General features: G+C 38.1%; 1 protein-coding gene and 1 long non-coding RNA gene across 5 annotated transcripts; one reads left to right on the forward strand and one right to left on the reverse strand.

The window, feature by feature from the left end:
* Positions 1-6,158: 6,158 nt before the first annotated feature.
* On the reverse strand, positions 6,159-14,362 carry LOC127381674 (uncharacterized). Its single transcript, XR_007888777.1, has 2 exons — positions 14,057-14,362; positions 6,159-7,128 (listed from the first exon to the last, which is right to left on the reverse strand). It is a non-coding gene; the product is annotated as an uncharacterized LOC127381674 (long non-coding RNA).
* A 360-nt stretch (positions 14,363-14,722) lies between these two features.
* Positions 14,723-107,435, forward strand: KHDRBS3 (KH RNA binding domain containing, signal transduction associated 3). 4 transcript variants are annotated; one of them, XR_007888672.1, is made up of 12 exons: positions 14,723-15,195; positions 39,697-39,815; positions 52,037-52,153; positions 58,219-58,365; positions 62,945-63,084; positions 72,644-72,754; positions 74,118-74,310; positions 83,666-83,748; positions 98,077-98,135; positions 102,782-102,931; positions 104,301-104,357; positions 106,689-107,435. XR_007888672.1 is itself a non-coding variant. In XM_051611148.1 (10 exons), the coding sequence occupies exons 1-10, from the start codon at positions 15,108-15,110 to the stop codon at positions 102,871-102,873; spliced, it is 1,149 nt and encodes a 382-aa protein (XP_051467108.1). In that variant the 5' UTR covers positions 14,723-15,107; the 3' UTR covers positions 102,874-103,390. The 4 variants fall into 4 exon arrangements, 3 of the variants coding, with proteins under 3 accessions (XP_051467108.1, XP_051467109.1, XP_051467110.1); XM_051611148.1 differs by lacking the exons at positions 104,301-104,357; positions 106,689-107,435 and having other exon boundaries at positions 102,782-103,390; XM_051611149.1 differs by lacking the exons at positions 104,301-104,357; positions 106,689-107,435 and having other exon boundaries at positions 72,647-72,754; positions 102,782-103,390.
* Positions 107,436-144,179: the final 36,744 nt, after the last annotated feature.

Consider the following 144,179-nt stretch of genomic DNA (forward strand, 5'->3'; position numbering starts at 1 on the left):
AGGTAGCACAAACAAGGTTATGGACCCATATTACACCCTAACACTCAGCTGCTAGTGCCATGTTGTCTTCACCTGTAAGATACAGTTTCATCATACGCTTCTGACCAACCTAGTGGCTTTCTACAATGAAATGACTACATCAGTTGGCCAGGGAAAAGCAGTGGATGTCATCTCTCTGGACTTCTGCAAGGCCTTTGACATGGTCCCCCACAACATCCCTCTCACTAAATTGGAGAGATATGGGTTTGATGGGTGGACTGTTCTGTGGATAAGGAACTGGCTGGATGGTGATGCCCAGAAGGCAGTGGTCAATGGCTCTAAGTTCAGATGGAAAACAGTGATAAGTGGTGTCCCTCAGGGGTCAGTGCTGGGCCCAGTGTTGTTTAATATGTTGATTAACCATATTGACAATGACTCTTCTCAGTGATGACCAGTGATAGGACAAGGGGTAATGGGTGTAAATTGGAGCACAGGAGGTTCAAGGTGAATATCCGAAAAAATTTTTTTACTGTAAGAGTGACAGAGCACTGGAACAGGCTGCCCAGAGAGGTTGTGGAGTCTCCTTCACTGGAGACATTCAAAACCCACCTGGATGCATTCCTATGTGATGTACTCTAGGTGACCCTGCTCTAGCAGGGGGGGTTGGACTAGATGATCTTTCGAGGTCCCTTCCAACCCCTATGATTCTATGATTCTATGATTCTATGATTGTGAGGGCACCCTCACCAAGTTTGCTGATGGCACCAAGCTGGGTGGTGCAGTCGATATGCCAGAGGGATGGGATGCCATCCAGAGGGACCTGGACAAGCTAGAGAAGTGGGCCCAGGTGAAGCTCATGAGGTTCAACAAGGCCAAGTGCAGGGTCCTGAACCTGGGCTGAGCTCACCCAAGATATGAATACAGGCTGGGGGAGGTCACACTTGAGAACAGCCCTGTGGAAAAGGACCTGGGGGTACTAGTGGGTCAAAAGCTGGACATGAGCCACCAATGTGCAGTTGCAGCCCAGAAGGCCAACTCCATCCTGGGCTGTATCAAAAGAAGTGTGGCCAGCAGATCGAGAGAGGTGATTCTGCCCTTCTACTCTGCCCTGGTGAGACCTCACCTAGAATACTGTGTCCAGCTCTGGTGCCCCCAGCACAAGAAAGATGTGGACCTGTTGGAACTTGTCCAGAGAAGGGCCATGAAAATGATCCGAGGGCTGGAGTCCCTCTCTTATGAAGACAGGCTGAGGGAGTTGGAGCTGTTCAGTCTGAAGAAGAGAAGGCTCTGGGGGGACCTCATAGTGGCCTTCCAGTACCTGAAGGGGCTAGAGGAAAGCTGGGGAGGGTCTTTTTACAGGGGCTTGCAGTGAGAGGACAAGGGGTAATGGTTTTAAGCTGAAAGAAGAGAGATTTAGGTTAGCAGTCAGGTGTAAATTCTTCACTGTAAGGGTGGTGAGACACTGGAACAGGCTGCCCAGAGATGTTGTGGGGGCTCCATCCCTGGACCTGTTCAAGGGCAGGTTGGATGGGGCTCTGAGCAACCTGGTCAACTGGGAGGTGTCCCTGCCCAAGCAGGGAGGTTGGAACTAGATGATCTTTAATGTTCCTTCCAACTCCAAACATTTTGTGATTCTGTGATTCTAGCTATTCATCCTCTTTCTCAGTGTGTTAATAAGGTCTAATTATGCAAAACAATCACTTGCAGTAGAACTACGTTTCCCAGATTGTTTTGCAAAGCTGTTACTTTTCAATAGCTTTCTAGACCCATGACAGGAAACCTCCTTCTGAAAACTTTGTCAGGGACTGGATTTTAAGACCAAACTGAATCAGCCACTACAACTGGTATTGTAGAGTTGCTCTCAACTGAGGGTTTGCAGGTATTTGTAAACAAAGACAAAGGAATAATTTTTATAAGGATCTTACCTTGTCTCAGCTTAATCTACTGCTGCATCTGCACACTGTTGTATTTAAGAACTATGCAAAATTTGAAGGGGAAATAAAATTTTCTAAGAACTTCCTCAACATAGAAAGTGTTAAATGACATATAGGAAACATCTAGGATTATATGAGACCTTCTCTTCTGGGAGCATTAAAAATCTCAAAAACCACAAAGAATTTGTGAATATGAGATAATATGATTTTTCACGTTTAATGCATGTTAACTTTTGTTTCAAAATGTCTAATATTAGAGGCAATCTCCTTTTTAGTGGGTTAATTCTAAGGCTCTGGAGGATTAGAAATGGATTCAGAATTTCAGGGCGGCTTCTTTCTCAGTTTAGATACAGAAACATGTTACAAATATCATTAGCTGTTTGTGAGGCTCTAGGGTTTTGTTTAAGGGTGGAAGCTGATAGCTTTTTTAAAATCAGGTTAGAAATTACTCCACTAAAGACTCCTGCTGTATCAGCAGATCTGGATGAAAGTAATCAGTACAAAATGATGTATGGGTTTCTTTTCTTTAATAAAAAACTCAAAACAAAACTCAACCAAAAAAACAAAACAAAAAACCTGAAAGAAAACAAAATATGAGAGTTCAGTATAAGCAAAAAAAAGCTAGCTGTATCAAGATTATATGAACACAAAATTAGCTTATAATTTATTCCTCTTCTTCCTGTGTCTCATATGCTACTTTGAAATTACATACTCAGTGTAATTTCATGTCTTTGAAATGAATAGGTAGACTAAATTTTCTTGTTTTTAATAACAATAACATACAGTTGAATATTTTTCCTCTCCTGAAGGACACAAATATCAATTCTCTTAATCTCAGGACAGTCATACCAATTAAATGCCATAATTCCCAATCTTTTAAGCTCCTTGATATGGACGAACCATCATGTAAGATTAGGGCCACAAATACTCAAGAGACTTTGATTTAATTCTTTAAGAAGAAAACAAATTACTTTATTCTCAAATTACAGTACTTGCTTTTCTCATCTGCTATCCAATTCCTTTAAGATTTTGTAAGTTTACAATAGAAAAGAAAAATTAGACAAGCCCACTACTTTAGACTCTCTTTCAATGTCTTAGTTGCAGTGCATAGCAATCTAACTAAAATGAATGAAGCATTAACATTTTAATTATGAAGATTTTATTCAGAATTTATTCTTCAAAAGCTCATAGCTTTCATGTTAACCTTTCACAAGTGCCTTCCTCTGGCCTTTACATTTAGTGAGGCACAGAAGACTATTAGTCTGCAGCAATTTTATTGCAGTTGGTTTTAAACAGAAAAAAAATAGACAAACCATTAACCTTTTCAGCTAAAAAGGGGTTAATTGGGGGATAATATTGCTAGTTTAATTTTCATAACTGCTGAAGACTGAAAAATGTTATAAGAGCAGTGTGGAAAACTCTTTTGTTTACTCGTTCCACATATAAATAGATGTGGTGGTGTCAATTCAATATTTCTATGAGCCCTGAATTAACTTGGAAAATAATTCATACCATGGAAAATAGTATGGTGGTGGGAAAAGTTAGGTTTTTATCTGAGATTTAATATAAGAAAGGGTAACTAGACACTTGTGTAGACACCTAGATTCTAAAAACCCCATAATTATTCACATTCTTTAGGGTGAATATTAAGAAACGAGATGCAGGACGCATGAGAGCAACCTGCATAACCTGTACAAGTGGATGCACATTATAAACCTTGTCTTACAGCTTTATGGCAAAAGCTCAAGTGCCACAGTGAGCTCTGTCCTGGTGTACTTGCACCCCATAACACTTTAGATCAAAGGAGATGTCTGTAGGTATAAGAAAAATCCTGGGGTCACTGTGTCCGGTTTTCTGGCAAGGCAGTTGAGCAGATGTTTAATGTCCCCTGGACTCTTTCCTTGGGCAAACAGTTGGATTAGATGAAACTGTGGGATCTGTTCCACGGTTTTTCTTTGGTTCTGTGTCATGCAGCTCACTGTAAGTCTGTGCTTTCAAGAAATAAAACAAATGCTGATTTTTTTCCCTGCATACAGGGGACAACAGCATCTGCCAAAGAAATCTTCAATAAAGCTGCCATTGACCACTGACCCCTTGTGTTAAGGAATCTTTGATGTTCTTATTTTCTTCTGTATGAAAAACCAGTAAGACTTTAACACTGCCATAACTAAATACCATAAATCTTGAAATGAAAGCATATGTTTCTTTCACACATTCCCACTTTTATGCTTTAATTTGTCCCAGCCTACCTGAAGTGTTTTTACTGAAATTAGAACAGTTAGTAGTATAAAATTATAGCTGTTCTATTTCTGTGATATAAAAAAATGAAATAGAGATATATCTGAGTATACTTAGGATTGGATATTTTTAGGATTGCTTCCTAATCTGCTGTGGAAAATGAATGCAATATAGAACATAAGAGATCAGGTTATTATCCTTATAGCTATAATATAGGCCATCATGAAGAAAAAAAAAAAAGGAGACAATAATGAATATTAAAAATATAATTATTTGTGTAATCTAGAAGTTTGTATTTGTTTCATAATGCAACCAAGAATAACTCACATTTATGTAACACATTCAGTTTATTGGAAAACAAATACAAAAGGAGAGAATTTTAACTGCATATTGTGTCACGTGAACAAAAGATCTGTGGCAAAACACCAGCAAAAAACCCAAACAACACAGTAATGAACGAAAAAATCAGTAGCTCAGAAATTTACAGCTAGGGAGCCATTTGTTCTTTAGGACTGGTATGTTAATTTTCAGGACTTGCTGCAGCAGCAAAGTTGAGATTTAGGATGAATGCATCAGTAACTAACTGCTAATGGTATAAAGATATCCTTGGCTTCTCAAGGTAATTTAAAAGACCCATTAATATCCTACTTTTCAAGCATTGTGCTTTTATTTGAACTCTATAAGAGGTAAACTCTTCAGAAGCCAATAAAACTCAGCAGTTTCCATAAGAAAACAGAAGAGGTCTCCTTGGGAATTCTTACATTTTAATTATCCACTAATTAAAAAAAATATATATATTTATCTATCTAGATGCTTGTGAATAAGACCCAGAATTGAGGTATTAGCCCACGGATGTATTATTTTTAGGAAATGTGTGCTTGGGTACAGTTCAAGCCTTACTAAGCATTCCTTACCCAAGTTTACATTCATGCCTTGCTCACTGCCAAAATAAGACAGTGCATCAGTGAAACTCAAACTATTGATTTTTAGCAACTTGGTTTTGACAGAAATATATTTCTCAGTTTAAATCACAGAACTGCATTAAAACAATGTCCTCAGATTGTGAAGGAAAATGATTGGGCAAGGGAGGGAAACTACATTAAAATAAAATCTTTCAGCAGGAAAGCAAAGGCATATTTTTATCTTAGCATTTCACTTTATACAACGATATAAAATGAAGGAGTCCTGCTTCTGACTTTCCCTATTTTGTTAAAACTTGACACTTGGATAGAAATGCCGTGATATTTGTGAGCATGTGGTCAGCACTTTTATTTTCCAATTGAGTTCTAAATTAAAAATCTGAAATCAGGTCATTCTCATCCACTGAATTCTCAGGCACACTTCATATAAACAGGTTCTTATTTTTCCCCAGCGACTTCTCTTTCTTTTCTCACAGCCACATTTTCTTTTACCCCAAAGCAACAGCTCTCTTATATTCTTATATTGCCCTATTCTGTGTTCTGTCTTGTTTCCACAACACATTTAGGACTCTCAAATCTGAGAGAGCCACTAAAATTGTTCTTAGTCTCAAAACCCATTCTCCTAATACAGAACTGCCAGACTGTATTTCCAGAGCACTTTCCTCTGGGATTTATTAGTGATAAGGTATTTTTTTAAAAATGTAACTGGTTTTGATACTTTTGTAATTATATTTTTTTTAATTTTTACACCATAAAAATTCCACTCTTCACAATTATAACTTGTCCTTCTACACTTTTTTTAACAGGGCAGGTGAAACTGATTTTCATCACTGAAGGTAAAATTCTGAAATTACCTAACCTCTTTAAACACTTCAAAACCCACATGAAGTTAAGGAGGTTTTAAGACTGTTAACAATACACCACCAACAACTGTAAAACTAACATGAAGGGTGGTGACAACTGTTGTAAGAACTCCCTCCTTATCTCCACGAAATTCTGCCTGAGGCTGTGACCCCTCAGTATTTAAACAATGCATGACACAAATATATTTTTCCTCCTACAGTGAGACAATTAATGGAAGTCTGAATATTGGTGAACAATTTTATTTCTATTTCCACCCAGACTACTTTATCTCAAATACAGAATTAATATATACAATTCATAGAATTATTATAAAATATATAATTATTACAAATACCTCAGGATTAGTGCTCTAAAAAAGTATCATATTGCAGAGCAGACACTTTAAACTTCACTTTATGTCTAATATGAAAGAAAACCTAAAAATGAAATCAGTGTTACTGAAATGGAAACAACCCAGTCTGTTTACTGTCCAAACCAAGAAATGCTACACTTAGAGAGATAATGCTTAGTTATCTTATTGCAACATTTAGAGAAAGTTCAGTTTAAGCAAGGAAATATTTTATTTCAAAATATAAGACAAAACCACAAGGATTAGAAGTTCCATTAAAACTGAATTCAAGCTTATCATCTGATGGATTTAAAGAGTGATTTTCTTGTGAGACACAATTCATAAATATAGTAACTGACACTGCTCTGCCTTGCCACCACAGGTACTCTCTATCAGTACTAATTATCAATAAATACACTGCTGAAATATTTTTCAAAACAGTCATTTTGCATATATTGGCTACCTGCTTTGTGATATAATAAAATTAAACATGAGATATGCGTGTGACACTTGGATCAACATTTGAGAGTGGAGCTGGTATTGATAGGTGGCTTGAAGCAGCAATTGCTAGTGAGCTAAGCAAACCTCTGATGGCAGCTCTTTGATGACTCTGTTTCTGTCCCTGAATTCTCTACATCACAGCAGATAGGAAGCACACAGGGCAGTGAGAACATTTCACACTGCTTGATCCTTTGGTTGTAGGACATAGATCTGGCCGAGGGGGAGCACTGACAAAATCCATGTGTTCACATACTGACTTGCCTGTGTGCTTGGAGCAGGAGCTGACTCTTGCTGTCTTTCATGAGGAGTTGAAGCTCTTTCACCTGTTGCCTGGAGAAGATGCAGAAGGAGCATGCTCCCTTTCCTAGGCAGAAGATGAACGGGTTAGAATGCTCTAGGTTTTTTGTTCCCCAACAATTCCTTTGGGGCTTTCCTACAGCTGCTGCTTTGCTTCAGAATCTCACCTCAGATATGCAGACCCTTGAAGGTCACTTAAAAACTTTGTGTGTATACTGGCATCTTATCATGGTCTGCAGAGTTTTCATCAAGTATGCTCTGGCTCATTCTCACAGAAGTAGCTGTTGCAGGTGGAGCACCTGGACTAAAAACCTTCATCTCCCAGTATTTTAAAAAAGGTTTTCTTGTTTGTTTGTTTTGTTTCCAAAAGAAAAATGGACATTTTACTGTTAGCCCTCCACCTCCTTAGCAGAAGCTTAAGAAATGCTTTTTGTAAGACTGCTTCAGGAATAATGTGTCTGAGTCAACTATGTTTAGGAGCAAATGCAATAAACTACTATCACCAAATGGTTTCTGTTATACTGTAACTTTAGTTTACCTTCAGCTCTCTAAGGATCTGAGCAGTCTGAATTACAATATTTTCTGATCTAATATCAGAAGAAAATAAACTTTCTAGAGTTTTCCAGCAGAATAATGAAAGAAATGGGTCACGGGTAGATCAGAAAAGAAGTATTGCAGAAAGTAGGGGTATATAGAAGATATTAATACAGTAGATTTATTTCAGGGATGGAGTACATAATATTCTTCACCCTGAATAGCCACTTGTTCCACTAAGTGAAAAGGAAAAAGGCAGGGCTGTTTTCAAAGCTCAGATATCCAGTAAACTCATACAAGCAGACAGGAAAACACAGATTAGGATTCTGAACGGAGTTCTACTTCTCTTTAAAGAAAACACCACCATACAAAGAAAAATGTTTTGAGACACACGAAGATCTTACTAAGACAACTGATAAGTTATGGCTGATGGGGCCTTGGTAGTCAGGAAAGTCAGGCTGTGAAAGACAGGCTTTAAGTGCCTTGAATAGAAGAGAAAAAAATAGCAACAAGCTATTTCATACTGGAAAAAGCTGCCCTAAGAACAGAAGAGAACATTTACTAACACACTGCACAACCTGCTAAGAGAGGTGCAACCAGCAAGAAGACAGGTACAACAAAGATAAGTGTGTACTGGGTTTGGCATCTCCCACATTCAGGGCAATAAACGAGGTATGGGGGAGAACCAGATACATCAAGGTTTGTAGTATGGGCTGATTGTCCAGCACTTCAGAATACAGTCACGAAGTGCACACAGCAAACCACTTTTATAAGCATATTATTAGGCGGGAAAATAGGGAAGTGAAGAGGAGCACACAATTTTGCAAAAGCTCTTAGCAGAGGAATTTAGTAATGGTACAACATTATTTTACAGCTACAGACCAGGATCAAGAAAGGAGTAGTAAAGAAGTACTTATATCCAAATATAACACAAGAGAAGAGGAATTTATAAAAGCAGCCTTTTCACCATGATAATATTGATCTCTTTTGCATCATTAGAACCATATGAAGTGAATATTAGCAAGTATGTAAAGGAAAATGTCAAAAAACCCAGATTTTGAATAAATATATGCACAAACCCAATACTGGGACAGGGAGCTGTAAAATCACTGCACTTTATTTAAAACCAAATTAGAAAAGACCTTTTTAATCTTACAAAATACTTCAGAGCAGGGAAAATAAAGTTCATCATGATGCCTACCGGCACATCCTATCATCAGGGTATATGTGCAGGCAGTTCCAGGACTATGTGCACCATTACTAGTGCCATTAGCAATACTGCCTAAAGGTAAGAAGGAAGCCCTCTGGATCATGACATACATGAACACAATGAAAAAGGTGGTGAACTCATTGCAATCTATTGCCTCAATTACTGCACTAGAAACTGGAGAAGTTGTTCTGATACAGTACATTAGCTTTTAAGACCTAAAAAGAACAATAAGGTGGAATGCTACAATTTACCTGCAACTGATGAGGCAATTTTTTTTTTTTTTTTCTCTGCAGGTCTCATGCATTTTACATACTGTGTGTTCTACCTGGACACCAAGCCAGGACACTAGGAGTTTAGCAACCCAATTTTAGCTCTCTGGAAGGTGGTAATCCAAGAAAATGCTTTTTAACATGAGGGTGGTACATGAGATTTTTAAGGAAGGTGCAATGATATACCAGAAGGACTGATTGATACTATACTGAAACAACAACAAAAAAATATTATGGCAAAATCCTAGTGCCACATGCAAAAGAGAAGAGGAAATGCAATCTAAAATTCAGTTACACTTGATGGAAACCTGGTGTTAAATATTTTGTTATGTTTAGGAATACAGAGATATCTATCTCTCCAGAGTTAGTGCTTGAAGCAAGTAAAAATATTTTTCTTTCTACAAGAGCTGAAGAACATAATGAAGATGATGACTAAGACTGGCAGAAAACTAGAGCAATTGGCGAGGAAAGGATGAAAATGGTGCTGGGTTCACAGCCTGAATGATTTCACAGATGATGTTTTCCATAACATGAAAGATTTAGTCATTTACTTGTTCTACTGTAGAATCTTAGATCACTCAAGGAAACACACTGTAAGCCAATATATAACAAGAAGAAGTTAAGATTTGCCTTCATTAATTTATTTTTTTTCATCACACATATGGGTGCCCAGAAGCCAGTAGAAACAAACCATAATCAGTTCATATTCAACAAAAAACTTTGGCTATTTCAGCCCTGACTCTGTAACACAATAAAAAAATACAAATGTACAACTTGAATGAGACATATAATTGTTAAAAAAGTATTTTTTACACATCCTTTGTACAAAACAGTCTTGTCCTAGTATCTGCTCAAGCAAGGTCGCCTAGAGCCAGCTGCCCAGGACAGGGTCTGGATGGCTTCTGAACATCTCTAAGAAGGGAAACTCCAACCTGTGTCAGTGCTTGGGCATCCTTACAGTTAAAAGGTGCTCTCTGATGTCCAGAGGAACCTCCTGCCTTTCAGTTTGTGCCCCATTGCCTCTTGTCCTGTCACTGGGCACCATAAAAAAAAGAGCTTGGCTCCATCTTCTTCACACCCTCCCTTCAGGTATTTATATACATTAAAAAGATCCCCTCTGAGACTTCTCCAGGCTGCAGTCCCAGCTTTTTCAACCTTTCCTCATAGAAGAGATGCAACAGACCCTTCATCACCATGGCCTTTTGCTGAAGTCTATCCAATACACCCATATCTGTCTTGTACTGGGGACAAGACAAACACCAAGATCACCATCTTCTTTTCTGCCAAGCTGCATTTTAGCTGGGTGGCCCCCAACATGTGCTGCTGGTCCCTGGGGTTTTTCTTACCCAGGTGCAGGATTTTCCACGTCCCTATATTGAACTTCATGAGATTCCTGTCAGCTCATTTGTGATATTTGATACCATAAAACAAGGTATAAAACAAATGGGAGACTTGGATGAATAGTTGCAGGAAGAAAGTTTCTTCTGTCAGGAAAAGAAAGGGCTTTCAGGCATGTGAGTTCTTTGCCACCCTATTTGTAGCCACTATAGGAGCACAACATAACAAGTCTTTTACAAGAAACAATCTTCATATAGTGATAATGAAATAAGTTAATTAGAGACCAAAATAGCTTAACCTCTTAAGTATAGGCCAAGAGGCAAAAGAGAAAGCCACAAATTTTTAGAAGTAAGCATTTTTGAAAATTATTAATGATGGATGCCTTGATATAATGGCATACTCTTGTCTATTTTTTCATACTTTAACCCACCTGCAACTGTATAAAAAAAAGAAACAGCCCCAGGAATATTTGAGAAAGGAGTGCAATGGCAATTTCCATGTACTTAATAGAAATTGGCAAGTGATACCCTGGAATGCTAAGGAAGCCAGCACCTACTTAGCAACATGCTAATCAGAATGGTGGTGAGTCACATCAAGGACATATTCACTAGATGTGGTATTTGTGACAAACTATTTCCCAAAATAGACCTTGCTTCTATAGGTCTTCAGCTGTGTGCATTTTAATGAGCTGAAGTCTGAAATAAATAATGATTCTGCAACAGTCTTATAGTCTGTAAATCAGGACCCAGTAAATCAGAGGCAAGAATTACATGAGAGCCACGTAAAGTCTACCATGGTCAGTGGTAGCTTGATATGATCATTGAATGGATGGAATAAGTCTAGTCATATAAAAAAAAGATAAGTGAGTGGACAGTAATTTAGACAGAATTGAAAATATTTAAGTGAACTTAAAATATTAGGAACAAAGATTTAATGGTGAAAACACTGCTTGCTGTGCTGATCCAGCAAATAAGGAAAATGTGACTGCAATGAATTGTACAGAACCCACGTGCCAGAGAGAGGATGGAGCTGCTCCTCAGGTTCTCCAGGTACAGTCCTCAGACATCATTGTGGCTGCATCACAAGGCACAAAAAAGAAGTAAGAAACTGAATCTTGAGAGCAAAGGTACTAAAATGCCTTAAATGCTTCTATTCCATATTAATATTTGTGTTGACACCTCCAATTTTTTTTGCCTATAAACAGGCAGGCATCTTGTCCAGTCAGACAGATGGTGCTTTGAGAGAAGCAATGGACTTTACTCTGACACTGTTTGAGTGATGTGCACCTCCCAAATGAACCTCCTGAGACAGACAGCAGAGTGGACGTGTGTAAAAAGCCATTTAGTTTCCTGTTGGAGAGCAGGGATCAACACATTTAAAACCTGAATCTTAGAAGTCTGGGCTCACAACTTTTTAAACATTTGCGAATCCTAAAACTAACACCTACTGGGCACTCCCTTCATCAAGCTGCTCTGCAAGCTTTGTACAGCTTTCAGCAGCAAGAAAACAATCAGTCCTTATGGAATTGGTGTTTTCTGCCTTTCCTGGACAGTAGGAACTATGCTCAGCAGGCTTTTCCCAGCTAACCACATCACAGGCTGCTTTCTATGGCCTGAGGTTCATAATTTCCCATCCTGTCTGTCCTCCTCTTGTTTCATCACATCCCAGTGAATTTCACTGGATAAAACAATGTACTGCACTTGTTATGTGCAGGTTTGAGTTTGAACCATAGGGTAAAATGTGGATAATTTTATAATTCTTATATTATTATAGACCTAGCGAGAAACAAATCTTCAGACATCAAATAATTCTTTCTCTACCATAAACCAGGGGAAATTGGTATAATTTGGAAAGAAATACTGTGGTCTCCTGAAACACCAAATGTTTATTTAATCAGTTACTAGAGAAGATATTACTCTTTCCAGGAAAGGTACATTGCATTTTACACCATTTGTAATAATAAAGCCATATGCTGCAGAGGGACTTTAGATACATTTTTGGCTTTACTGGCAAAGACAGGGATTATTTTACTCCAGGTCATTCAATAAAGATTACACCCCTACATATTGTTCTGTATCCAAGTTGCACATGTCTGCCTGTTTCACAGCAGATGGCTGCATTTCAGAAGTTTTATAGAAAAGTCATTTATGGAAGGTTGAAATAAAACATTCAGTGTAATCTAGATACCTCCAGTTGCTTGGATGGTTGAGTTGTATTCAACAAACTTGATGTCATGCAGGAGAATTTTTAAAATATCACTTTGTAAATTTGTTTATTTTAGTCCTGGGTCAAGATTTATTTGGGATGGTCATAGAGAGAATGTAAATTAAATGTATTTCATACGGTGGCATATCATACATTTGTTTATGAGTATTCCAGGTAAACATAAGAAGAAATATGATGCCTCAATATATGGTTCTTCTGTTTTAAAGGGTGAAAAAAGCACAAGTAATTCTGAGAAGGGAGCCTTAACCCCTGATTCCAAGCTTTGAGTGAGTGATTTCTCATGCCAGCTTTTTAAGAGCCTTTTTTCTATCCATTTTGCAAGGATATAGTTAAGATACACAGCACAGTTGTTTGTTTTTTGTTTGTTTGTTTTTTAGCACTAAATACCAAAGTAAATATGTGATTATGAGGAAAGGCTGAGGGAGCTGGGTCTCTTTAGTTTGGAGAAAAGGAGACTGAGGGGGGACCTCATCAATGTTTACAAATATGTAAAGGGTGAGTGTCAAGACGATGGAGTTAAGCTTTTTTCGGTGATGACCAGTGATAGGACAAGGAGTAATGGATACAAGTTGGAGCATAGGAGGTTTAAGAGGAATATCAGGAAAAATTTTTTTACTGTAAGAGTGACAGAGCACTGGAACAGGCTGCCCAGAGAGGTTGTGGAGTCTCCTTCGCTGGAGACATTCAAAACCCGCCTGGATGCCTTCCTGTGTGATGTACTCTAGGTGACCCTGCTCTGGCAGGAGGGTTGGACTAGATGATCTTTCGAGGTCCCTTCCAACCCCTAGGATTCTATGATTCTATGATTCTATGATTATTTGATTCACAGAGATAAGAATTTTTTTCACTACTCTTTTAACTGTAGTTTTTCCACCTAAAGTTTCTTACTGGCTTTTGCAGTAATTGTTGGTTTTAAACTGACAGACACAGAGAAGAGAGTGTCACTTTAGCATTAGGGTTTTGGCTCCAGTGATTTAGTAATTTTCTTCTGTTTTGCCTCTGTGCTTTGCTACAGAGACCAGCTGATCTCGCCTCCTTTGGCCTTTTGTCACCAAAGATTCCTGATGAAACACCTAGGGCCTAACGAGGAAGCTGTGTAAAGCCTCAAAGCTAAAGATCAAAGTGAATAATGATCTAATATACCAAGTGTATCCACCGCAAAAAAACCAGGGAAACAGGCTTCGGAAAAGGGCTCTTCAACTTCGCATCTCTTTCTTGTAAAATATGCTTGAATGACCAGCCCACCTACAATGGCCCATCAGGGCAATTCAGTGGAAGTAAGATTTTCTGGCTGGTGTTTATGAAGCGCTTTGTATTCCTGGGAGCCTACGCACAAAATGCTGGATAAAACAAACAAATAAATAAATAAAAATACGGCTGTTCGGGGGAGAAAAAAGAAGTTAAACCCGCGGCTTTACCCCTCCTTCAGAAGCACATCTTGCCTTCCTTCCCCCGCCTCCCGGGGTGAGATCAGGAGAGGCTCAGGCCGCTGTCCCGGCTCCCCTCAGCCCCTCTCGCAGCCCCTCCTGCCGCGGGCAGCGGGCCGGCAGGAGGGCGGAGCTGCCGGCAGCAGCCGGAACGCCCCGCGCTCCCTCCTCCGCCCGCAGGCCCGACGGGACGTTCCGCTGCCCAGGCCCGTCGCGGAGGGGGAACGGCGCCCGGCTCCGCTTCCCGCGGCGGGCCCGATGGCGGCTCTTCTCCCAGGAGAGGGGGGATCCGCGGGGGTTTTCACGGGACCCGCACTCCCTCCCTCCCGGCCCGGCCCGCCCGCCCCGCCGGGGCCGCCGCCGCCACCTCAGCGCCTCAGTCGACCCCGCGGCACCGGCAGCGGGGCGGGGCCGAGAGCAGCCGCCAATCCGGAGCTGCCGCCCTGCATGACTGACAGGCCTCACCGCCCAATAGGAGCGCTCGCTTGAGTGGGCGGGGCGGCACTGGAGGGGGCTCTGCCGTCACCGCCCATTGGGAGGAGTGGGGGGCGGGGCAGAGGGGAGGGGCGGGGCCTCCGGGGGGTTGGGGGCGGGGCCTAAGTGGGGGTATTTAAACCTGGCGCGGAGGGGCTCGCCCGCTCAGTCGGCGCGGGGCGCGGGAGGCGCGGGTCGGTGCTTGTGCCGCCTGACTTGTCCCCTTTCTTCTTCGCGTGTGTGCGGGAGGCAGGGGCAGCCCGTCCCGCCTGGGCCGGCGGCTTCCCGGGGAAGCATCTCTTCCCCTTTCCCAACCCCGTGCGCCTCCGCAGAGGGATTTCTCCGCTCCCCTTGCCCGCGGTGGGAGGCGTCCCCCCTTTTCCCGCTCCCGGCCGGGGACTTTGCGGCGCTTCCCTCTGGATGCGTCCCCGCAGCCCCGTGCGGGAGGCGGCCAGGGGGAAGCGCTGCCTCCGAGGATTTACCGCCGCCTGGGACTCGGACCCGCGCCGTCGTCTCCCTTTTCCCCGCGGGGACGCCCGGAGTCCCAGCCCCGCTCTGGGCCGCCGCCATGGACGAGAAGTACCTGCCCGAGCTGATGGCGGAGAAGGACTCCCTGGACCCGTCCTTCACGCACGCCCTGCGGCTGGTCAACCAAGGTAAGGAGGGTGCGGGAGCGGAGCGGGGCCGCTTTGTCCCGCCGGGGGTGGGACGAGCCGGAGTTGGTGACGATCGCCGAGGACGCTCGGTGAAGGGGCTTCCTCTTCGTTTGGAACCGCTTAGTGGTTGGGTTTTCTGCCTGTTCAGGCTGCTGGTGTTTCCCGGCTCCGTCCTCCTTGTCAGGCTGCGGGGAGGAGGTGCGGGGCTCGGCTGCCCGGGCAGTGTCCTGCCTGTCCTGCCTTCCTTCTGCTGTCTGAGCTGCTCCTCCAGCAGGCAAAGCATCTCCCCCAGGCAGCGGCAAACGCTGCCCTGCCTTCCCGAATTTCTGCTCTTTCATAGGTGTTTGTTTTTTGGTTTGTTTTTAATAACAGCGAAGGTATGATCGCTTGCTCTGCTTGAGTTATAAATTATTCCAAGTTGAGCAGCGTGGCTCTTCTGTGCTCTGCTTGGGCTTCCAGTCGATAAAAACCCCAGAAGAGGTTTCCCTGTGATGTGTTTCTGAACAGCTTATTGTTTACGTACGTGGAAACCTTTTTAAAAAGGAGCCTGCCACCGATGTCCTTTCCTAGGAAGTTTTGGCTCTGTAGCTAAAATATTAAGGAACGAGCAACACATTTGGGTCAACCTTTTAAAGCAAAATATTTTGTGTTTTTGCAATTATGTAACTCCAAATAATAAGCAATTTCTATTCCTGCATCCAACATGTCAGATAAGCTTTAAAGTGCTCGCTCTTTGTTTCAGTGATACAATTCTGAATAGAAAAGTAATTCTCTGTGGTTTACAGTATGATTTAGTGTAAATTTGGAAATACTGTGTAATTGTCAGGTGACTTAAGTTCAGCTCTGGAGAGACAAACACTTGATGCAGTGCTTGGGATGCTCAAGTGAAATAAGCTACCAACTGATCTTCTAATCTAATTTACTGACAGCCGAAATTATTTTGGCTTCAGTTGAAGTGTTTACAAGCTGTGCTAGGATACTTGACTTCCTGTAGCAGAAACAGGTCGAAGTCAATGTGTCTTCTTTCAATGCATTGTTGTAGTTTTTGTGTAATGGGCTGTGAGTGTCCATCCCCAGATCAGAAGGGGAATCGACTGTTGTCTGAAATACTCTGGAGTTAGGGGTAGCTGTCACAGTTTCAGCTGTGGAATGCTTATGCCATGTGTTTTGTGGCTGCATGTCCTTGGGTGTCTGGTATTTTGCATATTTTTATTAGCTTTGTAAAAACGCTGCTGTTGATAATGGGAGAAGAACTATGATAATGAATAGATATTTGTGGGTTTTGCTCTAAGTAAAAAACTTGTTAGAATTTATCTTGATGGCTGAGAATTTAAGACTGAAAAATAGTGAAGCTCCTCTTGAGCTACTGGAAGAAGAGTCTTTTTTTTTTTTCCATATATAAATTATTTACAAAGTTCCAGAAGTATGTGATTTCCAATTTACAAACGTAACATTTATAGCAGTAGATATGACTGTATGGCTGTTACCAAAAGTATGACTTTTTAGGACTATGATAGTTTTTTGAGGTGCTCATTCTCATGGGAAATGAGAGAGGGCAGACAACCTTCTGCCTGCTTTTATCATGTGATACTTAGTATCTGCATGTCTAGTTTCAACTCCAAAAATAAATTGTATTGTCAATGAAAAAATGAATGCAGCTGGATGTGGATCCAGCATCTTTATTGTAGGATACCTCTAGATTTTTTACTTTGAAAGTGAAGAGAGTTCAAGGAGTGTGACTATTGACTGGTTAACTATAGTTTAAAATGCACATTCTTATCATATCTATGTAAAATAAAGATATTAGGCAGTTGCGGAGTCACCAAAGAACCACATAACATGAAGTGACTGTATGATACAAGTGGGAAATGGATGACTTCAGGAGATGTTTTACAAACCCATCCTGTAATGATGCTAACTTTATTAGTGACTGTTTTTTCTTCTCAATTGTAGTAATTCTGTGCAGTTAAGTTAAGGCAATTATTAGTGGAAATGTATATGGAATTATATGGCATTAGTGGAAATGTAAGAGTTCTGGTGTATAATTTGCAAGTCGCATCCACTGAGTTCTTTATGATAGTTCAGTCAGCAGGTAAATGAAATGTAATTTTTTTCATCTAGGTTTGACTAGCTTTTCAGTTTAGAATGAAACATATTTCTCAGTTTGAATAATTCCGGGTTTGTGTAAGAATGTTTTAGCAAAGGTTTTAAGTGCTTAAAATAACCAGCTTAATTATGTAATAGTATTTTGATGTCTTAATAGTATTACATTTGCTATCTGTATTTACTGAAACTGAAATACTGTAGATCAGCCAATTTTCTTTAAGGCTCAAGATTGATTTGTAAGAATGGCACGGTTGAATTAGCAAATCTTTCAAAGGTGCTGAAGGAACTGAAGTGTGTACTGTGTAGATGAAACAACCAAATTGCTAACAAATTTCTGACAATGTTGAAATTTAGTTTTGAGGGAAAAGTCCTGTGTCTAGACTTCCAAAATCTGCTAATTATAGTTCTCAAGTGAAGTGGATGCATTTGCATATTATGCTTATAATTACAAATTATGATTTGGGTACATAGAGATTACGTAATTTTAACTGATTAAGGGAAAAAAAAAGTGGAGCTTGAAATGCTTTTAGAGTTCCAGGGTAGCCTTACAGTTGAAAAAGAACACTGTGGAGATAAGTAGGATGCTGCAAGAATACTTTCCTGGGCACTGTTATTAATCTGTATTTCAAAATTGAGAGATTACAGCATCTCATTTTCCCCTAACAAAACCTTGTTTGAAGCATTTTGAAAGCGTTGCAATGAAACATCAGTGTCCTTCATTGTTCCTGCGTAGTACATGGAAGTGCTGAATTTCTTGTTGAGAAAATTGCTTAAGTATTTAATGACTTTTCTCTTTGGGACACAAATATAAGACCTATTGCATGAATTTTGCTTCAAACAGTTGAAACATTGATCTGCTGCTTAAATTTTGAACAGTAGGAATATTTTGTAGGAGACTAGACTATATCCTTTGCTGTAATTAAGGTGATTTACTTGTATACTTGAACATTGAGCTTTCCTAAAAATGACATTTTTTAAGCTGTAAACCTTTAAATACACTATAGATTGAAAGTAGACTTATTTTTTTTTGTGTAGTAAGGTGACCAGACTAGTAGGATTAATTTGCAGCTGGTAACAGACACTGGGAACTGGAATATTATGTCCAAACATTATTTTATAATAAGTTATGTTATTGAAGAAGCTTAGGAAAGGTGAGATTCTGTGAAGAAGCAAGAGTTTAGTACATGCTTGTTTGTATTTTTCCTGTTTGCAACTCTCAGGTGCTCATCTTGGTGCAAAATCTGAAAAATATTTTTGCATGTGGAAGTGGTGCTTGTTCTGAAAGCATGGTAGATTGTGTTTTTTTCATTGCAAGGCACTGAGCAACTTTACTTTTCCACCTTTTTTGAGGTCTTTATTTTGAAGGCTGACTTTGCACTTGGGCTTGTATGTAAATGTGCCAGTGAAATATTGATTGTCATGACTTCACAAATGGTGCTGTAAAAACACTGAAAGATCTGTAAGAGATGTGTCACTTTATCATCTTTTACATCTATGGGTATTGATTAATGGCAAGTATTTTGTGAATGCTGCGTAAAGCATGTGAAACTGCAGATGGAAGAAGCTGACTGTGAATAAAACATGTTGATACCCAGACATGTTTTGTGACAGGGGAGATATTAATATGGATGCCTGTCACTTGTTTGACTTGTATAAGTGTGTAGGTGAGGAGCACCCTGTAATCAAAGACTGGGCAGCTGAAGTCCCTTATGTCAGAAGATAATGAGCCCTGGTGCTGTTGCTGAAAGACAGCTCTTCTGTATAGACTGTACCTGTGGAATTCTTCTCTACAGCTCATTTTAGCAGCTTTGAGATTTGAGACAATATCTTAAATTGGCAAGGCTTCCTTTAAATTGTCAACAAGATGATGTACAGGGATAACAAGCCTTCCTATCAGTAGATGGCTGTATGTGCTAGCTGTGTCTTGAATGAGTTTACTGAGCCACGTGACAAGCAGTGATCAGTAGATGCTTTCTGGTTCTTCTGTCAAATTTTGAGTAGGATTTTAGTAATCAAATAGACCACTGCCTCCCTATGAATCAGAGTGAGTGGAATGTGAGGAAAAATCTACTGGCTTTTTGCATTGTGAAGGATATCATCTATCTGATTTTGTTTAGCAGGTAAGGGATAGCTCAGCAAAAATGTTTGATGTAGGAACTTAGAAATGAAGATTTGGTAAATGTTATTGAGTTTGGCAAGCAAGAGATTTTGGGTGCTTAGCAAAGACTTTCTGATTTTTTCTTTCCAAGCAAAATTCTAATTTTTCACATTTCTAAAAGGTGCACTTGATTATGTAGTGAAGTGACACATATATATGTTATAAATAATCAATTTGCTACTGAATTGTCCACTTTCCTCTGAGTACAGCCATGCCATGTCATGAAACAAGTCATGCATAGTGCTGCTCATTTCCAGTCCCTAATGGTGTTATTGTACTTTTTTTGCTGTATAACCTCAAGTTCTCCTCCTTTTCTCATTGTAGTCTCAATCATATGAGCAACACTTGCTTCAAGTGCCCTGTTCTTGGAGGCTGGCAAAACACTTTCTGAAGGTCATGTGTGTTCTATAAAGTAAACATAGCTGAAGAAATCTGAAGGGGTTTTAAGATGACTTGGATGATTCAATTAATTTGATTAAAATAGTTTTCTAATTTGCCCATCAGACAAAACATTTTTTCAGACAAGTCACTAAATTGTCTTTCTTAGAGGTTTGATAAAAGAAACTCTCTTGTTATATTCTAGTAATCAGGCTTCAAAACAACAGTCTATGAAAATGTGCAGGGGGAATTGGTTATTTGGCAGGCTCAGTGTGATGAGAAATGTAGTGACAGTAATAGGAATGGATGTAGTATGATGGTATTACCATAAAACCAGGGAAGGCTGACTTCAGTTCTATTTCTGTTTTCTTAAAACAGCATGAAAAGTAGTAAGACTTGAAGATATTCCAGAGATTCTCCCTCATGTCTCAGCCTTGCTTTTTCAGTAACACTTCAGAACTTTTTTTTTGGCAATGGTTACTCTTTACTTTTACTGCAGTGAAGCTGTATTAGGAAAGTCACAGGACTTACTAATAATTACATTCCAGTCTTGATCTCTAAAAGGCTGGGGAAGTGATTTATCAGGTATTCCAGTCATGTTAACAGAGCTGCTGCGAAATGGAACTGAAGATAATCATATGTACTTCACCCTAGGCTCATCTGCTCTGAAGCATGACTCTAGCCTGCAGCCACTCACCAGTGATCACATTTAGAGTAAAGCTGACTTCTAATTCACTTGCACACTTACTTTGGCAGTCAATGAGAGAGATCGAATTTAAAGGTTTCAAATTTAGACTGACATGGTTTGTCACTTTCAATCCTTTTTGACACCAGCCATGCAAATTAAAACTGTAACCTTCTGGGTAGTTATTTACTGGATAAATCAAAAAGAAGGTCACAGCACTGAATGGCTGCTCTTCTGCCCCATGACTTATTTGACTTAACTTGCAGGTACTTAAATTCTATGTATGTGACTTTTCTGTCCTTTGAGTTCCCCACCTTTGACTTCAAGTATAATTAAGAAACAAAAGAAATTAGGATGTGGTTTGATTTGAAATAATTAGGTATCAAAGTCCAGAGTCGAGTAGGCTCTGTAAAGCATTCAGTGTGGTATTGCATGACTTTTTAATTAGTATTTAGCAGTTTCAGTAAAAAGCATGTTTAAACGGATTAACTGGTAACTGACACACCTAATATTTTATGGTGAATTAACTGACTGTTCTTAGCTGAGCTCTGCAGGAATCTTGCAAGCTTAATGTTTGCATTACTAATACAGTTTTTTTTCAAATAGAATATAAAAATGGCAGGATGTTTATACTGGGAAAACAGAGTATCTTGATAAAGTGAGTTTATCTCTTCAGGAGACCTGGGAAGGCTAATCTGACCTGTGCAATGGGAGCTGTGTAGTAGGGGTGGTAATAGTTCTGGGAATGGCTTGAAAGCGATGTATTGCCAGCTGAGTGTGAGCTCCAAGTGCATCATTAGCTAGAAAATTATCTTTATAGCCTTTAGTTAAGGCCATAAGGACATATGGACTAGGGAATTTCATTTTCTTCTGACATTCTAGGTGCAGAAGTCCATGTGTCTTAATCTTTGAAAAGCTCATGGAAAAAGCACAACACTTGGCAAGCTTTGAGATCTGTAGGCCCCTTGCTAGTCTGATTGGTTTGTGAAAGTGATTGCTGACCTGTGGTTTGAGTGCCTTGCTACTGTCAGAGGTACACAAAGGTGCTAAGAAGCCCTTTAAACTGCTAATGAAATGCCTGGCAAAAACAGTGCAAATGAAAAAAAAAAAAACAACCAAAAAAACCCCACAACAACAACAAAACAACAAAACACACAGTGCTGTAGCAATGGGTGATTAACTCTTAATTCAAGTATAAGAACTAGTGGATTTTTCTTCTCTTGACACCTCTGATTCAAAATGGGATGCATTTTTGGACATTTGACCTCAACTAAATAGTGAGGCTCTTTACTGAGCTGTCAATGACTTGGAAGACTTGTCGTAACTGGGTAGTTGTGACAAGGAGCACATTTAAAGGGTAGCAACTGGAGAGGTGGAGACACGTTTCTGTTAAGCTGAGAAAGTTGTTTTGAGTGTCTCAACAGCTGTGCAGTGCATGTTTTGTTCTTTCTACATTTCTACTCTAAAACATTCCTTTGCTTGAACTCAACTTTATCATATTTATCATTTATTGTTCTTTTGTGTTGTCATTTTTCATCATTTTACCTTATTGTCAAGGTAAAATTAGTAAGAAACTGGCAAGTTAAATGGATTTATTTTCTATTTTCTAGTTGCTGTTTTGCTGACTGCCTTTCATTTCTTATTTCCATGTGTTCATCAGGCTTTTGGCTTCAGCAGCTCAACAGCAACAAAGTTGCAAGGCAGCAAACAAATGTCAGTTTAATTCTTAGAGTTGGTAAATCTTTCTTTTGGCCTATATAGGACAAAAGTAGTTCTTTTATAGTTCTTTATCTTCTAGGAAGAAATTCTTGACAAAATAATTGGAAACCTAAAAGATTAGAAATAATTTCAGTAAACCTATTGTTCTTGCACCTAATCCAAAAGAAAATTTGTTATAACTGCTGCTGTGCTGATCTTGGTATAATGTAGTGACAGTGAAAATCTGAAGTTGCAAATCCTCTGGGGATTTACTGATTTTCTTCAACTTTATTAATCCATTTGGGTTTTACAAAAGGAATAGTCAGTAGAGGAAGGTGGGTTTTTTTTTTCTGTGAATAAGACAATCCAGGAAGAAGTAGATTGCTTCTTTTGCTCTGACACTGCTGCATTCATAGAATGCTTCAAGTCTCTTACTGCCTCTAATTATCCAGTAGCAGTACTCTGGAAAGCAGATGTGTTTGAAAGCAAAAAAAAAAGTAGATGTCTTCAGCCAGCTTTTCCTGCTGCTTTGGGATAATAATGATGTTTAAAAGATATAGAAATAGAAGGACTGCTTTTAATGCAGGATTCTTCCTTTCATGTGTATCCTTTCCTGGTTACTGATAATGGACAAAAGTTTTTGTTACTGGTTCCTTTTGATCTGTGTCCTAATTAACTAGATGTGGTGAAGCACCAATCCTGATGTCTCTGAGCAGCCCAGCTTCTATTTCCCTGAGCTCCTTACTCCTCAGGTACTGAGGATCTGATATTTTAATTGCCTTTCTCCTGTTATCAAGCAGAAATTATGTGCCCTGTTGTATGCAGACTCCAATCATATAGCTCTATGGGGTAAACCAGTGATGGAAAGAAAAAATCACCCTTTTCTCCTAAAATTATAGAGTGCTTAAGGTTGGAAGGGTCCTGAAAGGTCATCAGGTTCCAACCTCCCTGTTGTGAGCAGGGACACCTCCCACTAGACCAGGCTGCACAAGCCCCATCCAACCTGGCCTTGAACACCTCCAGGGAGGGGACAGCCACAGCCTCCCTGACCAAACTGTTCTCAGTACCTTACTACCCTCATGGTGAAGAATTTCTTCCTGATGTCTAACCTAAATCTCCCCTCTTTCAGTTTAAAACCCCTTGTCCTATCACTGCCCTCTCTGGTGAAAAGCCCCTCCCCAGCTTTCCTGGAGCCCCTTTAGGTACTGAAAGGCCACTGTGAGGTCTCCCCAGAGCCTTCTCTTCTGCCCACCTCCAAGCTAATTTTAAATGATAAATTTTAATTGTGCAAAAAGTGAAAAGCACTAAGGACCATCATGTCTGCTTGGTTCTTTCATGGCTTTTTGTCATGTTTGACTATACTCTGTAACCCTCCCTGAGTTTGAAAGGAAATGTAGTTTTCTTGCCTTCACACAGTTTGAGTACAATGTTCTTGGTGTATTTGTTCAGTCCTGGAAGTTCAGAAAACTGGAGTGATTTATCATGATACTAATTATTGGAGTGTTTTGGGACCACTTCCAGCCTGCTTTTTGAGGATCAAGAAGTCCTACTTTCAAGGAAGAAGGTAGTGCCACAGCTGAGTTTTCTGCTTTCCTTACAGGGATTTCCCAAAGCTTATTCTGTTGGTGGAGCAGCTTCTCAAAGTGAAGCAGTTTCTTACTAATTATTTGATGCCATTTCTCCACTTAAATCCAGATGTGTGTGGAGGAGCTAATCTGTTTCACTTCCTGCTTCACAGCAGATAGGTTTCAAGGGTACATTAGCTCTAGTTAATACTTGTTGCTTTTCTAGAGATATTGTTAAATGATAGCTTAGGCTGACTAGTCTGCAAGGTGAAATACAGCGTCTTCATACCAGATTTTAAGACTGGAAAGAACTACTGAGCTCTAGTTTGTCTTGTGTAACACAAATTGGTCTTAAAGATTCTTTTAGCTTATCATATACCCTTGACCTTTTTATTACAGCATGCATCCGTGGTCTGGAAAAATGATTAGGTTTTTATTGGCCTACTGTATAAAAGCATACAACAGAAGATTTATCTTCCTTTCATAACTTACCCTCTGTTCTTCAGACATTTTTTTCTGTAGACACTTGAAGTCTCCACAGAAGCCTGTTTGTACCATGTGAAACAAAAGTTGGGAATGATGTAAGTGTTGTCATAAAACACTTGTGAAGGAATTAATGACCTTCTGAGATTTTTCCAGTCTTATTTTTTTCTGTGAATTTGGGGATCTTGGACAATTATGAAGTATTAATATGAGCATACTTTGGAAAGAGCAGAAGTGCTCCACAGTGTGTTTCCCTGTAGAATACCTATAGGGCATCTTCAATATAGTGATACTGAAATATTGAAGGTTTTTTGGATGCTATTTCTGTGTCAGGAAACTCCATTGGATTAGCAGTAAGACAAAAGTACTAGATAAATCGCCATGCAGTTTTTAATTTTGTGCGGAGCTTTTTCTGAAGGGCTTTGCCTGTTGTTTGGGGTTATTGACAACACACCACAGTCTGTTTCCAGCCTGACAGCAGTGTCCTGCAGCTGAAGGGCTGATGCCAGGTCACAGGGGACACAGGGCTGTTGGGAGCTTCACCAGAATGCTGGATGCCATCAATGTTGGCTTGTTACAGTAACTCTTGCAATTGCATGTGTTCTGTCTACATCTGAAAACACAGATCCCTCCTGAAAGTCAGTATTGGGTTAACTGAGGCTTCAGTGCTTAGGGAATCATTTTCTCAAGATACCTTTTCACCTGGCTTGACTATGTGAATATAAAAAGTTGATGCCCAAGGTTATGAAGGCTTTATTTAATTGGTAACTGGCCTGTTTGAAATTAACACTGGTTGCATCTTTCTGCTCTGCCTTCCTGTTGGTATTTGTCTTTTCTGCTTGTACCTGGATCACAAGCTTGGGCTTAAATATAGACTGAATGATGTGGCTGTAATAGAACTACCTTATCTTTGGACACAGGGTTTCCAAACACAATTGAGATGTGAATGTCACCTGAAATAGCTTTGGCCTGTGCTGTTCTCTTGATGTGTACTTGAACTTGTAAGACTGTTGTCACTCAGTCCAACTCCAGAAGTGCTGAATAAAGTTTTAAAAGAAATACCATGCTATACATTTAAACTTTAAACTCATAGAATATCACATTGTTATTGGCTGATTAAAAGGAAAGTGCAGGGAAACTACCATAATGTTATGTATAAATAATTTGTTCATAGAGGCACTTATGAAATTTACAATGAAATAATAGGTCTTGTTTGGAACACTAAGTAATAGTTCACATAGTTCTAAGATTCTATGATAGTTAAGTGTAAGGCTAATTACAAATGCTGATGTATGTTTCAATATCACATAAGTGGCAAGCAGCTGGCTGTGAGATGATCAGATCTATGAAGAACTCTAGACAAATTATCCTTTTAAAATTAATGCCCTTGAAAAAAAAATATGGATGTGATTTGCTTTCTTACTCAGTAGATCTTATTTTCTGTAGACTCCTGTGATATGCTGAGCATTATGCTAACATAGCTTATTTTCTGCTTCTGAGTAGTTTGTAGGTCCTCAAGGCACTGATCCCTTATTTTTGCCACTGTCCTCAAAGCAGTGATCAAAGCTTTCAATGGCTGATTGTCTAGGCTAGAAGGCTCCTTGTGATGAGGGCTTGCATGAAGATGGTGCTCAGAAGTTAGCTGCTCTAGGCACTAACTAAAGTATTCACCTTTCTGGATAACCTCATGCTAGGACTTTCTGCTGGGGTAGACAGTGAAATGAAAAGAAAAAAAATGAATCTGAAGTACTTTTCTCATTTGGATGAAGCAGGATGTAAAGCTATAGGTTTCATGCTATACAGTTCTTTTGGAATCCTTTGCTTAACTTGATATTAATGTGTTGGAGTAATACACAACTGGAGTGCAAACCTGTAGTTTGTAGTGAGTCAATTTTTCATGGTAACTATTCATTATTCATAAGTCTACAACAGGTGCTAATCATGTAGTTATGTCTTACCAGCATTGGTAGGAAGTATTTTTAGGCACCTCATTTGAATGTTTTGGTGCTGTCATCAAAGCAGAGATTTGAAGCTTTTCTGCAGTCATCTGAGAAGAGCTGAGAGTAGAGACTACAGTGAGCAAACAGTCCCTTTATTCAGATCCAGCACCTTAAAACATGGCTGTGCATACTTGTCAGTAATGAATGCCAAGCTGTGTTGTAATAAAACAAGTGTTGGAGCATTATTTTCCCTTCATTTTATTGATGACTAATTGCTATTTGAGCTGCATCAATTATAGTTAATCACGTTTTAATAATAACCTCTCTTCGCTTTATGGTATTTCATCCTTAAGACAGTTATCCTGACATGGGAGAAGGTTTTACAAGTAACTGAAATACTAACAGAATAGTGAATTTAATTTAAAGCTAGGCCACAAAATAAGGAAATAAGAGCAGATGGTCCCTTCAGAAAAATAGATTAAAGAGAATAGATGTTCTTGGATGCTTACACAGTTAATCCCTTGCTTCTTGTCAAGAGGTACTGCCAATAGGTTGTTACTATGCAAGGGTAAAATAAAAGCTGTATTAATGTAAAAAAGCTTCATTCTCAGCTCTTTCTGGGAATTTAGTGTTATGTTCATATTTTTAAGATAGAGCTATAATAAATTGGAAAAGTAACCTGTTGAATTAGTTGTGTGTTTCAGAAAGGGATACTATAAAAGAGCAACTCTGGGCATGTAGTTCAGTGAAGATTCATTGTAGCATTTCTGCTATTTTTCTGCTCTGTGAAACACTGACAATTGAGTCTTTAAACCCTCATGTCAAATTCGGTAGAGGTTTTTGTGCCTATATTTCTCCTGATGGCTTGAGAGAGTTTGACTTCTCCCTTGTTAAATGTTCTGTGCAGTTCTATTACTAGTATTTTTATTTTCACTTCAGTTAAGCTCCTTAATTTCTGGCATTTATATGAAGTAGCACATTCCAGTATTTTGGTGGTTATTCTGTTTGTAAATAGGTAAATCATTTCTGCACTTGCTCTGAAATCAATGATTCAAGAAAGGGAAGTGAGATTTGAAAGTCAATATACACATGAACCATTCTTTAGGAAAACTTATTTGTGGGACCATAAGGATACCCATTATGTCTGTGTTGGTATTTTGTTCTTCCCAAATGCACTTTTATGCTTTGCTTATCTCTAGTAGCAAGGAGTACTAGAACAATCTACCATATTAAATGGTTGTTACTGTCTCAAGTGTCCTTCATCCTTTAGGCACCCAGAATTTCTTAGGCAGCTGCATTTTTTTAAGTGCCTCCACTTTGTCTGCTACATCTAGAAGATAACTAGATGCTATAATTTTGAAAACTGGAGTATGAAAATTTCCTTTCTCATTTAGAAGCAATTTAAACATTACTGGACCAAGGAGTAATGGCACCTCAGGTTCTTGGCATTTGCCCTTTTCTTATTGTTTCTTGACAGATAGAAGTGGTGAAGGAACTTGAATGTATGGGATTGTGAAGGCAGGCAGGGGATAGATAGGCAGGGCAGGTGCCTGGGCTTAGTGGAAGCTTCTGCACTTCTCCAGTGCTACTCATACCTTAATGTGAGCAGTTCAGCTTTGGTTTTGGTGTCCCAGCTTGAATGTGAGTTGTTCCACACAACTTAAAAATGTCAGCTGCCTTGTGCATGTGATGCTTCCTAGTAGTTGATGATTTCCTGTAAAATCTGTGGGAATGTACTAAAACCTGCTGTTTAAGCTATTAAATATAGGATTTGCTGCCACAAGAAAAATCGTAATGTACACAATCCTCACTGGGAAGAGGTAGTAGTGTTGAGTGAAAGCTGAGATTTTGAAGTTAGCAGGATTGAAACTAAAACAGTAACATTTCTAAAATTAGGCACATAACTACATGAGGTAATGTGTCTTCTGAAACAGCAATAAAATGGAGGCATCCCCTTTTCCACTTCCACATAAGCACTTAAAAAAAATAAATAAATTAATTTTAAATTAGATGACTGCAGATTTTTAAATTGTCTTAAAAAATTAAGACAACTTAGTTCACAATATCTTGTACTGAGTAGTTGCATAGAACATCATGCAGGTAGGTATTCTCCTCCTTAGAGCTATAATGTAACTGTCTGCTGGGGAAAAAATATACTTTTTTACTGAAGAAAATACTTTTATAAGCAAATTTACTAATCTTAAATATACTGTTTATTCCAAAGGAACTGTTTATTTTCACTTAAGCTAAATGTGAAGACACTTTCTTTAGATAAATTATAATTCAGAGATGTTTCCTGTGGCAAGTAGAATCATACCATAAATGCTGCTAAAACAGTGGTATATTTTAACTTGCTTTACAAGGTATGTTTCTTCACATCTCACTGGCCTAAGTTGGTAGTTATTTCAGAGATGTATGCAGGTATAAATTATGAAGATTTGTTTAATCTTTTTCTTAAGTCTGTAAATAAGTAATATTCTATTAGGTGAATGCTAGAAATGCTGGTTTAAGGAAAAATCCTTTGACAGCTGCCACAGGAGTTGGAAGATTGCTTTCTTCAGTGAAGGTGCTATGTGGAATAAGCACATGGGCCTACAGAGATCAGACTCATTGCAGACTTAGATCTTGCTTCTTTCCTGGAGAAACTGATCTGTTGGTAGATATGTTAGTTCTTTCCCTTGTGAGCTGCAGCTGGAATGAGTCCATGAGCTGGACTTTCAAGATCTATCACACTTCTAGGGAAGTCTTATCTTGGTCTAAAGTTCCTTGAAGTGATTCAACTGCTTTTATGTTAAGTAGTTTAACAGAGTAATGTTTAGAAACAATTGAATGTGGTAGCAATTTGCTTAATTCTGTAATTTATATCTTCATACACAGAAAACGTATTTGGATTCACCTGCTATTGAGCATATGGAAGGAATAGTAATTAATGTTATTCCTCTGCTGGTTAAAAAAAACTTGGATACTAAGAGGTTTTTTCATTCAATTTTGATTGAAGTTCCTACATAAAATTTCCAAATGATTTTTTTTAAGCTGCACTTTCCCATAGGGCAGTAGATTTTACAAGATGCTGTTTTATTTTTTTCCTGCCAAGCTGTGTTAGTGCAGCCAAGGACTGGAGTGGATGACAAATATTAAAAGTACAATAATTGTATCAAAAGTAGTGTTTTGCCTCTCTTTGGATGGTAGTGGCAGTAATGGCCTTCTGAAGGATTACAGTTGTGTTAAAGTAATCCAGAGTGGTGTTCTGGAATTAATCTCCTTTCTTCTATATACACCAACTAACCTCCATGGGGTTGTTTCATACATGTGTGGACGAGAATATACAAATGCTGTAGGATCTTTGGGTTGTTACCTTTTTCATATGTATTCTGAAAGCATTTTTCAAGTTCTTGAGCTAAATTTTTGTTTTATGGATTAAACTTCAACCAATTCCCAGTGTTATGGCTCTTGATGTTCACCTGTGGTTTCATGTTCTTTCTGTACAAGTTCCTTTTCATACTTCTTGCACATCAATATTTTGTGCTTTGGTAAATAAGGTTGCAGACATGAAGTCTCAGAAATATGAGCAATTTATATCAAAGCACCAAGGAAACTTGTGTTTGAATCAACAAGCTGAGAAATTTATAAACTTGTATTGAGTCAAAACAGGTAGGTGTGAAAGTTACTCAGCATTTACTGTTTTCAGTAGTTAATCTTTTATAGGCACTGAAGCAGTACCACAGAATTTACAGATGTTTTCTCAATTTCTGTAGTAAGAGTGAGATTACACTTGTTGGTGATGGTTTTGTTGGATCCTGTGGGATGACTTTTGCAAGCACTAACAGTGGTGCTGAGTTTCACTGAATTCATGGTGAGAATGCAGATGCAATACAGGTACCTGTGATAGCCTCATCTCTGTTCCTTCCCCTAACACTGCAGCATGACCAATAGGCTTTTATTGGACAGACATGTATTTTAGACAATGTGGTGTTTTGGGAAGCAGGTGAGATTTGTAACTTTGGAAGGATGTGTACACTTCAGCCATGCAGACTAGAGTAATGGTGGGGCCATGAGGAGGTGAAAGAATGGACTGCAGTACACCTGGTCTGAATCTGTGTCTCTGGAGTGTTTGAGTGCATGTAATTCTGAGGTAACATGAATTTCTAGTATGCTTTCAGGTAATAATGATTTTCTGAGCCACAGTATTGAGAAATATTGGGATGGGGTCTGAATTCATTAGAACTAGTACTTTTTTAAAAATACCAAAGAGGGGTCAAATCTTTTCTTTAAAAAAACCTTTCAAAACTCTTCTGCAAAACAGCAGAAATCAAACAGGTAGCTTGGTAGAACTTGTACTGGGTAGAGCAGAAGGTTCACGCCTTTCAAAATGCTGGCAATGCTGTTCTAGTGCATTGTTCTAGTGCAGCCCAGGGTGACTGTGGCCTTTGCAAGCACACAGTCCTGGCTACTGTTTGACTTGTTAGGACTCCCAGGTCCTTTTCTGCACAGCTGCTTTCTAGCTGTTTGGTGTCAAGTCCATTCTGGTGCAAGGGGTTATACCTCCTCAAGTACAGGATTTTTCAATTCCTTTGAACTAAATAAGATTGCTGTCTACCCATTTCTCCAGCTCCTTGAGGTACTTGAGTGTCATCACAACCATCTCATGTTTGACCTACTTCTCCCAGCTTTCTATTATCTTTAAACTTGCTGAAGCTGCACTCTGTCCCATTATTCAGGTCATTGATGATGGTGATACAGTATTGACCTTTGGAGCACACCCCAATTGTATGGTCTCCAGGCTGGGCTGGTTGTGATGCCACTAATCACCACCCTTTGAGCCAGATGGGTTAGTTTTGTCACCTCACTATTAATTTCTCTAGCTGGTACCTCATTGGCTTACAAGAGGATGGTGTAGGGGACAGTATCAAAAGTCCTAGTACAGATGAGATGGAAAATATCAGCTGCTTTTGACTTATCTGGGGATGTATTTCTGTTGATGAAGACTCTTAGTTTGGTATGGCCTGACTTACTTGTCATAAATCTATGGAGACTATTTGTGATCACTGTGTCCTTCATATGCTTGGAAATAGTTTTCCAGGGCTGTTTACTGTGTCACCATCCAATGGATCAAGGTGAGTCTCACCATCCTGTTGTTCCTTAGATCTTCCTCCTGGTGGTTGAAGATAAAACTGATAATTGCTTTGTTTCAGTCATCAAGAACACTCCCTGATGACCATGACTTTTCAAAAACAGAGTGACCTGTTAATGACATCAGCCAGCTGCCTCATTGCTTGTGGATGTTTCCTGAAATATATGGTTTACTGATTATTTCAAGTAAATTGTGACTTATTGCTGTGAATTATGTTTTATTAGGATTTATTAATTGGATATGACACACTGAATTAAGGGTTGCCATAGTGCGAGGCTGTACCCTGAGTCTTCTGCCAGTTGGAATGGGGGGTGCTGGCCAAGCTCTTGAGTTGCTAAAATAGTTTTGTAGAGAAGTAGGGGAAGATAATATTACTTTGTCTTACTGATGGGTACATAAGTCATGCATATGCTAGGTAAACAGTTGTACACTTGTGTAACTATCGATTATACAAAATATGGGAATGGAAAATATCCTGCTAAAGTGTGTTTTGGTAGTATAGGTGTCTTCCAGTATTAAATGGGTTTTGCTTTAATCTGTTGGCAGATATTTAGACTGCACTGTATTTTCCATTGCCCTAAAAAGCTTTAAAAGTGGCATTTAATAGTGATCAAGTCTGTCTGGTTTAGGGTTAAATAACTGGATGTGTTTTGGCTAGTGTTTCAATGTGGCAATAGTATAAAATGTGATACAAACATGTTAAGAGCTGTGGATCATATCTGTCTTTCAAATGAGGTCTGAATTATGCTTTTCCTTCTTGTGAAAGTTGATAAAGGAATCACAACGTTTATTGAATAGTGCTATGCACAAAATAAGGTATATGGATATGGACCCTTCTTGACAATTGCCAAGGTGACAATTTAAATCTTATGTAAGGGCTTCCTGATCGTGTTCATACAGGTGAATGAAAAAGATGGAAAAGCTTTTGTAAGGGCTTTTAATACAAAATGTTGACCTCATTTTATCTAAGCCCTGTGCCTCAAATAGGGTAAGATTTGTATGCTGAATTCCCTTCTGAAATAAGTCACAGAATTAAATTTGAAACCTGCACCCAAAATGGCTTTATCTGTGCTGCCAATTGTTATGTTTGCATGTGCAGCTTTTTAAGGGAATTACTTCAACTCCTCAATTTTGCTCCTACCGTATCATATAAATAACTTAAAGGGCTTCCAGAGCTTTGCCTTTGGGGCTTGGGGGCTACTTGTGCTGTCAAATGGAGCCACAAAAAAGTATTTGCAGAAAGAGTAGTATTATCTCTAGGCTATTGTTCAGTAGGTAAATACAAGACAGCATGGGTCACGTTTTGGACACCTTCTCAGAAGAAGTATCACAGAATGCCTGAGGCTTTAAGAAGCCTCTGAAGGTTGGGTCTGCTCAAGCCAATTGAAGCCAATGTTTTTTTTTCCAACATTTAGGCAGGAAGGTTAGGTGTTCCTGAAGCAGGGAGGAACAAGGAAGCAATTTTTTTCATTCTGATAGGATGCAGCATCCAAGTTTGAAGTACTTGACTGTAGGACATTGGGCACTGCTTTTCCACACATGCTTTGCCTTTGGAAATTTTTATTTTTAAGTTACGGAGCAAATGAGTTGACATTTTTGCAGATGCCTGACTGTGCTAATGTGAAAACATTCATGTTAAAGTAAATTGTCAACAGTAGGTAAATCATACAGGAAATTTTAGCACTTTGTCATAAGTTCAGGAGCTCTTTTCACAATGAAATAAACAGTAATTTTCAGTGGAAAAAGGTGGGTATCTGGAACTGAAGTCTGTTTGTATCTTGCTGTTTTTCTATGCAAGACTGACTAAAGACTTGTTAATATCTTAATGTTACTTTTGACAGTTTCTACTGTGGTACTACTTACTTTATTGCTGATATTAATCAGTCTGAAGAGATTTTAGTACAGTCATATTCGATGTGATGGTAACCAGCATTCAGTTGGTTTTGAATTGCTTAAATAAAAAGGCCTATTCAAAATATTTGTCATATTGGTGACTGCAGACTGTAGTATTTAAACTGTAAAATAGAACTTAAAATGCCTGTCAAAGCAATTTAAAGATTGGTTTAAGTCTAACAGGAATATTGTTATTAATTTGAGTATGCTGTGTATTGTAGACATCATTTTAGCACGAACCACTCATTTTATTGTAAATTCAAATCAGTTTCATTGTCAGTTGCTTCTACAAAATGAAGGTGGTGTATAAAAGACAGTTATTCTGAATTCAACTATTGTAATGTGCATTTGTTGAAACAAATTCCTGTTTCTTATGTACAGTTCATGCCCTTAATGTAGTGCTTTTTATGTCAGTTCAGAATTAGGACCTACTGTGGAGGCTAAATTAGTGATTGAAAAAGGCTTTTGTAAAGAATAAAAGGGATGACTGAGGAGGATTGGTGGCATTTGCTGAAGTTCATAAAGGAGTGGGGATGAGTGCAGTAACAGAACAGATGCATTAAAAAATGAGAATTTTAATACATTTTTTACTCAAGTCCCATTCAGGATGGACCTAGATGTAGCTGTTCCACATATTTAACTCCCTTATTTATTTAATTTTTTAGCTTATTTATGGTTTATTTGCTTGATTACATTAGTTTTCTAAATTGACTTTCATGAAGATACACTAATCAGTATTTGCTCTGGAAAAATCTTGTGAATGGGCAAAGGTTATTTGTACAAGCATTTACTTACTGAAAATGTTTAGTTACTGATCTTGTAATTGGGGTTTGGTTTTTTCTGGGTGAGTGTGATGCTACATACACTTCAAACTGACGATTTCTGCATCCCTTGTGAACATGTGTACAGAGAAACTGCTTTAAAGCCAACATGGATATGTTTGGTGGTTTTTCTTAGACACTCAAAACCAGGAGGCTAAGTTGACTTCCTGTTCAGTGCAAAAATGGGGAGGGTTATCCAGCTTCATACTGACCAAGAGGACATGGGGAGTGAGTTGTAGGTCTCTTAGAGGTTGCCTTCAGGAAATACATGGGATTTATTTAAGAAAGCATTTTGAAATGTATTCAAGCCTTAGTGTGTACTGTCAGCTGAAAATAATTTTGTTGAGGAAGTACCATTTCAGGTAACTTTTAATTGCCCTGTTACTGGGGGAGGAAATAAAGGAGACAGTATAAGAGATCTATGATCTGAAGCACAGCTGAGACCATTTTATTATGACAACAAGATAAAGCTGTCATCATCAAAATTAAAACTATTATTGGTCACATCCTATGAGACTGTACTTTGGATTTAGCAGAAATAGTCATAGAAGGACTGTAAGCATTAAATCAACGTCCTGCATAGCAGACTTTCTATGACTTGGCTTCATTGCTAAAGTTCTGCCTGCCAATATTTTTAGAATAGGTGTGTTTATAATGTGCCTTTTCAGATAAAGTATGGATTTTGCCACATTTTCAAATAAGAAATACTATAGAATGCTGGAGAATTTTACACATGGTATAAAATAATGTTTTAATCCTAAAGACTGTTTCAGAAACACTTACTGATACTCCCAACTGGAAGGACTGTAGGGAGATTGAGGAAACTGAACCAATAAAGTCCATGTGTTTTCCTCCATTGAGGAAAAAATATTTTTGTTTTGAAATGCTGCTACAACTGACTTGGAGTCTCCCTGTTCCTCTAGAAGCTTGTTAAAGCTTGGGTGCGTCCTTTAAAGTAGATCTTTATAAAATGCAAAAGAGTATATCAAAGTGGTTTTTTGTACCATTTTTTTCTAACGTGAAAGCAGAGGGGATGGTATGGTCAGACCAGATATCCATCCAGCTCAGTGTTGTATTTCCAGCAGTGGTCAATAGCAGAGTTTTTTCAAGAAGTAAAAGGTCAGGGAAAGTATATAAAGATACTTCCACAGCCTTCAATTTTACTTACGACCTTTCTGAACTGGAGGAGGTCTGTTTTTTCTAAGTCAGCTATGAAGTCTTGAGAACTTACTGAGAAACACTGTTATTGGGGCACACTTCAGTAGTTGAACGACAGAATTGTTTAGTTGACTTGGTCTAAATTTTCATGTTTCTATCTCTTAGCTAAAAGCTAATAAAATTTTAATTGTCCAAATAAAGCAAAATGTATAGCTGCTGTTGTATTGTGTTAGTCATTTCCAAAACCTCTTCAGTGTATTTCAGTCAAGAATTATTTGAGTATTTATGAAGGATAATGTTGTTTTTACAATAACGTGTCCACTTGGATGTGTTCCAGTGTGATCTGCTCTAGGGGTTCCTGCTCTGGCAGGGGATTGGACTAGATGATCTCCAGAGGTCCCTTCCAACCCTTACCATTCTATGATTTTCACTTCCAAAATTAACTTAAAATGCAGTTCTACCAACCCCTGTTTTTTGAAAACCACATTCAATTGTATGTCCTAGAACTTGAGCATTAGATTTTTCACTTGTTCTTCCATCTGAAGTAGAAGAAATAAGTATGAAATTTGGATTCAATAGGGCATCTGATAAGACTTCTGAATCTAAGGTGTAAAATAGTAGAATGCTTCTTAAGGATTTTCATACACATTTATCTTGTTCCTGTTTCTCCTGATCTTGTGTTTTAGGATTGTTAAAGACAATTACAGCAAACATTTGTATTTACTTTGAGTCTGACATTTGATCTTACATTGATTATATTGATTTACTATAGACAAATACAGCATTATTTTGTTCCACATTAAACTTGGGTGTTTATATTGGTTTAGCAGAGGGAGCTGAAATCCTGACTTGTAGTTCTGCCACAGGAAGATTAATTCTACCTAAAGATTAATGTAGAACAATTTAACTTTTTCATTATCTGATGTATCTAGAAACATTTGGTGAATTAACTGAATAATCATTGCTTAGATCTCTCTACTATGATTAAATGTAAAGAAAATAATCCATGCAGTTATTAATTCCTCCAGTTAAACTCCTGGACTGTTGTATTAGCTGCATCCTTGGTCTGAGAACATGGGATTTTAATCTCTAGCATTACAGGAGGCTTTAATCACATGTTTATTTGCTATTTGTGATCTAGGAAATGTCATGGCTCCATATAGCTAAGCAGACAGAATGTAATCTAAGGATTAGGAAAAGGCAAATCTTCCTTCCCATTTGACCTTAAATCTGATTGGATTTCCTGTGATCTGGAATGATTTTTTTCCCTAATTATCTGAAGTTTGCTATACATGAAAGATACTGAATGACCTGTGCAGATTTGGGTAAAATTCTAATTCTAACTTTATTTCATATTAATCTTAGATTTGAGATGAAAGAAATTACAAGAAATAACAAATCTGAGAGAAAACGTGGTTTCAATGTAAACTTTTTTAGTAATTCAGTGGACTTAACGTTGCTCATTCAAAAGTTAGGGTAAATAAATAAAAAGGTTCTTTAAATGGTTGATGAAAAGTAGCTCTTTGGGGCAGGGAATCTGATCTTGAGAGTAATGAATATATTTCTGTTTAAAATTTACTTTGCTTCAAGTTGATTACTAGAGCAAGAATGTTCTTTGTATGGCCTTTTTTATTAAGTAATAAAAATAGCATTATTCTGGCATTATATCTAGCATCAATCAAGTTGTTGCAGTCAAGTCCTTCAAATACTGAATTCAAATAACTTATGTAACCTAAAACATTTAGGAAATGTATTCATCTTTTAAGCAATTCATTCAGCTGGCTCATCTGAGGAATGTTACTGAGAGACTTTTAGTACTTTGCTCTTAAGTCTTAAAATAAATTTTAACATGCTTAAGTCCACTTGAGGATTTTATGCTACAGGTGCTTCTAGCTTGTAAGTTTTGATCACTTCAGGAAAAAGCCCTTCACTGTAACAGTGAGTATAGCTACTGGAAACTAATAAAGATCTCATATTGATTTGACTACCAGGAGTCTGTTCCAGAATAAGCTTAATTCCTAATTTTGAACAAAACTGAACCATACTTTTCTGATTGCTCTGAAAAAAATTCTAGTCCTAATATTTAGAGTCAATAGTGAATGAAGTAATCGAATTTTGTTGTTGCTTCGGTCATAACAAAGTGGATGTATTTTTGTTACAACTTTAATATTTGGTGTTTCTTGGTGTAGAATGTTGCTAGAGAACAGCACACTTTCTGATCAGATTTGAGCTTTGAGACTTCATACTGCTAATAGTGTATAACTGCAGTGTGAAAAATCAGTGTCATGCTTGTTTTACACTTGTAAAACACACAAACCTCTAGTCTGGATTTCCAAGAGAAATCAAAGAACTTCATCATAACAGACCTTGTTAGATCAAGAAGCAGAGGTGTTACAAAGATCACTTGTATTTGAGAGTTATGAGAGTGCTACACTCTTGTGTCTGAACATAATATTCAGAACCTTTGACTTAAAAAAAATACCAGACACCTGCTTTCTGAGTGGAAATATTTGCTCTCTACAAATACCTAAAAGGAGGTTGTAGTGAGGTGGGTGTTAGCCTCTTCTCCCAAATGGATAATGATAGGACTAGGTGAAGTGGCCTGAAGTTGCACCAGGGGAGGTTTGGGCTATATTTGAGGAAGAATTTCCTTACCAAAAGAGTGGTCAGGCACTGGAACAGCCTGCCCAGGGAGGTGATGGAGTCACCATCCCTTGAGGTATTCAAGAAACATGTAGATGTGATACTTCAGGACATGCTCTAGTGGGCATGGTGGTGTTTTCTTCTGGGTTGATGGTTGGACTCGGTGATCTTAGAGGTCCTTTCCAATCATGACAATTCTGTGATCATGCCCTATAAAATGTCTTCAATTTCAGAACTTCAGTGTAACTTCACATCTATTTAAATGCTCATAGTTCTCTAGTCCATAAAGTGGCATCTATGATGAATATGAATTCCAGTTGTACCTGGATTCGGCTGTTAAAATGTGTTCCTCAGTAGCTGTCAGCAGGTTGGCTGTAGGCTGAGGGGTTTGGGTTTTTTTCTGAGCATTCTGCAACATAAATGACATTTCAGAGGAAGGTTGCTTTGATAGGCCTCCTCCAGCATGTTTACATTACTAGAATCCATAGGAATTAAAAACTTCCTAAGGACTTAAGATTTGAAAATATAGCTGGGAAAGGCTTTTCTTTCAAGAAGCCTTAAAGTAGTGTTAGAGTGGTTTGGCTTTCTCGGTTTTTCAGTCACCCAACATTAACTTGAATATAACCAATTCTGTTTTTCCTGTTCTGTGCTAGTGAGGTGAAAACCAGCATGGAAGAATGGTGCTTCAGTTATTGGGGAAAAATATAATCTTTTCTGTTCTGGTAAATGGAGATGGACTGGTATTCATTGAGCAAAACTGTTAAAGATGGATGGATTTTTTCAGTAGTAAGAAATGTTGGTTTACTCCTGTTTTTTTGTCAGGAGAACTTTCAAACCAAATTGTTTTTTAAAGTGTATCTGAAGGATGGTTGCTTTTCCTATATTTTTTTTTGCAGTCAGAAGTTTTTATTGCTGTCTCCTATTGGCATAAGGTCACATTCACACTTTAAGAAGCTTGAAAAAGTCTTGATAAATGTCATTGACTTCTGGTTAGATTAGAAGGGTCTGTTTTGTTGTGGAAAAACTAAGAAGGTGTTTAAAGATTTGGGAGGACAAATACCAGATGTCCCTAGAAGAACTTTGGTTGTACATAGGAAATTTATTGGATTTTGTATCCTGTGCGAACATATTTATCACTGCAACTCAGTGTGCTGGAGTCCAATGTAGCAAAGACTACAGGCAGTACTTCATTTTTTAGTCTCCTTTTATGCTTGTGTTTACCTGAAATTAAATGTGCAATTTTGCATTAGCACACTGGAAAATAATATTTGGGGAGAATTATACTCAAGAATCAGTTTTGTATGTAGTTATGGAATGAGTCATGCAGCCTGTGTTTGAACCTCTAAATCTCATTCCTAATCATCATTGGTTTAACACTAATCTCAGATTTCTGGGTGTGATTTATGTGCCTCAATTACATTCCTGAAATCTTGAATGCTTGATTTGACACCTGTTCATAAGTGCACTGTAGACAAACACCCTTAAAACTCTGTACTTTGTATATAGCATAATGGATAAAATAGTCAAGTATTGAAGTATAGTTACGATTTTAATTTAAAAATGAATAAAAGTGTTTAAGAAGTTTTTCCTGCTTGAGCCATATAAAATGTAAATGTATCCTAAGCTAACAGTTAATGGTTACAATGCTAATTCAAGGTGTTGATATGAATATTAAAAAAGCTTGAAAAAGCAAAACACCATTTACCCTATTGATTACACATTATGCCATGTATACTATGCCACACAGCATTAGCTTTAAAGCTTTTGCTTTATATTGCCTTTGAAGACTCAGCTTTTGGTTTGTTGTATTAAACTGAGAAAATAACTTTTTTCTTTTAACAGAAATTGAAAAATTCCAAAAAGGGGAAGGAAAGGAAGAAGAAAAATATATCGATGTAGTCATCAATAAGAATATGAAGTTGGGACAAAAGGTTTTGATTCCAGTAAAACAATTCCCTAAGGTAAGTCTACTTTTCTTATTTGATAAAACTAAGGCCTTATAAAAGATATTCCACTAATATCTTTACTAGCTTTTTTTAGCTGTTAAATTTTCAAAAGTATTAATAATCTCTACTGTTGCTGTTCTGCTGTCTGTTCTATAGAAGTTCTAAGACAGGAATGGTCCTTGTTGGAATTAATGTGTAGGAAAGCAGGCTGGTCACACAAAAGAATAGTGTGTTGAGAACAGATGATAAATTACTAATTTTCAGGATAGCAGGATCCTCTTCAGAATAACAAATGGAATGAAATATATTCAAGTTGACTCTGATACCGGCTATGAAACTTGCTTATTATAGGTAGAAGCACAGCTTAAAATGCACCTTTAAAGGAAATCTCTGTGTAAACATTTTCCTATCTTCTTAAGTTTTAGCTGTTGTTAACCTTGCATCAGTTAGACCTGCATTACTCAATTATTCAGTCTATTCTGGAGGGGTATTAACATATTAATATCTTTGACCACCATCATGAATTCTTTGCACTTCTTTACTACAAGATATTACCCTGCACTAAAATATTGCTCCCCAGAAGCATTCAACATTCAATAGACTGAGGAAATATGTTAATGTTAATGTTATGAAAGTCAAATTAACATTTTTTCACTTGTTTGAAATGGCTTTTGCTTCCTGCTAGGAATTTCAAGAATACTTCTGTTTCTGGTCAAGGAGGAATTTAATTCCTTTATATCTTCCTCCATTTCTCAAGAAGACTTTTTCTTTATTTTTCCCCACACTACCAATGTTTTCCTCACAGAGTCTGCTGTGTAACTTGAAGGAGTTGCTTTACTGCTGTTGAAAGCTTTGTGAAATACTGTTGCAGTCAATTCAACTTTGCATTACCATTTATGTGTGGGCACCTCACTGGAAGTCTGATTTAGAAGTAATTTTTTTTTTTTCTGGGAAAAGCTATTTACAGACATACAGAAACAAAAACAAGGGAAAGTAAAAGGTAGGGGAAGTTTACATAGTGTTTGTAGCCAGATGTTTTTCCTATAAATGTTGAGCTGTAGATACTTAAGCTCAAGAGGAAGAAAAATGAACAGGTATTAAAAAGGGAAGTGGTGCCACTTGAAAGATTATTCCACTTCTTTACATAGAATCAACTTTCTTTAAAGGGTTAAACACTTAAATTCTTACTCAGGGTAGCTAGTAGTAAAGCCCTTGGCATTTTTTGAATGGGGCAGGTGTGCTCTGTCATGTGCTCAGTAGTTCTGGTCCATGGAAATATTCTCTGACTGCCTGAGCTGGGATTAAGCATGGTATCTGCTTTGTAAAGAAACCTGAATTTATATCCAGATAGAGCTTTGTTATCCTGCATGTCTTTTTAGATCATCTAGGGAACTGTGCAGGATAGATATGCCATTTGGGTTCTTAAGTCTCCACTTGGTCTCTCCCCACAGAATGCAGGATACTGGTTTCTCTATTCACAAAGATCTCCCTCTGCCACAGCATATAAAATCCTAGGTATTTTCTGTTTAGGAATATTTGTACCCCTAAATAGGGGGGCTTAAGTTTTTAGCAATTTCAATTTCATAACATATAAGTGGATATTTATTTTAGAGCTTGCTCATTAAGAGTCTGCACAGACAAAAGGAATTAAAATTTCTTACTGTAGTCTGGGATGTAAGTATGAATCCAGACTTACTACAGTTACTGTTGAACTTCTCTGAAAAATACCCACTCTAAACCTCAAGCAGTCACTGCAGTTTAGTATCACTTGTTTATTAGGACTTGTGGCTTTATTTCTGAGATCTAATAAATCTAAATAGATTCTATGAAGTGACATGGCTTCAACATGGCAAACAGAGCCTTTTCCTGGCATAGTGTAGTCTGTAGTGAGTGTCATGAGTGCTAAATGCCCTGTGCACAGGGGAACAGTCTTTCTGTATCCTAATGTTTGCTCTAAAGACTAATTCTCTTCCTGTTAAGTGCCTTCAGAGGAGGGCTTGGAAATTAGGGATGCTTTATCAAGTTCTTTTGGTGTAGGTATGAAATTATTCCAGTTACCTTGGTCTCAGTGAGCTGTGTTTAGTTTGCATGCATTGTATACTCAGATTCTGCAGAACCTAAGCAAAAGGTATTATGTGGTGCTTGTTAAACCTAAAATGGTGCTTTACAGCAATGCTTTATGCTTCTCCTTCTTTCCTGTCCATGTATGCAGTTTTCTAGACCACTGTGCCTACAAAATGTAATAGTGCAAGTGTGTCTTTTGTTGAAGGCACCAAATTTTAATTTCTGAGAAAAACAAAAGATTTGGCTCTGATTATGAGCAATTTGCTCTTTCCTCCTAGTCAGGATTGCTGACAAATAGTTCAGAAAAATGGAAATTAAGTCTTAAATATGGATGAAATCTGCAAAAAAATTATTCTGCATGTGAGTAATTAAATTTAGAGCAGTTCTATCAAGCTGGCATCTGCTTCTGTATGCCTCTAGACCACACTAATGCTGTTAGTTATTGTGCAAGATCCTGAACAAAGGTACCTCGGTCTTTCAGGAAGTGGGTTGTTTTTTTTATGTTGGTGACCTACTAGTCTGCTGTTTGAAGCTGAGTAAGTCCCTGCAAAAAATGATAAATCTGTCAAACTAGCTTTGGGGTACCAGTTTGGGTTGAATCTGTTAAACTTGGGTATGATGAAAGTGGTGAGGAAGATTGTTTGTTTCAACTTTGAGAGCACTTCCCCAAATAAACATCCTTTTCAACAGGATCTAAAAAGTTAGTTATTAAATCCTTAATGGGTTTTAGTATCTGAAAAAAGAATCTAGCTACAAATGTGCTTCTGATAGCAGAAACTATTCCTTTGTTTATCTTTGCCAATGATGACTCTAGCAAGCAAAGGTGCCTCTGCTCTTTAGGTATATCAATAGGATTAATGAAATAGCAATCATATTTTTTTTGTGATAAATGAGATCTGTGGACCAAAACAGCCTTCTAGTGCACTGCACCCATTCAGGCAGCTTACTAGACCTGACAGAGGGTTAACTAAGTTTACTTTACATGATTCATTTCCTTTTCCCTCTAAAAACTTCTGACTCCTTGAATAAATCATAATGGCCTGAACGTGGGTCAGGCAGTCCTAGCTCTGATCTGATAAGCTTGGCACTGTGATGCCTGCTCACTTTACCTGTCCTGTCAGATATATTCTCACTGGCTCAAAGCTGGGTCCTGTGCAAATTCAGCCTCATTACCTCTGACAGCCCTGGGAGGTGCCAGGTTAGCTGCAACAGAAAGCTATTCAGCTGAAGCTCAGAGCAGCTGTGTTTCTATGGGAGAAGAATCTGGTAGAACTCAGATTCAAGAGTAGGTATTTCACATGTTGTGCACCTTTGCTCTCCCTGAAAAAAACTTAGGAATTTCTGGTCTTCTGCTTAGTATGCAAAGAGTTGAATGTCTATGTTGATGTGCTAAATTTGCCTCCTACCTAAACAGCTCATGGTTACTTCTGAAGTGCTATATATTTCTATATTTTAGTATGGGACCTTTTGTCTTGCTCATACTTTGGCAATGTTAATAAGCCTAATATCTCACAGTAAAACTAGCTAGCCTAAATGTTTTTTTAATGTCTAGACCTTGAGAGAAGGTGATGGAGTAACCAAGGCAGCCTGAGTTTTGTCTGCTTTATGAAGTGATTTGTCACGGTAGTTGATCCCAGGAGTTATGTTGAGTTTCTGCTTGAGGCTGGTTGTGCATTTGAATTAATTTCTTTGTGTTCTGTACAGATTCCTGCAGACACTAAAAACATCTGAATTAATATGTCTTGATATGGTGACAGTCTTGGTATGACAAAACCTTGTGGGAGCTTTTCTATAGGTCATTCCAGTCAAATCTTTTCAGAATGTGATTTGTATACCATCTTAAGAATTTCTGAGGTTGGTCCACCTCTACAGATTCCTAAGAAGTGTCTGAATTGCTGTGATATGGAAATGAATTTGAGGTATTTAGGTGAGGCTGAAATATTACTTGGTAATGCTGTCGACAATCCTCTTGTAACTGAGACCTGCTACAGGCAAAGATTAGAGAGGTTAGGACTCTTATGCAAACTTACAGGTAAAGGGATGACTTTTTGAAGTAGGATTCAGTTCTAAATTGAGTTAACTTGTATGTAGGAGTCCCATGTGGATGCTGGATGCCTAAACTGTAGTTAGTGGGATAAGATCTTGTCAGTTTAAGTGATGGAGATCTGAGTGGTTTAATACACCTTGCTATTTGATCAGCTGAATGCCTCAACTGACTTTAGGTCAAGTGTGAAGATGTGAACCTTAAACCTGTACTTCTGGTGCTTTCCATGCTTGAAAATCTTCAAACTTGCACAGATTTTATGGCTGAAAAAATGAGCTGGCTGTGGAAGGTCATGATGTGGTTGTCTTGGTGAAGATAGACCTCTGGATCTATCCCAGCATGTGTGAAAGATGTTTCATAGCTTAGACGTGTATAAATACAGGGGGACTGGGCATCAAGAAGGCAGGGATAAGCTCTTGTCACTTGTGCCCTGTGATAGGACGAGTGGCAATGGATTCAAACAGGAACACAGGAAGTTCTCCCTCACCATGAGGAAGAACTTATTTACTGTGAGGGTGACAGAGCCCTGGGACAGGCTGCCCAGAGAGGTTGTGGAGTCTCCTTCACTGGAGACTTTCAAGACCCATCTGGATGCCTGTCTGAGTGATCTGCCCTAGTTTGTTTTGGTCCTGCTCTGGCAGGGGGGTTGGGCTCAATTATCTTTGGAGGTCCCTTCCAACCCCTCATATTCTCTTATTCTGTGTAATGAGGCAGGAGGGCATTATCCCCATCCCACACGATTAATATGCACTGTGAATTAGTTTAGTCTCAGAAATCTGATTTTGCTTTGACAGTTTAGTGAAGTCAAGTGAGTGTTCTGAAATCCAAAGAAAAATAGCTTCCATGGATGATAAATGGAATGGTGATTGTTTTCCATGAGATAAATCAAAACTATGGGAACAATTATGTCCTTTTTTGTGGCAGGCTACTGTTTTAAAGATTACTCATAGGGCTGCACTTAAATAATGGGTGGATTTCAGAAGCTGGTAAGAAATGGTTTTCTGTTACCTGCATATATATTCTCGACAATTACTGACTTAGGAAACTGGTATTGATTTAAGCCTTTTAGCTGAACATTTATAGTGAAAATATATATTTAATGTCATTTTAATCTACAACATGTTTACGCTTCTTACATAGTCATGGAGAGATGAATATTTTTAATGATGTGACTAGTTAGAAAACAAGTCTTCTTAATAGTTTTGGGCTTCTTAAATTCGAAAATGTGGTTGTATAAATGCGACATGGAGGAACAAGTATCAAATGTAATACTAAGAATAGCTTTTAAGCAACTTTACAGAAACTGAGCTTTCTGTTGTGAATATATGTCTAAAAACATTGTGTTGTGAGGAGAGAGTAGTTTGTAGCAGAGCATAGATGCTTGAAATTTTTACCTGTATATAGAAACCTAATTTTCTTGAAATGTGTGATAAAAATCTTGAAGCTTTCCTGGTTTCAGGTCATTGGGAAGGAAAGTGCTCTGAATCTTCAAATATTTGTGGGTTTTTTTCCAGTGACCCTATCACAGGGGAACTATTGCAGAAAACTAATATGCCAAGAAAGCTTTCTGTGGCTTTAATGACAATGGCATACTTAGAGCTTTACAGGAAAGCATTTGGTCAAGTGTTTATACTTTCACTAAGTATTTTAAGCTGGATGAGCCATTCCCAGCAGACTTGTCTTGGTGGAGATAAACAAGGATTACTTTTTCTATTATATCCCCTTTCTGAAATATATACATTGAAAAATGCGGTAGCATTGGCATTAATTCCTTTTCTGCTGAAATTCATATAGTAGATGAAATGCTTGTCAAGAGAATGTCTTACTTGTGCACTCTTTGTTGCTGTGTTTTCTTCAGAACTGTTTTCAAGGAATAGCTTGAAGCAGTGATCCGGTAAGGAAATAAATATCTAGATACTGTTGAAGACATATTTTGATTTGGGGATTCTGAAAAAATGGGTTTTATGCAATGATGTCTATAGTCTCCATTGTACTGTATCTGCAAAAATGCTGCTTAAAATGAGGATTTATGAATAGCTAGAGAGGAAATAATTTTCAAGCAAAAACATTATTACTTTCTTTCTATTGATATTAATGTCTTTGATTAAAGTTGTTTAAGTTGGGGATGTTGTAACTATACAGTAGTGAAAGGAAAACAAAATGCATGTTTTCAGTACAGATGACCAGCACTTGTGGGCTGGTGGACACCATGGCCAAGGGATAGGATCCCATGTCTCAGGAGTTTGATAGGAAGCTGTTGCACTTCATGGTGTATCCATCCACAAAATAAACCAGACATGGGAGGATGTACTTTCAGTGATCAAAAGTTTTAGGAAATAAGAACATACCTTAAATCTTCCTTTCTTTTTCTCAAGCTGATGTGTATCTGGTGATACTTTGCAAAGATGTAAGGCTACAGATAGTTTATTTTTTTACATATGGTTTATTATTACATTTATTACTCAGTACTGGAGTGTTTGGATTGAACTGTAGCTGAGGTAACAATTTTACCCATCTTCTCCCAACGCCTCCCTGGTCTGTTAATATCATGATACTGTTTTTTGCAAAGATGCATTAAATGTTTTGCTGTAATTTTGTTTTACCATATATATGTATATATATAGAGAGAAAGATATAGATATACCATATTTGGCATATCCTTCAGAGCTGGTCTAGAAGCAACTTTGAATTGGGGACTTTATCTTCTGTTTATCAACTGCTTTAATGCAATGTTAAGCTGAAGCTGGGAAGCTTGAGGACAATTATGGGTATTTATGGGAGTTTGGATGTGATCATGCTGTACTAGGGGAAAAGGTTAGTGAAGAGGGGAGTTTGGCATGTTTGATTCTGAGCCAGAACTAGTGAATGTGACTGATCTGACTTGAATGGAGATGCTCATATGTTTTTCCATTACTATCCAGTGTCTCTAATTCAGAAATAGTTTATAAGGCCTGATTTTTTTTGTTCTTGTGCTCTTGGGCAAATAAACTCTAGGAATGTGAGGCATGGGAAGCACCAGTGGAACTTGTAAATGAGCTATCTTGTGTAAGAGCTAGCTTGGATCTGCCACACTTACTTGCTTCTGTTTCAACAGCACATAGGCTGGATTTGTACATTTTGTAAATAAAATTTAGCTTAGTGTGGTGTTTTTCTACCTTTAGGTTTGTGTCCTTCTACTTCTTGATTGCTAAGGACAAAGAAGTGGATAAATAATCATAAGAATTTAGTGGCTGACATCTTTTTTTGAGTGTTTCAGTATCTATATGAAACATTTCAAAATCTTTGATCAGATGTTTTGAATTTAATGTAAAAGGGGGATAAACCAATAGTTTGAATAAAATCCAGGACCTGTTCCAGGTAAATAATCTGATTCCTACTAAAAGGATTCATTCACTATCATATATAGGTTTTATTTATGAAATAATCAACTGAAATGTTCCAAAGCTTTTTAGCTTTATGTGAGAGCTGAGAAGCTTTGGGACTGCATTGTAAGCCATTTTTGAGTAACCTTCAGTGTTGTGTTTTTAAGTTACATCGAGAGGTCCTGTCCTTTCAAATCAGCAGAATTTCCTACTTGCAGCACAGATTTCTCATGCTTCAGACTTGTCAAACCTAATATTTGGAGCCTCAGTGCACAGGAAAGAATAGTTCAGTGTACCTCGGGATACAGCTAATACATTTTCATTTCATGAAATGCGTTGTCTAGAGCATGTCATCTGTGCAGCTACTTGTATAGCTACCATCATGTCTAGCTTCAACACTAGAGTTTATTTTAGTTTTGAGAAGATGACAACTTTTGCTGTTATTAAAGCATCCTAGGACAACTTTTAGATGTTTACACCAATACAACATACCAGACTATTTGGCTTTACTTAAAAGAAATAATGCAGCTGAAGTAAAGCAATGTGCTTTAGAATACCCAAGTCTTCTCTGGGAACTGAAGCCTTTTAGTTACTTTGACTACATACACAGTGGATTTTACTTATCCTGCAGGTATGCACTTCCAGTTATCATTTGTAGTTTGTGTTTTAAGTATCAGGCAGTTTGTTCTAGTTCAGAAGTGATATTCAGACTATGCTTCGCATGGTTAAGTGCATGCTTGCCTACTCCTAAATTGCAGCCAAAAATTGAGTAAAATTTCATCTGAATATTTTAGATAACTTAACTGCTGGAAATTTAAACTCTCAGACTGTAGGTCCTCAACATTTAGAAGTAATTTCAAGTTACTCTAAATGGAAAATATCTCATTTTAAATGTATGCAGTGTTTATTTTGTTCCTAATAACTTACAAGGCTATTTTAAATTAACCATAAGTAATCTTAAGTAATGCTTGAAAAGTTAATGACTCTACTGCATGAAAGCTCTTATTTGAGTTTAACCATGAACTCCCTGTTCATATACAATCATAAGTAGTAACCCATTATTTAAGGGAATTGTTGACAGGGTGTTACTGACTTCTGGAAATTTAGACTTGCTGTGAATTGTTTCAGTTTGCTTGCCTTGCAGTTATACCTCCAGAAATAATGTAACCAAAAGTCCAAGCTGGAAGGGACCTCTAGAGGAAGTCTGGTCTAACCTTTTGTTGAAATCAGAACTGAACTGGATTCCACAGGACCCCCATCACTGGCCCTGAATAGTGAAGATTCTCAGCAAGGGAGATTTCTACTATTTTGCTGGACAACCAATTTCTGCTGAATGTTTTCCTTGACTGTATCTTAGTACCTACATGGAAAAAAATTGAATATACATAATAAAACAGACTTCAAGAAATTGCCTGGGGATTTCTTGAAATGTGGCCTGGTAATTTCAGAAAAGATTAGTTCATGCAAGGGCTTAAAATTAACAGCTTCTGTTGACTATAGTTATAAGAAATATGCTTGATTGCATCTTTGCTCTAACTCAGGTCTGCATTGGGAATTGAATTTGCAAGTACTAAGGGATGTCTCCGTTTAGTGGTCAGCGTGAACCAAAACCCAGAGGACATAATTGCTCTGTATTCCCCTCAACCCTCCCAGGGGAAGATAAAGAGGGGAATAAGGAAGAGAGATGAAGGTTGGAAGTTTAAAACTGGAACAGGGAAGGGCTAGTAACATGTAGGATCAGGAACAAATATGTAAAAAACTAATTTCAGTGATCTCTGGTATAAGTGTCCATAAGTCCCTGGTGGCAGAGCAGACTTGGGAAAAGTGTCCAAGGCTCTTTGCAGCGCCCAATGGATTTGGCAGAGCATGTGGCAGGCTGATGACAAAGAGCTGGAGCCTCTCTCCAAGACCCCTGAGCACAGCAAAAGCAGTGAAGAAGGGATGGACTTCCCATCCTGTTTTTTATAGGGTATGGCAGGAAATGGGAGAAAATACTGACCCCTCTCTGTTCTGCCCCCTGTAGCCCTCAGGGTCCTAAACAACAGACTCTGGGTCCTCATTGGTACCATAAAATTAGTCTGTGCCCTCTCAAACTGTAAGAAGGGAAATAATTTTTTTATATATAGTAGGCTTTTAATGCTTGCTTCTCTGTCTAAAGCTGAAGTAGGTTAACTAGAGGTATAGACTTCATAGGGTGACTGCAGCTGTGCCTTTTCTCTCTGTGCTTCTAGGAGCAACGAAGAATTTTAAGCTGCTATTACCCCATTGTCAAGTGTTTTCAAATTTCTCTGGAGGAGTAGGGAGAACAAAGAAGCCCATCCCGGTTCTTTAATAACAAAGTAGTAGAGAAGCAGTTCAGGAACTTAAAAATTGCTCAATAACTTTGAGGCCACAAACAAGTAGTTTAAGCCTGTTTGTTCTTTAACATCACTGTGTTTTACTTGTGCCTGTAATGATCTTGTTAACATGATTGTCACTTCAGATTCCAACTGTGTGAATATCCTGGTTTTACAAAGTTTCATTTGGGGTGGTAAATATTCCTGATCAGTCGTTTATTGATAAGTAATCTGTCTTGTGGTATTATTTTGGCAGGAATTGTGATAGGGTTGACCTTTGCTGGCTGCCAAATGCCTACCAAGCTGCTGTATCCCTCCCTGTCCTCAGCAGGTTGAGGGAAGAGGAAATAAGTCTGGGCTGAGATAAGGACAGGGAGATTGCTCAGCAATTAGTCATGGGCAAAACAGACTTGACTTGGGGAAGATTAATTTATTGCTGATTAACTGTAACAGAGGATAGTGAGAAACAAAACAAAAAACACCCTTCCTATACCACTCCTCCCCCTTCTTTGTGGGTTCAACTTAACTCCTGATTCTTCTACCTCCTTCTCCAGAGAGATATGGGGGATGGGGAATGGGGCTTGTGGTCAGCTCATAACACTTGTTTTCATGCTCTTTCCCTGCTCTAGCCTGGAGTTTCTCCTGCAGGATACAGTTATTCACCAACTGCTCTAATGTAGGTCCTTCCCATGGGTTGCAGTTCATGAACTGCTCTAGGATGAGTCCCTTCCTGAAGGACTACCCCGTGGAACAGACTGTTCCAGTGGGGTTCCTCCACAGGAACTCTGCTTCTGCCAGAAAATCTGCTCCTGTGTGGGTTTTCCATGGTCTGCAGCTTCCTTCAGGGCACATCCACCTGCTCTGCTGTGGGGTCCTCCAAGGTCTGCAGGAGGATATCTGCTCCATCTTGGACCTTCATGGGTGGCAGTGAGAACCTGCATCACCATGGGCTTCACCATGGGCTGCAGGGGAACCTTTCTTTGTACTGAAACACCTCCTCCCTCCCTTCTTCACTGACCTTGGTGTCAGCAGAGTTGTTTCTCTCATTTTCTCATTTAACTCAACTTTGCAGAGTCATTACCCTTTCTTAAATGTTATCACATAAATGCTATGTCACACTGGGCTAAGCATTAAGCAGTGGTGAGTCTGTCTTGCTGCTGGCTCTAGCCAACAGTGAGGCAGCTTCTGGCGTCTTCTCACAAAAGTCTCCCCTGCAGCCTCCTGCTTCCAAAACCTTGTCATGTAAATAAAATACAGGAATATAGTCTTACTTTCAAGAAGCATTTACAGTATTTCAAACCAACTTCCAAGCATAGCTTATGTTTATCAGCTCCTTTTTGTGTTTTTTTTTGTGTTGCTTTTTTTACTTCTACTTACTGAAATCATCTGTGTGCTTTAGTTACAGAGATGACTTGAGGATTCACTCTATCTTTCAAACAATTTATACATTCCAAAATAAGTGCTGTGATATATGAAGGTGCAATGCTGAATCTCCTGGTATGTAATATCACCTGGTATCTCCTGGAGCTTTTGTCCTGGCATGTGTGACTGGGAATAGACGCCTTATGGAGCAATGCTCTTAAGAACTTTCACGTGTCCTTGAACTGACAATAGGGAGAATCTCCCTTTTTATTCCTTCATTATGAATAGCTGTTTGATACCAGTGTGTTTCAGCCTACTTTCTCTCTGAAATACCTTCTGGCCTGAAAGAGAAGAACACCTGTATGTATGTTTTGGTGTTTTCTGTGAATGGAAATGGTTGGGTTTTCCTTGTCTTCCTTTGTAGCTCACCACTTTCCTCTCTCTAGTTACCTTAATGATGTAATGCCATTGTTATGAACCTCACCTGTCTTTAGTAATCTTCAGTGATAAGGGAGGCTGAGTGGTAGTTGAGAAGCTCTTGAGTGTTGATTCTGGTTTGAGACTGGATTTATATGCTTTTGTTCACTGAATTTAATTCCATGTTTGTTTCTGTGTATTAGTGTAGAGTATATTCTAGGATTTGCTGTATTACTTCATAAATCTTTAAGGGAGGATAAGACAATTAAGATTTTCTTGTTTTTCAGAGTTTTGGTTGGGTAGTATTGCATCTGAGATTGCCAGCTTTATTTTCATGGTTTTATGTACCTGCTAACAATTGTTGAAAATTGAATTGCAGTTTGAGCACATCTGTTCTCATTGAATGTGACAAACACGAAGTGCTCTTTATAGTATTTGATTTCTTTGAGTTCAGGTATTTCTGTTTCTTTTCACATCAGGTGGAGCCACTGACATGCTGTGAACTGTCCTACATGTTGGAGCTTAATGACTGTGTAGTTTGTGATCTAATACTTGTTTGTACCCAGAAAAGTTTTTTTCAGGAAAATATTCCATTTTTGAAAAAAATTGTGCTTAAAAACCCAATGAGCTTAATCTTTTTTTTTCTTGCAGTTCAACTTTGTGGGAAAACTTTTGGGTCCACGTGGCAATTCTCTCAAGCGCTTACAGGAAGAAACACTGACAAAAATGTCTATTTTGGGAAAAGGTTCTATGAGGGACAAAACAAAGGTAAGACCTGGGTATGCTAGTGGAATGTTTGGTACCTGGATCTTTTTTTGTACTTACTCCTAAAATCTTTGGGGAGGTGAACAGAACCCCCTGACAAAAACTGGGGAGCAAATAAGAAGTGCAGGACATCCTTGTGTTAGTTACATTCAGATGGAGTCTCTTTTCTCTAAGGAATCTGTTCTCACTGAGTATTTTGAGGCTACCATGTGTTGTATCTGCCCATGTGCCAACCTAGGGTCCTTAGGGATGTAAGTGGGGTATGTCCAGTGCCATGTTCTGGATTGGTCTTGTACAGCTTTAAGGAGTAATCCACAAGTGAACTTGTCAGTGTTCTTGCTTTTGAAGGAACCTGACTTCTTGATAGATCCAAACATTTTCATGGAAAATATAATGTAACACTTTAATATAATTTAATAAAATTACAAGACAAAAACAGCGGATGAATGAAGATAAAATAAAAGCAGGAAAAAAAAGTCACAACTCTGAGGATGACTTATGCAGCTTAAGCAGTTGATAAATGGCAAATAGATTTTTGGGACATGTTTGGTTACAGTGGCTGTATTCATTACAAGAGCCAAAGCAGACACTAGAAGAGAAGCCTTGGGCTTGATGGGTGTGTGTACAAATCAGTTTCACTCTTTACCGAAACAAATCTGTCTAAATTTGTAGCAGATAAGTGTAGAACAGTGAGGAGATATGTCACCTGTCTGGTAAGCTGCATATTTTAATTGGAGCATTCCTAATGATACCATTTAAAACACTGAGCATATTTCTTGCCTGTAGCATACCAAGTTTTATAGGTCTCCAGTGAAATATTTCTGTGGTTATGTAATTTGAAGCTTGAAAATACTGTGCTGTAAAGACTGGGAATGATGTGCACACAGAGGAGGGACTTAAAGGGCTTGCCAATGAATTTCCTAAACTGTTTTTCAGCACATTTCTCATCAGAAAAAATGTGATGTGGCTTGTAGTGTTTGTCAAGAGCCTGATCAGATGCCACAAATTACTCTGTGAAACTTAAGAGCTAATTCATCTCTTACTTCATGAAAATGTTAGATTTCTGTAAGTTACATTTAATAAAACCTAGTTTTATAGAACTACATTATCCTATAATAAAGGCTGGAAGATGAGAGGGATTTTTTGAATGGGAGCTGTTATGCAATACATAAATCTTAAAGTTGTATTATCTGTATTAAATGTTACGCAATTAGATATGAGAAACTAGTGCAAGTAACACGACAGTTCAAACAGAGAAGAAACAAGAATATCAACTAAACTTGCTGTAAGCCAGGATGACAGTCAGTCCAAATTCTAGGTGACACTTGGTGAACTTTCTCAGTTATTGTGGAGTGTGTCAAACTGACAGTCTTCAGTTATTTCTCTATAAAAATATGATGTGCCATGGAGTAGGAAGGCCACTGAGTTTTTCTAGTGGCTCTTCAGTATAAAAAAGTTTATGGAAAGCAGAATCTCAAGCTGACAAGCTAAAATCCTAACTTGAGTCTCAGAACCCTAGGGAAGAGCCATAAAGGTTTCTATGTGACTAACTTGAACTTGTTTCTTTTGGTAATAAAGTAATTGTTCAAAATTTTATTTCACTTTTTGTTGATTAAGATGCTAGCCAAAATTGCTTAAGTACTTTTTTAAGTGGATAGTCAAGCTTCTTGAGCTATTTTTTGCAGAAAGCTTCAATGCAATTAATCTTTGAGGTCAGATAGAGTAAGATTTCTGTCACTGTGGGTCTAGTTGTGTTTTAAAAAGGGACAATAGAGATGGACCCTGTTGGATACTCTGGAATTATGTATTTGGAATAGGTAGAATCATAGAATCTTTAAGGTTGGAAGGGACCTTCAAGACCATCAAGTTCCAACGCCCCTGCCATGAGCAGGGAACCCTTCCACTAGATTAGGTTACACAAAACCTGGTCCAGCCTGGCCTTAAAAACCTCCAGGGATGGGGCATCAACAGCCTCCCTAGGCAACCCATTCCAAGGTACATACAAGCTGTTAAGAACAGTCCTTCAGAAAGCACCATGCAGGACTAAACCAGATCACTAATTGCACTGCTTCCAGTACTTGATTGAAGCTCCAGCATATGTGCAAGAAAGCCCTGGTGCTACAGGGGGATCCTATCAGCTAATCTAAACCGAGTTTCACTCCTTCCTTGTTCTTTGGGGACTCATTGGCTCAGCAAGCCAGAGACTATGTGGAGAACTTAACCAAACAAGAGAACTTAAGACATATTTTCCTAGTTTCATATAAATTACCTGTGTTAATTGTTTCAGCCATATCTTTCACTAGCAAGTAGTTTACTTTTTTTCCCCTGATCTTCATGTGTTCTTGGTTAGTATTCTGGAACTGATCTATTCAACTTGTCTGGAGAACTAGCAGAGGACATTAATGATACTGGTTTTGTTCTGTATGAGAAAAGTAGTCTTTGAAGAGAAGCCCAGGACTGAGTTTCTCAGTGTCAAGTTGCTGTCTAGAAAGTCTGGCAAATTCTCCCATGTGACCAGTTTTTGCTTTACTTGAAAAATCTAGTTGAAACCTCAGTGTGATATCAAGAAATAATTAAGTACATCGCTCTTGGAATCATAAAATGGTTTGGATTCAAAGGCATCTGTAAGGGTCAACTAGTCCTACCCTCTGTAATGATAAGGACATGGGAGTACTGATGGGTGAAAAGCTCAACGTGACCCAGTAATGTGTGCTCTCAGCCAACCATGTCCAGGGCTACAACAAAAGTGTGTCCAGCAGGTAGAGGGAGGTGATTCTTCCCTTTTACTCTGCTCTCTTGAGACCCTGTTTGGAATCTTGTGTCCAGCTCTGGAGTCCTCAGCACAGGAAGACCTGGACCAGAGTAGGATCACAAAAACGATCAGAGCATCTCTCCTGTGTAGGTGGGCTGAGAAGAGAAGGCTCTGGGAAGACCTTACAGCAGGTGTTCACTGCTTTAAGACTGTCTCCAGCTCTGACTTGTAACTGGCTTTTTAAAATGTCCAGTCTGCTTCCTAACTAAGAGGTTTGGGTTTGAGAGCATGTTCAAGCCAAGCCTTTTTTCCGCCCCTGTATCTTTGTTCCGTAATCCTTAAACTGAGCTCTAGAAGCAGTCTAAGCTTCAGTTTCTTTCTGTTTTGTCAACATCTGAAGGATGATTTCATGCATCTATTTGGGATATACAATACCTAAATTCAGTAATGCTCCTTCTCAACATGTTTTTTCAAGGTGTGCTGTTCCTTCAGCACTGGCTTTTCACCAGTCAGTGCAGATATCTTCTGTTAGAGTACTCAGGCTTTCATGTATATATTGGAGAGTGAAAAAGTGAAAGGACCTGTTTCAGAATTTCTTTATTCTGTTACAAGATTGCTTTTATATTGCAAACCTGAAGAAATAATTTAAAGCCTTCTTTGGTTATTTATGTGTTACCAGTAGTTTGAGACTGGTGCAGGCCTTTCAACTTGAGTATTCAGTGTTGTATAAAATCTGACAGAAGCCAAATTTAAGGTAACATTAAAAATAGATATAAGGTAGAACCAAAAGAAATGTAGAACCTAAATCAAAGGTGTTGTAGTGAAGATGAAATTGGATAGTACTATGAGCATATTTTCATAAATATTGTGACTCAACTTCTGATTTAAAGCAGTAGACTTCTAGGGCTGGTATCTGGTTCTTGAGAGCTTGACAAGTGGGATGAGAAGAAAAAAGGCTCTATGGGTACAATAGAATTATGGGCAAAGTGTGGTTACTCTCTTCAGGCACGTTACCAAATGCCTTGTGCTGCAATGCATCATAAGCTGTGCCTGGTGCTGTGCTTTGTTCTGTACCACAAAGGGGTGAAATCCAAGAGCAGAAAGCACAAAGGGAACGGGATCAGCTTTCTCATAAGAATTCCAGAGTGCTGCATTGCATGGATGTGTCTGTACTGAAAACATGAAGCTAAATCAGATTGTCCAAACCATGAGCTGTTTGGTGTGAAAGACTTTGTGTGAGAAGATAGGAATTTAAAAGGCAGATTTAAAAAAAAATAAATACTGGATTCCTTGTGGTCTCTCCATTCAGCAGCTCTCAAGTGTTTCCATTGCAAGAGAGAAAAAACACATTGTTTTTGCAAGCCTAGCCCATGTAGGTACTGTCATGTAATAGAAGGCAGAGGATTTTGTGGGGGGAAAAAAAACCTGTTGGTGAAGGGTAGTAGAATAGGAACAAGCTGTGGCTTTTGTGTTGGTCATCATGGAGAATAAAAAAATTCCTGCAATACATAGTGTGTGTCCAAGGTTGGGAGATGTAGGCCTGTGAGTGAGCTTGTTCTCATTTGTGTGCTGTGAAGAGCTAAGTGTGTTGCCAAGTCATGCTACAAAATTGAAAATGAGTAATTTTAATGAAAGTGAACTTTGCAAGTGTGGGAAGAAAACAGGATAAGGTTACAAGCTTGCTTATGGGAATGGTTTTAGAAGAACCTGTAGTGAAATTTCTTGTGTTTTTTTTAAATTGCTGATTGAAATGCTTTTTCACCAGGCACTGCACATAAAATTGTGATGTTTCTATTGCTTTTTGCTATTACTAAGCAAGTTGATTGATAACCACAAACGAGTTTGCTTAATTCTCAATTCTCTGCACATCTAACTGCACAGTGTTGTTGTTTTTTTCCTTTTTAAAAAAGGCACAAGAGGATGCTTCATAGCATGTGTATACTAAAAAACAGAATATGGGGAGCTCCAGTGGTTAAAACACTCCCAGTGCTAGATGATGGTTTACATGTCTTGAATAACTGTACTTAAGTATTTAATTGAGAAATATGTGCTACTAAAACTAAATGTTTTGAGCTGTAATGTTTATTTCCTATTTAAGATATCTTGTATTGACAAGATTATTTCTTTGCTGACAAAATCTAGTTCTGGGAACTCTGGCCACTTAATATTCTTGTTGGATTCTCTAACAGCTAACTACATGATATTGATTATTTTTAAACATCCCTATAGTCAAACACAAAGTATGATGACAGTTATTTATGAGAAGCAGAAATGTATTGGCACTTAAAAGCTCAACCCACAGTTAAGGGGTATGCATGGGGGGGAGACTTCAACCATCCTCAAAACTATAATTTTAATACTCTAAAAAAATTAAGCACTTACCTGATGCTTGCTAAATGTGCTAAGAGGAGAATTCTTAGGGTTCTGTTTTTTAGGTACCAGACAACACTATCAAATCCTTAGCTAATAAAATGAAATTATTTTTAACGATGGTTTAGTTTCTTGGAATGCATCAGTCACAAATATGCACAGGGTGTGTGTGTTTATCTCAGATGAACAAATTGTGTCCTTCAGGTCTGTAAACATTTGGCATGTGAATTTCAGAATTTCAGAAAATTTCAGTATTTCAGAACTGAGCTCTGTTCAACTTCACTGAAAATAATTTCTCATTCATATTGAAGTGGGTTGGGTAAAGAAGAATCAAAGAAATAAAATCTGTTCTGATATATCTGGTGAACTTTTTTCCTCTAATGTTCTCCCTTGTCTCATATTCTATTAAGTTTCATGTCCAAGTAGCACAGTTTTGTAGAGGATGTACTCATTGGGTAGCAATCTCACTGAGAACAGAAAATAAATAGCTGTGAGATAATAGTAAGAAGACACTGCAATAGTATCAGTGAAGGAATCTTGCTCTTGTGTAATATGAGATCAAACCCCTTTCTAAAGACTTCTGTGGAAAGGGGCTGCAAGTTTGCTGTGTTTCCATGTCTCCTGTGTGAAACTGATGCACTTGGAAAACCCCTGGGAATGTTCTCCCTTGTGCTACAGTTTCTGTAACCAGAAGCTAATGGGTCCTATTTTGTTTGTTACTAGTCACTCACTGTTGATAAGCAAACTGATCCTATTCTGATACCGTAGCAACATGATTGGTTTGAAGTGTATCAGATAAATGTGTAAATTTATACTTCTAGTTGTTGACATGTGAACACTAGTAAGCAGTGTGTGCAAATGCCTCTGAATCAACTCTAACACTTGCATTATCATGTATTAAAAGGAAGAAGGCAAAAAAACCCCATCTTTTTTTCTTATCTCCTAGGAGGAAGAATTGAGAAAAAGTGGAGAGGCAAAGTACTTCCACCTAAATGATGATCTGCATGTTTTAATTGAAGTATTTGCTCCACCAGCAGAGGCATATGCCAGAATGGGACATGCACTGGAAGAAATCAAGAAATTCCTCATCCCTGTTAGTATTTTATATTTGTATAATTTTTTACTTCTGGTAGTCTTAATTAAGCAATTGTCTAGAACTGACTTACTGTATGATATTGAGCAAGTCATGTTGCTTAATTTTTTTCACTTGTTAAAGAAGTGGTGATGTTTACAAATCTCATCCCAATACAGGCAATTATTGGGTAAATGGTGAACTGTCCACACACATTCTCATATCACAATAGGACCCATAATAAAAAATTATTATCATATTCTTGCATAACTGGTGTATGTATATATGCATATGAAGAGGTACATAAAAATACTACTGTTCAGACTTCCTAACTGATTAGGTAGGAGATACTCAACAGAATATTTGTAGGATCGTTGCACTGTTGTAATACCAAAGGTTACTGTACTTGTTTCCTGACTTGTCTGATGAGGTGAGAATTAAGTTCTTGGCTATTCCAGTGAACAAACAGCTATCTTCTTTAAATGAAAATATGCTTCATTTGATAAGGGCTTTTTTAATGCACTGGAAATAAGGATATATCTCATCCCTCTGCCCCCTTCATCAAAGATCTTATTTTCGCTCATTGAGTGTGATTCACCTAATGTCATAATAAATGAAGTGTATCAAAACCTACTCATTCCTGCTGTTAAGCCTGTAGAATTAGACAGATAACAAGCAGTTTTGTTCATTGGCTGTCTCAATTTTGCATCTTTATTGTACTGAGCTAAGCTGATGCTACATAATCTTTTCTGAACTATGGAATCAAGCCAACACTGTCTTAATTTCCCTTTGGTTTTACAAATGTAATCTTATCACATTGGCTCTAAATGCCTTAATCTCTACTGCCCCCTCACCCCCCTTGCAGCAGCCACTCCAGGAAGCAACCACGAGCAGCTTTGTCCTCTCTAGAGCTACAGTTTGGTTAACTGCTACTGAATACAACTTTATTTCCCGTAAGATCTTTTGTGGCTTTTAGGAAATTATCATTTGTTTTTCAAGTAAGAAGCCCTGCTATCAGTAAATATGATCATGAACTTAGTTTGTGTTTTCCTTACAACGTAAGCTAACTATACTTTCCAACAACTTTAGATGCTGCTCCTGATTTATGGATGTGGTCATTGTTCCATGTTCAGATGAGGCCTGAATTGGTGCTAGAACACAGGACACAAAATATCCTTGTAGAAGCTGACCACAGAGATAGTGCCATATTCTCCCTTCTCAGATCCTTTTAGAGCCACAGTTCTGTGTATCTTTGCATTTAATCCAGCCTCAAGCAGCTGCAGTGGTGCATTTGCCTTTAAGCTATTGGTATAACTCAAAGCAAGTCATAAAAACTCACTCAGGTATTTTTTACATGCTATTATCATACTGCCTTGACTTTCATCTGCCTTCTGCAGGTAGTCATGGGTTTTTGACTTCAAGTATAATATTTAGTCCTCCTTTAATTAGCTTGTCTCTTTATTCTGGGTGTACCCTCTGGTTAGCTCTCTGTTCATCTATTAGGTTGGTGGGTGTTGTGCTTGATGTTAATTTGTCCCAGAATTACTTCAAACAATTAGGTCCAAAGCCAGGTTCTTCCACCCTCCCCTTCCACCCAGATCCTGTATTATATAATGATTATTTCATTTTTGGCCAGCAGGGCTTTTTTTAGTATTATACTTAATTTTTGAGTAGTGGTAGCCATTATTCTTTTGACAGTCACAATGTTAATTATGCTTTCATTGTTGATTACCAGAGTTATTTGTTTTCCTTTTCTTTAAAGTATAGAAATCTTTGAGAGAACAATCTGTAGCACTCAATTAATATGAGCACAATTAACAAGTTTTTCATGTAGTCTGTCTTGCCTCCTGCATGTCCAGTCTGTAAAGTGTGGTGATGAAATGGTGTTTAATGGCATTTAGGAGAGCTGGTGGGCTTTGGAAATTCTCAGAGTTTTCTTTAAGCTGGCAAATAACTAAGGAGCATGCGTGTATCAAGGTGGCTGGAAACCAAATAATTTATTGCTCACTGCCAAGTTAAAGATCTGCTTGGGTGTTTTGCACAACTGCATAGAGTTTTGCAGTGATGTGTCCTACCATTAAATTAATTCAAAACAATATTTTTACTAATAGTGTGATGAATTGGAATAAGGTCTGAAGTTACAGATAATCTCAAGGAGAGCTGCTGTCCATGTGCTGATCAGAGCTGGGTGAAAACTGCAGGTAGATCTAAGTGATGCTTACTTGGGTCATGTAATTCTATACAGAAAATCTCTTGCATATATCTGGCATAGTCATTGCTACAGGGGTAAACATGTGTTCAGAGAAGACTAGTCAGTCATGATGGGCAATATCCATAAAGCCAGAGTACAACTGCTCACTTTAAATTCAGCAGCAGCATTTGACTGAAATTTGAGTGTTGCCTCTCATCTAAAGTGTAAAAGGGAGGAGTGCAGTCTAAAGGGTTTCCATGTCCATCTTGTGTTCTAGGTGAGGAAGAGATGGTTGTCTCCTCAATTTGACTTGAAGTGTGCTGTTTTCCAGCAGTGGGTATTCACAAACTGACATCTGCTACTTTAATTGAAGAATCCATTTCAGAGTCTAATGAATTAACACTGCTTATCATGACTTCCTTGTACTGGCCCTTCACTCTGTATCTTCCTGCTGCCTCTGGCATAAGAGAAAACCCATATTTTCTGTTCTGTGCCTTCGCACAGTGGAGTCCTTGTCTGTGACTAAGGCTCCTGGCTTGTCTAGTACTAATATGTTACAGGAAAATGAAAAAACAGGGAGAAAAGAAACAAAGGATCCAGCATGAACAGTGGCAACCTAACCACATCTTGGTTAAATTAAATTAATGTCAAATGATTAAAGGTATTTTTCCAGGACCCCAGATATGGGAAGGATGTCTTGTGAAGTTAAAGGGCATCTCTGATGTGTCAGAATTTTGACAATTTTGAGTCTATTAGCATTTCATTGCAAGAATCAAGGTCTGTGTCCCATACTCTGTTGCACAGAGTTTAGCATTTGTAGCTAGTTCTGGTCTGGCAACAAATTACAAAACCAAAGTGGGTTTCTGTACAGTAGTTGGCCAGAATAGCATTCAATTGCCTGCTTGTAATCTACTCACTGTGATAGTTTGGTTGTGTATTGGTTCAAGCTATTTGGTGATGGAATCTGTTTCTCAGAAGCTTCAGTTATGCAGTTCTAAACAGTAGATTCAGTTGCTCAGATTTTTTCCCTTCATCTTGTTTGCTGGTTGGTTTCTGCTGCTAAATGGAGGGTGATCTCAGATGGGCAATGTGAGTTACATTTCAGAGCCTATTCAACATAGTTTGGACAAAATGCTTTTAAGTGCCCCTTTTCAATACTAGTAGCTACCTTTATCAATGACATGTAAAGGAAAACTTTAATATTTCTGTTTGAAGAAGTACAGGGAAAGTGGAATGCTTCAAGGATAATCAAGATGTTTGAATTCATGGATGTTTTAATCTCCTTTCAATGCAGAGCTGTGTTTCAGAGTTGTCTGATGCAAGGCTGCCAGACAGCCTTTTGGTACCTGCCTAGTGCATACGTGGAATAAAATCAAATTTTCAGTGAGAGATGCAGAACCTTTGTTTTGTAATTGAAATGTAAAATGGGTGTTATGTGAAGAAATCTTCCTTTTTTTTGAAAGGGGAGGATTTGCAGAAGATAAGAGCTATTGTATCAAGTATCACTTCATTTTTATTAGAGGACTTCCTAATATTTTAATACTTAGTTTATATGTATACATGTTGACTAAGGTATTTTTCTGATTCACCTTTATTGATACATTCCTTGGCTCACTTCAAGTGGAGGGAAAATGATAGAAAAATATGTATAGCTTGAGTTTGTTGCTCTCTCTATTATTGCTGTGGGATATACTCATTCTGGAGGTTGGCTTAAGATCCCTGATAACTCTTGTGTTGTGAAGTACTGTATTAATTCCATGTAAATAAATTCAGCTTTCTTTTTGATAGACCTTGAGAGAAGATTTGTGCAGAATAAGAAACAAGCTGTGTCTTCAGCTTGTTTACTGCTGCATAGCTGAGAATTGAATTTTTTTAGCTCTTTTAATTAGATAATTGTGTATGTATTAAATGAATGTCCTTGTTTATTCTTTAACTCCTGATTTTAGAAGTTTAGATGTCTATAATCTATCCCTTCTTAATGAGGGGCTGTTCTCAACAGTATTATTACTGCTTTGAAACACCAGGCAATGGGATTTTTCCTGCTTTTAACAGTTACCATTGTATAGCTGGAGCTACAAACTGGGTCTCAGTACAGATTATGGGACCTTGATTTTTTGTTGTTTCCTCCTATCTACAGCATATTAACACTGGCATTTTAATTGGTAAAACTATCTGGAGGCAATATGCAGTGGGGAAAACAACAATGCCTGAGCAAAATCTGCAATTAGTATGCGGAATTATTTCATAATTTTTATACTGAATAATATACCTATAATATTATGCATATTGAACTTTTTAAATGGGATGCTCAAGTTTTAGAGAGGAAACTTTCAGGAGCAGTGTTTGCTGGTCCTAACTGGAAGTGGTGGTTGACCAGTATATTTTTCTCACTGTGTCCCACTGTTCTAGGATTACAATGATGAAATCAGACAGGCACAGCTTCAAGAATTAACATATTTAAATGGTGGCTCAGAAAATGCAGAAGTTCCAGTGGTTCGTGGAAAAGCATCTATTCGAGCGAGAGGAGTCCCAGTTCCTGCTTTGTCCAGGTAAGTATCTCAGCTGCAGTGGAATTTCAATTGAATGTACATATTTTAAGCTTAACACAACCGCCCCATCACCCTGAGTACAGTAGGAAAATACGTGAAGGACTCCCAATATATGAGCAGTTGATTACTGAAACAATCTTGATAGTCTAATTTAGACTGAATTAACAATGGGGCTGAATTCTGTTTTATGAATGAAGCCTATGTTAAGAAACACTGTACATCACACAAGATATTAAATCTCCCTGTGAGCATCTGCTTGACTTTGTAACCTTCAGTTGCTCCTTTGGTGCATGTAGGGTCTGTGTATGTGCCCTCTGGAGCTCATGGCTTCGAAAAACTAGTAAATCTGTCTTGTCCTGACTGACATGTGAATTTCAGAGCAATTTCTCTTAACTCACAGAATAAAAATATTCCTTTTTTGCTGTATTGCTATGTTTTTGTGGTAATGAAAATGTTATATAAGTATTTAGGAGATAAAATTTGGATTAAGTCTCAGTGGCACTTACTAAAAAATGGCTCTTGTTTGTTTCAGGAATAGGCAAGTCTACTGCTTTTGCTTTATTTTTCTTTGACAGAGGAGGTGTTTTATTTTTACTCTAGCATCTCCTGTCTCCCTTGCAGTACTGAGATGACAGCTTCAACTCCTTTGAGTCTAAGTGTGAAAACCAAAACTAAAAAAAGTGCATAACTGTTTGTTACAGTACAGAGATTGTGCCTGCAGCAGCTCAATGTGACTGGTTTCTACAGTGATCTGTTTTCCTTCACTTGTGGCTCTCTTGCTTTTTTAGTGCAAGCTTGAAACTTAGATTTCAGCTTTTAAAATAACTTCAAAATAACATTCTGAAGTGTGTTAACTCAGATGAAGCATGTTAGAAAAAAAAGCATGGGGATTTATTACTTTGTGCATAACTGTTGACAGTTACATGTGTCCTGCAATAATGATGGCAAACACAATGAAGAATTAATCTTAATTTAGAGAATCTACAGTTACTGTGTATGTCCTGTAAGAATAAAATTATTTTTCTAAATAAACTATTTTAGTTTTTTTATTCGGTAATGTTCTGTAATATATTCTGCTTCTTTTCTTGATTTTAATGTTGTTCAGAGTAGTGGTAATTATATACCAAGGTTCATTTCTTAGGTTCATTTCTTAGCACTGTAATTAGCCATACGAAAGTGTTTGCAAATTAGACTTCATTTGATTTTGGAGATTTTTTTGCTAATTCTTGCCCATTTATGACTATAATAGCTCTTCTACAGATGCTCAGTACAGAGGTTCTCACAGTTCTATTTCATGTTCACTTTTTTCATATGTCCTTAAGCTAGTGTTTGTGATACAGAAGTTAGCTACTCTTAGATCTGATTCTACCACTGAAGTTTGGTACCTAATTTCAACTACTAGTATCTAGCAAGTACATGCACAATTAAGTTTTCATAGTCCTGGACTAGTTCAGTCCTCTGGTTTTTAGTAAATTATTTTTTCAAACCTGTATTTCATACCAGACATACATGCTGTTAGGTTACTCACAAAATCCTTTGTGGCTCATCCTATTGGCTTAAACTATTGAAGTGTCTTCAGGGTAAATGTAAATGGTATTAGCATTTGAGGTGGAGATAACAGCTAAAAATAGTATTTGTCACCTCCTTTTTATGTTCTAAAGAAGACAAAGTTGTTTGTTTGACTTGTCCTTACTTTAAGGCTTGTATTAAGACTTTTCCCCCTCAAATCGATGTGCTCTATTAGCATGAAAGATTCCCTGAGGGAAATCACAGAATCACAGAACCTTAGGGGTTGGAAGGGATCTCAAAAGATCATCCAGTCCAACCCCCCTGCCAGAGCAGGATCACCCAGAGCACATCACACAGGAACTTGTCCAGGCAGGTTTGGAATGTCTCCAGGGAAGGAGACTCCACAACCTCTCTGGGCAGCCTGTTCCAGTGCTCTGTCACTCTCACAGGAAAGAAGGTTTTTCTGATGTTTAAATGGAACCTCCTGTGCTCCAGTTTGCACCCATTGCTCCTTGTGCTATCATTGGACATCAATGAAAAAAGCCTGGCTCCATCCTCCTGACACTCACCCTTAACATATTTGTAAACATTGATGAGGTCGCCCCTCGGTCTCCTCTTCTCCAAGCTAAAGAGACCCAGCTCCCTCAGCCTTTCCTCATAAGGGAGATGTTCCACTCCATCATCTTTGTGGTTCTACTAAAAAATGCAGTGCTATTGCTACTGAGATACCACAACCACTGAGTTAAAGATCTCAAACTCAGATGCAATACTCTGATTCTTTTTTTTTTAGTGCAAATTGGTTTCAGAAAGTAATACTTCAGCAGATGGAAGAGTTTGGTAAAGGCTTTGTCTCATTGTTAAAACAGCTTTAATAGCAAGTATCCCTGAGATCCAGGAGAGGTTGAAGCAAAACTTGAGAAGACTTGTCAACCTCGATCTTAACTCTTCTTCATAGTCAGTAGAATCTTTTTAAGTTATCAACCTTGACACATGAAACATCCTGTGAGGAGTTTAAGTTCCCAATTTTTAAGCCTCTGTTATTCCTGAATAGTTTCACTTTTTAAAAAAAACATGTCAGAAAGCAAACAAATAAAAAACCCAAACTAAAACCAACCAACCAGAAAGCCCAAAGTACTAATTTAGGCCTTTGTTTTACTCCTTATCAGCCATGTTAAAACTGGAGATAATGTGTCTTATCAAGTGCCTTCTTAAAAGGAGACTTGTCATGTGTATGTTTACCTCCATACTGAAATGTTACTTGGTAGAAAACAACACATTTGTTGTGATTGCATGCAAAGTTCTAGCTTGTACACAGGTATTTCTGCATATGGTCAGTAATTCCCTGATGGTTGTGGTTTGGTGACTTTTTACTCTGTTTTTTCTGGCTTCTTCCAGGTTTTCTTAACTATATTTTTTATGACTACAAAGCCAAGTAAGATTCTGGGGGTGAGTGGATGGAATTAGCTGTAGAAGGGTTGTGTGTGTTTTGAGCTTTACTTTGAGGGATGTTTTTCTCACCATTATCCTGGGTGTATAGCTACTTCCTTCTCCCCCTTGCCCCACTTTTATTTTTTTTTTAACATCCTAATGCTTTTGAAGATGACCTTCAAATGTAATCACAAGATTTACATTCTCTGATGTTTATGCATCTTCTGTGCAACACAAGAAAGGACCTGAAAATGTTTTCCTGCTGTTTGTCTTTATTTCATTCCTTTGTTTTTATGGAAAACTGACATTGTTTTTAAATGTTTTTTTGGGAGGTGACTATCAAGTGAAGGATCATATCAGTTACTTTTTAATTTCTTGTGCTAGTAAGCTTAGGAGGATCCATGATGTCTAATGTGATGCTGTTATAGAGAGTAGCTAGAAGATGCAGCACTTCAAGTATCAGTGTTTCTTTAATGTGTCTGAATTCATATCCTGAATCAGTGTCATATAAATTAAACTACTACTAAAATGTGAACTGAAACTTCAGATTTACTAAATACTGAAAAATACCTAAGGATATTTTTCAAACAAAAAAGGATAATTTTCTCTCTAAAACTTCACATTCCTGTTTTAAGACTAATGAAAAATAAGATGTAAAGATGACTCAATTCTCACTCTAATATATTGGAAAAGTGAAATTCTAGAGGAATATAGTAAGTCTAAGAACATAGATAAATCTTCCTACCCTGTGGTGGGGATGTGGAACAAATACATGTCATTTGTAGCTAGAAATTAATGTTAGATTCATAAAATGGTTTGGATTGGATGTGGCCTTAAAGATCATCTACTTCCACCCCCCCCTGCATGGGCAGGGACATCTCCCACCAGACCAGGTTGCTCCAAGCCCCATCCAACCTGCCCTTGAACACTTCCAGGGAGGGGGCAGCCACAGCTACCCTGGACAACCTGTGCCAGTGTCTGACCACTCTCATCATACGGAATTTCTTCTTTATGTCCAGTAGAAATCTGCCCTCTCTCAGTTTAAATCCATTGCCCTTTGTCCTGTGAGTATAGGCCCTAGTAAAACACCTCTCAATTTTTCTTAAAAACGACCCCATTAAATATGGAATAAGCCACAATAAGGGAGAGCTTGTTGGGTTCACTCAAATTTTATTTGAAAGCAGAGATTTTGGTTTCCTGAAGATGACGGGAGGAAAAAGTAATTTCTCAGAAATCCAACATGTAAGAATACTCTCTAATTAGAGAAACAGTAGAATTCTCCTTTATGCTTTCATGAGATGGTAGGATTTTTAACATTTTCCCATTTGTTCTTTTTGTTCATATTTCAGGCTGGGATCTTAACTGCTGAATAACTGTCTCTATCTGGGGAAAAAGGAAACTGTTACAGTAGTTGTAGGTTAGAATTTTCTGTTATATGTCAGAAGTAATATGAGGTGATGTGGATCACTGCTGAGATGTGTTCACAACTTCCAATTATTCTCCTGTCATATGGTTTTTCAACTAGTTTCTTTTTTGAAGAATAGCTTTTTGCTGAGAACCTGAAGGCAGTGTGCTGCAAAAGTTTCTCTAGCACAAAAAATACCTTGCCAAGCCAGTTCAGGATCCAGGACAAAGGCAGGTATTCTGATCATTGTTTTGTTTCTTTACCCTTGTCATAAATCTCCCATTTTTGCTGAATTGAAACATGAACATACATACACATTACTGTTCTCAAATAAAAATGTAAAATAAATCTTGCATAGGAGTTTTAACTTCAATGATGAATCTCAGAAAAAAAGGCAGGAATTCTAGCTCTGTCTGAGAGGTGGTACCTGGATATCAGTGTTCAGTAGTTTGGTGCAGACATTTTAAAATAACATATCTATTATTTTTCAGATGTCTTATGTAAAACCTGAACAAAAATACTGCTTGAGGAATCATAGAATCACAGAATGGTTTGGGTTGGAAGGGACCTTAAAGATTATCTAGTTCCAACCCCCTGCATGGGCAGGGACACCTCCCACTAGATACAGTTGCTTAGAGCCCCATCCAACCTGTCCTTGAACACTTCCAGGGATGGGGCTTCAACTTCCCTGGGCAACCTGTGCCAGTGTCTCACCACCCTCGTAGTGAAGCATTTCCTCCTAATGTCTTATCTAAATCTCCCCTCTTCCAGTTTTAATCCACTCTCCCTTGTTCTATTATTACAAGCCCTTGTAAAAAGTCCCTCCCTAGCTTTCCTGGAGTCCCTTCAGGTACTGGAATGCCAGGAGGACTGAGGTCTCCCTGGAGCCTTCTCTTCTCGAGGCTGAACAACATCAACTCTCTCAGCCTGTGCTTGTAGCAGATGTGCTTCAGCCCTCTAACTTTTAAGACCCTTCTCTGGACCTGCTCTAACAGGTCCATGTCTTTCCTTTGCTGAGGACTCCAAAACTGCAGGCAGCACTGCAGGTGGGGTCTCACAAGAACAGAGGCTGGAATGGCCTCCCTTGACCTGCTGGTCATGCTTCTTTTGATGAGCCCAGGAGCAGTGAGTGTAGTTGGCTGTGCTCAAAAGAAGAAAATTAATCAACATCTGGTAACATTTTTTAGACCTGTTCATGGAACAATCTTCTTGCAGTTGAATCAAATGAACAATGCTAAAATTAAAGAATTCAAAGTGTTTCCCTGTTGAGTAACAATTAAGGAACTGGCCCTAAATTTCACTAGTGTTTTTTTTAAGGCTGTTCTTACATTTACTTTCCCTTCTCTAGTGGAGATACTTAAAAGAACCTTCATATCAGATAAACTCGCTAAAAAAATAAAGGAAATTCTGAACCTGCCTCTTGTTGTGATTTCATAATTGGAGTAATTTTACTAAGCCATCCATTGAAAGGAGAAACTTGAAATAAAAATCAATAAAATACTAGAGAGAAGTAAGTCAAATTAAAAGATAAGAGTGCAAGAAAACCTGTTGCTGAGGGAAGCTGGAATGGAGTATGAGCTGGATGCTGTGCCTGATATGGTCATGGGCAATAACTTAGCTGTCTGGCAACACATCCTAGAAGCACTATGGGATTGCTATGAAGTAGAAATACCAAAAAATCTTGCTAATAAAGCCCCAAGAGGACATTTAAGTAGTTTTCTATGGATGTATTTAAGTTGTATGAGTTGGTAAAACACTATTTTAGTGGCAGTCAATGATTAGATTATGCCTGTTATTTAATTCTAAACATTCACAAATTTTCTAGAATGGTATAATGTGGTTCTAAATGCTATTAGATTTTCTTTAGAATGTTTTTTCTACACATCATACTCCTTATTCAAACAACAAGAGGTTAATCAACTACAAAATGCAGTGCTTAAATAATATTTTAACTGTACATGGTAACATAACACTCGTCAGATTTGGATACATTAAAATTACCTTCTGTAATTGCTACTCTGTATTTACAAATCCCACTGGCACATTCTAGCACTTATGTGAAAGGCTTGTTTTCCCATTCTCTAATGTATCTGATAAAGTGAAACAAATTTTAAGTTACTTGCAACTCAGTGTATGAGGAAAAAAATAATGAAATAATATTATGGGGGAAGAGTCAGGTTACAACAAAAATAGTTTTCATGACATTGTCCTCAAGGTATACTGTGAAATATGAGTTAGATTATTTCACCCCCAGTTTTCTGGTGAACTGTTCACTGTACTGAAATAAAATATATTAATTGAGTTACTGAGATTTCCTTTACTTTGTACCCAGATTGAAAAAGACATTTTTTCAGTGCTGAGCCTGCAAGTTAATTACCCAGCTTTGGGAATAAAATTATTCCAAATTTAACCACCTAAATTACCTGTGCATTTAATGAGGGAGGGTTGACTTCCTTCCCTGCATTTGCCAGTGCCAGATGAACATATTCAGGAAAATCAAAATCAAAGTGATAAAGATTAAACAAGCATTTCAAATTTTCTCACTGGCTTAGGACATTAAGATACTTCTCTAAGAGGAGGTCTCAATGATCTTAAGTACATAGATGATCACTTTCATAGAACCATAGAATGGTTTGTGTTGGAAGGGGCCTCAAATATCATCTAGTTCCAACCCCTCTGCATGGGCAGGCACACCTCCCACCAGACCAGGTTACTCCACGCCCCATCCAACCTGCCCTTTAACGCTTCCAGGGAGGGGGCAGCCACAATTCCTCTGGGCAACCTGGGCCAGTGTCTCACCACCCTCACAGGGAAGAACTTCTTCCTAATGACTCATCTAAATCTACCTTCCTTTAGCTTAAAGCACTGACCCCTAATCCTACCACTGTGTGCCTTTGTTGCTAAGGCATGTCTGGAGATGACAATAATATCACCTGGCTAGAAGCAAGGATTTCCTGAAGTGTCCTTCAGTGATTGCATTTCATAGGAGCAGTCATAGTGGCTCAGATGTTAAAGCAGTCTGGTTTAATATTCCATCTCTCCCAGTTGATGTCCACTGATTCTTAAATTGAGAACAGCTGATAAATAATTCTTTATGTACCTTTTCTGTTACCTTGATGCTTTCATTGGGTTCTATCCTACAAGCCTCAGTTGTCACTTGTATTATCAAGTGCCTTAATCCACTTAATTTTTCCTTATATATAAGCTATTCTTTACTGTTGTTCATCTCTGACATAGTTTCTGATTCCCTTCCTGTTCTTTTATGTTCTTTCCAAATTAACATGCAGGACTGTAAATATGACAGGATAACAAAGTTTTCTGTGTTCTGTTACATTTTCTAAAACATTTGGTTTTTACCATCCTGGCTGCTGGGCCAATCTTAATTATAATTATTCTGTGGGAAAAAGATAGCTCAGAACCTATTGCTTTGTGTAAAATTAGGATATATAAATTGGTGTGTGTATACAAGTCTCAACTGTTTCCTCCTAGTTTGCTTTGATTTTTTTTTTTTTTTTTTGCTATTTTATAGAACCATAGAATCTTTAAGGTTGGAAGGGACCTTAAAAATCATCAAGTTCCAGCTCCCCTGCAATGAGCAGGGAATCCCACCACTAGACCAGGTTGTACAAAACCTGGTCCAAACTGGCCTTAAAGGCCTCCAGGGATGGGGCATCAACAACCTCCCTGGGCAACCCATTCCAGTTCCTCACCACCCTTATAGGGAAGAATTTTTTCCTAATATCTAACCTAAATCTCCCCTCTCTCAGTTTAAAACCATTCCCTCTTGTCCTATCACTATCTTCTCTGATGAAAAGCCCCTCCCCAGCTTTCCTGTAGGCTCCATTTTGCTACATTCAGGTTGGGTTTCAGGTAAAGATTAGAGATAGACATCTGAACTCCTGTTGGAGCTTATAGAAAAATAATCACTTTTAATTGCTCCTTTTGTTCTGTAATTTGTCTCTAAGTCAGTTGGCAGTACCATCCCTGCATTCCTCTTAAGGAAAGACTCTAGCATGAGAACCTTGTCCAGTCTGACTTGATTGCAGAGCAAAAAACAATGTATAGATACATAAATACATATCATCTTACTGCTTTTCACTGGTGATCTGGCCTCAGACTCTGGCAGGTTTCCCAATTTCAGGATGTTTGAAAGACATCTTTTTAGGCTTTTTTCAAATTCTTGAAATTATCTGACCTGCTTTTCTGAGTATTTTGCATTTGTGTTATTAGCATATTTCCTTTGACATTAGAGACGGTATCACTTGAAAAGCTGAACCCCATTTAATTCCTCTCCGTACTCAGTTCCAGTCTTACTGAGCTCCTTTTGCTCTTTCTCAGCTTTTTTTTGGTGTGTATTTCCTTTGACTTTCCACAGGATTTATCTAAATGTCTCCCCATGTTGTGTATGTGCATTTTACTTTAAAAAATATTTTTAAACATAACTTACTTAGCTGCCATTTTTCAAATTAAGCAACACCAGAACTGATCTGTTTATGCAAAGGCTCCTATTCAAACTGGTTCCTCAGTATTTCCATTTTCTGTTCATTGCTCATGTTAGTCAAACTTGTTTAGTTCCCTGATGACTTCTTAATGAAATAAAATTTTAAAGTTTCTAAAAAATTGCTCTTAACATCATATCCTGATATGACTCAAATTTGCATGGTGAATATTGAAATCTCCTGTTACTGGTTTTCCTGTTGCTGCACCTTTCTAGTCTCCTCCAGCCTTGTGCAGTAACTATCTGAGTGGTGTAGTACAGAACTATACATCTCAGATGGTTTATTCTTCCTGCAGTAACTTAAAAAACCCCATGTAAATAGTCATGTAAAATAGGAAAAAAAAAATATTTCCCACCCATCACCTCTCAAATCCCATTAACTGTTTTGGAAATGCAGAGAAGACCTTATCATGTGGATCTGGTGTTTGAATTACTCTTCAAGAATAAATCTATGCTGGCTCTAAAACATGTGCTTTTTTCCCCTCCCTCAAATGTTTTTCCATGTTTTTCAGCATGTCCCACTTCCTGCTGCTTTCACTTGCACCCTGTCTGAAGGATGCCTTGAAGATATGGCTAGTGATTCTTTACTCTTTTTACTGCCTTTTTTTTTTTTTTTTTTTTAACTTGGTATGACAATTGTCTATGCCAATAGGTTCATTTCCCTTTCTTTGGCTTCACATGGAAAGTGTCACATTTGCTATTTCTTTATATTACTTCAGCAGGCTGTGTCTGGGAACTTCACTGCTCACCCCTGCCCCCACTACAATGAAGTCAAATAAGCAGCTGGTACCCTGTCCTGAGGAGGCATTCTACAGATTAGCCAAAACCAAGTAATAAGCACAGTTTTAAATCACTTACTCTCTAGGCTTGTTTAAAATACTTTGTCACTGTGTTTTGATCAGTAATTAATATTAATGAAATACATCCTGATTATGTCAAGTATTTATGCCTTTGCATTCTTCATTTAGTGATGAAGCTTGTAAAATACTAAATATTTGTGCTAAAATGGTTATATTTTTTTCTGATAAGCTTACCAATAAGAAGCCATATGACTTACATGAAATAGGAAATCTCAAGGCCAAATCTGGATCTTACCTTATAGTGTTGTTTAAGTTGATTTTTTTTTACTGAGATCAGGACAGAGTATTTTCACTCAGTTATCATTCTAGAGATGAATTAGATTATGGCTTGGTAGGTAGAAAGAGCTGGTGCTTGTGTTCTTCTGTGTATCTGTTACAGTATACAATAAGTGTGTGAATTCCTTGGAACAAGTCTATATGCCTTCAGAGCAATAATTTAAACATGATTATAGTCCATGGGGTGAAATAATCTCCTTTAAAAAGGAGATGTCACTTAGCAATTTGTCAGTCATCTTGTCTAAAAGAGGATAAATGATGCAAATTTCTCACAGGTTGTACCTCTAAGTGTCTCCCTTTACTATAGGGAGGCAGGAGGGAACACCACTTCTAAATACATCAAATATTTTTGAAATTTGTTCTGATTTAGGTCTCAGATTTTTCATCTGTATGTTAAGTGTGAAAAATAATGAAATTCAAGGTACTGCTTTATAATTCTTTCTATTAAAACGATAAAAAAATATACTGTTACTTCTTGTTCTTAAATACATATAGGACATCAGGTTATATCCTACAATCACCCTGCATGTTTGCATGTTTCCTGCAACAGATGGAAATCTCTTCTTTAGCACTAGATGAAAATGTCCTTTTTCTGACCCACTCCATCTCTTCCAGGCAGTGTGATCTCTGGGTTGCACTTAGAAGCTTACACAAGATTTTTGCAACTGATTCCTCTGTGCAGGGTTTGAGTATGATATAGCCTGACAGCTTCAAATTAACCTGTTATTCTATGACTGTGATTTCACATACTACATAAGTCAGTTTCTAGTGGAGTTGAGTGATTCCAGCAAATTGGTTTGGGTGTCTGCATGGGAGAGTGGCTCACCTAGTGAGAAGCTCATCACTGAATCACGTGCCTAGTTTGTATCATTCTGCATTTATCGCATAATGTGTGTAGCTGGATGGAAGCATTCAGAAAAATTATCAACAATAAACCTGCTTTAGACTTCTTCTGGCTGTAGCAAAGCAAAATTGTCATGATGCAGGGGAGAGGGGGCTGTTGAAAAGGGAGGCTCAGGGTGTAGTCTTTAATGGTAAGTGATCCGTGTATCCGCAGGGGCCGTGGAGGAGTGCCTCCACCACCAGCAGGAGTTCCCAGAGGGGCACCAGCACCCAGAGGAGTGCCTCCCAGCAGAGGACCAGTCAGTCGTAGCCGTGGACTTCTAGCACCCAGAACAAGAGGAGTGCCACCACCTGCAGGCTACAGGCCCCTTCCACCACCTCCCGCTCAGGAGACCTACGGTGAATATGTAAGTCCAGCTGCTGCTGCACCGTGCGGGAGGTGGATCCTTTTGGAGTGATGATCCTGTCACTTCAGTACACGGAGAGAATCCCTTTAATTGGCACCTAATTGAGTATTGCACCCAGAACCCCACAGTATGTGTGGTCATTTCTTGTCATCTTTTCAGACTTGGGCTCTTTCACGTGAATAAAAAATCATGTTATATGTGCTACCGTTAAGACATCTACAGTGCATTTGGCAAAATAGTTATGAACCTCTTAAATGTGTTGTATTAGGTTTCTGCTTTACAAACATCTGAAAAAAACGCTGTCAGTATATTTTTAATTCTCAACTAAAACTAGATAATAGTATTCTACTCTTCTTCCTAAACCTATCATTGTGGTCATATAAATGTTAAATGATTAGAAAATAAAAATATTTTAATGAAAGCTTCAGAATTGATCCTAAAATTTTAACAGTGCACAGTGTCTCTATAAGCCATATATATTTGTCTTGATTTTATTGCATTAAAAATTAAAAACCAAATAAAAATACTTTATATTGTACATGACAGGAAATTATAGGCAGCTATGAATTGTTTTGATAAATTTAATTGAAATTGATCATACAGAGCAGTGAGATAAAAAATCTTATTAAATAAAACTATCGTCATAAAAATTGATTTAGTCTTAGAGGAAAACAAAACATTTTCAAGGACAATGCTTCTAAGATTTTGTATATCTTAGAGATTTTAGTGTGCCCTCTTTACAGGCCAGTCTCTTTGGACTCAGTTATTCAGCCTAGTGAAACAGAAGTTAATGAGTTCCAGAGAACAGTTTTAATGTTTAGACACTTTTCTCTCAACTTTTCTTCCACCTACCTTCTCCCAGTCTTCTTTCACTGCCCCTCAACTGTCCAAATCAAACCTCAACCTTTGTCCATTTGATCAGAAGCCTAATTTTCTATATATAAGACATAATTTTATGCAGAAAGAAGTTTAATGTAGTTAGGACCCTTATACACATACTTACATGACTCAAGAAATTAATGTAGTTTATTAATTTTGAGAAGTAACACTTGAACTATGTATCTAAATGTCTCCTGGCTGTATGTGATTTGACTAGTCAAGGTGGGTACTGCAAATGAGTGCTAATTTCACAATGCTTTCAAAGGAATTAGTCTTCATAAAACAGCTTGTGCAGACCTGTCTCCCATGGGAGGGACCCCACTGTGGAGCAGGGGAAGAGTGTGAGGAGTCCTCCCCCTGAGGAAGAAGGTACAGTAGAGACACCATGTCATCAGCTCCTGTGACCCCCTCTTCCCTGCACTGCCTGGGGGCAGGAGGTAGAGAAATTGGGAGTGATGCTGAGCCCAGGAGGAAGGGAGGGGGTAGGGGAGAAGGGGGTTTTTAGTTTTTTCTTGTTTCACAATATCCTGAATCCTGAAGCATCAGCAGGATCACTTTTATAATACTTGGATAAGGGAAATCGTACTAGGTGGTTGCTAGACTTATTGAAGCACTTGAAATTGGATTCAGGGCCATTGTTGTATTAATCATATGAGATATTTTTTCTGTTTCTTGAACCAAACTGTAATAGATACAAATATTTTAATGTATTTTTAAGTTGACAATTAATTCCAATGAGATAAGAAACAAAACTTGGTTTTAACTTCTAGTTAAAATTGTAAGCTTTTCCATAGTTTTCAATAAGCAGGAAATCAGTTAAGTGTGCTAGCAATTCATGACTCCTTAACAGTGTCAATTTCTTAGCAAATGCTTACTCAAACATAGGTTAGAACACAACTGGTCAGTTTCAGTTCCTGTCTAGTAACAGTTGCTGGTCTTCCTGTTGTCCTTTTCTTACCAGCTTCAAACATTTGAGGCTTTTTTCAAATGAATGATGGCAATATGACTGAAGCTTTTTATAATTAGATTTTTTTTTTCTTTTTTAAACTTTACAAAGGTAAATATTTCAGTTCTGTACTTCTCATGATTATATTTGTGATGATGCCATGTCAAGTCCTGTCTTGGCTGCTAACGTGTGCTAAATGCCAACGGAGACTTTTGAGTTTGTAATCAGACTTTTTGGCATTAGGAATTGGGCTTCAAATATGGATTTTAAACAGATTGCTGTGGCAATGTGGAGTGTCTGCACTGAAAAATTGAAGCTTGTCAATCTAGCAAGTTGTGACCAAGCCTTGCTCTCTGACATTGCTTTGGAAAGCAATCAGATCTAAATGTTCCTCCCTAGTGTGTGTGTGGGAAAGTGGCTGAGCTTCAGCTGTTTCTGGCAATTTTATTGATGTTTTCTTGTGTTCAGACAAGGGTTACCTCAGCAGCAGATTTTTCAAATGCAGTGACCACGTGTGTAATTCCTAGCAGTTAATGCTTCAATTAGAATGCTTCAGTGAGATTGCTTTGTTTAATCCAAAATTGAAGACGGAATGTCTACCAGTGCGAGACCCAGGGAGCCTTTCTGATGTTTAGTAAATTGTAACTTGAAAAGAATATAATGAACTATTTCCAATTACATGCCAAGATTTTTTTTTAATTTAAAGTTATAGGCTACTTAGAAGGATGTACAGAACACTTGGATGCAAAAAAACATACTGATAAACTCTTTAAAATCTACTTTTAGTTATAACCTGATTCTGGGAGACCGTAAAGCTTAGGAATTGCTAAGTTTTTAAGCTTTATAGTTCCTGAAGCATGTATTTCTGAATATTTCCAGTAATACATTGCTGTTACTGATTGACAAAGCAGTGCTGCAGACTTAGTTCAGACTTAAGCTTGTAACTCTCATACAAAGTCTATATTATGAGACTGAACTTACACTACATGTACTCTAAGGTACATATATATGATGGTCTCATGCTGTTGCAATATCTGTGTTCATACTGTTTCCCAAAGAAATAGGGAAGACACAAAAACCAAAAGCGTAACATGCTGTCTTAACAAGATCTCACCCAAAAGAATAAGCAGAAGTGGTGCTGTTTATGTCTCTCTTTGTAATTGAAACCTCAGTATTTCTCTACCAGTGGAAATCCCTGGGTTCAAAGCCCTATTGCAGGTACTGGTACTCCCTTGATTCTCCGTGGAACTGGTGTTCTGAGCACCAGGGCACTGGCTGTCCTAGTATATACAGTGTCAGGAGCACTGGTTTCTGTCCTTTGATCTTGCAAGAGATCCTTAAAAATCTGTGGGAAGACTTAAGGGAAGTTTGTTCACAGATAACATTTGGCTGGATAGCTAAGAGTAAAATGCATGTCGTGATCCAATGATAATTATAAAATATGTATCCTTTAGTGATAAAAATGAACACAAAGTCTATTCACCTGGATAACAACCTGTAGCTTATTACTTAGTGCACTTTCGTAGAAAGCTAGTTGAAATTTTCATTTGATCTCAAGCACTGAGATTCCCCACCTCCTGAATGAGATCATATTTAGTTTAAAATTTGAACACTGAAAATGTGGATTTATGTGGCAGCAATTTTTTTTTAAGCTATTAATAAAATACTAATTTTGCATGGTGAATTGCTTTTATTGTAGACTTTTCTCATTAACATTCTCTTGCTGTTCATGGTTGAAGAAGAAATTTCTGTTGGGAAAAAGAGCAAAACTTTGTATACCATATATTAAAAAAAAAACAACACAAGCTTTTAATTTACAAATAAATGCTTCTTAGAGTTAAGGTGGAAATATATTAGGGAAAGTAAAGGCTAGTCCAGATGAAATAAGACTTGAAAAATAATTTAAATTCTCGCTGAGTTGGTTTCAAGTATAGTTTTAATGTCAGTTTGCAATGGTCATTTACATTTTCTTTTAATTTACCTTGGCCTTCTGAATGTCAACAGTTTCCTAATGACTTGCAACATTAATTTCAAATATTTTTATTTGCATAGTTGCTTTAAGAGTGAAGCTTTTTATTTGGGTACCTGGCAAAAGGCTTGAGGTAGCTCCATTCACTAAGAATTAGAGAAATAACCTGTCTACTCTTGTCCTTGTTACCTTCTGTGGATAATGTTGTGGTTTCCATTTAGGTGTTATGCCTTTTTAAAGCAATGTATTTACAGAGTTCTGGGTTTTCAGAAGTGCTCAGATTATTCTTAAAGTCAGGGTGAATTTAGATAAGACTTCTGGAAAGCAAGTTTATAACATTAAACCATTCTTTCTTGGCTTTTTTTTTTACAATTGCAATGTTCTTTTTCATGGTAGCTAGGACAAGCAAGAATAAATGTTTAAAAATTGCTTTAATTTTACATTCCTCCATTTTTATTTTTTTTTGCTTTGGTTTTCAGTTTTTAATTCCCTGAAGTTTTCAGGATGAGGTGGATAGAGAATGGAAAAACTTTTTCATTTTCTCAGGAAGTCAGACAAATTTGCCTGTAGAAACAGTGCAATGCTTTGTAGGAAAGGCTGAAAATCTTTTCCACCTGCCTGTCTTGAAGTTGAAAGTTCACTTGTGTAAATAAAATATATATATTTTTTTTTTTAAAGTGGTTTAGTTTAAGGTGCTGATCTAAATTGACTGTTTTCTGTGTTGGTATTATTGAATGAGCATGAGTTGTCCCACTGATTCTGGCACTGCTCCCTACTGTGGCGTATAGAAAGACAGGATTGTTTTGGCCTGATGATACCTTGGTTTTACTGCTTATATTCATTAGCAACTCTTCTTTTTTTTGGAGGTGCATGAAAAGCAATCCACTAGTACATCTCTCACTCCAGCAATATCTTGTTTGTTCTAGTTGAATATACACTACACCCTTTCTGGATGAAAATCTACCAAATAAGAGCTTACAGTCTGTGCATGTTTGCTGCTAATGTCCTTAATGTTGTTACTCAGACTTTAGATGGTAGTAGCTACCCATATTTGTTTTGATTGTTTCATATTCCCTGTTGATTACACGTTGGGGAGATGTTATTCCCACCAAACAAAAAGGCTGTTCCTTCCCTTTACAATTCTAATTTGCAAACAAAAAATTCTACATTGCACTGCACTGTTGTTATCTTAGTTATTTCTCCTTCAAGATAATCTGTGCACAAACAATTTTTTACAATGTGATAGATTTTATCTAGAAGGAAGATGTTCCTCCAGTATTCTGTGATAAAGGACTATTGTAAGTACTAATTTCAGAGAATGATGAGGAAAAGAAACAACAGCCTTTTATTTGTAGTGATAACAGCCTTAATTTTTTTGCCTTGAATGGATTTCCTTAGTGGGGGAGAGCTGGAAAATTATTTCTTATTGACTTCATGATTTTTTTTTCCAGCACTGCAAATGGTCTTTTTGATGAAATGAACTTTTTACCCTCTTCTTTCTTCCTGTTTCTCTGTTTGGTTCTTTGGAACATTGTTAATTTCCCCTAAAGAAGGCTCGAACACTAGTCTGTCATTGTCACTGCCAGCAGAGTAGAACTTAAAGCCACCATTTCCTATTCCCCATGAACAAGGGTATGTTTAGAGTACTTAATTATTAGAAAGAAGCACTGATGAGCAAGGCTTAGCATGATTTATGATGTTTTGGGTAGTGCACAGGTTTGGGCAAAGATTGCTTTCATTGCTTTTTATCACTTTTTGATCTGTGGTAGTGACTTGCTGTTTAATATATTTGAAGGGTACATATTTACACGTTGCCTTTAGTTCTGTTCATGAAAAATGTCTGCATTTTGCACTGAACAATCCCTGCTACCAGTGCTGCTCTTTGGATTTATATCAACTGTGGGCACTGTCACTGGGACAACTGCAGGCAGGAGCTCCCTGAGCAGAAATATAATGGGATTCTGGCTTATAGGCTGGCTGAATAAAGGAGTTACTAATAAGGTCTGAAATTTTTCCAGAGGAATTTAATATTCTTTTCAGAAGATCTGTCTTGTAATCCTACCTGTTCTGTTACTCTGGGGGAAGAAGTCAAGAGGATCACTCTTGATACCTTCCTGGTTAATGTTTCAAATGTTGTGTGTGGAAAATACCTGTAGTTTGAGAAGACTTAGAGAACTTCAGCACTTTCAGCTCAACTTTTTCTACATTTTTGTTGAAAGCCCAAACAGTGCATCTTTAGATCATATTCAATATGATAAGAGTTTGTTTTCTAAGTTATTTTGAAAAGTAGAATAATAAATGACAGAAGCAAAATGCTCCCATTCATGGAATAAACATATGATCTTTTTTAAGCTTTTGTTTATTTTGGTGTGGGAGAGCTTCACCACTAAACTTTCTGATTATAGAGTACTTCTAGGAAGAGTCTTTTATAGACATCTAATTGTAGTAGAGTCTGTTGTATTGCATTTGGTAGGTGATAGGAACAAAAATGCTGTCATCCATGTGAAGCATAATGCCTTTAAATACAAAAATAAATGCTTTTAGAAATACTTGAAGCATTGAAAAATCAGCAAGGAAAATACAATTAAAATATTCTTCCAGTGGTGTTGTTCTTTCTGTATTATGCAGAAAGCAATCTGTATAGCATTGCCTGTCAGTGAATCCTTGATATACTTTAGTAGATATGTACATATTTAAATTTTCTCCTGTCTGTTTTCATTATACATGTGTAAAAACTATAGTTATTTTCATTTAAATTGGTATGATATTTTATAGTAATGAAATGCTATCTGACCAAGGATATTTCACCTAGATACTAAATAAAGCTAAAGAAAACACTGAAGCCACAAGAGGCTTGTCTTTCAGAAGGAAGATGCTCAAGTAGTGTAGACTTAATCTCAAATGTAAAACACTGTCTAGGTCAACCTTTTTTGTAACCTACTGAATGAGGAAGTTCTAAAGTCAGACCTAATTCAGGGAAAACTCAGAAACAGACTTCAGCTGCCCTTACCTAATTGCTATTTCAAGGGAATAATACTTGGTAAATGAATATTTTGGAATTTGAATCTCTCATCTTGTAGGAGAACAAGCCACTGAGAGCAGCTTTTAAAACCTGTTGTTGCAGTGTTTTGCACATGAAGTTTATCTTGGCTTTAAAGGAAATTTGTTTTTATAAATGTAAATACAGCATTAAAATGGAAGGATTGACCTATTTGAACAGACTATAGTAATGGCAACAGCACAGGTTCATCTTTTTAATGTTAAGTGATGAGAGTCCCACAAATGAACTACAAACCAGGTATCTTTTAATTCAAAGGTAAGAGCCACCTTCAGCTATACAGTAATGCAGGACTTAAATTATTACATTGCTCTAGAAGGGAAATGCTAAGACACTTAAGTCTGATACAACATGGACCTCCCACAAAATTTTCTTTTAATTATGCTGGGCATCTTGCTAAGGGTTTTCCCATTCCAAATTTACTTTTTTCTTTTGCCTTAAAGAAGTCAAAGATACACCATAACTTCTGAGTAGCCTGTCTTTCCCTTTTGTTTCATGGTTGCTTTTTTAGTAAAATAGTTAAGATAAATGTGAATAATAGAACAGATTTCTTAAGAATTCTCCAAGAATTCCTTAGTGGCAAAGCTTTGCTGACATATTAAAAGGTTAATTTTAGTTGTCTGTATTAGTTTATTGTCACTGTGAGTGTTAGGAGTCCCTCTTAGGGATGGCTGCTTCACAGTTGGGAGGTTCTATGACAAGAAACCAAGTGTCATGTAAATGTTCTGGAACAGAGCAAATAAGTTGTCTCAGACAGCTTCTGCTGTTGATCAATGTCTCCATTGTTAACAGATGTCCGTGTATTGGATCGATAAGCAATAAAGTGTTTGTTCCTAATAAATGCCAGGCAATGGTTTTGTGGGTTTAGTGTGTGGCTTATCAAGGAAAATCCATATCAGATGAGCAAAGAAAATGTTAAGGCTCTAACTTGCAGTTTCAGGACAGTGAATTACTGAAATGGAAAACAATGGGTTTCCTCTTTAAGTGGGACTATTTCTCTTTGGATAACTTCAGAGGAGACAATAGGAAGAATCCTGGTTGCTTCTTCCAGACTAATGAATAGGCTGTCACTCATTTGTGCCTGCAATTATTCAGATATCCTTCTAGTAAACACTGCTGGGAAGCAATCATGTTCCCTGATCTAGCGGTGGTAAAGCAGTATGGATTTGCAGACTGCCTGGTTTTCCATATAAGCAATTTCAAATGACTGGAAAAGTGCTAAAAAAACTTCAGAGAGTTCACAGCTATAAGTTGTTTTGAGGATGTCACTGGCTTCATAGGAAGCTTTCTTTAAAATGCTTAGAAAGCTGTCAATCACTGGAGATGTTTTCTACTAGGGTTGGACAAGCCAGCGTTTGCCATCTGGACCTAACTGATACTGCCAGTTGGCTTTGTTTTGTCATTGCTGAAAGATTCTTCAAGGTTTCTTTTCCTGGGAAAGAGTGTTCTTCCATGAGACTTTACCCTTACATTGTCAGGATTTGATACATACTTATTCAGAAAACACCAGATATGAGATGATGCCTGACTTCCATTTTTCTGGAGCCTGATATCTTCAAATTGTCTTCTTATTAGGTCATTCTCTTCTGTCAAAACTGGACAAAATACCCCTAAGTGTACATTGGTGTATTTGTTTAGGATTTGGATATTACTATTTCCTTGGAATGAGTACAAGGGGAGTGCTATTACTAATTCTCATGTGTTTAGTTCAGTTGGGTTTATTGTTGGATGAAACAGTAAATTTCTGACAGTTGAATTTCCATCCTTTATCCTTTTTTGGGAAAACACAGCATCATTGTCACTTGTTTCTGTGTTAAACTTCTGTATGACTTGTAGCCAGAGTTATGGTTTGTCCAACTTGGTATTTAAATCCAGTGCTATTGTGGGAAAAGTGCTACTATAGTGTATACTTAAGTAGTGCGGATATTGTTGAAGGAGTAAGAAATTCTTACTTTACGTTTTTTAATAGTTGCTAAACTCCCACAAGTTCAAGAGTACACAGAGGACACTCAAGGAAGTAAAACTGTCATTCTTACTAGTGTTATCTCTAGGGAATTTCTTTCCCACCCACAGTCTACATAGAGTATTGACTTTATGGTCAAGAAATAAGTCAGCTACCTAAGTTGCACAGTGTTTGTATAGATGGCTTCATTCCTCAGGTGCTTCTCAAGGCTTTCTGGAAGATCAGTAGCTCACTCCTCTCTAATTGAAGCACACAGATACAGAAAGCATTTGCACAGTCTCTGCACAAGCTGGTTTTAACTAAAACCAGGCTTTTTTAGCCATGTTGCAAATAGTTCAGAATACCTTGAAAATAATTACACTGTGTCTGCACTCCTAAATGGAAGCAGCATCTACTGATAGCATTAAAATTTTGCCTTTCCATGGTGTACATATTAGATATGAATTTCAGGAGAGTATTGTCTTTCATATTTATCTCTACATTCATATGTTTCTGGAGTGTGATTATGGTTAATATTCTCTATCTTTTATATCATTTCAGGAGTATGATGATGGTTATGGAACTGCTTATGATGAACAAAGCTATGATTCCTATGATAACAGCTATAGCACTCAAGCACAAAGGTAAGTCTCTAGATCAGCTACAACTACATTCAAAATATTCTACTGTTAGATAGTTTTACTTTTTTTTAATTTTTATCTTAAACAGTGAAAATGTTAAGTGACTTATTAAAAATAAGCCACAGTGTTTTGTGTCAGGTATCACATAAGTATGAAAGTCAAGTTATTGAGTGGTTGAAAAGAAGTAGACATGAGAACTTGAAACAGAGTTTTAGTGATGCCAAATCAAAGTTTTCAAAAGTTCAAGAAAATTTAATTCGAATTCATTCTGGGATGGGGAAGGGGCAAGGAGGGGGAGGGGAGAAAAAAAAATCTTTATTAAAGACATTAAATCATAGAATCTTAGAATGTCTTAAGTTGGAAGGGACCTCTAAAGGTCATCTAGTCCAACCCCCCCTACAATAAGCAGGGATATCTCCAACTAGATCAGGATGCACAGAGCCCCATCAAGGCTGACCTTGAATCTCTCCAGGGATGGGGCCTCCACCACCTCTCTAGGCAACCTGTTCCAGTGATCCACCACCCTCATATTAAAGAACAATTTCCTAATGTCCAACATAAATCTACCCTTCTCTAGTTTGAAACCATTACCCCTTGTCCTACTGTTACATGGCCCAGTAAACAAGTCTCCCCCAGCCATCTTATAGGCCCCTTTCAGGTATTGGAAGGTCTCTATAAGGTCCCACAGGACCCTTCTCTTCAGGCTGAACAAGCCCAACTCTCTCAGCCTGTCTTCATAAGAGAGGTGCTCCAGTCCCCTGATCATTTTTGTTGCCCTCCTCTGGACATGCTCCAACAGGTCCACATTCTTCTTGTGCTGGAGGCTCCAGAGCTGGATGCAGTGCTCCAGGTGAGGTCTCACCAGGGCAGAGCAAACAGAGCTGATTGTGTTTCCTTCTTAAACATGAGAATATTTAAGAATTCTACCTCTATTTGGCTATTAAAAAAAGTACACCCGTTAGATTTACTCCTTTGTAGAATTGTCTCTGTGACAAATCCGTATCTCTTGTCAGTTGTGTTCCTTGTCCCACTTCATTCCCAATAGTATTTTTAAGCACTTCTGATTTTTTTTTTTTAAATCTGAATTTTTTTTTTTAAGAAGTTACTATTTGCAAATGCCATGAATTACAAGGAATACTAATGTTCCCCAACAGTGGGAAAAAGGTTATGAAGTACAAACTACTTGTATTAGATGTTAGTTTGAGCTGAATGGCAAATACCACATGGCACCTTATTTAGCAACTTATTTAGCTGATCACCCGGACCATTAGGTACTTCTAATGTGCACCTCTGGATAGGGAATGCAGTGCACCTTTTACTAAGTTGTAATTTATTCTCACTCTTCTCTTAAAGCATTCATAGTTGAACCAGTAGTAGATTTTGTAATGTCATTGAGAATGTCTTCAAACTTTTATGCCAATAAACTTCAAATGGTTGAAGCAAGAATGTTGAGAAAAGGGCAAAATAAAATGCTGTAGTTGGCATTACTGCTTTGGTTATTTGTGGTGCTGAAGCTTCAAACCTTGCCCTCTGGGAAGATGATGACAGTAGGAAAGGGAAATAAAAAAGTATTTCGTGATCTTGAAAAACAGATACCGCTCAGACTATTTTACCTTCTGCTATATATTTAAGATTTAACATAGCCTTATCTGAAATGGTACAGAACTGTTCAGTAAGTTCAGGTAAGTTGAGAACAAAGCTGTTTACACCTGACATCTGCTTTGCTGTCATGTTGAAAAACCCAACTCAAATTTTGTTGTACGAGTGAATATTTTCATGTGCCCAACAACTTAGCCAAAGTGAAAAAGCTTAGTGGAAGGTTCAAGTGTCATTGATGTTGAGACCTGTAGTTTCACAATATATGTACTGGTAGATTTTGTTAAATTATTTTCCAAATGGTTACTTTCCTCCCTAATTTTATGATAAAAGAAAGCGATTAATTTATATGTCTCTTATGGGGTATTGACACTCATCTTCTGGCTTGGCAAAAAGCTTTTTATGATTGTACTGGCAGGCAACAGCCATCTGAGCTACTGTTCTTTAATCTGAATGTCAAATAGGAGCACATCTTGCAAAATGTAATTTTTTAACCACTAAGAAATACAGGTATACTTCAGGTGCTTTACAATGTCCTTACTATGAAGAAAACTAGGGATAAGTGTATTGTTTTCATAGTTCAGCCTTATATGGTTCTTTGTATTTTGCTTTCATAAAGCATGGATAGAAAATGCATTTGCACATAGAAGGCATTCATGTGTTAAAAATACATTATTTGGTGTCTAGCATGTGTAAGTAACTTTTCCTTTTTACTTTGAGTTGAAAGTAGCAATCTTAAAAAGTAATAATATTTCAAGTATGTCCTCTGATATTAATTTTTTCTAGGAGACTGATATTAATAATATTGTGAATTAACAAAAAAATATGATAAATCACAAGTAAACGAAAAGGATGGATTTTCTTACTAAGTTATTTGCAATAATTTTTCAGAATGTGAACCCTCTTTCTGCACATCATCATACTTGGTTAATGTTCACAATTGTACATTGCATGTACAGTGCATGTGTGATACAGATGAGACAGCTGAAATACTCATTTTAAAAGCTTTATTTTAGTGATTCCTCTGTTTAAAGATGGAAACTTGCAATAGAATTGGAAAAATCTCTAGACATTTTGTCGATATATAAGAAGATCTAGCACCATAACAAATCGTTGTGCAGGAGCACATTCTCCAGATTTGACCATTTAGTACAAGACAGCATGACTCTCCTTTCTTGCTTTTAATTTTCATGCTTTTAGTGTACTTCCCAGAAAAGGCCAAATCTGAGATAGACTAGGATGGATGATACATAATTGTTTTGGTTGGAAAAGACCTTTAAGATTGTCAAGTCCAACCATTATGAACATATATTCAGATATGAAGAACAGCATACTGTGTATTTCTGGGTTCATTAAGGTACTTGAGACTTCTCATGCCTGTGCAAACAGTCCTTCCTTCTTGCAACTCAACTACTTCCTGCTAAGTCATCTGTGTTTTAATGGCATGTCATTGTGTGAGACTATGTACCTATTTCTGCTTGGCACTCTGAAGCTTTAGTTAAAACCTGTCACAGCGCTAACAGGGAGAGAAACATCAGTTTTCTCCAAGTTTTCATCAGTCTTAATGTCCTGTAATCCTATATTTTTTTTCTTTTTCCTTTAAAACATTTTCTTATCAGCAACTGCTTGTTCACACAACAAAGCCTCCAACAGTGCTTCAGGATGCTTTCTAACACGTTTTTTATGGTCAAAGACTTAAAAATATCCCTTGGAGCTGTGCTAAGCTTGACTATATATATTAACTGTTTGGGTTTTTTTAGAAGAGATGTGACTAAATTATATGTGTGTTTTCTTGCAGAAGATTCTTAAATTATACTTTTACCAAGATAAACTGGAATGGGTAATTAACTGAGCTGTTCAGTATTGTTACAAAAAACCCCCACAAAACTAACCTAGAATTAATCTAACAGTCTATTTCTCAGTTTCTGAAAATGAAAAGCCAGCAAACACTTAAAGCAGCTGAGACAGTTTTACCTTAGTGGAGCGTAATGGGCACTGTCAAAAGCTGTGATCATTTATGGTTGGTACTCAATGCCTAGAAAAGGAGAGCAGCCAGACTAGGCTGAGTGTTACTGTTGTGCAGGGCAGACTTCCTGTTATGTAGTCAATAATCCCTTCACAAAATGTATTCTATGTATGTAATAATTTTACATGTCAAGTTGTATGCCAAAAAACTTTAGGCATCTTCTGCTTGAATATGTGAGTTACAAGTGTGAAACACCAGGCTCATGCAACTGCTGGTGCTGATATTTTGTCAGATGCATGTAGATTTATCAGCTCCCCTCACCAGGGCATATATATGCTTGCTCAAAAAACCCACCTGACCCTTAAAGGACTTCCCCAAATCTGTCTAGATTTACCCTTTATTTGGTTTTATTACAAGAAGTAGTGGGTACTTTAATGACCTGCTGTTAATGCTAGACCAATTTTATAAGGAAGACTTAAAGAATATTGTGGAGGAAGCAGGAGCATTTAGTTGGGTCTTCATTTCAATTTGTAGACCAGTTTAAACATTTTCAGCATGAAGAAAAAATCTATTTATTTTAACTCTCTGAAATGTGTTTCAAATTGAGCAAAAGTGCTTCTGTCTCTTAGTGGCTCATACACGATCTGCACAAGTGTTTGTGAAGACAATAATAGAGCAAAGGGAAATGGATGCTAATAAATCAATTGGCGCTGTCAGTTCACTCTTTAATGTTCTCTAGAATACATAAGATTTATCACTGAGGAATTGTAGAATAATAGTAGTGTATGGAAACAAAGTCCACCAGGGAGATGTACTACATCATTTGGATTTAGCACTGCCATCTGCTTAATAGCATTGAGATGACTACAGAGGTACTTATGATCAACCATTCATAGCAGTGACAGATGCTGCAGAGAGTTAACATGCCAGGGAACGAGGTTTATTACTAAAATTCAGATTATGTGACAAGGTTGCCTAGAAAGGGGGCTGGGTTTGTTACCTCTCCAACAGCATTAAAGCTTTACTGTGTGGTGTTAAGTCTGCTATCAAGATGGAATGGGTAACACAGTTACTGTAGTACAAAAAAATGTGGAGAACCCCATCTGTCTGCTTCATGGCACTCAGAAGTATCAAATAACTTTAGTCTTCTCTGCTATTTTTTAAAACTTGATACTTTTCCTAAGGAAAAAAAGCTCAGTATTCTCAACTGTAAAAGAAATAACTTGTGTAACTATATGCCCATGTCTGTTCAGGGGCAAGAATAAGTCATTCATGTAGTAATGTATTTTTGTGTTTAATTATAACTTGTAATTTAAAACTGTTTCAGATTTTCCAGCGGTGTGATCTCACACTCACTCTGCAGAATTAAATCTAAATGCTGATATAAAAGGGGAAGGATTAGGAATTAGAGTAACTGCTGGCATTGTCTATAGTTTTCTGCAATCTTTTCTGATTTTGACACTTGCCTATTAATGTTGTGGATTTCTCTTGGCAACAACCATTGTGCCATTGGCTTAAACATAGTCTTTCTCAGTTGCTCTTCTTGCAAATTTAACAATAATTGTTAGCTTTCCAAACCATACCCAAAATGTGATACATTCAAATAACTGCAAGATGCCTGTAAGCCTTGGAGCCATCCTACTCTGAGTTGAGGGAATTGGTAAATTCTCTTTAGTATTATACCTATGTTTATTCAGTGCTTCTAGTTCACTCCGTGCTCATTGCTTAATGTGTTGGGAAGTAAGAAGTACCTGCTGCCAGTTTATCACTTATCTAAAGGTATAAACAGGTAAGTGCCCATGTGGTGGTAATTAAGTATGTTAAAAATCCCACATTACAAATGCCATGATGTGAGGCCTTATTCTTTACTGTTCATTGCAACAGTGACTGGAGACAAAATGTCTTTAAAGTAGGGAAGACAATGCAGGAAGACCCCCTGGTTTGAAAGGTTTGAGGAAGTTTGCCTTTTGTAGTTTGTGGTAGTTAGTTACTGAAGAACTAAGTAACTGGATATCGGGTTGAAAAGAGGACTGAAAAGAAACCACCTTGAAATCCAAGAGTGGCCATTGCTCAGCTGATCCCTAAATAATAAAACTAAATTGTTTTGCTGAAATCCTTCAAATCAAAATCCCTGATTTTGTGCCACTCCAGAGGCATCTTGTTTTTGAGAGAAGCTGATCCCTTGTATGTAGTTCTTGGCCGGACCCTCCTGGCTTCCCACTAGGAGCTCAGATTTTTAGGTTTATTTTGAAACTGTGCTGCTTAGTCATACAAAAGATTTCAACGTTATACGAGGAGGATTTTTCATGAAGAGCTGAGTGTATGCATTTGAAATTGGCTTATGGAGGTGCTGGTATTGGTATTTGAAAGTTAATTGCTAACGTTTTGTTCGTGATGCTCAATGTTTTAAATTTACATTGTTAAGTTTGTCAGCAGTGATACGTTTCCAGGGTGCATAAATATGCATTATATGCAAAACAGTGTCTGTTACTGTAGCTTTACAAGATGTAATTCTCTGGATTTTAATGTTAGTAGCTGTTTGTATTTTATGCTTTGCCTTATAAATCAAACCAATCCACAGCAGTTTGATTTCTGGGGATAGTGCAAATGGCTAGGATGCTGCAATTGTTGTTGCTTATGAACACCTGTTATATGAGCTTATTGGAGGTTGTGATTCTGTGCAAATACAGCCTCAAAGGCATTAACATAAACAAGCTAATATGTCTCTTAACTGAAAACCATGTGGTTTCCTGCTAAATTTTTACACTCCTATTATCAAAAGAGATTTTCTGCAGTTTTTCAAATCTAGCTCTTCAGGTGTAGAGAGATGGTTTTCCTTTTTTGTTACCTGTTACTATATGACAAGATAAAATACTTAGAAGTGCCTCAATAGCAAATAGTTTTATTTGAGTGTAGCATACATGCTTGATCTGAAACCTCAGTAAACAAGAATAAGATTAAGGCAATTCAAATGTAAATATGAAAAAAAGCTTACTTTTAAAGGAAAAAATAATCAACACGAGTATATCACATGCTACAGTCATTGGAAAAGGATTTTAGAATTGTTGTCATGTTGACACTACTGTATGACTTCACTGTTTAAGAAATATTAAGTTACTTTTAATTTTTACTAATTATACTTAGTAAAATGCTTTTTAAATAAGAAACATTTGGTTTTCTCCATGACTTTGCTATTAAACTTAACTATGACTACACCTCAATGTACAGAACACAAGGGAAAATGCAATTAAAAATAAATTTAGAGACCTGTTGGATACAACTTAGAAGTGTTACATTTGTACAAAAATTAAAATGTTAAATATTGGGGGAATCCTAAAAATGAATTATTTAATAAAATTATCCATTTTCTGTGATTGATTTGGTTTTCCTTAATGAATTGCACAGCATCTTAAAATGGATGCTTGAATTACCACAATATAATTATAAGAGGTTCAATATTTGGCAGGACTTAGGACATTTTCCTTGACTGATTGCACAGGTAAAAACATGACAAATGAATAGGTCAAATGATATTTTTTTAAGAAGCCCTTAATAGAGAGAGAAACTCATTAGTAGTGAATATTTTTAAGTATTAAATGGTTTGTTGTAGTTATTAATGGTAACTTGTGGAATTAGTCATAATTTAAAAATACCTTAATTATATGAGGGCTTCAATTTAATTACAGTATGTTGGTTTTTTTTTTTAAAAAAGGCACTTTAAGCTTGAATGATGGACATATCAAAGAGGAAGGAGAGTATCCTGTTGCTAGCCCTCAGCAGGGTGCTGCAGCAGTGCTGCTAGACATATTGCCTTTGGAGACAGAACTTGGATAATCAGGCTTCCAAATCTTGCAAATTAAAGTTATTATTCATTTAGAAGTAACTTTTCAAATGTCTTAAATAATAAACTTTCTCCTGGTTTCATTAAAAGATACCACGATAAGGAAGAGAGACTCATAGTGTCTCTCTGACTAGACGAAGGAGACAGCACCATAAATTTACACTTGCAGTAGACAGTGAAGAATATACATAAGGAAGGCTTATTTTCCCTGCTGTGAGGTGGAAACTCACACTTCCTTGGAAGCCAATGTCTATTGGTTGAATAAGAGAGGCATGAGAAATCAGGCTTCATCACTTCAGAACATATTTTTGTCACAGAACCCATTTTTGTCGATGAAGATTTGACACTTTTGCTAGTTGATAGTCAACATACTGTGCCTGCTTACTGCTTAGTAATAATTGAATATTGCACTTTTTTATCTTAGATTATCCTGTATTATTTGATTGTTTGCAAAGGAAGGAAAGTCTTGCTTCTTTACATTGGGGAGGAAATACTGAATTGGACAACTTCAGAAAAGAGATGATTGCAGAAAAATATTTAAAAAGTCTTAATTTTTTCCCCATCATGTATTTTGTTAGAAGAAATGCTGGGAGTTGTAAACTGTACTTTTAAGCACAATTTTGGCATTGTGCAGTTGACAGGTGATGAAGAAAATAACTTAGAAGAAAGTATGATATGTATCTTACAGAGTAGTATTTCTAATGACAGAATGGTGACAAACCCCATGCAGTTTGGGTGGAGATTTATTTGAGAAGGAATAATACCCAGAGCTCTTTCCAGTACTTCAATGGATACTCTAAAGGTTTTGACTGTTACCTGTCAGGTCATTGTTCTCTGCTACTTCCACTGTCCTGAATAATCTTTGGAAGGAAAGGGAAGGAAATGCATCCTTAGCCAATGTTCCTGTTGGTTCACATCTCTCTTCTCCCTTCAGCAGTTGGAACACATTTGGTACATACTTTTAAATAGCTTTAGACTTCAGTTTCTCTTCCTCTGTTAGTCTAGTTCACTTCCCTCAAACTACTTTGTGAACCAGACAGATGTGTTGTGGGGATGGCTAGGGCTTGGTTCTCATTCCTAGGCCAAATTTAATGCTGAAGTTTAGGCAGCCTGAGTTTTTTTAGGGTTTTTTTGGTGGTGCTTTCTTATTTGATGTAGCAAACTTTTTACATTTGACTTTGCATTTTTCATGTTTACGGACGGATTCTTTTCATAATTTCAAGGTGAAGCTACAGCTCCCTTCTGCTGTTCTTGAGAAGCCTTGTTTCTACTCTGTGTTTCAGTCACCGCTGCTGCTTGCTATTTACCTTTTCCATTTTGAGAGATGGGATGTGACTTGAGAGAGGAGGGTAGGAGGAAGAAAGCTGAATGAGTTCATAGACAGCAGTAGATGGACTTTTCAGATTGTAAAACTATGAGCTTTAGAGAAATCTGTAGAATTCTGTGCCTGGTTGGTAGCACCTGAATGCAGATGCCTCTGAAGGCATTTTGGTATTCTTCAGAAGTTAAATTTATTGCAAGTTCTGCCACAAGAATAATTTCTAAATAGTGATAGCTAAGGGAATCCTTGAGGGGGCACTCTGGTCATCTTTTAGGATTATAGGTAATAGATTTGCTGTTTGTATTATCCATATGAGAGTGCAAGGGGATATATTTTAATGAAGATTGTCTCATTTTTCAGTACTTTATAAAGCTTTCACATATAGGTCTCAGTTGCTTTCATGAATCATTCAGTTTGACAGACAAACTGAGATGCAGGGATGAGAGTATACAACAAAAACCTCTGCTAAGAAGTGGCAGAACTGGGCATTACATAGAAATTTATCTGTGATGCAAGAAAAGATGTGGGCCTCCTCTTGATATCCTGGTTTCATGCTATTCTCCTGTTTAGGTGGGCTACAGAATATGGTGTTCTAGTGATTTACAGATGTATTAAGAACAGGTACTCGGTGTTCAAGACAATTGAAGAGCTATCAGAATGTTCAGTACAGAGACTATTGTGTTGACAGTAACACTCTTCCTGTTTGCTGTTGACAGATGCTTTTTGATATAAGAAGCAGCTGAGTGTGAAGAACTGGTGGGAATGATAGAAAGAGGCTTGTCCTTGTGGAAAGGTTCTGTTCAGATGTGATCATATAAGTCAGGGTCTATTGTAAGACCTCTTGCTAGAGAGATCCTCATTTGTTCTTTCTGTTTTGCTGCTGTTCTATTTGACCTCTGTGTGGAAGGACAAAGGTGATCCTTGTGGAGCTACTCTTAGCACAAAAGGAGACCTTTGTGTTTTTTGGTCACTTTCTGTAACTGCCCTGGCTCCTGTTTAAGGAGATCAATCCCGAAGTTATTTGTGATACCAGTGTGGGAAAGAAAAAGCAGAAGCTTTTTTCCATTTATTTATTTATTTTTTCCTAGTAAGCATTAGAAGAAACTGAACTGGCTGCAAAGGCTACTTTTCATCACTGAAGATGAAAGGGCTTAAACTCAGTCCTTCAACTCAGTAACCAGGCTTGTTAATGCTTAAGTCTGGGTTTTACTGTTAAAGTAGAAGTTTTCAATTAGACACCTCCTCTTCTCCCCTTAGCAATCAGCCTCCCTGCCATACTACTTTTGTTTCAAACACAGAAATGGCATAATGCTGCTTCTAAAAGTTGTTCATATCAAATCTAAAGGGCTGTGGCAATCACATTCATTAGTTACAATGTAGTTTTAGCACCTTTATGCATTTTTTGGAAATACTATGGAACACTTGCAGTGTGTAGTTGGCATGCCTGTTCTAGGATTGTCCCATAAATAGCATAGGGACTTATTCTGATACCTTCATGAGTGTTAGGTTGAAATTCTCAGTCTGTTGATATCTGTCTAAAGAGAATATCTCCAATATCTTTAGACAGACTTAGCTAATAATATAGTACAAAAGGTAAAAGTTCCCTGAGACTTGACCATCATGTCAAGAGCAGTTATTGCTATCTTGGTTTTTCATAAAGATTTGTTCTTCTAATATGATTCATCAAGATATTTGCAGAAACAATCAGCTTAGCAGAAAAGCCTGAGAAATTCATGTCATCTTCCATAAGATCTTTGAAGGCTTATGTTGAATGCTTTTAAATTAAAGTATTTTTAAGACACTTCTCACAACACAGTGGTTCTACAAAAATGACAGGAAGTTTCACAGTACTCTGTTTTACTGCATGAAAAAGCTTCTCTAAGGCTTTACTCCATCTGTAATGCAGTGTTCAAACCTGGTGTTGCTCTTTATCTCTGGTCACTTCTTGAACAGAGAAAACGGGCACTTCCCTCTGGATTTATTTAAACTACTGAAGTCTCACTTCATACTTCCTCTAAGCGTTGTAGAGTTAATGCCCAGCCCTCATCAATTAGAAGCAACGTAACAAAGTTAATTGTTCTTTCCTAATCCTTCCATACTATTAGGTGGTTCCAATTTTTTACAGTGGCATGAAAAATCAAAGTATTTTTTCTTTGCCATCGCTATCTTCTCTCTTGTCTTCCCAAAAACATAGTGCTGGAAAGGGAATTTAAAGGGAGTTACATCTTAGGAGATCTAAGCAAGGGCCTTGCATGTGCAAAAGATCTGAATAACAGTTGATACTCCAGCGTTGAGTGCACTTGCACTGTTTACTTGCTGGTTAGGAAGATGCTTGAAACCTCAGCAGACTATACGAAGTAATGGAAATATCCATCTACAAAGTAGACACCTGGAGAAGTAAGGAAAAATTAAGAAAATTGAAAAAAAATGGCCTCAAGAATACATTTCACATCTGAAAACCTTGGGTTTGCTTTTTTTTCTCCTTTTTGTGAGACAATGAAAGGAAAAGGAAGAAAAGGGCTTGCCTTGTAGAATAAATCTCTTACAGGGAATTATGGGGTTTGAACAGTGTTTAGTCAGACTGCTAAGATGCCAGAGAACATATACAAAAAAAAAGTAGAAATGTCAAGGATAATTTAAAATAAAAATGATCCTTAGGAAGAATTAATATAGCTACTTAATTCCTCACAACAGAATTGACCTCAACTATCATGATTAATGAGCTGAATTGTAACGTTCAGAAGTGTGGTATTGCAGGTTCCTTTGACTAGGTTTCCTTTTAGCAGGTGATAGCTTTGAAAATATACAGTTCTGTAAGCTGTAACTTCATCTACAGGGCTAGATTTTTCTGTAATGCCTCTAAAAAAACCTATTATCTTTGGTCTTTTGGTTGTGAACTCCATAGGCTGTTCAGACTCTTTTACAGGTAGAAAAAAAAAAATAAAATATTTTGTTTTCTTTTTTACCCAGAATTCCCTACAGCCATCTGTGTACCCTTTGTTTCATAGTCTTTAAGTTGTTTTACCTGAAGTTTTGCATTTATTTAATGTACAGTTGAAATGAGAGAGTGTTGGCATCATTCACAGAGCACAAATGAAACCAGAGCAGAGACTACGGAATTGCACTAGGCAACTTCCTATTATAACTTGTGCTTTTTGGGCAGATTATTAATTTTGAAGGCTTTGCTTGTTAATAAAGATGGGCCATGATAAATTTCCAGTATAAATACAAGATTTTTTCCTTTCTGATGTTATTTGTCTTGCAGTTTACATGCTGCAAAATGAGTATTTCTTTGTTTTGTTTAATGCATATTCTAGATCCATTAAATGAAACCCTGCAGATTTCATTCTGACAGGACTGACAGTTATGAGCATAGGGCTCAGCTGCTATAGGCTTCTAAACTTAATGACAATTTTAAAATAAATTATTAAGCACTCTGTGGAAGGATAGTCAATGTCAGTTTTAAGATGGCTGTCAGAATAAAGACTGTTTTGTCACTGGCTCTCTAGCAGGCAAAATTATGTCATTTCTTGTGCTTCAAACTTTGCCCTTGTTATTCTGGGGTCCTCATCGCATGGACTGACAAACAATAGGTGACATTTAGGTTGCATACAGATACTTATTTGTGGGTATTGGTAGTCAATTCTGATAAAGTTTTTGTTTAGGAAGCCTTATCCTAGCAATAACAAATATTCATCCACCCTCTTTAGATATAGATTTGCCCACACCAGAACTGTATTATTTCTGACCTGGATTATTTTCACAGAATCACAGAATTGTCAGAGTTGGAAGGGATCTAGTCCAACTCCCCTGCTAAAGCAGGATCCCCTATAACACATTACTCAGGACTTCAATCAGGAGAGTCTTGAATGTTTCCAGAGAAGGAGACTCCACAACCTCCCTGGGCAACCCGTTTCAGGGCTCTGTCACCCTCATAGTAAAGAAGTTTTTCCTCATATTTAAGTGGATCTTCCTGTGTTCCAACTTGTGCCCATTGCCCCTCATCCTGTCACTGGGAACTACAGAAGAGAGTCTGGCTCCATCCTCCTTGCACCCACCCTTGAGATGCTTGTAGGCATTAATAAGGTCTCCCCTCAGCCTTCTCATCTCCAGGCTACAGAGTTCCAGCTCTCTCAGCCTTTCCTCGTAAGGGAGATGCTCCAATCCCCCAGTTAACCTTTTTTTTTCCCTCTGCTGGAGGGATTTAAAATGTTTTAGCTTAAAAAAAAACAAACCAAACTGAAACAAAGAAACACAACCATGTTTTTCTTGTGTTGGTTTAGAAGTGAATTTAAGGTCTTGTTTTTATATAAATGCTTTACCTGCTAATTCATTTTAAGGCTATAAATTAAGGCTTTTTCTCTTTTTTTTTGTTAGTAATCAATATAATATTAGAAACGTTTTGTTTAATATTAGTAATTATGTGCTAGTGATCATACGTTAGTGATTTCCTTCTCGTTGTCAGCCCTGGGTCTAGCTGTGGTTAGAAAGAAAAGAAACAACAGATTTGCTTTTGATGTCCTACAAACATGTCAGACTATTTTTCTGTCAACTATGTAAAAGGCACAGTTATCTTTACATGAAATATGAAAGCATAATGGAGAAATACTATGTAATAAGGTTTGTTCTTTAGTTTCTATTCAGTGGTCTTAATACAAATAGAAATGGCATTATGAAATGAAACTGTATGAATACCATAATCATGGCCTAAAACATACTTTTGAATCCAAACAACTGCAAATTTATGCTTTTGCCTTAGTTCCTATCATAATTTCTTTTCTGCTTGTTAAAATGATGACATTTTTACAAGGGCATGTAGTGATAGAACAAGGGGAAATGGTTTTAAACTGGAAGAGAGGAGATTGCGGTTAGACATTAGGAAGACATTCTTCACTGTGAGGATGATGAGTCTGGCAGAGGTTACCCAGAAAATCTAGGGAAGCCCCATCCCTGGAAGTGTTCAAGGCCAGGTTTGGATGGGGCTTGGAGCAATCTGGTCTAGTGGGAGGTGTCCCTGCCCATACACGGGATTTGGAACTAGATGATCTTTAAGGTCCCTTCTAACCCAAACCGTTCTATGATTCTATCATATGAACATATTTGTCTTGTTTTGGATACACTGGAACTTGTGCATGTGTAGCAAGTATATAAACCTCTGATCAGCAAGGTGTTTGTCCTTTATTGATTTTTTTCACTGAATTAAAACATACAAAGGCTAAATACTAGGCAACAGGTGGTAGAGAAATTAAATTTGTTTGACAAATATATTGGTTCAGTATCTGCACCTCCTACTCTTCTTTCATTGGCACTTGCAAGATCTTCAGCCTTCCCAACTGCAAGCATAATTTTAAATATAAAAGACCCACATCCACATTTACACTGTGGACCAGGAGCAGGGTGATGAAACAATATCCAAAATGAGAGTATATATGGTTTGTCTTCTAATTAATGAACAAAAGAGACCTAAGTTGTCATTGTCACATTGTTACCTTAGGGCGTAGGTATATCCTTAAAACCTTCTTCTTTCCAAAGATAGAATGTGTAATGATAAACATTGCTTCTTAAAACATAAATGCTTGTTCTTCTTGCTTCCCTTCTCCTACACAGTGGAGCAGATTACTATGACTATGGCCACGGACTGAGTGAAGAAACTTATGACTCTTATGGTGAGTAGCTTTATAAGCTGAATGACTACAGTTGTAGACTCTCCAAAAACACAATCAGAGAAGAATTTCTAGAAGGCAGGCTTCAGTTCTGCAGAGGGTAACAGCTGCTCAGGGCTTTCTGCACTGTCACAGAGCTCCATGGGTCATTATTGAGAAAAACACTGAAAGAAGTTTCTGTGGTCTGTCGGCTAACAAAGTCATGTGAAATTAAACCCAAAGAAGTAAAAAATGAAATATAAATCGTGCTGCAAGTACCCTGTTCATGTCACATTCAAGGGGATTTAAGGGGAAAAAAAGAGGGTACAGGAGCTGTTTGCAGCTGGAAGCAAATGCTTCTAGTGTGGCACAACTGGTGTTGGAACTTGGTACAAGGAAAGAACATGGTGAAGTTCTCTGCTGAATCAGGGCCTAATTGAGTGTATCTTAGACTTGGATGGTCTTTTTCTATTAGCTCATTCTCATGCATCAGTCTTGTGAAATCAAGCAGGGAGCCATTATGTAAAGGTTATGAAAATACTTTAGGTAACTAATAGACATGAGGGCAGTGGGTTACTCATATAGAGGCAAAACAATGCGTAATGAAACAAAAAATATATGTCAGTGGTAAAGATCACATTTCTTTAAGCTAGAAGTGTGGTAGTGACAGGTTTAATTAAAGAAATCTGTTATGGATTAGAGGCATAAACCATCTTAAAAGGCACCTTTGCTTAAGGGATGTTAAATCTCTGGCTAGAGATGAGAGAAATATAATCTGATCACTCAAATCTCAAAGATTTCAGGATTGTTAGTAATTAGTGTAAAAGAGTTGTAACTCTGGGTAATGGATGCCTCAGTTATTTTAGAGCTCTCCTTAAAAATTTTTCATGGTGTCTTTTCTTGAGCTCCATTTCAAAGTGCTTCCTGCTAAAAACTACAATGACCTCAGCTAAGTTGTTTTGATCAATGTCACCTAATGCAGAAGTTTGCTCAGTGTTGTCTGCTTGAACTAATTATTTTGCTTAAGGGGAAAGTCAGTTCATCAAAATAATAAGTCACTTGAAATTCATGTGTCCCCCAACAATTTGTCTTGATAGATATATAGCTTTAATCTTTATTTCAGCAGTAAAATAAACTGTTTGCCATTATTTGGTTGATATTTCTAAGAGCATTTCATTAATGCAAAATTGAGGGAAAAATATATAAAACTGCTTAATGTAAACAGAGCTGACTGATGAGGAAAAAGGTGGATTGCAGTATTTAAGGTTGAAAATATGGATTTTTTTCATTGCTTTTGCCTTTAAAATTGGCTTTCTATTTATCAAAGCACAGCCACTCAGAATATTAAGCAATGTGTTTACTCAAGTTGAGAGGAAGGCCATAAATACCTTGGAGAATGTTTATGGATTTGCAGCCATGAAAGCTTTTGCATGTACAAATAAATAGTTACATACTTTATTTTTTAACTAGCTGACCCTCACGTACATCCCTAAATGCAGAGTACATAAACATTTCTGAAGTATGCTGAGAATATTAGGTGCCTCAAACTAGAAATTCACAAGACTTCATAGTGAGCAGATAGTTGCCAAGTACTGGCCAAGAGGAAAAGCAGATTCCTTGGAAGTGCCTGTTTTCTCCTCTGAGATGTGCCAATCTAGAGGAGTGAGGAAGAATATCAGGGTTTTTTTGGATTTGAAGCCCCAAATGGCACAAAATGAAAACTGATTCTAAGGAAGGTGACTCTTTACCCTACTGATTTGACAAATTGCTTGAAAAGGAACAAGTATTCCCCTTATTTAATCAGTTCCTTGCAATGATGCCTAAAAGCTAGGATACTTTTAATTCTTACCTCTCAGCAAGCTGCCTTTACTGTTAGGCTAGGGTTCTTTTCCTTTCTTGATATAAGCCTTGTGTTCTGTGGGATGAAGAAGCACAAGAGGTTCCTTCTCATGTATGTTATTCTGTTATCAGATTGCTGTGGAACTTGCCTGAGGTCCAAGTTTTAATCCTTTCAGCCTTATGCCAAATTTCAACTTGTTCCTTTTACCTCTTAGGCAAACGTTCTGACCACCTAGGTATAACATATATAACCCAGGCTCTGCAGGCAACTGCCTGAGTTTTTAAAAGAAAGGAGCTAGGATAAGACTCTTGTGGTTTGGGTCCAACATGACAACAAAGGAACAGCCCCAAGGCCGCTCACTCAACCCCTTCCCGGCTTCTTCAGGGAATGTTCCACCATGTTCCTCCATGAGTGCAGGGGGACAGCTGCCATCTCACCATGGGTTGCAGGGAAACTTCTGCTTGGGCACCTTCTTCCCGTTTTCCTCACTAACCACCAGCACCACTCTCTTCCTCCAGCTGTCTCTGCTCAGCTCTTATCTCAGATCTTCTGTATGTTAATCACTGAGGTTCATCTATTGTCCCTCTAATGGCTCCTTGGCTGGGTTTGGAGCAGGAGGAGCTTCTCATCTTCTTACCAGAGACCCTCCTGGGGCCCTTTCCCCACTACCAAAAACCCACCAAACCAGAACAGACTTCTATGAAGAGACTGTGAAATTGGACTCTTGATTTACAGGATTTTTGTCACCTAATTTCAGATAGCTATTATCTGAGCAGATTACCAGTCAAAGTAAAGGGCTTCTTTGACAGTTGAATTTACAATCACAGAATGTCTTAGGTTGGAAGGGACCTCTATAGATCATCTAGTCCAACTCCCCTACAATAAGCAGGGACATCTCACACTAGAACAGATTGCCCAGAGCTCCATCAAGCCTGACTTTGAATGTCTCCAGGGATAAGGCCCCCACCACCTCTCTAGGCAACCTGTTCAAGTGATCCACTACCCTCATATTGAAGAACAATTTCCTAATGTTCAACCTAAATCTAACCTTCTCTAGCTTGAAACCATTACCCCTTGTCCTACTGTTACATGCTCTAGTGAATGGGTCTTCCCCAGCCTTCTCGTAGCCCCTTTCAGGCACCGGACGGTCACTGTAAGGTCCCCAAAGGGTCTTCTCTTCCACAGTCTGAAGAACCCCAACTCCCTCAGTCTGTCTTCATAAGAGAGGTGCTCTAGCCCTCTGATAATTTTTGTTGCCCTCCTCTGGACACGATCCAACATCCTTCTTGTGTTGGGGTCTCCAGAGCTGGACTCAGTGCTCCAGGTCTGGTCTCATCAGGGCAGAGTAGAGGAGCAGGATCACCTCTTGATCTGCTGGCCGCACTTCTTTAGAAACTTTGGTTTATTTTAATTATTTTAGTGGACTAGAGAGACAAAGCAGTGCCTACATTTTGTTACTTTACATTTGCTTTCCACCATTTGTTTCTGGATTACATTGGGTTCACTTGGGCACCTAGGGTGTCTGGGGCAGGGCAACGCTACAAAAGTAGATATGGAAGTACATACACTGTTTTCAGGGGTGTTTAATTTTGGGGTTTTGTGTTGATTTTTTTAATTTTTTTTTTCTCTCAGGGGTGATACTCTGATTTGTTTACTTGCTTGGTTTAACAGTACTTAGTGCACTTTACACTCTGCATTTAGTCCTGTGTTTTCCCTCCTGTTGTAAATGTCTAACACAATAGGTCTGACTCTCCTTTAAGATGATATTTTGCTACTTTTTGTTGACATTTATTGTCACTAAAATGTGGTAGGATTATGAAGCATTAAATACAGCACAGGTTTTTCACAAAGTTATTTTGTTGTCAAAATTCAAACACAAAATTTCCCTTGCCCTTTTAAGTATTTTAATCCACCTTACTATTTATTGCTTCTTAGAGGAAGTGTATGATTGCAGTGAATTTGATTATTACCCCTAGATTGCTAGGAGCCACAGGTGTTTGTAGTGATACTTGAGGCTTTTTACTATTGGGTTGTATATTTGAATTAAGCCTGAATTGGTACTGATGCAAATAAAGTTATTTCTGAGGGTAACTTATTTGCTTATACATAATTCATATCCTCCATTTGTTTCATCTAAGCATAGTTATTTGTAGGGCTGCTACTCTAGCTGACATTTCTGTGTATTTGCAACATGCAGGTCCAGCTGAATGCCAGAGCCCTAAAGAATTTTGCCATTAGGCTGTCACACTTCCTGCTACTCTGTGCTGAGAAATCACTGTAGGATCGCATGTATAGATGTGCTGTACCCAGATTTTTTGGTTCAAGTGTTAAGACTTCACTCTGTACAGCTTCATGCCAGTAAAGAAAGTCATAGAATCATTAAGGTTGGAAGGGACCTTCAAGACCATCAAGTTCCAACCCCCCTGCCATGAGCTGGGAACCCTACTGCTAGATTGGGTTGCACAAAACCTGGTCCAACCTGGCCTTAAAAACCTCCAGGGATGGGGCATCAACAAGCTCCCTGGGCAACCCATTCCAGTTCCTCACCACTCCTATAGGGAAGAATTTCTTCCTGACGTCTAACCTAAATCTCCCCTTTCTCAGTTTAAAACCATTATCCCTTGTCCTATCAATATCTTCTCTGATGAAAAGCCCCTCCCCATCTTTCCTGTAGCCCCTTCAGGTACTGGAAGGTGCTATAAGGTCTCCTCAGAGCCTTCTCTTCTCTGGGGAGAGAATGTTGCTATCCATTTCACAACTAAATAAAGAAAAATAAGTGCAGCATGTGAGAACATTGGAAGTGGTCTAATTGTATTTTTCCTTCTTGTAGGACAAGAAGAATGGACCAACTCACGACACAAGGCACCTTCTGCAAGGACAACAAAAGGAGTCTACAGAGACCAGCCATATGCCAGATACTGATTGTACTGTCTGATGTTGTGAAATATCCAATCTTCACCAGTCCTGTATACTGTTCAAAGTAATTTTTTCTATGAACAATCCCTTTTTATTAAATCAAAGAGCATAAAAATCTGAATGGATGGACTGAACTTAAAATATTCTGTTGAAAGAACAACCTGGACAGAAGGATATGTAAAAAAAGGAACTTTGTTATTTCCAAACTGTATCTGAAAGAATAGGTGATCAAAAAAATAACCTTTGATTAACTAGTGTTAAACAAAAAAATAGGTTTACTAAATATGTTAGTCCATTCTTTTAACATAGCGTAACCTTTTATTTTAAAGTTTTTTCAACAATTTAGTTTTTAGTTTTTATTTTCAGCCATTTGCTAGATTTTCTCTTTGCAAACATGAGTAAAAAGGGAAGCAAATTACAAATGCAAATAATGTGGTATTTTGTAACTCAAGTCTTGAAATGTTCTGTAGTGTTAAGCAAAGTTTTACCCTTGCTTGATACTAAATAAACTTTTGAAAGAAAATCAGTGTGTGTGAGATTAATTTTATGCTTTATCTTATAATAAAACTTCATAAATAGTAGTAAACAGGGAGAAATGTTTAACCGTGATCAACATAAAAGGCTCATATTAAACATTGCACAACTTCTTTAAAAAAAAAATGGTATAAACCTAAATGTGTATATATCTATATACATACTCACAGTAGATATAAATGCTGTTTAAAGTATCCCAATGGTATGGATCTGCTTGAGTGCCAGATTAAATCAAAAGATCTTTGTTAAAAATGGTTTAAAATAGCTTCTGAATTTTCTGAAAAAGATGTGACTAGTTTTCATCTTGTTGAGCATTTTTTCACTAGTGCAACTTTGGATTTTTTGAGAATTTTGGCACGTTAATGACCACCTCTCCGTGCTGGAAGCAATAAACACAAAGCTTTTAAAGACTTTCTGACTTGACTAATTGAGGTCGCTTTCGTCAGAGGCAGAGGATGTGTAACCCTTAAAACGGTCTTCATTTGCAAAGGTAAATAAATCAAATAAGATTTTAATCTCACTTAATTTATCTTAATATAACCCATAAAACCAGGGAGGCTACAACTTGGAAAGTTACAGCTTAGAATGCAGGAAAGACTTTGAGGACCCCTAAATTCTCATTTTAAAACGGTTAATTTGTATTAGTCATCTAAAAAGCCTTAGCTTAGCTAGTTAAATTTGGACAAACTATTCCCTATTAAACAACTGTAAAACCTCATAACCAATAGTTTGTAATATATTCTTTTCCATAAATTCTAGTAACTGAAATATTGCAATGTTATCTGAAGTTTTTTTGTTAATCATTAAGTTTCTATTATAGTTTCATTTACATTGTTTTCTTTAGTTTTTATCTGAAAGTCTGTGAAATTTAGTAAAAATATCATCTTTTCTTTTGCCAGGAAACCCACCTCCTTGGACAGCCAAGAGAACAAAAACCTTAATCTTCTGATGCTTTGGTAGGTACCTCTACTGGCCTGTGCAATTATTAGATAAGCAATGGAGCTTTTGCTCGGGTCCTTAGTTCTTTATACACAAGTTTTTAAATTTCATAATGATCACAGGTACTGAGCTGGAGGCCAGCAAAAATCTTTGGCTATGTTCACTTCTTGTGGGAAAAGTCATAGTTTTAAGCTATCATTAAACAGGACATTGAACTGTCCCAGTGTGTGGACACCATCCTCTGTCTGTCTATTGAAAAGCCTACATAGCTCTGACAGCACTTCAACCAATTAAGTATTTCATTGGGCAGTGGAAGGTTAAAGCAAATGAATGGAAATTTATGCTAGTAGTCTTCAAATGGGAATTTAAAACTCTAATCTGGTCAGCAAATGGCTAAAATGGTTTTCCAAAGCAGAAAAAAAAAGCAATTTGTAGAACGATTTTCTAAGTCAAGCTTTTCTGCACAAGGTGCAGACTGATTTTTGGCATAAATGAAGGAGAACAAATCCATTGAGAAACATTAGCTAGCTCTACTGTTTCTGGTGAATTCAATATCTAAAGTAAGAAATAACTGTATTTATGTTCAGACTGTCTACATTTTAAATAGAACTTCTTTTTTTCTTTGTTTCCTACTTGGAATGGTAGTTCATCTCAGTGCCTTTAGTTGACATGATTTAGATGAACAAAGCTCTATAATTTGAAATATTCTGTATGTTGTATTGCCTCTATACCACAGTAAATCTGAAACTGCTATCACAGTATACATATGTATAGATGTGTATATTAAAAGGCTTTAGAACAATTTTGAGGCTATTTTAAAGATATAAAGCAAAGGACTCTTTTAAGGTTAGGAGAGCTCGGAGAAGATTCTGCTCTCTGGAGCTCGAAGGGCCAAGTTTTGATACCAGCTTTTAGAACTGCTATGGCAAAACTAAGTATCTTAACACCTTTTAGAATTATTTTAATGGAAATGGCCAAATTTCCAGGTTTGATCATATCTTAAATAACATAATATGGTGAGTTACAGAAGTCATAACAAGTTTTCAATTGCATATTGAAGATTTATATTAACCATATACAATGAAATTCAATGGGTTGAAACTAAAATATCCAGTAGCAGAGATGGCTGGTAGATAAATAAGTGAATCAGAAGTGAATTTGACCTTCTGTAATATTTATCCACCTCTTTTTTTAAATGTCATCTTTCTTTTTTACCTCTTCTATGGAGAATGAATGCATTGTTATGCATTTGTGTCACTTCTCTGCTACTCTCTCCTGAAGTCCTGTAAGCACTTAAATTGTTCCAGGTTCTTTGGGGGAAAACATGTGTCCTGGCAAATCATGCAGAGGCTGTTTGGGGGTGCCATTGTGTCACAGGGTGTCATATGACTAGTTCTTGCTGGTCACATGAGTAAATTAAGACAATTCATCTCCTGACAGAGCTCACCATCCTATGGTCAGAAGTGATTGCTTAGGTCATGTGCCAGATGTGCACCTGACGAGGAGTCGTAGTCTGTGGTCAAATGGTGCTCCCATTGAGCAGCTGTGGCCCATTTTGATTGAAAAGTTAACCATTTGAGTCCAATTTTGTTCTTGTAATGAGTTGAAGGATGTAAATTTCATACATCTGAAAATCTGCATATATGAAACATAAGTGGTACGAATCTTTAATCCATTTCTTCCTTCTTCTGATGCTCCACGTTGATACATATTATTTCTCCTAAGAATGTTTTCAAGCCTCTTAAAAAAACTGTTCTATCACTTATGTCCAGTGCATGTGTGTACAATGAACCACATCAGTTCAAACAGCTGGTACTAGATATTCTACCTCATATTGGCAGTACAAAACTTCACTTGACAGTTTCTGAAATAGCATGCACCATCACTGTGTTCTGCTATTGCATTTCTGGTTTGTCTTTTTGGAGGAATCTCTGAAATACAATCAGTTAGGTTTTGAACAGAGGGGAAAAAACAATCTGAGAGTCTCTAAAATGAAAAAAAAAAGTCAATGTCGAAGGCCTCCTTTCTTCTATTGTGACAAACTAACCTAGAAGTGTTTATCCATTCTGGTAGTGTTTTATATTCTGACACTGGTCAACTGATCTATGTTACTGGTCAGACAAGTAATGTAAATTATTATAATTAATCACATCATTAATTTGCCTTTCTTGAAACTTTTTCACCACATTTGCACTGAATTTCAATGACAGTTTCTGCAATGGTTTCAATAATTCTACATACATGGATGATATGCATAATTACCTGATGCCACTGCTCATAGTCTGACAGAATTCATAGTCTCTAGTCTCAGGATGCATACAAATAAATTGTATTTTGCTCTTTTTCAGGAACTTCTGCCATGTTAATTATGGACTGCTTAGAGCATTGTACTTATCCGTGTGCCTAGACAACGATGGGACAGGCTACGGAGTATGAAAATCCTGTTTAGTATTTTCTTGTATTAAAGCCTTAAAGTGTATGACAGGATACACTTTTTAAAACAATTGTATATTTAAACTCTTGATTGTTTAGTGATGCGACAATGTTTTATTTGGAGCTCAATAAAGACTTTTCATCTAGGTTCCTGTTACAAAGCAATAATGCAACCTCATGTTCCTTTAGTGGCTCTTTTTAGCCTTATGCAGCAAGTGTAAGAGAGTGTGTGAAGTCTCACAACTAGAATTTAAATGCTTTTGGAGACACCTTGTCTAATGTATGAAAAACATGGATAAGTTAAAATGAAGATTGGTGTGTTATGCTGAAGCTTTTCTTAATAGCTAATTGTAAACAGATCTACTCAGACTCTTGGGTAGAAATTATATTCCAGCTTCCATTACCTTCAGAAACTTGTATAACATGAAGGTGTTTGAATCCCTGTCAACTATACTATGCTATTTATTCTCTTTCACTTGGTGTTTGATGCATAGAAATGTTTTCTCTTATATACAGTCACAGGTTTTCTAGTAGTAGAGTCTTAGATGAGGCTTTTACACCTTGATAAATCTTGTAACAGTCATGTTTCCTCAGTGCTTTCTAGTTTATATTGATTGTGATTGTGATAATTTGTAATGGAAAATAAAATTCTGATAATTTAATTTCTTGTGGTTTTTTTTTTCTAAATACTGCCTGCAAAGTATGAGTGTCCCATTTCTCAGTTATATTCCCATCAGGTGCATTTTTCTTCACTGAATCTCAAATTCATCCCCCCAAAAAAGCATAATTTGGGTCTGTCTTATTTATTTCATTATGAAAATAAGCAATATCACTGAATAGCTTTATACCAAATACCTCCTCTTCAACATGTATTCATACCTTCTAATACCATATCCTGACTACTGAAGAATGGCTTGGAAATTTATGGGGATGTGGGGAAAACTAAAATTTCCTTTTAACCCCCTAGCACTGATCTAAGTGTCTGGAGTAATTTTTAATATATGAAAAAACTTTGGTAGTGTAAAAAAAAAAAAAAAAAAAAGTGTATTTTTGACCTTCAAATATTGAAGGTAATTATAACAGTTAATTTCTCAGTCTGTGTTGGCTTTCCCTGCAATCATCTCTCACTACCACACTGCATTTCTGCAATGTTTTTCACAGCAGGCAGTAGTAATTATTGAAATAAGTAGAAGCAAAATCCAAAAAGCTTTGAGTAAGCATAAGAGATGTATGATGATGATTCCCTTCAGACTGACAGGCAGGATCCTCTGGTGTAGAACAGCAGCTGACATTTTAAATGCTAGCTTGGTATAGAAACTTGGTATAGATACTGCAGAGAGAATTTAGATAAGCAAAATGCCATTTCAGTTGCTGTAATTTGAACTGCACACCAGGATTACCAACACAGTCTCATTTGAGGAGTGCTATGAACTTTTTAAGGAGTGAAATATGAAGCCTTCCACTCTGGAGTGTTAATACTAAACTATTTTGCTAGTATGACTTAATAAGTGACTACCAGAGCTATTGAGCAAATGTCTGAGATACTGTCTGATTACCTAGTGGCCTGACACAGGACCTGCCAGGGTCCAGTCAAAGTGGATTGACTGCAGACTATTCAGCTGTTACTCTTGCAAATACTTTGCTTGATTTTGCTAAAAACTTAAGGACTGGCTGTATCTGTGCTTTGAAGCCTGGACTTAATTTCTGCTGGTTTTTGTTATCACTAGACAGGGGTTTATGTATTTCTTGTGCTTATGTTTTGAGTGAAATCTGTTTGTGATGGGAATAGTTCTGCCCTTCAGGAAACCACGTGCTTTGTTCTGTGATACCAGTTCTGCAGAACATGGTCTTACTTAAATGTTTTGACCCTCCTGCTTCAAATGACGTCCAATCTGCATGACAGACTTTGCAATAGTGCTTATCTTAATTTGGGAACGTCCCCACATTTAGATACATATTTAAATGTATGAAATAATATTCTATGGCTATGTATTAGAACAAACCTTGAGGTCACATCTTCCTAAATGGTGTCACAGAACATACTTTTCAAGTTGGAACTTCTCATCCTTGTGAGCAAATAGACTGAAAATAATTTAAAGTTCAAAATGCAAAGTTAAAATTAAAATCTATTTATCAGCAATCATTATAGATATGATAAAATCTGCCCTTGAGTGGTTTTGCTTCCATTTCTCCACAAAGAATTTTTGCAGTCTTTTTTACTAACGTAGCATTATATTTGTATTGTTTGTGGCATGATCACAATTTTGTGCTAAAAGGCCCAACTTACAGTAGAATTTCCAGGTTACCAATCTCCAAGAATCTCAGTACTGTTGCAGCTGAGTAAATACACACCAAGAATCAGAATATCTCTTTATGAAAATGATTAATTGGATGAAGGGACTGAGAATTATTTTCACAAGCTCAGTGATTTTGCCCAAGAAAACTGCATTTTTCTAATGGGGAGAAAAACCCCTTTGGTAATGGAAATTATTGAAGGTATTTAGTGTTAAAGCACATATTGCTAAGATGATAAATGTTTATGCAGCCTCAGATACTTCAATGAATTTGCAGTGCATTGACCCTTGTCTTCAGGCAGGCTTTGTCTACAGTTACAAGTCAAGAGAATATCCCTGCAAAGTTGGATTTTGAAAATGCTTAGAAACTAGCTGAGGGCAGAAATAAAGCTGCTTTGTTGTGTGGGAGTTTTTTAGGTTTATCACTGGGAAAGTATTAAGAAAGTGTGAAATAGTGACATTCCTAAGCATTTGGGATAGGACTTAATGGAAGCTTCCACTTTTTAGTCAAAGATGTGCTTGACAATTATGAAATTAAAATAATGCAGATTTAGTAAAAAATATATGACAAACGTTCTCGGGATTCTTTATATCCACTCTTCCAAATACCTCATGCTCTTTCAAGTTAGAAAGCTACAGAGCTAGAATTTCTGACTGAACAAGGTTCTGCTTGTATTACCCTGAGAAGAATCAAATGCTAATTAGACCTTGGAGCTGAGTTTCTGCTTTTGCAAAGCTAAATACTTATCCATCTCTTTATGCCTTTTGATATAACATAGCTTTATATTCTTACTGTGATTTAAAATCAAGAAAGTAAGTTTTCACTAAAAATCAAATGCTGACCCCTTTGTGAAGATAAAGGGGAGCTGTTTTTTCTACTGATTTCTATACACTGATATATTTTTTTAATCCAAATGTTTACTTAAGCAGCAAACTATGATCTCTCTGTAGTTCATTGTCTTCTACAGCACAAGACTAACTGGTAATATGTGCTACTGCTGTTGATCTGTTTGTGAAAGATCTTGGCACCCCAAACATCTCAGGAAGATGAAACATACTTTTTGCTTACTTGGTAGATCACCTTCTTTCTTCACTCTTCTTTTAAGATCTGGGGTTTCTTCATGAGGAGGTAGCTGTTTCTTGTGGGTTTTACTGAGAAAATATGCATACTCCGTCTCACAGAATTCACTGCTCTTCTTAAACGTGTATTTAAAAAGAAGGAAAATGTATTTGTCTCTAAGTTCGTTGTTCTGATAATGCAATTACCAGTTCACAAATCCATGAATGAAGATGCTTTGGTTTCAGGTAGCAAGACTGCTACAGAATTATGCTGATAAACATACATCCACACACTTTGGGCTTTTACTAAATAATTTTGCTATGTTCATATCACAATATGGATACTATCAGTAGACCTTTCAGGATAGCTAATTACAGGCTTGAAAGCAGATGAGAAGACTGAGTATGAACTATGTTGAATGCTGCCTTCATGCATATTGGAAATCATCTGACTAACGATGATAATCAGAATTATCCGCGTGTGTGAATTAACCTTATTTAGTATGTTTTGCTTTTTTACAGCACTTGAGGCTCTAACTTGAAACGTTTTGAATAGAAAATTCCCTTGGATACTTAAAATATTCCAGTCATTATCTTATCATACAGCATATTAATAAGAAAAGTGTGTGTGACTTTTTCTTTACTCACTTGAAAGCCATAATATTTTTACATCAGAAACAGAGTCCTTTTAAAACTGAAAGAAATGTAAGTCAAGAAAGGAGAAGTCAAGAAACTGCCTCATCCTCAGGCAGTTACTCCTCTTGAAAGAACTGCTGGATAAATGCGTAGGGGATTTTGGAAAAGTTCTGTGGTATGTTTTATGGTAGTGATCATTATTTGTGTTTACTTTTTATTATACTCATTACAGAAGTGAGGAAATTAAAATTGAAAAAAAAATATTATAAGCATGCTACACAACAAGAAACTGGATAAAGAGTGTGGAAGATAGGTTGTTAGAAAGCCATCTAAATACTAAAAATTATTTTGGATTTCAAATTCTGTAATGGAAGGTGAAAGACTCTCTATTCCAGAGCATATCTTCCCTGAGCTAGCTTGGGAAGCCACAACATAGCTCCTCATCTTTAAAATGTCATTTTTATTTTGTTTTTTTTCATAAACTATTCTAACACTTCCATAGAGTTCACTCTTGATTTAAATATATTTAATGTTAGGAAGTTGAAGTGATGCATCCCAGGTAAGAGAAACAGGTCACAGGCATCATCTATGATAAATACCATTTTTTTTTTCTACCTGTACTGAGCTAGTCTGACATTGGAATCCACACATAGTAGGAACAACTTCGTTAATTTTTGGTGATACCCTTCAAAGGTATAAGCAGATAATTTTTGTAAATGCCAAAATCAATACTTCTTGGAAAGGTCACTTTGTGTACTTCTGAATAATATCTATATGCATGTGTACATAATTTAAGGTGTTTGGTAAGGGCTCTTCAGAAGAATAATTCAAAGGACAGAAGATGATCTCTTACTGTGAGAGCCTTGATTATGGTTTATAATTGCTTGCACAGGGAAAAAATAACAAGTGCTAAATTACTCTAGTAGTGAAAAAATAAAAATAAAAATAAGAAGTAGTGCTGAGTGTAAAGCCTTGCAGTTTCAAATGAGAAATTAGGCTCAAATGAGAGTAATTAACCATAGCAGCAAGCTACATAGAGAGGAAAGGGCTTCTGTTGTTTTTTCTGCATAGCAGACTAGATTGAATGATCTAATCACTGTCTGAACTTGAAAGTAATGGATCCATGATTGTTGTATAATAAATCTAACCATCACAAGAAAGCACTATTATTTATTTATTATTTTTTGTTCTGATTTGCAGGTTAATGATCTGTGGGGGTTAAGATGAATGAAATACCTTTATTGATAAGGATGAGTTTTTTTCATTTCTGTATGTGTATTTTGCATATATTATGCATGTCTTACTGCCTCTACAAACAGTGAGCAATGGTAAGTCACTATTTACTAGTACTAATGTACCAACACAACTCTTATAACTTGTGCAAGCAACATTTAGGAGGCTTGTATATTGCAAGTTATGCTTTTTGAAAAATGACATCTGCTGAAGTTTAGAGACTTCTCTTAATTTACTGAAAGAAACAGGATGGATTTTTTATTTCTGATTTCTGTGCCTGCAACTCAGGTGACAAACTCTTGACTGGTTGCCCAGGCCCCTCTTATAGTCAACCAAGAGAAACAAGCTGAGAGGATGACTTGTCCTTTTGAGACATAAGTACATCGAGATGAGGTGACTCAACCTCTGAAAGCCTTGACTCATGTGGGTGATAAAATTCCTTTGGATGTTTAAACCTTTGAAGCCTGAAATAAGCGTGGTGAATGCCACTCATATTTCTGTTCAAAATCCAGCTTTGGTGATACTTTGAAAACAGCAGCAATTGATGGGGTCTGGAAGTGAATAGATACTTGGAGAAAATCACTGAAGATGGCTCTCAGTAATGTGTGTAGAAGATGTTGTTTGCCACACAGTATAGAGGGGACTATTCCAAATTGGCAGGAGTAGGTGAGAGGTTGTGTGTGTAACTGTTAGTCACCCACTATTACTAGAGAGAGTCCAGAGGAGGGCAAAAAAGATGACTGGGGGACTGGAGCATCTCCCTTATGAGGAAATGCTGAGAGAGCTGGGACTCTCTAGCCTGGAGATGAGAAGGCTGAGGGGAGACCTTACGAATGCTTCTAATTATCTAAAGAGTGGGTGCAGGGACGATGGAGCCAGACTCTTTTCAGTAGTTCCCAGTGACAGGACGAGGGGCAATGGGCACAAGCTGGAACACAGGAAGTTCCATTTAAATGTGAGGTAAACTTCTTTACTGTGAGGGTGACAGAGCTGCCCAGGGAGGTTGTGGAGTCTCTTTCTCTGGAGATACTTAAAACCCACCTGGATGCAGTCCTGAGTAATGTGCTCTGGGTGATCCTGCTTTAGTGGGGGAGTTGGGATTAGATGATCTCTAGAGGTCTCTGACATCTCTGTGTTTCTTTCAGCAAAAGTTTGATGCTCTCCTGCTTGTAAGAAGAAGGGAAATGCAGACTATCTTGACAGCTTCTGCTCCAAAAGTTTTTGTGGCATAGCCTTCTCAGCAAATGTATTTTCCAGGATGTTTTCATACTCTGTTTGTTTCCAGAACCTTCTGTTAAACATGGCTAGGTGGTTTTGTTTCTAAGCATCTGAAATCTAAGGATTTACTAGAATATTAGCTGAGAGGCCTTGTACAAGAGGGAATTTACGGTTATGTTGTAAATGTTAGTCACTGCCTAGAGGAAAGGTTTAAATAGGATCGGCTGAAGGAAAAACTAGAGAGTAGAAAATTGAAAGCTGAATTTCTATGCAGAAAAACTTAGAATAATAGGAAAGAAAATTTTTCCTATTTCAACCTACTGTCTAAAATATTGGTATCCAGCACCCACGAATAATCATTAGAATGAAAATAAAACCTCTAGTGTACTTATCCAGTTATCCAGGGCTGTATAAATACGATTAGCTCTCCTCTGGAAGACGTGTAGAACATCTTTTAACCAGGAAACAGAAATTATACAGCCCTTCTGCCAGTGGAAATTTAAGATTTAAAACTTGCATGCTTCGTAATGTTTAAGGAATTCACTAACTTTCAAAGACTGTTGTGTTAAGGAAGAGGTGATGCATGTAGATAATTTTGCACTACACAGAGGAAGAGCTGAAACAAGCCTGAAATTTATAATTGCTGCAATTTTCCATGGCTAGTACTGTTCCACTAAGACTTTCTATCAAACTTGTATAATTTTGATATTCCTCAGAAACTGGATTTTTTCCAGGAAAAGCACTGATTGCAAGAAAACATGTATTGGCAACAGAGTTACTATTTAATTTTAAAATAAAATATTTCAAAACTTTTGTTTCAAACACATACATGACATTCTCTCAGAACATGCCTAGTGTTGTTTAACCACTCAAAAAAACATGGGAAGATTAGTTAAGAGGGAAAATAACAACAACAACAACAAAGTAGAAACAAGAACATCAGGACACTGACAGAAGTTTCAAATTGTAGTTCTTTGTGGGAGCATAGTCTTGGGCAAGTGGCTCTGGGTGGCCCTGCTTGGGCAGGGATGAAGGGGGTGGCTAAGATGACCTCAAGGGGTGCCTTCCAATCTCAACCACCCTGTGAATCTGTAGCATAGGAATGTCACTGTGGCACAGGGTCTACCTGAACTGAAGACCTGTCCTGCAACATATTAACTGTGTCACCATCTTCCTTCTTCCCTTCCACTCCACTGGTCTCTACACCTGTACACATGGTGCACTCCATCCTATTGTCCTGTACAGGTCCCTGAGACAGGCTGTGAGGAACTGCCTTCACCAATTCTTCAAAACAGTGACCATTACCCTTGGAGGTCAGCGTCCAGCTATGTTTTTCACTGAAGCCTAGTTTTCCAGATCTTAAGTCTGGACTGTAGTTGCTCTAAGTTCCTTTATAGACAGCTGTGGTAGAAAACCTTTGAAGAAAGGGAGAAACAGGTGTGCCAGGTATGACTTGGCTAGGCTGAGGACTATGAGAGTGCTCTGCTTCTATGCTAGAAGCTTCATTTGATTGCCTGAGGTCAGCTGACACCCCCTTACTCACCCACATTAAAGGCCTATGAAATTATTTCAGTTGTTATAGTAATAGAATTAATTTAGTAATGAATAAACACACTAAAGATGAAGTCTGTGCTCCCTCCTCTTTCTTCTCTCTTCTGCAAACACAAACTGTAAGTGACCTGATTCTAAGTTCCTGATGATCAGTGAGTTAGCAGGGAAGAGCTGAGATCCTCATCCCACTGCACCACCAGATCCACTATTGGCATTTACTGATGACACCCTGTTCTGCTAATTCAAGTGGAGGATTGTGTAAATGGGAATGCTGCTAATCAAACAGTGCTTGAGAAACTGTGTTACTTATTAATCATCCCTGCAGATCTTGTTTTCTACTACAGGTACATCTAGAGAGTAGGCAACAGTTTCAATTATATGCAGGCATTCATTTTTCAAAGAGTTTCTTAGTATTAAACCCCCCGCACAAAACAAACAACAAACAACATAAAAATCTAGCAAACTGCATTTTATTATTTACTTTCTTTTGAGCACCTGCAGCATTTCACATCTAGTGGGCAGAACACTGCATTAGTTCTGTGAATGTATTGTTCCTAATAGCTCTGTGAAACAGACTTTTAAAATTAAAAAGCCTCAGCTATATTTTAGAACAGGCCTCCTGATCCATCTGTCTTTCAAAAGAACAATAATAAGAATTTTAAGTACCTGGCCATGCTATACTAAAGTTTGATTAGGACAGAGCAAGATTTACAGCTTTGCTTTAGTCAGCTGCTTGCCCAAGTAAAAACCAAAAGGAGTTTCAAATTTTTAGTATTAGGGTCGTATTTACAAATCAGGGTTGCTATATTTATTTAAAAAAAATGATCAGCTCTTTTAAGCTCATGGGTTGAGATGAAGACAGGCAGATCACTGTGGTGGGTTGACCTTGGCTAGCCACAAGGTGCCCACCAAACCATCAAACAGGAGAAAACCTGATGAAAGGCTTAAGGTTCTGAATGAGGACAGGAAGATCACTTAACACTTACCCTCATGGGTAAAAAAATAGACTCAATTTGGGGAAATTTAATTTCTTCCCAATCAAAATCAGAGCAGGATAATAACAAAACAAGAACAAATCTAAAAACACCTTCCCCTCCCTCCCTTCTTCCTGGGCTAAACTTCACTCCCAATTTCTCTACCTTCCCCCGCCCCAGCAGCACTGTCCAGGTTGTGGACAGTTCATCACATGCTGGTTCTGTCACGCCATCCTCCTCTCTCTCTTCCCAGGCTTCAGCAGGGGGTATCACCCATGGGAGACAATCTTTTTCTGAAGTAACCGGTGACCCCATGGACATCCACCTACTCTGGCATGGGGTCCTCCACAGGCAGCAGGTGGATATCTGCTCAACCATAGACCTCCATCAGCTGCAGGGAGACAATGTGTCTCACCATGGTTATCATATCACCTGCAGGGCAATCTGATGAGGTGTCTGGAGCACCTCTTCCCACTCCTTCATTGCCCTTGGTGCCTGGAGGGCTATTTCTCGTTTTCTCCTTCTCTCTCAGCTGCTGCACAGCAGTTTTTTCCCCTTCTTAAATATGTTATCACAGAGATGCTGTGATAACTGTTGCTGATGAACTCAACTTTGGCTAGTGGTGGGTCCATCTTCGAGTAGGCTGGAACTGGCATCACTGGACACAGGGAAAGTTTCTGGAAGCTTCTCACAGAAACAATCCCCCTTCTCAGAAACAGCCTTCCCTCTACTACTGAAACTTTACCACATAAACATAATACAACCACTCATCAATTATCCTCAGAGGCACAACAGACTGGTCTTGAGGAAAATTAATTTAATTTATGACCAATTAAAATACATCCACAGGTGAAAAGAAAAAAAAAGGCAAATAAAAACAACACCTTCTCTCTACCCTCTTTCCTCCAGGCCAAATTCTCCCCTTCCCTCCCAGCTCCTCTCCCTCCAGTAGATAAGATTTGACCCTTTCCAACATGGCAGAAAGAGTCAGGAGCAGAAGTCCCACTGCCTTCTATGTAACCATTTCTTGCTGGCCCTACAAATGTCCTGGCTGAGGGGCTGTGTATTATGCCTCAGTCTTCTGCAATAAATCTCTGACAGTATTTCTGATCATGAGTTCTTTTTACTTATGGGCATGCTGTACTCCAGGATCAATACTATATTGTTATGGTAATGCATAATGCCATGCTGCAATATTGGGGATTAAAAAACATAAGGGGTATTGACCTCTAAGATGAGGTTTGTTGGGATAAGTTCCCTTCTCCTGTCTCAAGTACTGATGTCTAATTAAGATACTCAAGCTTTACTTACCACACAAAGTTCTAGATGGCCAGTTTGAATGATGCAGCACTTAGGGTTGCCAGACCTTGGGTCCATATACAGTGGATGAAGGAAGCAGGTTTAACTCCCACGTTGTTGTGGATCGTGGTGATGTTGTTAGTATAGATGAGGCCTCCAGTACTCAAAAGCATCTGTTAACTGTTTCTAAAGCCTTCACTTAAGCCTAAATTTTGCATATGAAAACCACATCTTACTCTCTTGAAGACGAGAGGAAGAGTTATTGACAGGGTGGCATACTCCTACCATCCAAGCAGGTCATGCAAAGGCTAGCTGTGCAAAACAGGTATCTCTTTGAGGAAGGTGGTAACAGATCACCAGCCTCCTGTTTATAGCAGCAATTTGTGAGTGTCACAAGAATTGCTTCAGTATTCCTTTTTTGGATGCCTTTTACATTCATCAATGTTTTAATTAGGTGTAGCAAAATTCTTTTATGGGCAAACCTATCACCACCTCCTAAGCCTCTAGTGAAGCTAGTTATTTGTCTCTTAGATTTCTAGCAACTGCATTAATTTTTCACCCTGCACCTTCCCTCTTTGAGAAGCAAGTGAACTGTATTGCTAAACCTCCTAATGTTCATCCAGAGCCAGGTCTTTATTATCTCAGTTCGGGTCCCCATTGACTCCGTGGGTAGCACAGCTTTTGATTCATATTTGGATTGTTGCCTTTCCTGTGTTCTTTTTCTTTTTATTTTTTTTTTTCTTCCCCTTTCTGGAAGCATCCCAAGTTATTAGCACCAGCAAACTGGGTCTGTAACCAAATGTTGCTCCTCAGTGAAAATGTATCTGCAGTTATGACACTAGAACAGCACTCACAGCAGCAGTATCAGAGCGAAGGGCTCTGTAAGGTGGTGGCTGCCAGGCTTCAAATAAGATATCAAACCTCAGGCTTTGCCACACTGGGGTGTTTAAAGGCCCCGAGGTATGGGAAGCCTAATTCCCATCTCTGTCCTAATAATCTGAATGTGTAATGACTGCACAGTTTGTCTAGCTAAGTTCCTGATACTGCTGTGCTTTCATGTGCTATTTTTCCTTTCCTGTCAAGTTCCTGTGTGTCATCACTATGTGGTGTTACACAGCTGCTTCTTTTTACCCCAGAGATAGCTGCATTTCAGCAGAAGACAAAGCAATTGCTGTTCTTTGAGCATGTGAAATTCCTTGGTAGTAAAGAGCTCCTAATCTTCTGCCTTATTTGACTTTAAAATCCTCTTCAGACAGCTGCAGATTTAAGAGCCAGGTTTTAGATATTGGTACAGATGTGTCCTTATATTGTTTTATCTCTGCAGAGGAGTAGTTCTTTTCACCTTCCCCCACTCCAAAAAATACTTTAGTGGTCTCTTCTAGAAAGACAGATTTTCAGGCTTATTAAATCAGACTACATGTTTGCAATTAATTTTCAACTTACTGGAGGTCATTTGTACTTGAAATAGTAATTAAAACCACCCACAACAAAATGGCCTAAAGAGTCTGCTAGATGTGCTCCTTTTGCCTGGTTTTGGGCTAAGTTATATATAATTTGAGTTTGTGTTTACTCCTACTCTAGTTTTTCGGCTGGCTTCCACAATTTATACTAGAAGAAGATCTATCCCCAGTGTTTTAGGAAAATTAGGTAATAAGCAAACAAATAATGAGGCGAATGAGATGTTAAAACAAAAACCCAAAACACAACCAAGCACCAAGTATCTGTTTGCTCTAGAAGAAGATGCACCATCTTGGCAATTTCACATAACAGAATGAGAGGAATGAAGAAGTGTCCTTGATGCTGATAACTCATTCCTGATTAGCCATTTGTGGGTAGGCAAGGCTGCTCCTTCCTGCTACCTGTGCTTCTCGTTATTAGCTATGCCAACTCTGAAAATTCTCCTGCAGCCTTCAATGATGCTAATCTCCCAGACCCTCAGGATTAGCCTTTATATATGCAGCTCACCTGAAAGAAAACTCTTCACACAGTCTCTCTGTGCATACGAGATCCTTTCCTGCTCTGTAATTTCCATAGCCCCCTTCATCTCAGCAGCCTTACATTTTAGACCAAAGCAAGGATTGCTGCGAGCAGGGGTTGGAAGGATCTCCAGAAGGTGTAATAGGTATCTGGCACGAAAGAAAGGTTGTGTCTTCTGAACAGAGATGGTCCTCACTGGCTTGGAGGATGAGATGGAATGCTTCTCTAAATGGTGGACATCAAATAATGAATCCAAATGAAGCAAAAACATAACCTTTAAATGGTTTAATTAAAAGTAATTGCATTTTATATTATAACCATTTAATTGAGAGCTGAACAGGTCGTTAGAAGTGGTGAAAGGAGGCGTGAGTTTCTCATGTGCGGGTGCCTAACAAAGTTAGACAAAGGTTCTGGTTTGCCATGATTGATTCCACAGACCTCAGCTTCATATCTAGAAATTGGCTACTAAAACTCAACAAGATGATTGAAGCCTGTCTTAGGCACTGGGCTGGACTAGGGTGAGAGTATTTTATCTAGAAATGCTTAGCTGATCTTCCAGACAACAAAAGCCAATTGCTTTTAACCCTCACTTCTATTTTCCACCTATCATATTATGTTGCTATGGGGCATGTTCTTTAATGTCTATTTCTGCACCTGTAAGAAAAGAGGCATGTCCTGCATTTATTATTTTTTTTTGTTGTTCTGAAAAGTTTAAATGGTCATTCTGACTCTCATTTGAACCAACACTAATTACTGTTTACTCAGCAAACTTACTATAAAAGCAAACACTGGGGGCAAGGGTCACACCACACAGAGTGGTTCTGTGGTCACAAACCAGTGGAACACAGTAGAAGATCTACATCTGATGCTTTTTTCTTTGGTTTTTTTTGTGTTTTTTTCTTTTTATGTATGTAATTGAGAAACAAAAGAGTCCTTCTGACCTTTATAGGTGATAATCTGCCATTTTAAATTCTACTGCAAGAAATTAAATCTTAGCTAAACTGCTGTGTTACAAATACATTGAGTGCAGTACAAAAAATCCCACTCTGCTGCTAGTACCCACAGTCATTCAGCAGTGGAGGGTCAGATATCCTTTCTGTCTTGAAAAATATGCAAATAAAGACATCTGAAAAATTGTTTAAAAGACCATGAAAGACTGTGCCTGCCCTTCCTTTCCTTGTATAAGCATTGTGTCAGCTCTTAGCAGTGCTATTTCTAGGAAATTGTCACTGATTTTAGGGTTGAAATTTGCAGTCTCCAACTTCTAGCTCGTTATGCACTTGTTAACAATGTCAAAATAAAGTTTAGGGTGTTTGTCTGCAAGTCTATGGAATTAATTAGGCCAGATTTGTTACCAAGTGTTTCTTGTTTTTCACATGAGTGATGAGAATGTCACATTCTGTTAGAACAGTAGATGCACATCTAGAAGGTGGCACAGAGATACCTTTCCTAAAACTGCATAGCATGTCAGTGTACAAGTGCCAGGGCTGACACAACAAAGAAAGCTTTATTTCAATGGAGTGAGGATAGCAGAATCCAGCCCTAAGAGCACCAGTGCCACAGGAAGGATAGCTCTTAGGAGAATGAACTGTAGTGATAACACACATGAAGGCTTCAGGGGAAAAATAAACTCAAACAAAAAACCTCTCAAAAACAGAAGGTGTCCTCCTATTTGGAATTCTTTGCATTGCTCCTTAGCTAGCATGGTCATAGAGCTGTCTGTGCAGAGATGAATGGATATGCTGGGCTCTGCCACAGGGAACAGCACCAGGGAAGAGGGAGCAGCTTCTCTGGTCTAGTGAAATGTAGAGCTGTGTTTAGCAAAGCCAGCTCTTTTGGTCCTTTTAATAAAATGACAGTAATTTGACAGTAATAAACATTAGGCTGTCAGTGTAATGTAGCAGTTTGCAAATAATGCTGACATTATCTTATGCCTCATGTCAGAATGTGGGTCCACTTTATCAACCGATTAACGGAAAATTGGATGGAATTCTTTACATCTGACAAAAAGGAGATGAACTTACCCTGGGAATGAGCAGTCTTTTTTTTTTTTTCTTCTGTTCCTTTTAGGCCCCAGTAGTGCTTTTTCATCTCTTTTATTTATTTATTTATTTTTATATTTTTTTTTTTCTCATTTGGAGCATTTGTGCCAAGCTGTGACAAGTTGCATATAAATGGTAATGTTCTCTAAGCAATTGGAAGTACCACTTAAAGAAGTCCCAGAGTAGGTTTTTTATAGTGAAAGTTTCTTTTTTAGTAAAGGTTTCTGGGGGTTTGTTGTGGGTTTTTGGGTTTTTTTTTGTTTATTTGTTTTGGTGTCTTTTTTTAAGTACCTTAGTCATTAACTTCTGTCTACCTGCCATCACTGATTGTGGCTATTCCCACATGCGAGTGATGTAATACAAATGAAGACTGGCCTTTCAGAATTCACTTTAGGGCTGAGAGAATTATGAAGACAGAAAGTTGCCAATGCCATATTCTTCAATATCTTATACTTCTTTTTTTTCTTTCAGGATTTCCTGGAAATGCATCTGACTCTCATTAGCAGGCACTGGTAAGTTTTGGATTTTGCATACATTTTATAACTGTGTATGATCCAAATGCATTTCATGTCATTGAAGATGGCAACCAGCATCAGACTATTAGACATGCATGCAAGTGTCAAACAAAATTTTCAACTGGCTTCTTTTCAGATGGGGAAATATCACCATGTAGTATCCCCCTTCACAGAAGTTTGAGGAAACTGCTGAAAATACATCTGACTCATAATGATTTCTGTGTGTGCTGAATGTGGAGAATGACAGATCTTCACATCTGTCCATTGTCCCATATGGCTCACACAAGGTGAATATGCAGCACCAATGTATCCATTTTGTAAGGTCATCAGGTATTCAGGTCAAGTATGACACCAGAAGATCTCTGTTCCAACCTCCATCTCAAAACTGGTTCAGCTATGGAATCCTTTAATATTGCTCAGAGCTTTATGCATTTGGGTCTTGAAAACCTTCAGGGATGAAGCAAGCACAGTGTACCTGGGTAACCTGCTCCAGTGCCTGGCTGTCCTCAGGGGGAAAAATAAATTCTCCTTGTATCCAGCCTGAGATTTTCTGAGCTTGTTGTCTCTCTTTGTCACATGATGCACCACTGTGAAAAGCCTGGGTTTGTCCTCTTGATGACCTTCCCTGAGTTCTGGGGGCTGTTGTAAGGTCCCAAAGCTCCCCCCAAAGCCACCTCTTCTCCAGGCTGGACAATGATCATCCCTCAGCCTTTCCTCAGTGCATTTCAGCCCCCTCATCTCAGTGATCTCTACTAAACTTGTCCTAGGTTATTGATGTATTTTCTGGTTTTAAGCTATTTAACTCACATTAAAGTCAGTTGAAATATAATATGGGCTAACTACTTAAAACCCTGTGGACGTGGCACCAAGTGCTCAGACCAGTTTTGTGAATGATAATAATTTGCCCTTTCCATCTTTGAATCCCAGGGACAAGAGGATGGGAGCATCTTGCTTTCTAGATGAGAAATACAAACATAGTACCCAACTTGGACAGCAGTGGGGTAGTCATTCAGTAGCAGAGTCATGATTATTTCCTGTATCCTTAATCTTTTTCCAGCTTTGCTGGATTGGACCTCAAAAAATATCTGATTTTGCTGGCACAGAGTGGCAATTATGACTCAGTTGGGAATGAGTGTCAGTAAGTACTCCCAAGAGGCACTTGACACCCTCTACATGAAAACCAACAGTCAATATTAAAAATCAATTAGCATTTCCACAGTGCAACCTTTGCTATACAATGTACAATGACCTTTACAGGCCAGAAACAAGTCACTTTAAGGTACTATATAATGCCAGATGATAATGTCTTTCCTCACTTAGGTGGCTTGTGATTAAACTCAATTTTCTCAGCCACCAATTGACCTTTATCCATCTCCCATAATTTAGTGAATGGAAATTGGTAAAAGCTAACAGGGTATATGCATCATGTTGTGACAACTTCTCTTTATAACAAGATACAAATGGACAGTGAGGCACATCTGAAATACAGTCTTTTCAAGCAAATTTTATATTTGTCCAGACATGGGAGAAGTTGTTGAGATGCAACCAAGCTACTTTTGTGTCCATCATGTCCTACAGGTACATTTCCCATTCAGTGAGAAAGTGGTTACAACCACAGTCCTCTCTTCGCTGTCAGGCTGTGTTGGAGGTGGTCAGTAGCTAAATATTTTCCATTTAACAGGAGAAGGATGAAGTGTTTGCCATACCACAGCTGGTGTCCCAGTAAACATGGAGAGAATTTACCCTCCCTCTCCACCTTTGGAGATTGGTCTGTAGTCGAGGTAGTTGATACCATGCACAGCCATAATGCAAGAAATGGCCTTTATACCAGTTTTTTACCTCCCTGATGCAGTGGCTTCTTGTGACCCAGACATCTGCTGGCCCTAGGGGTATAGCAGATATGGATCCAAGGTCAGTATTAAAATGAAACATTACAGTACATTCTTTTCCTTCTCCCATGATCCAGTGCTTGTACTACCCCAAATAATGGTGACAAGTTGATTACTTCGTTTACCCCATTGGTAAATCCATGCCAGGGGGAGGACTAGTGGGTATTACTTTCTAAAATACATATATTCAGCTCAACCTGAAGAGGGATTTATCATGTACAAATGCCATTTCACTGGGAAAGTTTGAATGTTATAAGACCCCAGCATGTATGTGGCACACTTGCCTTTCCTCTTAAGACTTCCTAACAAAGTGTTTCTGATTTTTTATAAATGTTCCTTACTATAAATATGTTCAGGACACAGTCTCAGGATACCAGGTCTTGAAAACTGGTTTAAATGGAAGTTGTTGAGCTCTCCCTATGGAACAGGCTATGGTTAACTCTGTAGCCTAGTAATGCAAACACAACATTCAAAGGGAATTTTTGACACATAACAGCACATCTGTGTAAGTAATTATTTTGCTTCTTCAGCTTTTCACCATATTTTCCTTCTGTTGAAATACTCTTCTTCCCTTGCTCATCTTCACTTTTCTCACAGTGATGCTTGAAATTTCTTCCTTATTGCAATTGTCTTTTAGAGCTTTCCTTCGAAAAAGCTTTCCTTAAGATGGTTTTATTTTCTCTCCATACCCCAAAGATGCCAGTACATGGCAATGAAACACTGCCACTGAGTTACTGTTGCTTTTCATGGTAATTCGTTCAGACTTTTGGATTACATCTATCCTAGCTAATTGAACAGTGCCAGGGAAAGTTCCCAGGGATAGGAACTTGATAGCCTGTCCTGTTAAATGGTTCCTGTTATGATTTTGACCCCAGCCAGCTGGCACTCTCCCAAATGAATCCTGGACACAATCTGGGAATCAGCATAGACCAAGGACCATTCCCAGTTAGCAGTCTGAGTGTGCCCACCCTGTTTCACAGGCTAGGAGAGTTTAACAGTACAGATATAGGTAAATCTGTACAAAAGAATGATCCCAGACACATCTAGCAGTGTCTCTCTTTCCTTCTTTACCTGAAAAGAACCCTGATTACTGTGAGTTCTTAAAAAGAATGTGTTTTTTTAACATGTATAACACATAGCTTGGGAATCACTAGAAATACCACTTTCTGTGGCAGCGGAATGGGTGCCGTTCATAAATAGATATTATTTTCCAGCTAGTGATTATGCCAATACATGCACATATTGCATGTATATGTTGGACCTGCTCCACAAATGGATCACGACTGTGTAGTGAAAGTTCTCTACTGCCCTAGATAAATTGCTTGTTGCAGCAATTAGATGATATTTGATGAGTAAGGAAGAGAGGGAGAAGAAATTAGGGGGAGGGGAGGGAGGATTTCTTACTTATCATGGTTGAATAACAAAGTGAAGATGCTTCACAAGAGACCTGGAGCCAGTAGGTTGGCCTAAAATGGAAACTTTTACTGAGTTATTGTGACACCTCAGAAAAGTGCCCATTTTATGCATCTGAAAGTTGTAGGCAAATTCAGGCTGGGCTACAAAGAGGCAACCATGACTGATTCTCTTTTCTAATAAAAAGGTGTGGAGAAGAAAGAAACTGAAATGATGCCTTTGTGAAACAAGCATATACAGCTTTATCTAAATTTATTTTCTGGGTGTTCAAGTAGCCTGCATCCTTTGGAATTTTCTGTCTAATCAGATGGCAGGTGTTTTCATGCAGAAAACTTTCCTTCTTTCAGAAGACCGAGAGAGGCAGTCCCCTTCCTATGCTTACAGCTCCACATATTGCTTCTCCAGGTGACCACATATTCACCCTTGAATAGTGATTGCTTGTAGTGCAAACCTGCCTGTAGTGTACACCAGCCATACTTTCATACAGATGTTGTGGCCTTGACACCAAATGTAGATGTTGCTTTAAAACTTAATCTGATTGCAAACTATCCTGGTTTCAGTGCACTGTAGGAATTTTGCAGCAATACCTAGATTTTCAATTTAAACCAGCAAGATTCTGCAAATAATTTCATTCCTGTGGAATGTGTGCTTCTGGATTAAAAGTCCTATTAAATGAAAAGAGGAACAACTTTTGCATCATTACAAATGGAAAGAGTTATTTTTTCTTTTTTTTTTTATTTCAACCAGCTATTAATATTGGCACGTTGTGAAAACAACCTTGTGATCCAGAGATGTTCAATTAAATGTCCCCAAAATGTAATATCAAGGGTAGCAACTATAATTGATTAATTTCATGATACAGGTTACAATATTCACTTCAGAGAGTCACTCAATACTAGTTATCAAAATATATGCAGAGGACAGGTGAAGGTTATGGAAGCGTTTGGAGAACGCAGCTAACAAAGTAAACTCTCAGCTGTGAGTTCTGTGCATGACTTACTACTTCTAATAATGTAAATATGTGCATTTAGAGGCCCTGTTGATCATCAGTAGTTACATATCAAGTCAAAACTAACAAAGGTGGTAAGACAAACACAGAAAATATTAGTCCGTTAATCTAGTTAACAGAACTAAAAAGTGAAGCTTAGCATCTATTTGAAAGTCACTAGTAGAATAATTTTGTTCTACTCATGTAGCAGCTACAGAATGGAGGAGGAGGAAAAATAGGATTTTTCTTATATGTCTGAGATTGGTATCACAATGGGCAATTCCACGTGTTGATGATTATTTTTCTGTGTCCTTAACATCTAATACATACATGTGTGTTTTCATCAAAGGGAAAAGCAATGGTCAGGGCAATTTGAAGCATGAATACAGGCACAAATGCAGGCTAAGTTGAGAATGGATTGAGAGCAGCACTGAGGAAAAGGACTTAGGGGTGTTGGTTGATGAGAAGCTCAACATGAACTGGCAGTGTGCTCTTGCAGTTGAAAAAGCCAACGGTGTCCTGGGCTGCATCAAAAGAAGTGTTGCCAGGAGGTCAAGGGAGGAGATTCTCCCCCTCTGCTCTGCTCTCGTGAGACCCCACCTGGAGTGCTGTGTACAGCTCTGGAGACCCCAAGACAAGAAGGACATGGAGCTGTTGGAGTGAATCCAGAGGAAGGCCATGAGGATGATCAGAGGGCTGGAGCACCTCTCTTGTGTAGAGATGCTGAGAGAACTGGGGTTGTTCAGTCTGGAGAATAAAAGGCTCTGTGGAGACCTTATAGAATCATAGAACTATTCAGGTTGGAAAAGACCCTTGAGATCACAGAGTCCAACCATATAACAGCATGAAGGAGCTACAGGAAAGCTTGGGGAGGACTTTTTACAAGGGCCTGTAGTGACAGGATGAGAGGGAGTGGCTTTAAACTGGAAGAGGGTAGATTCAGATAGACATTAGGAAGGAATTACTTAGTGTGAGGGTGGTGAGGCACTGGAACAGGTTGCCTAGAGAAGTTGTGGAAGCCCCATGCTTGAAAGTGTTAAAGGGCAGGTCAGATGGAGCTTTGAGCAATCTGATCTAGTGGGAGGTACCTCTGCCCATGGCAAGGGGGTTGGAACTAGATTATTTTAAAGGTTCTTTACAACCCAAACCATTCTGTTAATTTGTGATTCTATGATGCACATGAAAAAGCAGTTTACTGAATGGAAGGCAAATATAATGATTCTCTCTTATACAAAGATGCTCTAAAACCACAAGAAATTTGATTAGTCCTTCTCTGCTTCTGTTTTTTCTTTTACTAACTTTCCTTTGCATTTGAAACATATATCTAGCTACAGCTGTAAGCTTTAATGCCTTATAATAAAAAAGAATAATAGCTCTTACCTGCCGAGAAAGAACTTCCATTCTGGTAAAAAATCTACCTCCTCCTAAACAAAACCCAAATAAACAAACAACTGAACCATCCCTTTCCCCAAAAAAATCTACATAATTAATTTTTTTTAAAAGACTCATATTTATTAAACTGTACAGAAAAGTCAGACTACCTTGAAACAAAAAAGGTTTTTATACATGATAACTTTAGTCCAAACTATATCGGTTTCACTGAAGTTACATTGCTATTTGCAGTTGTTCGAGGTGACTGGGACAGTCAGGGAGGTGGACTGTGTCATACAGGTGATGAATGTGGTGGAGGTCAGTCAAGTTTCCTCCTGCCAATTGAAAATCCCCTCCTTTCCACAGATGGATGTGGGCTGCCAGCCACCTGCAGTTGTGGGCAGTTACACACACCCAATCACACCAACTTGCTCTGTCCATGAAGAATTAGAGTTCCTTTATTGTTAAAAAGGAAAGAGAAGGAATCATGGCCTATAAAATGGAAATGAGCACTCAGAGCTCTGTCACTGTGTTGCCCATCTGTGTCTGGCAGGCTAGCAGACTCGTTTAGCTGGTGGAAGCACATGATGCACTGAATTACAGGAGGGGAGAAGTCATCTTTTACAGTGACTTACAGGTGATAACAAATGCCCTCTACATGGAGGCTAGTCTAACTCTCCTATTGATTTTTCCCAGTCCTGTGTGCTTGTTTAATAAGAAAAATGTTGCTTGAAACTGAGTCTGATAATCTTGAAGATGTTATTTACTTTTTGAAAGGTGAGCTGGATTATGATTAATATGGTGAATAGCTAAAACCTAATAGAGTCAATGCTTCTTTATATCTCACAGTGGTCCAGTCCTGGTGCAGAGAAGAAAGTAACAGTCAAGCCTGGATTAAACACTCTCAGCTTTCATGTTCATGCAAGGGATTTTGATTTATTTATTTATATCCATGTATAGGCCCCCATTCAATCACAGGAGTCATCCTACTGCACAGAATGAGGATGAAAAACTCAGCTATCTGCCAGGTCCAACCTCCTTCCCCACTTCTCTTGCCCCTTTCCAGTTCCAATCATCTCAGCACTGGTTTCCTCAGTCACTCCTCTCTCTTGGTGATCTGCAACTAACATGGTACATGTTTTCCTCTGAGTGGATCAGAGACACTTCTTACAGGACAGTGTAGGGAATGCATGACAGTTCCTCTGCCCCTTGTTTGCACTGGGAGGCTGTGACAGGCAGGGAGCTCACAACATCAGTGTATTCTGGCAGGAAGGGTGCAAGTGAACCAAGCTGCCTTATCCCTGTCTCTCTCTCATCTCCTTTCCTTCTTCCTTCCCTTTTTAACCAAAATCACATCCCACCAATGCACCAAGACTCTCAGCAACTCCCTTAGGAGTCACCTTTGCATGGGATTAGTCACCTTCCAAATATGTCTTGCGTCTCTTCACTGGAAATGATCGTTTATCACAAGCCTGCAGAAGATACAACTTCTCTTTGACAGGTGAGGCAAGATGGATCCCAATCCATGAGTTCTGTTCTTCCTTGCTGGCTCTCAGGAGGGGCTCCGAGGTCCCCTGACAGCCATGAACTTGTTGTAGGAGGTCTGCATGGAGTCTTTCCTGCAGAATACATAAAAAATAATGATTAGCAACCGCTCAATAGAAACATGTTTTAGGTAGCAGAGCTGTACTGGAACTGTAGTTGCCCTAGTGCTGCAGATTCTCAAAGACTGTTCCTGACACACTTCCTGAGCTCATCTTCCTTCCTCTTGAGGTTACAATGTACATTTATCATGTTGCTCAGGAGCCTACAAACACCAGGGCTTGCTTTGATTTTTCTCTTGGCATCCCAGCTGGGCAGGGATATGTCGTCTTGTCATGCAGAACTACCACTTTGTTTTGATGTTTTTTACACAGTGACACAGAATTTCCCAACATCTTACCTTGAAATTGGATCTGGGCCTAAATGGATGGAAAAAACTTTGTTAAAACTTTCTTGCTAAAATTGGAAAATAAATAAAAGAGAAAAATGAATAAGTACTTACCTTTTAGTGCTCATAAGAGAGTTTATCTACAGCATGGTTTCTTTTTAAGTCATGCATTTAAACACATTATGGCTTTTTACACTATCAAAATATATAAATTTACTTACCAAAATTATTTTAATAAGCCATCTACTCAGTATAGTAAAATTTCTACTGTGTTCCAGATAAGACCAAAAAAAAGAAGACCATTCAGTATTACTTTTTCTTATTGATGTTTGGAAGAGGTTATGGCTTTTTTTGTGTGAATTTTCACCAGATATATTTGGATCTTCAGTCAGGACTTACTCTGCAGAAAGAAGAAAACACAATTAAGGTAGAACACATCAGTAACACTGTGAAGCAGAATGAAAGCCCTCAATAACTGATCATCACTGGTCATCTGTCCTAAAGAATTGTGATTAAAAACATTGCAGGGTTTAGGTTTTTTGTTTGTTTCTGTTATTCCTCTCTTTTGTGATAGAGCATAAAAGAATAAAACACACATCTGAAAGGTACCAATACAAAACTGGAACTGGAGAATATTTGAAGTAATTGAGTCAGTGGTTTTAGTAAGTGCTGCTGTGCATACACAGTGGAGTATTCACTGATCTGGGCTCTCACATCAAGATAACTGTAATTTGAAAAGTCTCTGTGAATGGAGAATTCGTAACATTCCCCTCTAAGGTAGATTCTCTGGTGCTTAAATTACAATTGAGGTTCAGGTTCACCGTTCCTTGGGGAAGACACTAACTTGAGTCTTCCTTTATGTATTTGCACAAAACTTGAAGAAATTGGGTAGTTTAAATTTAAGTTCCTTCCCTCAGTCTGAAAAGCAGAAGAATTTAATCCACTTCCCTTCTGCTTCCCAATCTGCTCCTTTATCTCACATATCTTCAAAGAAAAAAAAAAAAAAAGGGAAAACAAAAGACAAACCAACATGAAAAATCCCCAATTGCCTCTGCAATTTCTGTGCCATGTCCCTCTCCTGCTCTTATTAAAGGCAGTGTCTACAATTATTATCTGAAATGGTTTGCTGATGATGTATAATCCCACTATTCAGTTGAGCTTGCAGGTCAAATTTAGGTCCCCATCTTTCCTAAAATAAAGGCTTTTGCAGCTATTCTGACATTCCTGCCCAGATTTTGGTCAGCTTTTGTTCTGATTAAGAAAGATGCTTCTCTCTACCTCATCATATATAAGCTTGCCTTCCTCATGTCTGTGAAAGTCACTGCAGTCAGAAGTGCTCCCCCAGGCTGCAACTTTGATGATGTCACCCCTCTCATGCTATTTCTTGCACTTTTCTCAGAATTCTCCTTTCTTATTGCAAGAAGACAAACACAAAGTACCAATTTCTCTTAACTGAACTAAATGAACTTCACTGAACTATCGTCCCAGCCTCTTTCAATCAGTATCAGAATGTCAGCTCCTGCTTCTGCTCCACCCATGATTTGCCAGCTTCCACTTGTTGTCCTCTCCCTTACTGTGGTGTATTTCCTGCCATTTGTAAATGGCAAAATTCAGAGCCTCATCCTCCCAGATGTCCTTAAGTCCATCATCATCATGAACCCTATAAAGAACTTCACAGCATTATGCAGCCACCCCGTGAATGTGGGTCTTGATTTCTGTACTGGGTTTGTCTGGGATTAAGGTAATTTTCTTCATAGCAGCTTGTATGGGACTGTATTTTGGATTTGTGCTGCAAACAGTGCTGATAACACAGGGATGTTTTCGTTGTTGCTGGGCAAGGTTTACACAACATCAAGGCCTTTTCTGCTCCTCACCCCACCAGCGAGTAGGCTGGGGGTGCACAAGAAGCTGGGAGGGGACACAGAAGGGACAGCTGACCCCAGCTGACCAAAAGGGTATTCCATAGCATATGATGTCATGCTCAGCAATAAAACTGGAGTATGTAGGAGTAAGTTTACCAGGGCTTTTCTAACTTTTCCACTCTTTTCTCCATTCCACTGAGGGTATAAGCAAGTGGCTGTGTGGTGCTTAGCTGTTTGACACAGCTAATCCACAACAATTTGTCCCTGAGGTGGGAAGACAGCTGGCTTAGCCTGTGTGGGGCATTTATACCCCTTCTTCTGCCCAGGTGGATGGAAAATATCAGTTAGTAAATGACTGGTTCACTGGTAATCAGTGTGAGACTTTGTCTTTTGAAAATCATCGGTGAGTCTTCTATTTGTTTCCCTGGACCAAAAATAAGAGCATCAGTTCTAGTAAGCAAATTATCTAGGAGCTAGCAGCACACCAGCTGGTAGGTCTAAAATTACTAGGGTTAGGGAGGCAGTGTTTCTGTAGGGCACTGATCTTTATTGGAGCATCAGTTACAAGGAACAACCCTGTAGCCCATAACATGTAGTGATTCATATCTGGCCTATATTTTCACATAGACTATAAATAAAAAACTGTGGCCTCCAATTAATCCCAGTTCAGTGCCTCTATTTTATTTAAATTAGTTAAATGAAGAGGATGAGGTTTAGAAGGATTAATTTAGCTTTTTAAAAAAAAAAAAAAAATTATTATTGTTTCTTGAGCCTCGTAGATTATTTGTAGCTATTTAAACATAAAGAGAAATGAAGTGAGGATTTACAGCTGGGAATCATTTAGTTTTTCCCCAAGTGTCCCAAGACTCACTTGATATGGTTTTGCATTACATATTTTCAGGGGCTTATTTGTATGGTTTTAATTTCACAACACTTAGCTTCAAACTGGATAGACCATACACAGTTACCCGACAGACTGTTCCAGATGGCCAAGGACAGAAGATAGCCTGTGTGTGTGTTTCTCATTTGAACTCTTCTTCAAGCTTGCTCATGCTTTCCCTATCATGTAGAACTTCCACATCTGCAAGAAACTGCCATGTCAAGATTCACAAGCCGTTTTCATTTGACCTTCATTCTTTTTGTTATTAGATCCATTCAGCCAGTGACTGTCCTTCCTTTCCCTCCCCCTGTCTGTCTGAATGGCTCATCTGTTGCATCCCTTCTGGCCTTTAACTTCTGAGTTGTCTGGGCAGGGACTCTGTTGATATGACTTAGCTTTATGGTACCTGGTCCTAAGGGACTCTGATCCCCTGTGATGGTCTTTCAGCACTCCTGGTTTCCCAGTGATTCTGTCTCACGTAACAGGCAGCTCAGGAAGTACCTGAAAATATATTGAGCATACAGCAGGACGACACATCCCTAGAGAATCTGATTTAAGGCCAAATCTTTGTTTTTACTGCATACTTTCTTGTTGAACAGTTCAAGTTAAGGACAATGTGTCAGCCTAAATTTACTATCTTTGGTTATCTCATGTCACAGTCTTCATGTAATTTCTATGCAGTTTACTTAGACATTCAACAAATAAAGGTCATTTCCTTCTACTCAGAAGAACCTTTATTGCTTTATTTTTAAGGGTGACCTTATTGCTAGTGAAGAGACAGATAGACAGGCAGCTCAAGAGTCTGGATTAGTTTATTCCAGAGTTTATCCAACACAGTGTGCATGCCATTGATAGGGCACAAGAAATGCAAAAAAGAACAAGGAAGCTGCTCTTGGTGACTTCTTCAAAGAGATATATTTGAACCAAAGGAAAACAATACATGCACTTCTGCCTAAATACCTGCTTGGCCATTGGCATCCAAGAGGATGAGTGAGAAGTAACTGGTAAGGAAGGTTAAGGCAGGAATCACTGGATTGGTGATACAAGTGCAGATAGGTAAGGTATTGGGATGGAAGTGATGACTGTAGGTATTTATTCCCGAGGACATAGCTCTAGGTCCTAGGTGGTGAGAGTCTTGGACACAGGCACAGAGTTTTGGTCAAAAGGAAGGGAGTGAGGGTGTACTAATGTTTGAGTGGAGAATACAGAAAGTTGATTCCTATTACACATCTGCCTTGTCCAGAACTGAGCTGAGAATGGACCTCTAGTGTACCCAGACATGGGTCTGCAGTGGTGGCACCCAGACAAGCCAGATCTGAGAAGCCCTTTTTTGTGTGAAATGTCCTTCCAGGCCAGGTTACAAGCTGGAGAAATTAAGGCAGGTTATTCCCCATTCTCTGTTTACTAGCTTTATGGTGGTCCTTGTCTCTGCCTTGCACAAGAGATGATGCTATTACACAAGGATTTAGAAGACAGCTGTTAATCTGCTCCTGTAACATGAAAGTGACATTATGACTATTTCACAAAAGTAAAGAAGGAGAGGGACAGCTGTCACTGGGAAGTTGTAAGGCCTTGTGGCATCTGGCTCCTGCAGGAGGTGGTTTTGCAGAAGGGCCAGGAGGTTTGAAATAAGAGTGGCAGAACAGCTGAAATATTTAACACTAGGCAACTTTTAAAATTTAAAATAAGGAAAAGTATATTCAAAGAAATGTCATGAAGACACATAAAAAGCTTACTATTTTAAAGTACCCTTATGGGTAAGTGAAATAGAAGGAGTTTCATATAATGGGATTTTTCAGTGTTAAAAACAAAAGGGAGTGAAATAAATATGTAATGTCAAAATTGTTTAAAAAAAGAGAGAGAGAGAGAGTCCAAGAGTGACGTCATCCATCTTGGGTTTTATTTTTATTTGAAAGTGTGTTTTTTTTGTAAAACAGTTTTGAGGCCATATTTCTTCCTCCCTTCAGAGTTAAATGTAAAAGGTTTGAAAGTTAGTTCTGCAGTTATTCAGTTCAGCCTCAGCACTGTATTTGTGTGTCCTGTAATGATTGTGACACAGTGTAATATCTGAAGTACATGGAAAAAAAAGTAACCTGTAAACTACAGGGCTGGTTAGAGAAATCTGCACCAGGATTTTCTGTGTCCCACGGTGAGCCACCTGTGTGCTTGGTGACAATTACAATGATTGCACCAATGCAATAGCAAGCACTTGTTCTTTCCCTTGGCAGGGTGACTTCTTCTTTATCTTTAGGGGTTAGCCAGAATAGTGGAATTTCTGAAAAAGGATGAATTTTCACAAAATTAAGTAAGGAGTTGTTTCCCATGTTATGAGTGAAAAACAGAATAATAATACTTGCACAATAAGAATATAGTGTATGATACAAGATGTGGTTCCTTTGTAAAAAGGGTCCTATGAATCATCATCATCATCGTCATCATCATATCATCATCATACTTATGAACCGTAATAATCATAATAACAACAATAACAACAAGAAAAACAGAACAAAACCCCACCAAATAGAATAGATTTACTGTGGAGGTAAAGAAAAAAAAATCAAAATAATTATTCTGTTTTCAGGATATAACCTGTGGAACTGAAGTCTGGAAATATCAGATTGGTACAAAAACTGGCACAATCCATACAGAGAAGTGTCACAATCAAATTTCTCTGCTCTGTGCTTAGGCACACTCAAAATTGTTCAACAAGATACAGTACAGGAGGTCCTGCAAAGCACAACTTCTTTGCTTTTTCCATGGCATTGAACCCAGTAGATTGATGATTTAAACAAGCTATCTAGATTTCCAAGTAGATATGTAATCAGAATGGAAATGCACTGGAAATTTTTTTATTCATGCTACAGTGGATTAATCTCACCATAAAGACACTTTGCAATGTCCTTTTCTTGGGATCAGTGCTGAAATGTCATTCTAGTTAATGTTTTGCATAAAAAAGGGCATATTCTATGAAACGTGAAGTTGGCTCTCCTACTAGTTAAAAAAATCAGCCCTGATGGAGGATAAAATTATAAAGAATACAGAACTACATATTCTTCTCTTGGAAATGTCTGTAGTGGCTTTTGCTTTGTGGATGTGAAGTGGGGTGGGAGAAGTTATTTTAAATTAGCTAATTAAAGAAAAGGGAAATGCACAGGCTGGCAGCAGCTGTGAGACAAGGATGCTGTTATGGGCATTGCCTGCTAACCTCAGCTCCTGCCCATACTACATTTGGAGAACTAGTGCCTGGTAATGGTGAAGAAGTTGGTAAAATTTAAGTGCTGCCAGTGATTGGAGAAAGATTGCAGTGGCAACTTGCTTGTGCTAAAATAACAACAGGAATATTGTTTTTCTCTTTTCTTACCCTTACCTGCCCGCTCACACTGCTTGTAGGTGTTAAGTGAGGAAATTGTATCAATTGACGTAACAAAAGTACTGCAAATTCCTACCTTGACACTCCTGCATAATTTTAAATCCTGTTTATTTCATATTAAGGCAGGTAAGAATAGTATGTAGTGAAATGTTTTGTAATGCAGTAGAGAAATTGATGTGGGTACACATAGATCCAGCACAATCAGTTTCAGCAATGCCTTTTGGCTAAAGGTTGCTGCCCTTTTAGCTGACATGTGTAATTAATTCTGTGAAACCTCCTTGACTGTTATAGTGCAGGATAAATAAATAAATACACCCCTTTCCTCCCTGGTTTAGTCCAAGCTGCTTCATCTTGTGTAGAAATGGACCTGATAAGACAGCACTTGGAAAACAAGAAATGTCCACATCTGGGACTGTGCATGGATACTTGTGCTGGTTCAACCTGCTCCCAGGTTGGGTTTTCATTTCACAAACAAACTGATATTTTGAAATTTTGTTGTATTGCTTCTGAAGGGAAAAACAACAATTTAAAATTATCTGTGATAGGGTGTTGAGCCCTAATTCTGGAATCGATGAGCAGGAGCTTTGGAAACCCTGGAGGCTCTGAAAGCATAGTGGTCTGCCAGCTAGCAGAAAGGGAGTTTTGGCTTCCAGGTAGAAGTTCTATGCTCTGATTTTGAGCTATCTGGAAAGTGAGCTGTCAAGAAACTGGGAATCATCAGAAAATTTGGTAACCCAGTGGACGAGCAGGTAGACCGAAAGGCTTGAATTCAGCAAACTGGTAAGAGTTCACATGCAAAGCCTGCACAAGTATGGCTAATCAGAAAAATCTGATAAGAAACAAAACTTCAGCCTTCCTCTGGTTACACGCTTTTTACTGTATACTTCTACAGAAGCAAGAAAAAGATCTCTTTTTGTCCTGACGTTGCCAAATAAATTATCACTCAGACTAGTGTCCTTGATGTTAATGGAATAAAGCATCCATTGGCTTTAATGGAATTAAATTCAGACTCATCTGTAGTTTTCCAATTTCTATTCACTCCTTGTATCACCCACAGGAATTGCTAAAATGTTGCTAAGAGGTTAGATTAGCAGAAGGGAAATGGAGACACAGGAGATGAGATCCCATATGGGTGAGCTTGACTCATCAGAATACATAATCAAGTGTTTATCTGCTTTTGCTGGCTACAGAACTGTTCCTAAACCTTTAAGATGTTCACCTAATTAATCAAGGTAATCAATGAAGCTAAACCAATTAATCTATAAGATTTTTGTTAATGGTGGCACTAATGAGGATGAAAACCTAGCTGATATAAGCCTGATTGGGCCATAGATGTGTTTCAAACAACATCCTGCCCTTGAGAAGGTGGAAGAAATCCCACTGCTTCTTATTGTGTACTAACTCTCAAAAGAAGGTTTTTGTCCTACCCCTAGAGACAATGATGGCTCTTTATTGACCATGAAGTTTTATGGCCTTTGCACTCTCATTTCCCCTTGCTTTTTGCATGCAGAGTACGACCATGTCTCAAGGGCGTGTTGCCTGATCAAATGCAGGCAGAAGAATTTCTTTTCCTTTAATGACAGTAAGACAATATTTACCTACACAATAACAAAATACAGCACATCAGATATACTCAATTTTGCATACCTTATTTTGAAGTAAAAGGGGGTTCCTGAGCACCTTTGTGGTATTCATTACAGTCTTATGGATACTGCCTACAGGCAGCTGTGTCTGCTGTTAGCTGTGTTCAACTTGATGATTCTCCACATTCTCCATGTACGAGATTAATTAGTGATCCCACAGAAGGTTTCTGTTTTCTTTAATTTGGTAGTACATCCATCTGTCAATGCAGACTTTCTCTGAAATCCTCTGCATCTCTGAAATGTCCATTTTCAAATAACCTTTCTAATTGTGGATCATCCATCACCTTATATTTTACTTCAGATGCAGATTAAGACCTGGTATCTTCCCTTTTTTGTTTTTCTTTTTTTCCCATATGTAGTTCAGAATAACCTTAAGACATTCTTGGTCAAATATACGTCCTTTAAATTTCCAAGATCAGCACTCCCTAGAAAGCCAAGTTACTCAGTTATATTAAAAACATGTGTTTGCATGTATGTATGTGTATGTGTAACACTTTAATAATTACGATGTATCTAATGACAATGTTGTTGGTATTTATCAAAATTGTTTAATGACATTTGTTCACATCTCTTTAGGCTTCAGTTTAACACAAGCAAAGATAATCTCCTTATCCCTTTCTTTTTATCTGGAGAAAAGCTCTCTGGTGGACTTTGTTGTTATTTCTTACCTCCCCTTGCCCAGGGCAGAGGCTGAGGGGGCTGAGGGGCTGCTGACGGAGCCTCTGCACAGGCTCCCATCTGCTCAAGGTTGTTGCTAAGGAACATCTGCTGCAAATAACAGTGACTCCTTCCCCCACCTGCTCCCATGCTGGCTCCAAGAGCTTTGCTCCCTCTCCTTGACTCCACAGACATGGAAGCACCAGCTGCTGCAGGATTTTGTGGAAGTTTTTGTCTTTTTTATTTATTTATTTTTTTCCCCAATCACTCCTGAGATCTTTCAGAATTTAGGCACCTGCTGCCACTGCAGAGGCAGCCTTTTAGCATGCTCCCTCCCCACCATGTTCATGTCATTTGTTGCAGAGCTGTTTCCCTGCTTTTCCTCAATGTGGTGTGCCACACCACAGTTCAAGCTTTCAGACCCAAATGCTTTCTGCATGGATTTACAGTGAAAGGGTGAAAATCCTTGGAGCAAGTTCCCTCCTTCCCCTCTCTCTACACAAATGCATGAACTAGTCCCTTACCAGAGCTGTGATTTGGATCTCATAATTCATGTATGCTTGGAGGGAAATAAAAAAGCATGTGTCAGACCATCCTCATACTTTAATGATTACTCTGCTTGAATTAATTATACCCCTTTTGCTATTTTTGAGAGGTCTATGGCTGATGGTGTAAGATTTTATTTTATAAGAACAGAAAAGCCGACCAGTCGTGGTTATGAAATGATACACAGTTGAGCAAAGATTCTTTCTCTCTACTGAGAGCTAAGAAAAGTTCATAGGCAGAGCACCCTTCTATGAATAATCTTCTTATTTCTAATGCCACCCAGCCATGCAGACTTAAAGATAAGTAGAGATGAACTATTAAATGTAATGGAAATGGACTTTAAATTTGGTGAATCAAAATTTTGCTTAACTTTTTTCTTTAATACACCTAAATTGCCACCATAGCAGTTCCATTTTCCTCATCAAATTAGTTAAGTGGGAGATGAAGTAATGCAAGTTCTAATTTATCAAGGAATCACAGCTTCCAAGATGAAACAACTGAAATATGGAAATAGCTGTTGCAAAGCCAGGCCTGATGCCAGGGGAAAATGAAGGTTTTTATTTTTCAGAAATTCTTCTGAAAGGAAAGTTGCATCTCCGGTGAACAGTGTTATCCACCACATTCGGGCTGTTCAGCCTGGAGAAGAGAAGGCTTGAGGGAGATCTTATACTGACCTTCCAGTATTTGAAGGGGCTACAGGAAAGCTGAGGAGGGACTCTTGATAAGGGCATGTAGCAACAGGACAAGGAGGAATGGTCTCAAAAGAGGGTAGATGTAGATTAGATATTAGGAATTAATTCTTTAGTGTGAAGGTGATGAAACACTGGCACAGGTTGCTTAGAGAAATGATGGGTGCCCTCTCCCTGGAAGTGTTCAAGAACAGGTTGGATGAGACTTTGAGCAACCTTGTCTAGTAGGAGTTGTCCCTGCCCATATAGAGGGGTTGGAACTAGATAGTCTTCAAGGTGCCTCCTAACCCAAACCATTCTATGATCCTTTGATTCTATATTCTTACATTTTTTTCTGCATTAGGTCCTCCAGTCTGTTTTATACTTTACGTTGGGGAGTGCAAATAGACTTAGGACATCCATCAGCTAGAAGAAGAGCCTTGAAGGAAATGTGATCTTTATTAGAGCTGTTGCAGGAAACTTCCCATAGCTGATGATGCTGCAGCGCATTTTAAGACTGGTGCTGCTTTCCTAGAGGGAGTAGGGAAGATGGGAAGCTGCCTCTGAAGGTTTCTGGGAAAGCTATGGAACAACATGGACTTTGCAAAGACCATGGAGGGAGACACTGCAAGGTCTCTACTTGCCCCCTTGGCCAGAGCAAGTGAGGCTGCAGCCCTTTCTTGGAGTTGGCCATGACCATTTCCACAGACTCGCAACTCGTGAGCAGCACCACATGGTGTGAGGGGAAATATGGGAGATCCATGGTTAGGAAGAATAACTCTTCCTCCTGATTTCACACTATCTGTGGCTTTCATACTTATGAATATCCTTTTACTTTTTATGTAAGGGTTGCAGTACCTCAACAACAACCAATCCTAACCAGACAAAACAATTCCAACCAGGCATGAACTGACCATGTGCATATTGCAACACTTCAAAATCAAAATGTCATATTCATAGGAGAGACTACATCAGAGGAATCAAAGCTATATTCTTTTTTTCATTCATTGCCATTTAATTTCCATTCCATTTTGAAAGCAAACATCAAAAAGCCTAAGCTTTACTCTTTTTTTTTTTTTCTAGTAATTCCTCTGTTTTAAATCTCCCCAATTAGCAAGACAGAGCAATTTCATAATATTGCTGATGTCAGCAAAATTTTCTGAAAGTTTCGGCCTTCAATAAAAATGCTTCTGTATTTAAAATTAATTTGGTCTCATCTATTCTGTCCAGAGTGATGATTCCATGAATAATAAAGTGTATTAATAGCTTGCCTGTGGTTATGTGTCCTCATGAGTCAGATGTCCTTAAGTATCAGCAGGTTTGGGGACTATAAACACTGTGATTCTTCTCTTAATTGAATCAATGGGAGTTCTGCTAGTAGTTTCTGTGGGAAGTGGATTTTTTAATGAAACATTCCATATTTTTAGGGTAACTTCAAATCTGTGGGAGGACTTTTTCATGCTGTCTACAGGTTAAGCCCAGCTTTAAACTAGACTGTTGAAACAGGTCATCTCTTGAAGTACATCCCTCAAGAAAGCTGATACTGTATGAAGTATCCTGTTAAGCCACCAAAAAAATAGAAGCAATCAAAACTTAAGCAGCTCTGCCAAAGGATATGTCACAGGGACAAACCACTTGGCCTCAAAGGACTGAGACATAGATCCAAAGCCCTGGTGTACACTGTGCAGAGATCTCCAGGCTGGTTTGTAGGGGCCATTTGTGTATCCAGAGCAATACGAGCAGCATTTGTGGTGCTGAGCCAAAACAATTCACTACGTTGGTCTCTGCCAGTGCCATGAGGGTTCACTGCAATCACAGCTGCTCTGCAAATCTCTGTCCTTCACCCTGTTGCCTCAGGAAGACATGCTTTCTTCATCACTCTGGGGAAGATGGTTTCCCTCCCATCCCATTTTGCTTATTGCAGCTTCTGTTATTAGATGTTATCAAAGATGAGGGGATGGGGTGTCTTTTTCCATTTGTTCTTCATTTCCATTCTTTTTTCTTTAGGATGCATTGATTATTGATATGGCAAAGTTATTTGTCTATATAGCCTGCATGTTCGATAATTTAACTTCCATGTGCCCAGACACATTTGTGTCTCAGAAAGAAGGGAATTCCAACCTCTTACACAGGGAAAGGTGAAGACTGCAGTTAAAGATCTGCCTAGGTGGATGTTGAGGATTATTTGACTATTCCATCTCACACCCCACAACAGTTTCAAGCACTGGAACAGGCTGCCCAGGGAAGTGGTTGAGTCACATCCTTGGAGGTATTTAAAAGACTTGTAGATGTCATGCTTAAGGATGTGGTTTAATGCTGGACTTTTTAGTGTGCTGGTTTTATGGAATCATAGAATCATGGAAAATGCTGAGTAGGAAGGAACCCATCAGGATCATCAAGTCCAACTCCTGTCCCTGTGTAGGGCACCCCAAGAATCACACCATGTGCCTGAGAGCATCATTCAAACGCTCCTTTAACTCAGACAGGCTTGGTGCTGTGACCACTTCCCTGGGGAGCTTGTTCCAGTGCTCAACCACCCTCTGGGTGAAAAACCTTTTCCTGATATCACGACACGATATATTATAGTTGGACTTGATGATCTTAAAGGTCTTTTCCAACCAAAACAATTCAGTGACTCTACAAAACAAAAACAAACAAACCAATGTAACAACAACAAAAAAAATCTACACCAAAAAATCAGGATTGTGGCTTTGTGTCTAGTTGCTCTGATCCCTCTTCCTCTGTTACAAAGATACAAAACAAAATAATTGTGTATTAAGGCTGCCAACTCTTTATTCCCTATCCCTAAACCCCCCTAACATTCATGCTAAGGAACTGATTATAGGGTGTGCTGTTGGCTGTTGTTTTTTTCTCCTTTTTTTACCATCTGTCTGCTGTGAATACATCTGAAATTCCTGGCTTCACAAGCGAAAATGTACTCAGCAACTAATTTTTTTCTCTTCTAATTATCCTTTTAATTTGCTTCTGCTCAGCTCCCACACCTCCTCCCCCTTACCAGATTGTTTATATGTTTCCAAAGAGCTTCTGAGAACTGCTTATCCTGCTCTTTGCACCCTTTCCCTGCTCTTCATTCCAGAAATTGCTGTCTCTTGTCCCCTTGCTTGCTGTGATCTTGCAGGAGTGAATATGGATCACAACTTTCCCAACTTTTTCTGATCAAATTGCCCCATGGAGCAATAATCTATTATATTAAGAGTATTTTCCTGTTACTCAGCCTTTCCTGTTCTGTGTTACCAAGTGGGATTATTCCAATGATTAGAAGGAGGTTTGGTACAAACCAATACTACTTTATTTCTGGAGAGAGGTACTTCATCCAATGACATCACCAAGGTACACAAGCAGCTGCTAACTGAGATTTGAGTCAAAACATGCCTGTTCAGTAATATTTCAGTAGCTGGAAAAACACCATCCAGAAAGAAATAATGGGACTAATCCTAGGAACAGCATATCCATGAAAGATTTAGGAAAAAATACTACCGGTCAGCTTCCCAGCCTGGGGGCTTGATCTGGACATGGATGCAGACAGCTAACACAAGGTCTAAGGGAAACTGATGTCTCTAGCTCCAAACCTGCAATCCCACGACTCTTTTTCAGGCACTGTTCAAGACTGGAGACATTTGAACTGTCTTGCCTCTTCAAATTTCCTCTGGCTCAGAACAGCCCACTCTGAGCCCTCACCTCTTGTCAAAATGTAATCAGGAAGCAGAAAAGAGGCAGCACAAGGCTGATGTCTCCTGAGGAGCTCCTTACAGTGTTTCAGAACTTACCTAACATACAGTGACAGAACTGGGTTCCTCAAGAAGCTGTTGCTGGTAGTTTTATGTAATAGCCAACTTCATAAACACATTTATAGGTATCTATAAAAAGCATTTCCTGTAGCATCTGCATACAAATTTGTTAGGAGATTCATGCAACATGCATCATATAAGTAGGACAGAATATATGTGAGGCATTCCTAACAAATTGAATACAACCAATATTCTGTGGAATTGTATAAAAAGAACTATGTATATATGCATTTTACATAATATGAAACCTAAAAAAAATATCCCCAGTGAAAACAATCCTAACCTGGGGTTCAAGCATCCAGTCTGGGTCTCCTGGTATGATCTATCCTGTCTGTGTTGGAAGGGCAGAGAAAGGAATATGGTAGTGACAAACTCCAGTACCCTGTTGAACCTGAGCAACTACACAGAGTTCAAGTTTTAATGCAAGTGGAGAACATCTTTGTCATCAAAAGAATGGAGAAATCACTGGCAGGAAGTGCAGAGGGATGTAGTCTAGTCTGCTTTTTTTCTTTCTTCTTTTTTCTTTTTAATGGTAAAATTTTAATGTATAAAATATGAAAGTGTCCTTTGCTTAAGTTCTTGCTTCCAGGTTGGCATTCTGGTAAGGCATTGGAACAGGCTGCCCAAGGAGGTGGTGGAGACATCATCCCTCGAGATGTTCAAAAAAGGGGTAGAGATGGTGTTTCATAAGATGGTTAGTGGTTAGGGGTTGCAGGGTGGATGGTTGGACTTGACAATTCTATGATTCTATGATTCTTGGGCACTAAGCCCCTGTAGTATTTTGAACCTCCTCCACTTCTGTATCTGCTGCATCAAGGGAATTTCTATTCACCTTTTCTGAATACTGCCTCATTGTCTCTGCAAGAATAACCATGAAATCGCCACATGTGGGCCAACAACTGTGTTATATTGGTATGTGGATAGCAACGCTGGTGAACAACAAAACTTGATGGTAAAACAGTTTGACTTAAAAATTAGTTGGCTGAAGATATGTAGAGAGTTTCAAGACTGCAGAGGAAAAGGAATAAGGATAACACTAAGATAAGATGTAATGGTGTTACAGAGTGATGCCTCTAATAGTCTGGGTATGTGTCAAGAATAAACCTGGAAATAATATCCTTAATGCTATAAAGATTAAAGTATAAAGGAAAACAAAATAAAAGCAGCAACAGTCCAAAATGCATCGGATAGCTTGGTAAACAGATCAAAAGAGGTTTAAAGAAGCCCTGGAGCTGGAATAAAACTGACAACAATGGAAGAAAATAATGTTTTGAGCTCCTCTTGCTAAACAGAATTTCCAGTCCTTCAGGGAAAATTCTTTATATAGTGGTTTGAATAGAATACAGTACATTTATTTTGAATAGATAACCTAACTGTATTGAGCCTTGAGGAGAGCTACTAGTAACTTGATTCCAGTTGGACTTTGTACCAGTGATAATCATTAAAAGTCTAAAAAGGTCCTGCTAATTTTCTACCCAGCTTACCATCCACTTATCCAGCTCACAGGTTGTCTATTTGGCTATAAGAAAGCTATAGGGAGATAATGTATAAGGTCTTGCTACAGTCAAGATAGACAACACTG

This window comes from Apus apus, chromosome 2, assembly GCF_020740795.1.
Source record: "Apus apus isolate bApuApu2 chromosome 2, bApuApu2.pri.cur, whole genome shotgun sequence".
Classification (NCBI taxonomy): domain Eukaryota; kingdom Metazoa; phylum Chordata; class Aves; order Apodiformes; family Apodidae; genus Apus; species Apus apus.

What these genes read in the sequence shown, in the direction of transcription:
- KHDRBS3 (XM_051611148.1), top strand. Translation starts at nt 15,108, where the DNA reads ATGGACGAGAAGTACCTGCCCGAGCTGATGGCGGAGAAGGACTCCCTG. An exon ending in CAGTAAAACAATTCCCTAAG is followed by an intron (nt 39,816 to 52,036) that starts GTAAGTCTACTT and finishes TTTTTCTTGCAG; the next exon opens with TTCAACTTTGTGGGAAAACT. An exon ending in AGAAACTTATGACTCTTATG is followed by an intron (nt 98,136 to 102,781) that starts GTGAGTAGCTTT and finishes TCCTTCTTGTAG; the next exon opens with GACAAGAAGAATGGACCAAC.